General features: G+C 34.2%; 4 protein-coding genes across 4 annotated transcripts; 3 read left to right on the plus strand and 1 right to left on the minus strand.

The window, feature by feature from the left end:
• Positions 1 to 7,288: 7,288 nt before the first annotated feature.
• On the minus strand, positions 7,289 to 29,303 carry DGCR14 (DiGeorge syndrome critical region protein 14). The gene is made up of 7 exons (XM_051216046.1): positions 28,836 to 29,303; positions 27,942 to 28,074; positions 27,756 to 27,904; positions 27,466 to 27,717; positions 21,138 to 21,463; positions 11,999 to 19,468; positions 7,289 to 10,667 (listed from the first exon to the last, which is right to left on the minus strand). The coding sequence occupies exons 1-6, from the start codon at positions 28,956 to 28,958 to the stop codon at positions 19,123 to 19,125; spliced, it is 1,329 nt and encodes a 442-aa protein (XP_051066599.1). The 5' UTR covers positions 28,959 to 29,303; the 3' UTR covers positions 7,289 to 10,667; positions 11,999 to 19,122.
• A 9,571-nt stretch (positions 29,304 to 38,874) lies between these two features.
• KCTD1 (BTB/POZ domain-containing protein kctd1) lies at positions 38,875 to 48,545 on the plus strand. Its single transcript, XM_012939615.2, has 3 exons — positions 38,875 to 38,924; positions 39,046 to 40,085; positions 47,552 to 48,545. Exons 1-3 carry the CDS (start codon positions 38,901 to 38,903, stop codon positions 48,363 to 48,365), a joined length of 1,878 nt encoding a protein of 625 aa, XP_012795069.2. The 5' UTR covers positions 38,875 to 38,900; the 3' UTR covers positions 48,366 to 48,545.
• Positions 48,546 to 60,488: 11,943 nt separating this feature from the next.
• MS3_00010927 (uncharacterized protein) lies at positions 60,489 to 60,913 on the plus strand (the record flags this gene model as incomplete). Its single annotated transcript, XM_051219338.1, has 3 exons — positions 60,489 to 60,684; positions 60,721 to 60,760; positions 60,892 to 60,913. The coding sequence occupies 3 exons, from the start codon at positions 60,489 to 60,491 to the stop codon at positions 60,911 to 60,913; spliced, it is 258 nt and encodes an 85-aa protein (XP_051066600.1).
• A 55-nt stretch (positions 60,914 to 60,968) lies between these two features.
• On the plus strand, positions 60,969 to 80,990 carry NUP85 (Nucleoporin nup85; the record flags this gene model as incomplete). Its single annotated transcript, XM_051219337.1, has 7 exons — positions 60,969 to 61,001; positions 64,583 to 64,910; positions 68,311 to 68,657; positions 70,305 to 70,509; positions 71,181 to 71,401; positions 72,523 to 73,125; positions 80,970 to 80,990. Coding segments are annotated over 7 exons (1,758 nt in total), but the record flags the coding sequence as incomplete, so codon positions are not given.
• Positions 80,991 to 144,179: the final 63,189 nt, after the last annotated feature.

Genomic DNA, 144,179 nt, shown 5'->3' on the forward strand with positions numbered 1-144,179 from the left:
TGTGTGATAGTGATTAATCTATTTGCCTATCGATAATTTAAGTGTTTTTTAAAACCCGATTTGTTAATTTTCTATTCTGTTAATTGGTAGTACTATTATCCTTATACATAAATCGTATACAAAGAGATTTTTCTACAACTTGTACTTGGCTAATAAGTTGTAATTAATTTATATTAGTACACAAATTCATTAAAAATATTTGTACTTGCATTTAGTACCGAAGTACAAAAACATCTTACTTGAAAGTATTAAAGTTTATAAACTGGAAGTTTTATTGAGGTATAGACGTATATAACAAAACAAACGGTTTCACAATAGTTTGACATCATTTTGAGCAAGATAGTGTTGAATATTGGTACAAATATACACTGGTAAATATTTGTTATTTCTGGTGTGAACTGAATTCTTATATTTATGTATTTCAGTCCTAAAATGTACACGTCTTCACTTTGTCTAAATGTGAAGCCACTGTACGATTAGATGATAAAACTGAACTTGAATTAATGCTGAAATTGTGGTTTGAAGAAAATGAGAACTAATCGTTGATATGATAAAGTGTTTTATTCCTATTTAAACAACATAACAACAACTATGTTATAAAAGCTTCATATTCGTAGAATTGCTCACAGTGAACTGATATTTCTTATGGTGTTGAATTCTTCAAGATAAGTGTTTCAGTTGAACAATCAGACACGGTTAAAGTATCCACAAGAACTCCAAATTCTCCTCGTCATTTTAGAAGTGAATTGTAATGTTAAGGAGAAATGACTACATATACTTAACATTCAAATAGAAGGTTTCAATTTTTCAACTTTTCAAGATTCCATCAACTATTTATAAGCTACATTTTTTATATGGTCAAGCTATAAATTTATAAGTTGTTGATTTCTATTAAAGACCTATTATCTCACTCAGAGAAATAGCTTTTATTTTTAAATGGTTTTCCCCACCGATTTAAATCAGTGAAGATACAAATGAGAATCAGGGAGCATTTGATAGATATTTGAGCCTAGTATGCAATTCTTTAAATATCTACAACCACTCTAGAAACTGAATCCCAGCATATCGAATCTTGGTACGACCGTGTTCGTTTTTGATTTCTGAGTTTGAAACTAATGAATTACACTTCCAGAACTAGTCAGTGATTTTTTATACTGCTCCATTAGATGAAAATCAGAAGAATATTCCATACAGAGAAGCATATTGTAAATTCTCATCAGAATCTTACTCCCTTTAACAAAATTATCTAAATTTTCATTACCACTAAACCAGTACTTAGATTTTACTAACAAAACGTTTTGATACAATAATTAGCATTCTTTTTGTTGAGACTAGAAACAGAAAAAATTCATTACTGAATAATCTTCTCTATCCTTTAAGATATTTTATTGAAGGAACTTGTGGTCAAATTAAAACTCAAATGTTTTTAGCTTTATGATTTCCGATTCAATAATTAATTAAGAAATATCCTATAGGATGTATTAGTAATAAATAGTAAATTATGTTGTAAAATGTAAATTTCTCATACAGACAATAGTGTGATTAAATTAAAAACACTGTGATTAAACTATGTCAATATATTCGAAATTAAAACCATATGTTGCTGATCATTCAGTTGAAGTATTACTAGTAAACACATGAGACATGTAAACTCACATATATTTACAGAATCAACTATATTATTAATATAACATATCTGTAACTAGAATAAAACAAAATCTCTAGTTAAAGAGCAAGAATGTATTTGTAAAATTTCAGCGAAAGAATTTGAAGTAAATTCAACATTTCGCCTGGCAATCTGGTCCAAGCTTTTTCAAGGAAATATAATCAAACATCAAAATTGTCGAATATAAATAGGTACATGGTTCTCCGGTTCACTGTATCACTGAATAAATCATCCAATCAACGTTAACAATGTTTCAAGTAGATATTTGCATTATTGTGCAAGAGATATGTGGTGTAAAACGAAAAGTGTTAAGATAACAGATTGTGTGCATACGTAAGTGGTGTGAGAAGAAATTTCATTCACTATATATTTTCTTCGGTCGGTGAATATTAAGAAAACATATAATTTTTATATATCATATGAATCAAAAATGTCACAGCATGCATAAAATGAATCTAAATAAACAAGATAAAAGAATGAATTCAAAGAGGAAGAATGTTTTTGTAATTAAAAAGTTTGTGTTATTTTAGTGATCCAGTCAATTGTTTAACATATTCAGATAAGATAACTGACTTGATCCGTTCAATGTAATATCTATTAATTGGTTAATATAATATAGATAGAATGGAATAAGGAGTTCAGGTTTACTCAGTAATTATTAGTTGCCATGGAATAGCTAGTTGTATTCCATCTCTCCTATTAATACTGTTTGGATTAGCCAATATATGTAGAACTTCGGCTGTAAGTCTTTCTTTGTACGAATTAAAGGCTTTTTGAAGAATTCTTGTACCATTGAAATCAATTGTATAACCCGATTCTATCGAGTGTAATGCTATCGCTGATTTGTTCTCGAGTTTTCTTACCTCACCTGAAGATTTAAAAATGTGTTTTAAGCATAGTTTGTGTTCCTTCAGCCTAGTAGATATGTTGTATTCGAACTGGTTGAATACTGCTAACTTTATGACTTATTCAAACTGGAATAAAATTAAATTAAATTGTTCACAACCTTAACTACACATCGGCTTAGTGATTATAAAACGGATTCATAAATATAGAATATAACGAGAATTTTAAAATAAACTTTTTTATTTCATTTAGTCGTATATAGAAACTGTACTGACTTTTTGTGTTACTTTTGCTTTTGTTTTTCTTCCATTAAAATAAATTTTTATAAAAAAGATATTAATATCCAAGTAAAGTAACTATTTTTGATAAACTGTAACTGTCACTAAGCGATAAAGGACAATATCATAATAAGAGCGAATGAAAACTTCACACCAATAAAACGTTTTTTTTCGTTTCTTTCAGTTTTACATCACTATAAAAAAGAATGTCAGCTAGACAGTTCTAAATAATTATAACTAATCACGTGAATAACCAGTCATTTGATGAGTTTGTGGGAAAATAACAAGAAATTAAGGTTTTTGTACATTGGTGCACACATAAAATTATCCGATTGAAAAAAGATAGTAGCAAGAATCTCATTATTACTGGAAATTTTTTATAGTTCATACCATGAAATGACCTTAAATAGCAAATGGTGGACAGCTGTTTCATACTAGTATGTGACACCAGAGCAGTACACATGCATAACCCTACCGGGGATCGAGATCATACCCATCAATTCTTGATGGAATTTCCCCACCTGTAGACCACTGATCCAGCGTCCCTTGATTTTTATGTCAAACCACAAGCGATTCACGACACTGTGAAACCAACTTTCAATATAAATGATAGGTAGCTACCTCCCATGGGACATGAATAGAATCCACTGATCACGTTTTATTGCTAGGACTCTTGGAATTACTTCGCGGAATTAACCGGTACTAAGCACACAGTGGGAGATAATTTTCCACTGACACCAATAAAAGATGGTTGTATAGTGTTGTAAGTCATTTGAAATTAGACATGTAAACCATGCGATGCCAGATCACTGGTCTAGAGGTTAAGAACTCCCACCAAAACTTGTTGGGTCCAGCCTAGATCCTCGGCTCAGTCATAGATATATACTGCTGAGAAGTCTTATACCAGGGCAAGACAGTTCTACGGTGTTATCCGATTCTTAGTAGTTGTCAAACAAAAGTCAGTCCTTTTTATGAACTGCAGAATTCAACAATCTCAACAAATCCTGTATACTGATATTAGTAATAATCATGAATGTTTGCAACTAAATGAACCAAATCAGACATTGAAAAATTAATCTATCAAAAATATCCAAGACTTAACTAAACAAGATAGTTATATCTTCAGGAAAAGTATAGTTTAAACATGACATGGAGTCATTTGTCTTTTTTGGATTGGAATGAATTATAAGTACTATTAACAACAGAACAATATACTTTATTAGTCCCTGATATAATCAGCAAGAAGTCGGCGGGATAGATAGGTTGTAATTTCATTAGTTTATAAGTGGGCTATGGTCATACACAAAATATTAGGGGATTTGCGTCACTGTTATGTCGATTGGAGAATCACTGAAAGCCATAAAGTACCAAAAAGCATTTCATCACAATTTCCGATTAATGTTAGATCCCTGACCACGACGGCATTCAAAATGTTTTAAAGAGAATTATTTTAAAATTAGTCGAATATCACCAAATCTCCTATGTACCCAATTGTAAAAGAATGTCTGACGTTACTTGTACAAATCTTTAGTTTTATGCTGTACATTTTCTTATGTAAATATGATCCATTGAGCAGGCCTTTTTTATTTTGATTTTTTTATTTCAGTGTTTGCATCAAAAATTTGATCTTCGTAAGTATTAATCACTCGGTCACTGCATGTTGATTTTCAACAGTTGTTCGCTTAGCCATTGATATGTTGTTTCTTCCTGATACAGCAGGGAAGAATGAAAATGATTATTTTGCGAATGACCGACATTAATATACATTTTATGAACTTATTGGATAACGATTGTTGCAGACCATCTGACTTATTTTCATGCTAAAATGGTACATGACCATTTGCTTGTCAGAATAAACTGGAATATTTACTAATAGGAATAATATGTGTATATGTACCATTAAACATACCATCAGAAAGTCATTGCAATTCGATAACAGCAATTTAGCAAAAAGATTTAGATAATACAGAGCTTAAACCAGCAGACAGCCAGATAGGTGTTCCTCACTAATAAGAATACAGTAGAGTACCGATTACCTACTGCTATTTAACCTTAAATTAAACCAAGTGATGATGAACATACTGAAATTCAAGATTTAATTCCCAATGGGAAAAATTATCAATGTTAACAGGAAAAACACCCACTTAATCTAACTTTTTCATTTATATACATAATATGAATTTGTACACCAGATAACTCGGTAACTAAACAGACTTATTTGTAGCCAAATGAATCTAAACCTAATTTTTTACTATCAACATCGATTTTGACAATAAATGTTTTGAATTTTTTTTAAAAAACTCAAAGAAACTTGTTGTACAGTGTAAATTTTTCATTCCATCTTTCTCACCTATCTACAATTATACTTAACAACAACAAAATCTATGTAGTTTTCTTTAATTAGACAGAAGTTTTTTTAATATTTTTAACAGAGAAAAAGAAAATTTTGTTTTAGGAAGTTTTAAGCTTTAAAATTAAAGTCATAAAGTCGGTAGACAGGAAAAACTTTATTTATTTAAGTGAAAAATACATAAATATCATTTATTCTTCAATCAACTTTGAAATCTAACAGCTTAAAGCAATAACCAATCAGAGTGAAATACTGATGGTAAACATAACAATATCTTAAGGGTACGTATGTTTACTTAAGCATCTAGTCAGTATTATTTTTCAGAGTAAATGTTTTAACAGTATAGATTGTTCAAAAGTTGTCAAAGTATTTTTCAAATGTCAACAGTAATAGGATAAAGTTTATTCTGACTATTAGTGAAGTTTAGCATTCTGTGATGCGGTGGCTTATTGACTGGAACTATTAGTTTCCACTCAATCAATAGTCGGATGATATCTTCCCACATTAACTTCGTTTCCGACAATAGGATAAATCCCTACTCCTTACATAAGTGTTGTGGTTAAAATCCGAATACGTATTCATTTGCTTGATAAATAAGATTATGCTGTGCTATCGCATGCTACTAGTATATACGTTTTCTATATTATTAGGAAACTAAATAGAAAATATATGCACAACTTATTCACAGATATGTCTTTTACCTTAGAAAATAAGGCCAGATTTTTAACCAATAGCATTCGTATATTCTCACAGAAATTCAAACCAAATCTTGACCAGTAGCATACTCCCATCGGCATCTCTTACTCACTATTTAGATTTTTTCCCAATTCACCATGCGTATAATCTTTTCCTATTGAAAAATAAGTTTGGCTTTTTAAAATCAGCCATAAGAATTATGAGGGCACAAGAGCATATTTTAAAACTGTTATAATTTGACCATAGTTGGAAAAGATACTACACTAACATTTGGAATTCATAAGGATTTTCAATGTAACAATTTACGTTGAGATTGAAATATATAGACTAATTTGTACAGATTAATACCTCTGATAAACTGCCAGCTTATAGGTATACCCAGTAAATAAATGCTGACAACAAAATATGCTTAGAACTTCATTTAGGTGAATGAAAGATCGTTGTTCATTTACGTGTTGCCTCTAATAAACTCGTACATAAAACATAAACGAAAAAAAAGTTCTTCAAATAAGGATATGTGCAGCTTTCAGAGAGCTAAACATTTTTGAGTTAGTCAAATCCACGTCACCAATATAAGTGATAAGATACGTCGGCACTGTTGTGTCCACATCATTAAGAGGCTCAAGTATATTTATTTTGAGTAAGTTAGCTTGCTATTCATGTTTAAGCTCCGTACTAAGAATTTGTTTAACACTGAATACTAGACTACACGATATTGGTTAGAAACCCTAGACTTAAGATCTTTTAGTTCAGCAAGCTAGAGATAGACACATATATTCTACAATCACAGTTACAGGAATGAGACACTACACCTAGCAGTGGAATTTCATCCAAGCACAGATTGGATGCCATATTCACTTATGTAGCTAAGATTTTCAAACAGCTTTTATCAGAAGTTGGCAAGACAATCAAACGGACTTGAAATTAGTTAACCAAATATATCACTAATTATTAGGCTCACATTGGCAATCTGAAAGACAAACGTGTTAACCAATTTCCATTAGTTACTCGACACCGTGCATTAGCAATATGTAAAAGTTGTCAGTTACGTACCATATACTATATAATGGAAGTTCACAAGATTTACAATCGAACGACTTAGGTCTTTCCTATTATTCTACATGAACCTAAATTTGCCTCTCTTATACATATCCATGAACCATATATAATCAAAAATATTAAAAAAAACAATATAACTTGGTCGCTTCAGATAAATCTGTACGTAGTGTTTAACATTTCGCATAAACCTTTTATCAAATGAAATTGGTTTTGTCATTTTTTTACGCCCAAGACGAAAAGTTAATTATTTTACACTTTGAATGATAGTCAAAGTGAAGACAATTATCTTTTTAACTTAGGCTAATATTCATACTTCATTTTTCTATATAACTCTCCATGTTAAATTGGCAAGGTCCACTGTGTAATGGTTTCTAGATTCTTCTGATTTTATATTAATAATGACAATAAATAAATCAAGATTGCTTACAAGTATATGAAAATTGTGACTTAATTTTAACCTAAAGTAATATATACTCAACAGGTATGGTTGTATTTAGTACGATTGTCAATACTCCACTGGCATAGTGGCTGATTGTTCAAACTGATTAATAACTAATATCATATTTTCAAGTTCATAGTCGAAAATTACCTTCAATTTTAAATGAACTGATGTTCCCATAGAAATCGAAACTCGAATTATTCAGAACCGTACCACACGTACTTGAATATTTCAAGCCATAGGTGCACATTATATGATAGCCATGTACGGTTACTGAGAGTCAGAAACAAATGAATTTTGAACATTGATTTTGAGTCAAATCAAATACTGACTTAGACATTTATAAATTAAATTATCCTTTCATAAAACAATCCACAAAATACTCAGTGACAATATTGCTTAGTCTGGAAGTACCAATATTCGTCAGTTATTGCATATATTGAAGCTGTGACGACAGAAATTTTGTAAACGATACCATTTTACTATAAAAAGCTTGTAAAAGCGTATTGTACAAAAAAATATCAAAATAAATCACTTATGGAGATTTGCTTGGTGAGAATCAAGTTTTCGGAAGGGGTTAAAAAGTCATTAAAAACCTGATAACTCGAAACAACTGTCTTTCCTGAGTTGTGAATCCCATAGTAACGTACGCATCCAACTCTTTATGGAATGGAAACAAAGAACTTCATGTCCCTTAGCAACAACTAAGTTACGACAGAATAGCTCAGAATTTCATACTGATTAAGCAGAAAAAAGATTTATTCAGAATTCATATCAACTATTGGATCTAAGTTGTATTAGGAGTGAGTTTATATCAGCTTTAATATCTACCTAATAATTTTTACAAATACTGTGGCTAAATCACTTATTTATCACAAAAATCAATCTCTAAAAAAAACATTGATTGAGCAGTTTATCAATAAGATTCATCATCATAATGTATATTTACGTGCACTTTCAACTTGTGTCGACAACAGTTTACAAATGCATTCATGTATGCACAGTGGAGATCTTTGAAAGTAAGAAAAAGGTATACTACAACTGAAGAGGAATCTATCTAATTGTTTTCATTAGGTGCTTGAAGTACTCTTGAAATCATCAGACATCACTGAAGTGTATTGTAATTAAAATTCGTGTTAAGCAATTATTGACTGCCCAAGTACGCATTTAATCAGAGTTCTATTTCCTAGAATGTTATACTCTCTCGATAGGTGATTGTAGTTTATATCTCGCATAAGCAGTAGTCAGTTTTATTCAACCAGTTGAAGTTAAAAATTTTCTTTTCAGTTTGATCAGTCGAATTTATATAGTTCATTGTAGGCTTCGTAAGTGACCACCTTCAACTAACTAACGAAATATACACTCGGTAGTCACGCTGAAATGAAGACAGGATTGGAAAATATCAATGACATGCTGATAACTGGTTATTTGATTGTAATCGGTTAAATTCACTGAGAATATCTGAATAAAATCACTATACGGTACATGGATTTTGAACATTTTTTTATTATTCACCTGCCATAGTGTTCTAAATTAGATAGTCGATATGTAGATGGTGAAATTATATATTATTCAGTGCAACTTTGATATAGATGTTGTTTCAGTGGTGGATGTGTTTAGTGCATAAACTCTTAACCTGCTGTCTCGCCTTGTTGTTTACATCAAGCCAAATTAGTTCTTGTTCATTTATAAGAAGTAGCAGTTTTTCCAGTCATTACAAAAAGAAAGTTAATATTTCCTTCGCAAATAGCCCATACTAAGAAAGGTGGGAGTGTTAATAATCAATTACACAGACTAGAATCAGTCGTTGAGCCACTGAAACCAGCAGGCATTGGATACCTATTATGTCATAGCCTGGGACTCTTTAGGATTAGGTAGCCAGAATCCAGTCAGAAATCAAAACGATGGAGCTTCAAATATCGTAGTAAGTGTATTACTTTCTTACCACTGATTCTAAATCCGATTTTATATAGTCCCAACCCACCACATTGTGCGAACACTATTAACTGTTATAGCTAATATGTTACACTTATACTAGGACGAATAATATCCAAGTTGAAATCAATCATTGACGTAATCTATAGTAAAAGCAAACCAATATCCTCGAGAGAAAAATATTAATCAGTTACCATTTGATGGAATTTAACATTTAGTTTTGTTTCTGATTCATACTAATTATTTGCTTCATTTATGAAGATTTTCAAGATATCAACGTTTTGCCCATATAACGTAGTAAGCGGTAATTTACTTGCCCAGTTCTCTTCATATCTAAAATATCCTCTCCCTAGATAAATAAATGGTTGTATAAATTAAACTGTCTTTTCCATCTAATTTTCTAATTGCGATTAATGAAAACTTTCTCTTCTACTACCCATTAATAGGTTCTCGCTGGCTCAATTGTGGTATATAAATATTAAAATAGTTTATAACAACATTAACTCGTAGGAATCTTTTCCAAAAAAGTATGTTATTTTTATTTTGATATATATATATATATATATATATATATATATATATATATATATATATATATATATATATATATATATATATATATATATATGGTGTATGCTACTTATGTGGACATAAGTAGTATATAACACGTCAGAAGTGGAATGCCTGGCAGCAGAAGGTTGGGATGATCGAATCGACGAGAACGGGAATAGAGGGTATTATTTTTAGCAATGAAGAAACGATCACGTTTGAGACAATTGAAGGAGATTTTGCAAATGAGGCATTGAACATATGGTTCTCACATTTGATGAAAGGACTCCGTAATTTTGTATTAAAATACACTTGTTTTTCACTACCTGGGTTCCCGTTCATTACATATATGTATATCCAATCAATTGTAAAATCACACAAACTAGTTTTTGTCAGGTGAGGGGACGGAAGTATGCATTCGTATGTCAACTCAATAAATAAAATATGATAAGTCGAGACCAGTAAATGACCGCCGAAATAATCTCACATAAATAAAGTTGGGAATTCCGTGAATAGATCTGTTGAGGCTGAGACGTAACTATTTGAATGTGTTGATGATAGGTCTATAAAACTTATGTAACTCAACACAAAGAACGAAAGCATTGATATCTGAGGATTTATTTGACACCAAAAGTACATCAAAACCACATCTGAATAAATTGATTTTTATAGGATCTGTTTATATCGGCTAATAATCAGATTCGAGTAAATTAAAGTCAGTAGCACTTGTCATTGATCAGTCGATAACTCACAATGTGTCCAGTCAGTCATAGATAAGATAGTACCCAGAATATATGTAGATCAGTCCGACAAGACAAAATCATCAAGAATGATACCAAAGCAGTAGAACTATCAATAAAAATTTTAACAAGTTGTGTAGAAAACGTGATATGAAAAACGAAAATGAATTCATGGGATAAAAGGTACAAAAAATAACTTTGAAACTCAGGTCGTAGAGCTAGACAATGAGAACGCATCTGAACCACTAGGATTGGTTCTGAACAGGCCAAAGTCTTCAACCATTGGCTACGATAATTTAGAGGGCTCTAATCAAGTAGCCTGCATATACTACCAACAGTCAGACCAACAGTTGATAACTTTGTGGATCGGTAGTACGCCTTGGTTTTCTCCCTCTAGTCTTTTAAGCCAGCTAAGATCTCACGTCAAAGTGGGTAGTAGTTAGTCACACTTAGAGTATTTCCTGGCTACCTTAATCCATGATTTACAAACTACCCTATGCCCAATTTCTACACTTCTCACTCAGTGGTTCCAACACACATGAACAGTGCTTCAAAGTAACCTATGACGAAATTATAGTAAACTTCGAATGCCCTGTGGTCTTGATGACCATCAAGTAAAACAAAGCGATCTACTGAGAAGTTTGTTGATCCTTTTTTGACAGACGGACATTCCGTCTTCGCCACAGGTAATGTAATTTGCCAGAAGCTAAACAAGCATTTTGAATCCATGGTAAGATTTTGTCAGGAAATTCACAATAAATGGAGTGATCAACAAATTATCACTAGTCTTCGCCTGTATAAACAATTTAAGAATGATTTACAAACGAAATCCTACAAATTACGTGTAAAACTTACCACTTATATATTTCCTTTTTTCCAATATCTTCCCCTTTTTATTTAGAAGTTATCTGAATGGGTTCATAGAGGATCAAGTTTATCTTTAATTATTTTCTATACTAGTCTGAGATATTTTCAAACTAGAGAAATACTCATGCTAGTTATTGCACAATTCAGTGAATACACGTTTTTTTCTTCAACTTACCAATAAAAAGTACACGCTAAAACTTTGAAATTCACAACCAAACTTCATTCTCTGAATAATAAGTGTAAAGAAAAAATCGCGTACGTATACTAATAGGGAACTGTTAGCTTAAAATAATTGCAGTAATTATCATGGCTCATTCTGATAACATTGTACATTGTACACTAGTGTATATAGTGGACCACCAATAATTTGGAATTTTCAACGTAAGGAAATAATAGAAAATAACAATTATTTAGAAAAAGTAATTCTAAAACCATTTTTATATAAATTTATTGTGATAAGATAATAAATCATAAATTCCAAAGGATGTACTTAAAGCAAAAAAGTTGAAGTCAAAGTACAGTAATGTAGTGCCTAAAATATCTGAGGTTAAATCTAATGTGTATATCACTCACTTATTGATTTGCACCTTTAGTCTGAAGAAATTCTAACCCCTCATAATTGTGAATCCTTTTCTGCGCACATATATACATACGCAACCCATAATTTAAGTATTGCAAAATGATAGGAGGAAAGCCACTATAGAAATCCCCCTGCTAAACACATAATGAAATTTATAATGATAATTACAAACTTTGTTAACAATTTTAACATTTCGATGCACTTTAAGGATGCCACACTTCACTAGAAAAAAGTTCCAAGTAATAAGCAGTATATTTGTTCTGACTGTTTGTGCTAATTTAATTAAGTCAAGCAAAGTGTTCATCAAACTGAAAATTATATTTATATGTAGTGTGACTAGAAAAAAAATTAGTAATGTGTACTAATATAAGTCTATAGCCTATTTTATTTAGTAGTCTAACTTATAAATTAAGCCAGTCAGATTGTTTGTTATTCGTATATGCAAAATCAGTTATGACGTTAAATGGCTAGAATTGATTGAAGGAAAAGCCTGAGATTCCCATCCGAGTCACCTACGAGGCGTATCAATTCCTTAAAGAGTATCGATATATCTTAATGACGAGTACCAACTAATACAAAACCCAGACCGAATCTCCTGCTAATTAATTCCAACTACATAAAACCAAAACTTATTGAGTTATTCAGACTAAACGACACAACAATAAAGTAGATAAAATCCAATGACCAAGGACTAGACAAACAAGAAACTAGTTACTACCCAACGATCAATCAGTGTAGAAAGTCGGTTGATCTAACCTGTTAGACACAATGACACCACGCAGGACAAAATGCCCACCCTTACCGTTTGTATGAACACTACTTAACACCATTACATTAGTTTATCTGATATCCATGTATTGAACAACTATGGATATGAATTAGACCGGGGAAAAGTTGAAATATTAAACAAAGAAATGTTGAGAATTTTTAGAAGCTTGAATCAGTAGAAATTGAAATCGACCGGATCTATCAGCCAGTAGGATAAAGAATTAACAACTGCAAGGTAAGGGAGGAGACAATCAAAACAAACATGAGAACAACAATCACGAAGTAACGGACAACAATAGACTAACTTCCAGATGAACAGAAGCCAATAGTCAATTATGAAGAAATTCTTACAGCTCACTTCTCACTGAGGTACGTACCCAAAAGAACAGTGAAAGCTCCACAACTGAACCACCCAACTCAGAAAACACAATATCAACACAACCAGTTTCTCGTTTATACCCTTTTGAGTCTTCTTAATGTAAACACATGTTCTGGCATTGAAAACTTATAAACATGAGCTGTACCAGTCAACAATGGTCGACTTCAAGTAGAATTTTCATACGCATCACTGCACTAGATAAAGACAATGTGACCGGAAATTTTTTTCGAGTGAGTAAACAAAATGATTGGCTGTAAGGGAAACCAAGGAAACAGTGTTGTAACTTCACCTGTAAAAAGTGTAAATCAAAGTCATACTACATATTTCATAAACAGTAAAAATATCACGCTATATGACTAATGTTATTTTATTTAGGGAAAAAGACCTAATACAAGAGACTAATACATTGTGTTTCCATATAACATTAACTAATGAGATGGGGAATTCTCCAAAAACGATGGATATTATCAGAATTCAAAAGTAATATACAACTAATGAGAAACACTAAAACTGACTTATTGACAAAGTATTCACTACTGGTATCAAAAAAGTCAGTGTGAAAATCAATAAAACATGTCAAACATGAAATACAAACAATGGAAAATTAAACTTCTTAATTTATTTCGATTTTCATTTCTTTTCTTATCCAAAGTTTTAACTAAGCCCACTAACTTAGCAATACTTCAGAAAATTTGGTGTTTAGCATCAAGTTCCAAAATCCAGTCTCTTAATCACTATGAAGATGGAAGACAATGAGTAGATTCCAGATATTTGAATTTAGTTACCTTAAAACTACTGACTGCTTTATTTATTTATTTATTTGAACACATAAATATTAGCACAAGGGGGCACCAAATATACATGTGCCAAACAAAACAATGACAATGGGAAGAGAAAAAAGAAGGTAAGGTGCGCAAAAGAAAAAAAGGACAATAACGACCACAGATTAGTGTAAGGTATTTATTTATTTTAACACAAAGATATTGGTACAAGGAGGCACCAAATACATATGCGCCACACAAATCTCATTCGATATGTGTGAGGGCTGTGATACTGCCCGGGTGCCCAAATCGAACCAATAATAATAATAATAATAATAATAATAATAATGAGGGAAACGGAAAGGTACAATCATAAGAAGTCTTTCAGTTAAGGAAGATACAGCCACTGTTTAGGAAGAAAGTAAAAGAAGGTTACAGCAGGATCGCTACTGGCTTCTATTCCGAGCCATATCTGATGTCTCTAGCCACTGTGTTACATTATCTCTCGGACCTCAGCCAAGTAGTCGTGAACGATCAACAAAAGCAAGCCCTTTGCAGCTTTCTTTCATACCACGACACCATGTCATACACTGACCACCTCTCCGCTTCTTCAAACCAGTCTCAGCGTCGGCAAATAATGCAAGATGTGGAATTCTCTGAGACGACATTCGTAGGACATGTCAAAGCCACCGAAGTCGATGTTTCAGGATGGTGACACCAATTGCATTATCGTCTCTGTGCCCGAACACACGATGCCGAACCTCTGCATTACTAACATGGTGTTACCACTGGATGTCAGCAATCCTTCAGAGACACCGATGATCAAACACAGAGAGTCATCTAACATCCTGAACTCAGAGAGGCCAGGTTTTACAAGCATAGAGCAAAACTGCTCTCACCGACGCGTTGTAGATCCGACCTTTTACAGCCAGACTGACATCACGAAGGCGCCAAAGATGGTCCAGATTGGCATAAGCCGCTCTGGATTCCATTATACGTGCATTGATCTCACCAATCACGCCACCACCAGCACTTATACAGCTACCTAGATACACGAAATTCTCGACTTCTTCTATCTGCTCACCATCCAGGGTGAGTACAGGACTAGAATCCTGCCAGTCTTGTAGAAGTACTTTGCACTTTGAAGGTGCGAAACATATACCGTACCTACGGACACTAATTCAACTCTGCCTGTAGCTCTTCTAGAGTTACTGCCGGTCCCAAGCCCGGGTAAAGGAGGAGGGTTGGGCATGGGGTTAGCGTCCCCATCCCGTAGAAAACTAACTCGCTAAAAAACGCTTACCAGAAAAAACTATTCAAACCATTTAAACTCTGCCCTGAAAGTTAGGTCTTCATTCAGAAGAATTATAACGCTTCATGGTGAAAGCCGAGTTCCTTCGGAAGCCACGAGGCCGATGCACCTTCTAACAACCAGGGCAAAAATTTTTATAGGTACATGGAACGTCCGAAAAATGTGGGAGACCGGGAAGACCAGTCAAATAGCAACGGAAATGAGGAGATACAACTTGGCAGTACTGGGAATCAGCGAAACCCATTGGACCCAAGCTGGATAACAAAGGCTAAATACGGGAGAGATGCTACTATACTCCGGTCACGAAGAGGAAAATGCTCCGCACACTCAAGGAGTTGCTCTAATGCTCATACTCACCAATGATAGCAACGACGACATTAAAGATCAATTCTACGAGCGGCTGCAGTCAATCATAGAGAAGTGCCCAAGAAAGGACCTCACCATTCTGATGAGAGATCTAAATGCCAAAGTCGGAACGGACAACACCGGATATGAAGATATCATGGGACGACATGGACTGGGAGAGAGAAACGAAAATGGAGAAAGGTTTGCAAATCTGTGTGCATTCAACAAATTAGTCATAGGAGGCACAATATTTCCACACAAACGTATACACAAGGCTACATGGATCTCACCGGACCACACTACAGAGAACCAGATAGATCATATCTGCATCAATAAAAAATTCCGAAGGACAATGGAAGATGTGAGAACCAGGAGAGGAGCTGATATAGCTTCAGGGGAAAACCAAGGTCCTCAAATTCAACACGGAAAACAGCAATCCAATCACTCTTGATGGCGAAACTCTGGAAGATGTGGAATCCCTCACACACCTGGGAAGCATAATCGATGAACAAGGAGGTTCAGATGCAGACGTAAAGGCGAGGATTGGCAAAGCAAGGGTCGCATTCCTGCAATTGAAGAACATATGGAACTCAAAACAACTTTCAACCAATATCAAAGTGAGAATCTTCAATACGAACGTCGAGGCAGTTCTACTGTATGGAGCTGAAACTTGGAGAACTACAACAACCATCATCAAGAAGGTGCTGTCTACGCAAGATACTCAACATCCATTGGCAGGATACAATCAGCAACAGCCTTCTCTGGGAGAGAACAAACCAGTATCCAGCTGAAAAGGAAATTAGGAAAAGACGATGGAAATGGATAGGACATACACTACGCAAATCGTCAAACTGCATCACGAGACAAAACCTAACTTGGAATCCTGAAGGAAGGCGGAGAAGAGGAAGGCTAAAGAACACATTACGTCGGGAAATAAAGGCAGATATGGAAAGGATGAATAACAAGTGGAAGGAGCTGGAAAGGATTGCCAAGGACAGGGTTGGATGGCTAATGCTGGTGAGCGGCCTATGTTCCTTCACGGGGAGTAACAGGCGTAAGTAAGTACGGACACTAATTCGCCAACTGATTAATTGCGGATTGCATGGCTTGGGCACTATCGCACAGTAAGACAATATCATCCGCATACTCAAGGTCGAGAAGTCTTTCTCCAGGCAACAGATCCACACCACCATTACTTACATCCATCAGAGCTGTTTCCAGAATGTCGTCGATGGCAAAGTTGAAGAGGAATGGTGAAATTGAGCAACCTTGCCTAACCCCACTGCTCGAATGGAACAATGGAGAAAGGTGGTTGTCCGCCGTCACTTAACCTGAAGTGTTTGTATATAGGGCCTTTAGGATGTTAATGAACTTCTCAGGCACACGCTTCTTCAATAGACAATCCCACAGAACAATCCTGTCCAACGAAACGAAGGCAGCCCTGATGTCAAGAAACACTACGATTAATGGCCTGTGATAAGTATGGCGGTGTTCTAACATTTGGCGGAGGGTGAAGATATGATCAATACATCCTCGACCAGAACGAAACCCAGCCTGCTCCTCGCGAGTCAATCTTTCTCGGGTTTCGAACAACCTACGAAGTATCACGGAAGCCAATAGCTTGGACGCAATCGGAAGTAGACTTATCCCCCGATAGTTGTTACAGGAACGACGTGAACCCTTTTTAAAGATAGGGACAACTATCAACTCATTCCATGACGTTGGTACACTCTCTAGTTCCCAAACCTTTGTAAACAACGTCGTCAATTCCTTAGTCAGAAAGTCACCACCATCTTTAAAAAGAGCCGGAGGTAAGTCATCTGGGCTCAGTGATTTGTAGCGCTTCAAGAGTTGGAGTTCCTTGCGGACTTCCGCCTCACTTGGTGGATCAGTCGTCACCGGCCATGGAGGGCAGGACAGTCTGACCGATGTCGCCGGAGCAGCAGGCCAGTTGAACTGCCCTTCGAAAAATTCTGCCCATCGTCCGAGACGTCGATGGATGTTAATGATTAGCATTCCGTCATCCTCGCAGGTTGTTTCGCTCACACCAGACTTCTTGCTGCCGGTGGCTCGGATGAGTTGGAAGAGCTTCCGGTAATTACCAGATGCAGCTGCTGCTTCCAGCTCATTACCACGCTCTGACCACCAGGTCTCTCGGTCTTTACGCAAGCTTTGCCCAATTTCCTTTTGTAACATCCTTCGTTTATGGTCAAACTCACGGTCACCCGGAGTAGACCGACGGGCTTCAATGAGTTGTAAAGAGCCTGAAAAAAACCAGTACTTATAAGTGAGACGTTTAGCGAAGCACTGATCGCTTATGATGGAACGACAAAGTATCCAATATTGAAGGTATGTATGTGTTTTTAGGTATAAATTATGATTGATGAGGCTATGAATCCTCATAAACATTGCTAGTCAGGACGTATTGTGCATCCTTTTGTGAAGTGTGACAAATTGCATCAATAGACATCCTTGTTAGAAATTAAACAGTTTGTGAATGATTGAGGCACAGAATACATATGCGTCACACTTCATCATTCCATTTATGTGAGGGCTTGAATACTGGCCGGGTGCCCAGATCGAAGCAGGTAGTTTCTTTAGGAAACCACTCCCTGAGCCTTTGACCTAAAGGTCTGATCCACAAGGCAGTGGAGCAACGTCAGAAGATGCAGTCCCATTGTAGCCGGTGACCAACAACAGATTCATATGCCATTTGTTCACTCAGGATCCTAGAGCCCATCTGAACCATTGGTTTGGAATCAGGGATTCCCAATTCCTCTTGGTGGATACGCCGTGCCCATTAACCCGGTTAAAACGCCAGACGTTCGCTTTTCGTCCCCTCAGTTTCGTAAACAACAGCCCCGACTCAAGAAGGTTGTGAATAGGACTTCCTTGATGGCGGTTGTATGCACATGGGGGAGGGGGAGAGAGAGAAGGAGAGCTTATTCTCTTCACTCTCAACCGTACCAGGGTATTATTACGAAATAAGTATTTAAAATATTGTTTCCAAAATGTGCACAGAACCTCACCCCCTTAACTACTGAGCTCGAAACAAAGCTACATACGCACAAAAAGTGTAAGCCAGCAGTTTATGATATTCTGGTACAAAACTAAATGTAAGCTGATAAGATTCTCAAAATCCGGATTAAACCGAGCCAGTTCAAGACGGTTTATCAACCGACTTTACGAACAAACTGATTTCTTTTTCTCGAAAAGCAAGATATTGTAATGATAATTTTGATATATCGTTTGCTTTGACAACAAATGATGTATAATAAACTACTTAGATATTGATACTACTCGTGCTTTAGTCATCATTTAAGGAATACAAAAAATTAACTTCACGTTCAATACATGACTTAATGTCTGTATGAATTAGTATTGAACAGTGTAAAACTTAACAAAAATGACTCAATTAACAAGAAATTTAATTGAGAAGCAAATCACAGAGAGAAAAACTGTACTCATTTACTGTACAAAATAGTATGGGTCTGAGTATAGTAATGGAGGCATATCTACATGAAATTTTCCTGATTTGATAAATACAAAGAATCACAAATTTTGACATTTTAAATTCAGTAAGTTATCTGTAATTGATGAAGAAGATTCCGGTTTATCAACCTGGATATCACCACGTTCTAGAGGAATTTTCTTATGAGTAGTGTTCGGTTTCACCGATTCGCAATTAGGAGTAGAACGTGCTGAATTCGGACGTCTAACAACACCCAAATCAGATGGAACACGCCGAGGAGTATTGACTTTAGGAAGAGGAGAACATGTCTGCCCACCAATACGAGCAGTGCCAGTTGAAGGTCGGCTGTTTGGTTCGTTATTTATAATCGATGAGCTAGAAGCGAGTAAACGAAGAGCAGCAGGAGAGAGTAGCGACCGTGATGGACTACAAAATAAATGAAATTTGAAATCATTTAAAAAGTCTGAATATTAGAATTTTGAAACTAATGTAAAACACTCAACATCCCAAGAGAATTAGAAACAGCATCTCAATGAATACAATGTTATTCAATCAACTGATACGGGTTTCTGACCGAGGGAAGTTTTCATCAACATTGATTTAATCTGACTAACCAAGTCTGGCATATCAATGGTTTCCTAATATCAAAAGATTTAAGTAGACTGCAATTGGACAATAATACATTAAACTGATAAATATAAATAAGGTTAAACTGATTTAGCCATAATACAAATAAAGATTTATGAATTGCTGATGTGTTTAGATGAGAAAATAGAGCAAAACTAAAATTCGTGCATCGAATGCAAAAAACAAATTCAATGAATGTGTTGAAATACTCCAACTACGTGGGGTGACACATGATAGTAGCACAAATAGTTTGTTTGAAAATCGTTACCACGACTGCATGACTGCATCTCGGTCTAGATTTATTTATTTAAACATATAAACATTGGTACAAGAAGGCACCGAATACATATGCGTCACACTTCATCATTCCATTTATGTGAGGGCTTGAATACTGGCCGGGTGCCCAGATCGAAGCAGGTAGTTTCTTTAGGAAACCACTCCCTGAGCCTTTGACCTAAAGGTCTGATCCACAAGGCAGTGGAGCAACGTCAGAAGATGCAGTCCCATTGTAGCCGGTGACCAACAACAGATTCATATGCCATTTGTTCACTCAGGATCCTAGAGCCCATCTGAACCATTGGTTTGGAATCAGGGATTCCCAATTCCTCTTGGTGGATACGCCGTGCCCATTAACCCGGTTAAAACGCCAGACGTTCGCTTTTCGTCCCCTCAGTTTCGTAAACAACAGCCCCGACTCAAGAAGGTTGTGAATAGGACTTCCTTGACGGCGGTTGTATGCACGTGGCCCTGATTCCAAACCAATGGTGAACATGGGCTCCAGGATCCTGAGTGAACAAACGGCGTATAAATCTATTATTGGTCACCACCTACCATGGGACTGTATCTTTTGACGTTACTTCACTGCCCTCACATAAATCAAGTGACTTGTGTGAGACATATGTATTCGGTGCCTTCTTGTACCAATTTTTATAATTTTAGAAGAAATTTACAAACTTAAGTCTCTCAATCGAGATTGGACCTTACATTAACAACAAGTAATCAGCGGTTTCAGCAGACATAAATAATCCTTGGAAGAACTTACTACCAAATGACTGTTATCTACACCTCCCCATTATAAATAATGGTCTTGACTTAATGATAAAGTAACACAAAGGGGACTTCTTCACAGTACATTTGTTGTTTGATAGGTAACGTCATATCGCATATTCATCCTACAACTAGCTTATGTTGCAGTAAAACTTAAAGGAGGAATAAGATAAATTGGAACCTGAAACGCGTCATAAAAACTACCAGAGACAACATTCTTTTAGGTACGTATTTTCGCCTTATGTACATATCTTATAGTATCAGTAATGCGTACATATACCAAGAATGAAAATCATGTTCACCTTTTCACATCTAATCTTCTTACTTGTATGTGTCTGAGTTAAATTTATTTGTGGGAGAACTTATTGCTAAAATGTACGGTAGTAAAACATTAGTAATTTTCAATTGTAAATACACTTACCTTGATGCTGCTGACTGCATTCTTTTAACTGCTTCCAAACGATCACGCACACGTTGACGACTTGCTTTATCTGCTAATTGGTGGGCAAGCTGTTCACGTTGAGAAGGAGATGGAATACGAAAGGCTGGACCACCAGATACAACTGATGGTGTCGTTTCGCTGTCATCTAGTCGGAACGGTGTCGAATCCAATTCACCCCAAGTCATTAAAGGTGTGTGAGGAAACATTGTCATTGGTGAAGGGGAAGAATCAAGAAATTTATACCCAGAAGCCTGAGGAGTTCCGTATGGTGAGTTCATTTCTAAACCATTAAGACCGACACGACCCTGTTTAAAATAAAACCAAATAAGTAAAAACTTCATGTGAATATTTCATATAACCAAACTAGATTCTGAATCAGAACTCAATAAACGGTTTATTCTTTTTCACATCAATAGAGACAAACGGTAATGTCCTTTCATTGATTAACTCTGAATTTGTTCTACAAGGTACAAAAACGATATTTTTGACCAGCATTTTCAAGTAAAATTATGTCAGTAAAGTTCAGGTAGGATGTTAATCTTTAGACTAAAAACGCGAACTAAGTAAAATCTGCCTACTAATGCTCTCATCCAGATTGTAGCACGTTACGTGAAGATTGTGAAAATGTCCAGACTGTCAGTCAGTCAGCTACAACGTAGGACCAGGCACATATGAGCATCGGTCCAAGTTGCCATACCTCATTAACACAACAAGATGAACACCGGATTCATAGAAGGAGTGATAATATATGAAAGAAAGATTGCATAAAAGAACATAGTACATGAAGAATTATTTCGTAGAAAGAAAAATATGAAGGGATTTTAATCTCATAGTTAAAAGGAAGACAGTGAGTGTATACACCTACGCCATTGTGATCGATTCTGAGCCATGTCACCCACAGTCTCCAAACATTGGTTACAATAGTCACGCGGACCCCAACCAAGTAGTCTGCATCTACCAACATGGCTCAGACCAGAAGTTAATAACTTCAAGCACTGATGCCATGTTTTGGTTTGTCCACCCCCAGCCTTCCTCCAACCATCTCCAACACCGGTTAGCATTATGCGACGTGGTAATCGGTGTTCGGACATACGTAACACGTGGCCCAGCCATCTCAGTCCATGAAGATTCACAACCTCATCAACTGATTTTTCATCATTCCCTAATAACCTGCGTCTAACCTCACTATTACTTACCCGGTGATCCCAGCAGACTCCAGCAATATTTCTAAGACATCTGTGATCAAATACTAGTAGCTTACGAATATCCTCAACTCTTAATCGCCACGTTTCGCAGCCGTAAAGTAGAACAGAGCGAACTGCCGTGCAGTATACTCGCCCTTTTATTGATAGACGGACATCTCGCCTTCGCCATAGGTGATGTAAGTTAGCAAAAGCTAAGCGAGCTTTTCGAATCCATGCTGACACTTCGTCAGACACCAACACATTAGGGCTAATCAGACTTCTAAGGTAAGTGAAGTTGTCGACGTGTTCAACTATTTCACTCCCTATCCTTAGTTTAGGTGTTGACGCAGACCAGTCCTGGAGCAACAACTTGCATTTAGAGAGGGAGAAGCGCATTCCAAACAGCCTGACATTGTTGCTCAGTGCTACCAAAAGACTCTGGATTTTATCAGAGTCTTCACCAAACAAGACTATGTCATCTGCACATTCTAAGTCAAGAAGTGGACATCCAGGTAGATCAATTCCTGGAAATCCAGTCAACGAGAACGTTGTTTCCACCAGCAGGTCTATGATGAAGTTAAACAAAAATGGAGAAAGTGGACCCGACCGAAGCTGCTACCTTGACGCGGTGGTCGGGCTTGCCTATCGTGATGACCCAACCGAGCTATATTGGCTGGAACATATGTTCCTGTAGGTTCTACCATGCCAGGCAGGCCGGTTGGAGAACGGTAAGACTAAAAGCAGCAACTCAAGGTCTGAGGGCGAAGTCGTACTGCTGACTGTAGAGGGGTGTGACAGCAGTAATGTGTTTCCCTCAGACAACCAGCATCTACAGCGATGCTGCCTTCCCACAAGGAGGGGTAGGGTTAGAAAAGGTCGACCCTAAAAATGTCACACCCCACCTTACCTCATGGATTTCCGTCTCCGGCGGTCAGGCCCTTTGAAGAACGGAGCTAACACATTAAAAACCTTCCACGAAAAGGCCGTGCACGACCGGCCTCAAGCAGTTGTCCCTTGGGCTCTGCGGTCACGCTCCCAGGTCGTTAAGACCAACACTAATCTAATTTCCTTTTCAGGTTCCTCAAGAAATACCCTTCCACGGTGTGGGTAGCCGGGAAGTGACACCAGCCCCCATACACGTAACAGCACACGAGACCAAGTAGGTCACATTCAAATCCTTCCTACACCTCTTAATACCTCTTTTATCTCCATGACTAACCCTCCTCACGTCTCATTATCACCTCGCACCGCTAGGTCAAACGATTCGAATACGTGGAACGTTATTCCTGGTCTCCTGAAACCACACTCTAAACTACACGTAGGAGCTTTTAACGTCCGAACAGTGCCAAATAGGACAACAGGCTTCCTTAGCTAAGACTTTAGAATCCTGAGCCATCGATGTGTGCTGCGTCTCCGAAACGCGCATACAGGATCCAAGTAGCGTCATTCATCTGACCTCACTATGCCAAAATAAAGAAACGACTCGATTCACACTTCGTGTATCTGGAAACCCTGATTCTGCTTCCCGTGTCCTCGCCGGCGTAGGCATAGCATTGAGTCCTAGGGCAGAACTAGCTCTCTTAGAGTGGATCCCAGTAGACAGTCGTTTGTGCGCTGTCCGACTGAATGGAACAGTAAGGATCCGAAAAGATAGGGACACTCGTCGTTGCCTCTTCGTCGTCTCTGCCTATTTTCCCACTGACTGCAGCGCAGATGATGTAAAAGATGTCATGTCGGTAGGTGTAGACTACCTGGTTGGGGACCGCGAGATGATAGCAACCGATGGTTAGAGACCCTGAATGACATGGCTCAAAATCGTTTGCAATGGCGCAGGTGCATACACTCTTTGTGTTCTCCCAAATTTTGATCTCCTTATTCCTCCTTGTCTCCTTTTTTCTCTTCCCAAATTTATTTCACTGCATTTTACTCTTTAAATAACATCGCCAAACACTAATTTTCCTGATTACTGCTTATACTCTTATTACCTCTACCACTACGGGATTTGAATCGACCACTGCATCTCTGTGCTAATGTGGTGTGGCAACTCGAACTGATGTACGTACGTACGAAGTTCTACGTTGTTACTGACTGACTGACTGGAGAAAGTGGACAGACTTGACGGATACCCCTTGACGTTGCAAAAGCAGATGACAGTTCGCCATAAGCTCTCACTCGACTTGTAGTGTTCGAGTAAAGAGCCTTCACAAGGTTTATGTACTTCTGAGGTATGCCTTCCAATGACAGACACTGCCACAGAACCTCTCAGTTTACAGAGTCAAATACTACTTTCAAGTCAAGAAAGACCACCATTGTCGGACGCCGATAAGTATGCCTGTGTTCTAAAACCTGACGAATGGTGAATATGTGGTCGATGCAGCCACGACCAGGTATGAAGCCAGCTTGATTCTCTCGTGTTTGCAGTTCACGAGTCTTAGGCGTCCGATAATTATCGAGGCTAGTATTTTAGATACTATATTAGTTAAACTAATCCCTCTATGGTTGTCACAGGATGATTTTGACCCTCTCTTATATATTGGGACAATAAGTGGTTGTGACCAGTCAGATGATATTACGTCCAACTCCCAGATTTTAGCTAAAATATTAGTCAACCTAATCGCTAAAATTGGACCACCATCCTTAAAGACCTCTGGAGCCAATCCATCTGGACCAGCTGCCCTTCCTCTTTTAAGATTAACTATAGCGTTTTGAACTTCAGCTAGAGTCAGGGGACCTACTTTAATGTTCCATTCACACTGTCTGGGAATGGTGGGTAGTTGTAAAGTAGCTGAAGGCCAGCTGAACTGCTCCTTAAACGTCTGGACTAGGAGCAGATAAGAGTGTCGTCTTTTACCGAGATAGTTTCACTTGCACTTGACTTATTAATTCCAGTTTCTCTTAGCAGTCTATAGAGCTGTCTTGTTTTCCCTATAGATGCCGCCTTTTCCATCTCTTTTGCTTTTGTCGCCCACCACTGCTCAGGGTCGTCTCTTAGACTTTTGCTTAACTGGATCTGATTTGGTTACGCTCTTCATCGTGTTCAAATCCTGATGGGACGAGTTTGCGAGAATCCATCAGTGCAACAGACTTAAAAGAAATCCATTGGTTTTTGTAATCCTTTGATTTAAATCACTAACAGATGTCACTGCTGTTTCCACAGCTGCTTTCCAAGCAACTTCTGGGTCAGCCTTGCTTTCAGAGCTACCTAAGTGTGACCTCAGTTGTTCCTGGAACCTACTTTTCATTTTCTCGCTTCTCAATTCAGTTCTAATGGGTCAATTTACTGCGGCCTTTTTGCGTCCAGTGAGGCGCAAGCAGATGCGTGTTCGTATTAGAGCATGGTCGGTGTCCAAGCAGGTATTCCAGAATGAGCGGCAATCTTCTATCGAACCTCTCCGACGATGACTGATGGCAATATGGTCTATTTGAGTCCATCGTTGGTTTGGTGTAGGGGGTCGCCATGTTAGACAGTGTCTCCTTATGCTTAAAATTAGTGTTTGCTAAAAATAAACGATTGTCTGAGCACAGTTGCAGCAGACGATCATGATTATCTGTTCACTGTACCGGAATACCCAAATATCCACCTAAATGTCTTTCTGTTTGGTTTAAATTACCTACCTGGGCATTAAGGTCACCTTCTACGGGTACTATGTCTGAACGTTTAACTTTCTGAAGAAGTTCAGAGAGCTTTCTGTAAAATTCATCTTTCACTTCATCCGAGCTGCAGTCAGTGGGGGCGTATGAAGAAACGACAAAAAGGTAACGACGTGTGTCTCTATCCTTCCGAGTCCTTACGGAGTCGTTTAGCCGAACAGCACATAGACGACTGTTAACGGGGATCCACTCTAGTAGTGCTTGTTCTGACCTCGTATTTAGTGCTATTCCTACACCTGCCAGTCCGCGAGAACTAGCAATCGGGTCGCCAGATACATGGAGGGTGTATCTCGTCAGCTCTCCGTTTTGGCGAGGTGAGGTCAAGTGAATAACCACATAAGAATCCTGTATGTGTGTTTCGGAGACACAGCATACATCAATGGTACGAAATCCCGAGGTTTTAGCGAAGGAGGCCTGCTGACCGATTTGACATAGGGTGCGTACAATGAAGGCTCCAATGTGTAGTTTGATGCGATTTTCAGTAGACTTGGGACAGGGTTTTGTGCACTAGAATCGTTGGCTATGGTGACACTTGAAGAGGAAGCCAAAAGAGGAAGTTTGGAGTTGAAAGTCGATGTAGGAGGAATAATAGGAATTGGAGAGGTTGATTATGAATACAGTGGTCTTGAATGCTGTTAGACGTATGAGGGCGGTTATCACTTCCCGGTTGCCCACACCGTGGAAGGGTTCTTCTGCAGGTGCCTGAAAAGAAAATGTGGTTAGAGGTGGTCTCGGAGAAAGCCCATAAGGTCATTGATGAAGAGCAATGACTATTCAACGAAGGACAGTTTTGGGTGCAGTAATTTCTCATTACTGGTCAGTTTAATTGTGGTTAGGGTGGTCAAACGTTTTACTTCTACATTAAAGTAATCTTTGAAAACTTACACTATTTAAATAATCAGATGATTATTTATTAAGCACATCAGCTTTTATATTTCGGATAGGAGTATTACTAGGTAAATCAACACCGAATATTTTGGTTTAGAATTCTGTTACAGTACATTGCTAAGTGTAAAACCAGTAATGGGATTTCGACCCATTTTTAATATGGTTTTCGTCGAATGACAAGTACTCAGTTTAATTATTCTAATCGCTTCTTAATGATGTATAATCAATAAAACTTGATTACTTTTCTACAGGGTCGACCTTAAGAAACTTCATCTATAAAACTGGTGGCTTTATCCTAGTTGATGAAGCAAGGAAGAGACGAGGATAGAATTCGTTCTGTTCATGGTATTAAAGTCAGAGTCACGAATTATAAGCACAATGTACGAAAGTATTATATAGTCCCCATAAAAAATAAATTAAGACTCAGAAAATCGCAAAATGCTCCTTTAGATTAACTGACTTTTCAATGCTCGCTTTAATCTTATGTCTTACAATGACAGTGGGATCAAATCACGATAGAGTAAAGTAACAAACCACAAATAACAGCTAGCACAGTACAAATGAACTGCCAATTCCTAACTTACCAGCTTTGCTGCAAGTAAATGTTTCATTGTACGTTTTTTTTCCAGATTTACTGGAAAAGGTCTCTTGAAGCGAGTATTAGTTGTTACGATTTTGCGTTCCTTTGACAAAAATTCCAGCAATTCCTCCCTGGTTTGAGATACACCATCAGGATTAAAATGAACAGCATTGTTCCCAGTAATTGTGATCCTAGGTCCAACAACAGCATTTGAAACACCAGGGAGAGCCAAGGTTTTTGGATCGTCCAAAGGTGCCTAGACAAATGATAACGAGAACTCAAGGTTGAACGTACAGGTGCAGAACACTGGAGAGAGGGGAAAAAAGGAGCCAGTTTAATTCTCTGCTTTTTTTCGTTTTCTTCAACTAGTTCGGCGAAGGATGCATCATCTTCCGTGGTATTATTAGCCATGTATTTATCCAAAGACATAGCAGTTGGATCACCTAAAGTCTCCAAGTTACTTTCCAATTCAATGTCTACTCTTTTCAGGGTTATGAGAATCGGTGCGAAGGGCACCTCTATCTTTAAGCTCACTGGATTCATCATCAGCTCCCTTTTCTTCGTTCGCGGTAAGGCTAGGGAAAAAATCCCGTTGTATTATTTTTCCCAGGTGCTAAAATATAAAATGAAAAGGTTGATAAACACTTATTGCAAAGTAACGTTACAAAACATGCACCGACCTCTTTTTTTGAAACATTTCCTGTTAACTACAAAATGTCATTTCATCACAGACAACTCAAAATGTGAGGTTTTGTAAATTCAGAGGACACAAGTAATCTTGAGCACATGCAATGAAACTGATAGTCGTAAACAACAATGAATTGAATGAAACATATTATGTATTAGCCAGGAAAGAAAAAATCCTTCCCTAATTATCTATGGCCAATAACATGAACATGGCAAATTCAGCGAAACCCAAACACAATTGAACACCCGGTCTTAAGTAGCATAACACCATATACCTGGTCACATAGTTTGTACAGTACCAGCCACCTTATGTTTATACAAACGGTCAGTAACTGTCAAAGAAGAGCACGGCATATGTATACAGTTGCTCCAATAGCATGACGGGGTGAAAGTAAAGAGGTTAATAGAAATAAAAAGATATAATCGAGTAGCAATTATAATATTCAAGATCAAGCACTAAGAAAATGACCTTGAAGACAACGTAAGAGCAACAAATAGCAAGTATTCTGAAGCTTCAAGTTACTTTGACATTTCTGACAGACACCCCAAACATACATGGTACAAAAAATAATCGTAAAACTCGTAACGGGTAATTACAAATAATCTTCATTATTGTGTCGAATTGAGTTAAGAAAATGAACTCATCAAATCAACAAACTGAATAAACTCAGAAAGATCTAATGATACCTCCATATATTCTTCTTCATCCCGGACTGTTTGAGTTGTGATTCGGCCCTGGATTGGACTGAAGCTAATAAGTTTCTTCTGACCACTAACATCGTGTATCACTTTAGACGATACTTGATCCATGAAATCAAAGCAGCGCTTAAGACAAGTTTTCCGCTCAAAAATTGGACGATGTCAGGTAAATCAATTTTTTGTATTAGCTCATTTATCGCTTTGCGCATTCTTCTTTCGGCCTGAGTACCATTTCAGGTATCGTTCATGTTTGGTGTGCGGCAGTTTAACTGCCTTATTGCACAATTTCCAATCATGTTGATCGTTATTTCATTGAAGAATCGTCAAGCCCTATTCTTCTGACTGAACCAACTTTGCTTTGTATGGTTCTTATATGAGAGACTGGTAGTCAGTAGAACCTCTCCAAGGTCAGGAGTCGCTGACACGAATGAAGCAACGCCAACCCATAGGCACAAGCAGTAGTGGTTCCACCTCGTACTTCTCATATGAATCTTTGCTACTACACATTGTTGTTTAAGGAGGTTTTTAGATTATTAGTACAGTCAACGAGGAAGCAAACTCGCCTGATTAGGTCAAGTTATCCTATATCGGGCATTAATCAATTGGTGTAACTTCAAATTGGCCTATGTTGTCACATTATTCCTATATAAATCAAATAGGCCAACCTTTCATATCAGTAATACCTTTTCTAACTCTTCACATTACTGACAAGTTGTAACAGCTTAGGTTGGTTGGTTAAGAGTTGACCTCAAACAACCAAGCATATGCCAAAACAGTATTGTTCAAGTATTCATTCACTTCCTTGTTTTGTATAAGCGTTATATTCCCTATTATCTTATATTGAATGTTGAGAGCCTTTGTTTGTCTGAACAGATAATCCCACGCTCCACTGTGACTGCGCTAAGATCGAAATAAAGACCTATTCACTACTTGTCTGGTTTCTCCTATCAATAGCACGAGGGTTACCTATAGACACGAAAAAGTAACAGTAGTTAAGTGAGCGTTTGTTGCGACTTTTATGGCTCCCACTTCTGCTGACTAAGTCTTCTATACATGTAGTTACCATTCGTTTTATATGTAGAAATGGCCAGACTAGTTGTTTAAGAAGACCTTTATTCAGATCATGGAACAGAGTGGTTTGAGAGCTAGTTTCTTATCGTCAGCACACAAAAGTTTCAACACTCAATATAGGATGATAGGAAACATAGTACCCACGTAAAAAAAGATGTAAGTAAATAATTAAGCTATAACGTTTTGACGTTACGAACTCTTAACTACCCATTTTAAACTGTCGCATGTCCACTTATACCCGAGTTACCATTAATGATACTACTGAATGTTATTGTATAGTCATTTTGACAGAAAACGGTGTTTCTGCCTATATTAAAGGATGAAGAGCAGTTACCTAACTTTTGGTTTGTCTTGAACAATTCAGAAGTGTCTGACCTTCAAATGGCTAGTCATCTTAAACAATGACGGATATCTTTTGGATCACTACTTCATTCTTCCTCTGTCACACACAATTTCCTAATCTTCACTTTTTACCCCCTCATTCAACACTGTCTGGGAAATTGTGAATTAGTAGTATAAGAGTATTAGAATATTACTTTGAAATTTTCAGACCAATGCATTTTAGAAATTCGACTAAGCTAATAGGTCTTCAACAACTGCAAGCCACATTTTATTTGAATGAAAGCATCCGTATAGACAGATGAAGTTACACTTTGTAGTCTTGTAGGGTGGCGTCGAGTCGCGGTTGACTATTGATGATGTCACAGGTATTCAGTGTTTGACAACGCTTCTACCAGTAACACCTTCTAATATATTTCGTTCCCACCCAGAGAAATCAAAAGACAGAGTCAAGGAGATCGGAAGAGTATATTTGGCGATGACCAATATATCGGAATTCTCTGATCTAATCTGTCTAGCGATTGCGGTTGATGTTGAGCACGGCGTTACCACACGTGATCTGGTGCGGATGCCTGACCGAGCGCCTTCAGCTAGATGAGTCCACTAAAACATATGGTCAGCATCCAATGTCGAAAACTTACAGTGCTATTTATTTTGGGGATTTATTTACCGCTACAGATCACTCCCCCACTAGTGGGGCAGTGACGACCCTAAGACGTGGCCAGCCAGAAGTTTAAACCCAACGAGTTTGTCGTTGGTAAACACTCTTCTGATAGCTTACTAAATTTAGCAGCGTCTGGTCGTCTTTCCTTACTATATGGGACGGAGGTACAACATAGTAAAAAAAGAAAATGTACAATGAAAATTTCGGATCCTCATAAACGTCATCGTTCTTTTCCAGCCGTCCTGGAAAAGAAAAAAGAAAATGTAAGTGCATGTCGAAAATACACTCGTATGTGCGTAAAAACACAATGTCGGCGGAAAAAAAATGGAAAATAAACTCATGAACACGTAATAGCGTTAAAAAATTGTTTTTTGTTTTGTTTTTAAAATAGAAATAAAAATATATAAGCATATTAAAATTGTTTTTTTTAAAAAAATAATATAAAATGTCGAGAAGTGCCTTACGTGCAATAGTCGTTTAAATGTTCTGGAAATCTCACCCTTCTTCCAGAACGCGTCGTTTTAAGTTTATTTTCGGATACTGTCGAAGTATCATCGTGTGTGTTGGTTGTCGGATGAGGTATTATAAGTGTCGGAGTCGTGTCGTTCGATTGTACCGAAGGAAAATCGACGTAGATAGGATTTCCTTCTAAATACGCTGCTATGATGCGATCGATGCTGATGCTATCGTTGGTTCCGTTCTTATCGACTATATAGTACTTAGATTCACGTTGAAGAACTTTGAAGGGTCCTTCGTATGCTGATTCGAATGGTCGTCGATGCGAGTCTCGACGAACGAAAACGTGTGTACTATATCGTAAGTCAGGTTGAACGAAAACATCAGTTGATTGAGGTCGAGTGGAAACAGGTTTAACTGAACGCATTGCGTTTGTAAGCCTGTTCGTGTAGGAGGTTAGATCCATGTTCATTGAAGAGGATGAAGGATCCACGAATTCTCCTGGAAGTCGAAGTGTCGTTCCATAAACGAGTTGAGACGCAGTGTATCCAATGTCAGCTTTCACTGCATTGCGGATACCTAGTAAGACGAGTGGAAGAGCGTCGGTCCACTGTGAAACGTTTGCAGCTGATAGTGAAGCTTTTAGTTGTCGGTGAAAACGTTCTACCAACCCGTTTGCTTGTGGGTGGTAGGCAGTCGTTCGGAAGCGAGTGGTTCCTAAAAGTGTGGTCAGACGACGGAAAAGATCAGATTCAAACTGACGTCCGCGGTCTGTAGTGATGGTTGAAGGGCAACCGAAGTTTGCTACCCATCGTTCGACGAAGGTGCGAGCCACTGTTTCAGCAGTGATGTCCTTGATAGGTACTGCTTCTGGCCATCGAGTGAAACGGTCTACGCAGGTTAAAAGATAAGAGTATCCATTTGAATCTGGTAAAGGTCCTACCAAATCCAGATGAACATGGTCGAAACGAGCATCGGGAGTTTTAAACGAGCCTAAGGGACATTTATTGTGTCTGATAACCTTAGATTTTTGGCAGCTTACACAGGAGCGTGCCCACTCCCTCACGTCTTTATTCATTCCAGGCCAGCAAAACTGTTCTGCTATAAGCTTGATGGTTGCACGAACACCTGGATGAGAAAGTTTGTGCAATGTATTGAAGACATTGCGTCGATAATGTTTCGGCACGATTGGGCGATCCCTACCTGTAGATGTGTCACACAGTAAGGTTTCCTTACCTGTTCCCATCTGTTTGATGCGTAGTTTAAGTGTTGTGGACGATAACTCGTGCTGAAGATCACTGTCTTCTTTTTGAAGCTGGGCGAGTTTCAGAAGGTCGATTCCTTGGAGACTGTTCAAGGAAGTTATGCGAGATAAAGCGTCTGCAACTACATTGTTTGCTCCAGTGATGTGTTGAATATCTGAAGTAAACTGCGAAATGTAGTCCAGTTGTCGAGACTCACGAGGAGAGTACTTGTCAGAAGGAGAGCTTAACGAGAAAGTGAGCGGTTTATGGTCCGTGAAAAGAGTGAATTCACGGCCTTCGATATAGTGTTGGAAATGCCGTACAGCACAATACATAGCTAGGAGTTCCCTACCGAATGTGCTGTATCTCGATTCGGTGTCTAGCAACCTTCTAGAGAAAAATGCCAAGGGTTGCCAGGAGTTGTTAACCCATTGTTGTAAGACCCCTCCGATTGCCGAAACGGATGCGTCTACTGCGATGCTAATGGGTGCTCGGGTGTCCTGGTGTGCAAGCATTGTTGCTTTAGCAATCAGTTCCTTAACTGTGGAGAATGCTTTTCGTGCGGTGTCGTCTAAATTAATGGATTTTGCATTTCCACGAAGTTGGTCGGTCAGAGGTTTCATAAGTAACGCGCATTTCGGTATGAAACGTCTATAGAAACTTACGAGGCCGTTAAACGTGCGTAATTGCTTGACGGTGGTCGGTTCTGGGTAATCCAGAATGGCCGCCACTTTGGTTCTAAGGGGTCGGATACCTTGAGCATCGATAGTGTGTCCTAGGAAGTCTAACGAGTCGGTTCCGAATTGGCATTTCTGAACGTTTACAGTTATGCCATGTTTTTCTAATCGTTCGAAAACAAGATCCAGATGCTTGAGATGTGTTTCTCTGTCCGGACTTGCGATTAGACAGTCGTCAACATACGCATGTACGAAGTTGAGACCTCGAAAAACGTCGTCTATGAATCTTTGGAATGTTTGAGCAGCGTTCCTTAGACCGAAAGGCATTCGCGAAAATTCATAGAGTCCGAAGGGAGTTATGATAGTTGTTTTCGGTATGTCGTCAGTAGCCATAGGGATTTGGTTATACGCTTTAACCAAATCGATTTTCGAAAAGACAGTTGTACCTTTCAAGGTAGCTGTCAAATCGTGAATGTGAGGCAACGGGTAACGATCGGGAATGGTTTTCGCGTTCAATCGCCGATAGTCACCAGTTGGACGCCAATCGTTGCTGTCCTTTTTAGGGACCATGTGCAACGGAGATGCATATGGGCTACTTGATGGTCGTATGATTACTAAGTCTATCATATGGTCGAATTCGTTTTTCGCTAACCTTAGCTTTTCAGGAGCTAGTCGTCGTGCTTTAGAGAATACAGGTGGTCCTGTAGTCGTGATGTGATGTGTAACATTGCTGGTTACACACGGTAGTTCCGGTTGAGTTTGTTGTATCCCAGGGTACTTATCGAGTAGTGGCTGATAAAGTGGGTCGATCATATGCTTAACTGTGACTGGGGATAATCTGCAACCAGAAAAGGAAGTTACGCAAACGGACAAATTAGTGTTTCCGTCTACTAGCCTCCGTTTGCGCGTGTCGATGATCAGATTGTGGTGTTGTAGAAGGTCCATACCAATGATTGGCATAGAAACATCTGCAATAACGAAAATCCAGTGGATGGGTTTGCTTAAACCCACGTTAAGGTAAACGTACCTTTTGCCATACGTAGCGATCGGTTTTCCGTTTGCCGCCTGCAAGTTAAGGGTCGATTCGTGTAGTCGGTCGTTAGGATTTGCTGGGAGAACGCTAACTTCTGCGCCAGTGTCGACGAGGTAGCGAACTCTCGTTGTCACATCTGTGACGAATAACAGACGGCTTTGTTCGCCGGCTACGGTTGCCGTTAACGCGTGCCGGCTTGGAAGTTTCCCGAATTGCTCCTCGAATCAGTCGGTTTCGTGTTGGGAAAATTGCAGGGTTTTCTGCAATTTCTGGAAAACTTTCCATACTGGTTATGATACCAGCACCAGTCGGGGTTATCTGTCTCTCGTGGTCTAGAGACAGATCGCTTACGTGAAATGCTTCTACGTGGTGTGCGCGATCTCTTACGGTCGGTACGAAGACTAAGATAACGCGTGAGTGTGTGACATAAGTCGGTTATATCATTCTGAGTCGTGTGAGGTTTTTCTTTGACTGAAAATACTTCGGTAGTAGGTTTCGTAATTTCTAAAATGCGGTCGGCTGATGCAGCTAGTTCGTCTAAGGCGTTGTTCTGGAACGAGACCAGAACTGCTTGTACCTGTTGGGGAAGTTTTGACAAGAAGAGTTGTTTGAATAGACCTTCGTCGAAAGTTTTTGGGCCTATTACCTCTCTCATCCGTTGCAACATGTCTGTCGCAGAACCAAGTTGCAGGTCGATGTTATTGAAGAGTTGATCTAACCTTTGTCGATCGGTTAGGTCTCCTCTTTTAAGAATCGAACGTTTCAAGGTTTCGTAAGGTTCAGAAACATTACTAGTAAACATACTAGGTGTTACGTACCTGTTGAATTCGCGCGGTAGTGCCTTGACTACTGCGAGGAATTGTGCACGTGTGTCGATCACGCCGTGCTCGAAGTCGGCTTCTGCGTAGCAAAACCAGGCTTCGATGTTGTCGGGCCAGAAAGGCATCAGTTGAAATGAAGGCGGGGACAAAGTCTCAAGCTTGAGTACTTTAGGTGTCTGTTCAGTCATGATGAAGTATGAAGTACGATAATGAACGAGGGGAAAAAATATATATATCCAAGAAAAAACACGAAAAAAAAGGCAATGATATATAAAAATCCCAAAAAGGAACAGACTCACAGTTGCAATTAGGTGTACCAGATCACGTCAGTCTCACCAATGATGATGTCACAGGTATTCAGTGTTTGACAACGCTTCTACCAGTAACACCTTCTAATATATTTCGTTCCCACCCAGAGAAATCAAAAGACAGAGTCAAGGAGATCGGAAGAGTATATTTGGCGATGACCAATATATCGGAATTCTCTGATCTAATCTGTCTAGCGATTGCGGTTGATGTTGAGCACGGCGTTACCACACGTGATCTGGTGCGGATGCCTGACCGAGCGCCTTCAGCTAGATGAGTCCACTAAAACATATGGTCAGCATCCAATGTCGAAAACTTACAGTGCTATTTATTTTGGGGATTTATTTACCGCTACACTATGATCACCACTACACTGAGACTACATGCCAGTTATTGAGTTAGATCCCACCGTAGGCCAAAAACCAGAAGGCAGTTGATGGTCATAATAAGATATATTTGTTGGCAATCTAGTGGTATCGAAAGACTACCGAGATCGTGCCAAAGATTACAAGTGGAACTACTGAGCGTGACTGAGAGCGTCCTTGGGTCACAGTCGATGGGAAAATGTATGTTTTTAGTACAGTTAAACAAGCAAGTATAGTAAAACAATCACTGATACAATTGGTTATAATAATGATTGTTTCCATTATACCAATCTCATTCTCTTGATAAAAGTAGGTCACTACAACTTAGTAATATTTCGGCGATAAATAAAACCTAATCATGTGATTTTTACAAAAGGATGATAACTTACATCATGTTTTTACAGTTTGAAATATCAAACTTTTAAATGTAACATCATTAGATCGTAAAGTGTATTTCTGTAAAGAAAACCAACTCCATGTAGATAAAAATTCACATTTATCAGTAGACAAAAATGTTTACTGAATCATGTCCTTGTGAGGAAGTTATTCACATTGTTTTCCTAGATTATGACATCTTTTATTTACTGAACCGAAATGTATGTGATATGAAAATCCCTCATATAAATATATAAATCTAAGCATTTTAGTATCCTCAATACCTTCAAAAAATTATATATCCTAAGTTGTGCACTTTTACGATACTTAGCAATCCACAGAAGCCATCAATATCAATAAAATATTGATGTATTTCTGTTATCTGAATTTAAAAAAATTGAATTTCTGGCACTTCGCGTCGTAATGAACCTGGAATTGGCAAGTCAAACCTTGCCATCAATACTTATAAGGTAATCACTAAACTTTTGAAATTCACTAGATTTTATTAACTAAATTCTTTTATTTTCGTTTGATATTCCATATATTTTATAATTTTATCTTACAAATACTCTGCTTTAAAAGCGAAACCGTCATTATGATTCTGTTATTATCCTATAAAAACTTCAGAACACCAAGTTGACACGTAAGTTAAGCATCGTTCTTAAGTTTAGAAGTCATTTTCTCTGAATTTGTGTATCTTACAAGTTCAAACACAAATAAGCTAGTTTAAGAACTTCGATACTCTATTTCCCATATAAATTAACATTTATTTGCGCTAAAGTAATTTTATCCATTACTTTACTTCTATAGAAACATTTATTGTTTGTTTACCCATTTGAAGTTTCTTTATAACTTAAAAACTTCAGCCTCTATTCAACTATTTTCCTTTACTTATTTAAATTACCTCAGGCTAGTTAACTCTAACTCACAAAATTAGCCTAAAGGTAAAATGTAGGTTAACATTGTTCTGCCATTGTCACTGCGAACTTTTATATTTTTTTAATATGTTACTTTTAAATTCTTACTAGCTAACCTATTCATTTGTATTTCTTTCGTACCTTGTTTCGCCTCATCTCATCATACTCCGTTATTCTTTATCGTTTCTTCTTTCCTAGAGCATTCCTAAAGCGTTTCTTAATCATTCATCTGAACCTGTGTAACACTGACATACAAATATGTATCTATTTATAATGAAAAATGCCTTGAGGTGATCATTCAGTATTGGATGTTTTAAAATCGGAAACACGTTACTCTCTACAATATATATATATATATATATATATATATATATATATATATAAACGTTAGATTGCACGAGATGAATAAAATAGCATCTTGGTTATAATGAAGATATTCGTACAGGTTCACAATAAATAAACTATATTGTATTACTTGGAAAAAAGTGAGTTCAACCAAACATGTACAATACGCGTGTACTAAAATTTAGAAAATTTATTCAGTTAAAATGATATTGATAAGTAAATTAAATTAAGGTGGTATTATTTAATGTTTTATTGTATTAATTATTATGTGTTAACGGTACCTCTAATTCATAACAATTTTTCATTTAATATCAAGTGGTCATTAATAAATCAATATTATTATTATCATACATTTTGCCAGAAGTTCCATAAATTCATTGATTTATTTAGGTACTTTTGACATTACCATGAACTTATGTGCCTGGATCCCAGAGTTGATGTTTACTCAGGTACTCGAACCCAGTACCGTTCGCTTCAAAAGCCATCGCGTTATCCACTTAGCTACTGAGTCCTGATGGTCACCTGCTTGTGCAATCGGGTGAAGTTTAAAGTCACTTGGTGTTGTTTTACTTGTATCTTCCCATTGCTATTTAGGACTGTAATTGATCAATCTCATGTTGACAAGTCCCAAATAGGACGAAACGTGCTTCCTGGATTCCACTGCTAGCCACTATCCATCTTTGCTTAAAAGGCTTGTGACTTAAGGCTATATCGAGGCAATCCTCACAGGATGCACATATGCCAATAAGAGATTGACCAATTGCAGTCCTAAATATCAGTGGGAAGATACAAATAAAAAAAACACCAAGTGAATGAAATTATGATATCTGTTTTAAACAATATGTACTAAAATGAACAGAAATATCCTGAAAAAAATATACTAAATTTATCTTACTGAACATATATAATTTACTCTTACCTAAAGAACTAATTACTTGTTTTTCTATTTAGCTATTTTATTGTTTTTATATTCTCTAAAATTATGAACATGATTAAGCCATAAAAACACCAAGTTTATATGATCTTAATTACTAGCGAATTCATCATTTAAATAATATATAATCCCAATAGTAAGAGATGAGATATATAATTGGTTACGTTTGACTCAAAATCAATGAAATTTACTTCATATTTGAGTTTTATATACCGTAAACAAACCAAAAAATTAGATTAGATTAAAAAAAGAAAAGAAAACTCATACTAAAGAAGGACTTCTAAATTCATAAATATTTAACGTAAACACTTATTACTGAGAGTTGATTCTAGTGAAAATTTTTTTAAAAAAATAAACACTTTAGGTGAATGTTTACACCTTCATAAATAATTATTGTCTCAACTTGAATAATTCCAGAGTACTGGAGTTAATTGGTAGAACAATTTAAATCTGAACCGGTTCAGTCAACGAAGAATAATACTTCATTATTTCAATACTAATAATCTATGAATACGAAACGAAATTTTGTGGTAAGTTTTTGGGAAAAAAAAGAAATTTTGTGAAGTGATTTTATTATCATTATTATGTACAAATTTGCCACTGTATTCAAAATATAATAAGGCATATAATTATACCTGTTTCAATTTATAGAACATAATGATACCCGAACAGATCACATCATTATCTGAATTATCATCTCATATACCAATATCAACTTCAATTCTACCTAGTACAACACACGCTACTGAGTTGATGATTGATAGGACAACAGAACTTCTCAAACTTATACAGACAGCTTCCAATGGACAAAACATACTCAAGCTAGATTGGATGAACTTTCAAAGTTCAAATGAATTACAAGAGTATACAGAACATAAAAATAAAGTTGACGAATACGCTAATAGTAATCAAGGTGATTTCGTTAATATTCAAAGTGAATTAAATGTTGGCCTGAAAGATCTCATCAATCAGTTACAACCATGTCAGCGAATAGAGATGGAAAGTCATAATCGTGCAACTGACAACTCAGAGATCATTAGTACGTCTGAATCTAACAAATCTGTTACCATGTTTCATGATAGTAGTGAGGTCAGTACATGGAATCCACCTAAATTATACCAATTATGCAATGAAATAAAACAGTATCAAGAGTATTCTGATGTTGACAGCAGATTATCAACTGATCTAATATTGCTTTTAAATACGTTGAATGATTCGGCTTCGTCAATTGTTGCATCAGTAAAATTAGGCCCTAAGAACTGCATTAATAATGATAATAACAATCAATCTAATTATGAAGGATACAATATGATAAAAACTAACGACTTTGCAAACATTGAATGTTTTAATAAAAATGATTTATTGAATATAACAAATAGTGGACGTTCTCAAATGCAATCAACAAATAAAATCTCTAACAATAACAATGAACTTTTATTTACGGAATCACAAGGAAAACTCACAAGTGGTCTTTTCAAGTCTAATGATAACATCAATTCTTTGGGAATCCAGCATGAAATTCAACAACAGCAACCACAATCTAAATTATATGATACTTCTAATAAAAGGCCAGTATTACACTGGGCTAAACTTGGTGTACCTCAACCTGCCAGTCCTACCAGATATTCAGCTCCAGTACATATAGATGTTGGTGGTACACTATATACATCTTCATTAAAAGCTTTAACAAAGTGAGTGAAAATCTTACTAACTACTAACATATCATTAGTTTAAAATTATTAATTAGTATAATATCCCAGTTGTTAACTATTAGATAAGATGATTAGGTTGAAATCGGCATCTCAACTTATCCTCATATCTCACAAAACAATATATCGTTTTTAGAAGGTAAATTAGGAATACTACGAATATTTTTGAAAAGAAATATTGATGATTTGAAACAAAAAAGCTAATCACCTTAGTTTACATTTTAGTGATCATAAAATTGTATCACGATGTATATAAGTGTTTGTTATGTATGTTTTTTTAACTGTGAAAAGATCAGTCAGATATATTTAATTAATATCTAAATAACGCCTGAAGATACACAATTATTCAATGGAAAAATAGCAAATTTGACACTGTTTTATTCATACTTTGTTTACAATTTTAGACATATATTGCTTTATTGTAATTATCTAAAACCAATTATTTGAAAATATTTGATGACAAGCTAGCATTATAAAAACACCTCTTGTAAAATAGATATTAATCTTCTGAAGTTTGATACTGTTTACTCTTTCCTAATTATTTTATAACTCTTCGGAAATCCGACATGAAATTCTTACTTATGTTACAATGGAATATATAATATTCTCTTTAAAGCAGGAAACCATTGGCAAAATCTGTCACAAAGGTAATATATTCTCAAAGCGGTACTTTAAAAAGTTCCACTCCCTTAAAAGTAACTGGCTACATGAGTGAGTTGTTGAAACACGTAAAAACCAAATTTATAATTTATACAGATACATATTCTAAATTACCGTCTACTGAATTGCCGAAGCTTAGTTGTTTTACCAGAAAGACGATGAATTTCAGGTTTACATTGACTCAGTATATTAACCAGATACTTCTACTGTAATATCAACTTTTGTCACAGGTTTTATATTTTAGCAAGGGCAAGATAGGGTCTCAAATAATGATATGTTAATTTACACTGCAAATGCTATTAGTGCACCTTGATTTTAAAAAATCAGCGAAATATAAATTTAACATTATATCAAAGTACTTTTTTCCAATCAATAATTTTTTTTAAATCTTAAAATATGTAACTGTACGATAATAAGAAATATTCGAATCATCGTATTAATTAAGAGTTCCGGAAGCAGTACAATTTAAGCCAAACAAAACTAAATGAGCACAAATGAACGTATTGTATTTGGAATTCTTAATAAGCAGGAAATCAAGTACAAAAATATCATTAATTCATACAAATACCACAAATTGTTTTGAACTGAAAAATCAAACTTCAACGGAAAGACAGTGGTTTTTTACTGTTATTCTAAATTCATTAATTTCTTACTAGAAAGTAAAAGTATATCTCATATTTTTGCCACCAGATCCTCTTTGAAATTCAGAAAACATAACTAATCATGGTTGATTTTTGTTTAGTAACCTAACTGCCAAGTACAGGCTTATGTTCTTAACTTAAAGCTATATCTTAGAGGAAATCCAGTGATAATACCAGGTTTCTACAACCAAAATATGTGAATAGAGATTCAAAAACTGACTTATTTCTGAAGAACTGTGATTATTATAGTACCTCATTTAATCTTTAGTTTTACTTGAGAAATCAAATAGAAGGTGAGAGAATATTAAACAGAGTAAACTTTTTTTATATTAGTAAAATCGGTGAGACTATAATTTATGGATGAACCAATCAGGAATAAGATGACAGGTCTTGAATTTTGACGCGAAACTCACTCATCGATACTGTTTTGGCATTATAGGTGACGTCAGTCCGTGATGAAAACATTACATCTAATTCATAACCTTAACGTTCAACTGTAAATCATAATTCTAATTCCTCACACTGATTTGTAATCTTAATTTGGTCGTAGTTGTTAGGCGGATACTCTCAAAATCACTCTAGCGTTGCTAAAAAGTTGTCAATAAATTATAGTCTCACCGCGAAATCTTTTCTTCTTATCGTAAATTAGAAGCTTTATGGAAAATGTTATGATTCTGTTAAATTGAGTTCTAGTAACATGACTAGTAAGTAATGTGTTTACCATAAAATATGAATTTCTTGTATTCCATACCAAAATGGTTTAGAAATCTGAAACATTCATGAATCACTTCTCAAATATACCTATAATCATCAGTGTTTCTTTTTACGATATAATTTTAGAAACGTTTTATTTACGAAATATATCATTTGAATGAAACATATCTCACAGTTCTCATTAAAGCAATGATCTTCTTTCTTACTGCATGCTGAATTCTCATTTCCTTCAATCACATTCGTTGTAATAAGAAAAAACCACAAACCAGAAAGAATACAATAGAATTCAATAATTCCGCTCAATTTTATAGATAAACTGACAAATGTAAAATAGCACTATTTTAAAGCGTGACAACTGAGTAGGTTTTCTATTTACTAGTAAATACACTATCTGGAAGCTATTTCGTCATAATATCACACAATTAAGATCTAAACGAATTTGCCTTCTGGGAAATTATAACTTCTCTAGTTCATAAACGATAGCATACGCACAAACCACGTTTACATCAAAAAGGTTATATTGCTCAAGGCTAAGCTGATCAAATCCCTGGCCTAGAGCAATCTTGACTTTGGTGATTAGCAAAAAACGATAGTTGAAGTTGATAAGAGCGTAAACTTAATCAGTAACTGGAGGTGAATTATAGTGAGTATATACCTAATACATTAATTCAGTATAAAACCTAGTGATATGCACCACTATCCATAAATCCATTTTAGAAAGCATGAATTCTTTGATACTCGTGTGTGTATATGTGTATAACGATATATGAACACAGACTCAACCTGAATAATTATAAAGTCAGCACATTCAAAATGCCGAGACGCTTATATACATAAATTAAGGAAGTCTAAACTACAAAAACATATCAAATTAAACATAACATAGTGAAATCATGATAAATGGAAATAAAATGAGATATTTACGGTTGTTATATATACAAAGACTATTTAATTTGACGCGTGAAGAACAATCCCTTGAGGGTTAATTATAATAAACTTTGTTAAAATTTAACATGTTACATTAAATTCTCGATGATTTCTGCACATGGATTTTTAAAGATCTGTATGATTTAAATATGATTTAGGAAGCAGTCTGATCGCTCTTCAACAACGACAGTGGTTAGAAATACGTAATGTATAATCCAACCAACTCAATTAACCGACATTCACAATCCCATCAATCGATCAACAAACATTATAAAATAAATCTTGGTAGCTTAAATACTGAAAATATATTAGTTGATAATCGTTAACATCTATCTGTCATCTAGTTGGTATACAGTTGCTGGTATTGTGACAAGCCCACATGAGTTGTTCTAGCTTTCATGTAGACCGATTTATTCATTCTTCTTCAGTCACATTTTGACCTTATCACTTATTCGCTTATTAACCCTGACTGTGTTAATTGCTCACCCTATCTATTCATTATGTAACTGCAACTTACTTTTGGTTTGACTAAAAATATTGAGTTACGTTTCAATAAATCGAGTTGGCTTACTCGCCTTCTCCTCTGTTCGTCACTTCGTTTCGTTTTGCTTTGCTTTCTTCACTTCATTTCTCTGATTGTATGTCCGGATCAACGAGTTTACGAAATATACATATTCAAAATTCATTCTCTTATTTGGCATATTTTATTCTGTTGTTCTCTAACGTGAATTAAGTCGATAATTATCTACGAGGGTAGCCATGATGTATATTTCGATAACATCATACAATCAAATCGGAGAGAGATCACGGCACCACAAAAGTGGTGAGCCCATCGATAACCTCATCTACAATATCATGACACTACAACAAAAAGCACTCTTTCAACAATGTGAATTAGTATTTGACAACAGTGAACCAGAAACCTGTGCATCAGCCAAGTCATAACTTATCGTAACTGTTAATCTCTTAATTCAGTTACTGTTTGTCACCTTTCCTAACTTAACTATATCATTAAGTTAGAATTAATGGTTAGTGTAGGAAATTAAGTCATTGCTTACTGGCGTTCCGTAATTACTATAATCATTAGTTGGTGAACAAAACCAACTTCAAAATGAATGAAAGCTACATACTTTCAACTTGAATAACTTCCAATAGATTGAAAAGAACTTAGTTGTTTTGCCGAACTAATTTACTAGTTTTTTATCTATTCATCTTGTTTCTTCAACTTGGAATTCATATGATTGAATTGTTTAAATCGCTATTCGAATATAAATTATGTTTGATTGGAAAAAAATGTCAAAAAAACTTCGAGTACAATTAAAAGTTGATGTGATCAATCAAGTAATTTACTATAAATTCATTGATATAATCATTAATGAAGTTAAGTTGTATTCACAATTGATTGATCACTGGGTGGTGATCAATATCATGTGTGTCAGGTCCTTCTTAGTGCAGATCGAATGCTATCGACCAAGTTGCAATGTGGCCACTAGTCTAGATGACTCGATATTGCGTGCAATATGTTGAGATAAGATGGTAGTTAGAGGTAGTTAACAAGAAACTCTGGACCCGGGTTTCATGCTATCTATAATTCGTCAGGAACGTGTACCTGTAATCTTGAGGGAACTGGTACTCCCTGACGGACTACATCCAGTGTAACTCAGCTTCATAGTTAAATCCATCAAATAATTTTCTTCATTAAAATGTTGGTACATGATTTATTGATTGAAATCTTTCAAAAACTTATTTTTAACTCGTATAGAAGATCAATGTTATTTTCATCATGAATATATTTTTTCTCCGATGGAATAAATGTGATATTCACAATTTTGAACTTTTATTTTCCAACTAGATTTTTCAACTTTTATTCTTACTTCAGAGAATATTATAATGTAAATAGTCAGTCAATTAATTATCACAAATAAATGATTAGTTTATAAACATAAGCTAATAAATCATCTTCAATTATAAAGTGTATGAACGAATTTTTCACAGATTGAAATCATGAGACAGTTGAAGCTAGACCACCATGGAAAACCTGGAAGCACTGGACGGCCGTTTCGTCCCGGTATGGGACTCCTCAGCGGTGCGCATCCACGATCCCGCACCACGCGGGGCTCGAACCCAGGACCTACTGGTTTCGCGCGCGAGCACTTAACCATTAGACCACTGAGCCGGCATACAACGGTGTTAATGTCTAACTTCAACCAATCCACGAAGTTGCGCCACCATATACCAATGTCTTAAGTGAGCTGATATCTCACAACAGACCTGGTTGTACTCCACTGGTAACGGCTTCCCACTAGAACTCCAGGAGTATCTCTTGAAGTCAGTCACTAGTGAGCAGATGATTATTATCAGAAGGGGTTTGTGGAGATTTTTAGAAATTTTCACAGATTGAAATCATGAGTCAGTTGAAGCTAGACCACAGTAAGTCCTGGGGTCGAGCCCCGTGTGGTGCGGGATCGTGGATGCGCACTGTTGAGGAGTCCCATACTAGGACGAAACGGCCGTCCAGTGCTTCCAGGTTTTCAATGGTGGTCTTGCTTCAACTGATTCATGATTTCAATCTGTGAAAATTTCTAAAAATCTCCACAAACCCCTTCTGATATGAACGAATTATCAAAAACCTAAATATACATATTTCAATATTATTCTATTCAAACTTCCTTCAACTTTATTTTTATGATATATTATTAGATGCTGGTAACTAGTTTTCTCTTTTTGGAAAATGAATTATTTAAAATGTGATAAATGCATCAATTAATTAAAAACAGAAAAAATCATACTGTAATAAACGAGAATACAAGTGGGAACAATCAAATGTATTTGAACACAAAATTACGGAACGGGTTAGTAAAATCTGGAAAACATACAGTGAATACTTCATTTGCAAAATGTTAATTAATTGTCTCAGACTTCACTGTTCATTCATTAGTTTCCACATCAATCATTCTTTGTTCTTATTCTCTTTTCTTCGATTTTCCTAACCTTCTACCTCCAGGCATTTCACTTTCGATTGGATGATACATACTATTTATATCTGTCGACATCAGTAGCACGCACCACAATACTAGGACATTGGAAAAGTCTAAAACGCTTTAAAGAATTCTTAATAATACATACATTGTTGTCCGTCATTATGTTAAAACAGACCACTGATCACTGTATTTTTTATGAGTTGTGTAAGAATATTCTGTTAGTTACTAAACTAAGTGAAGATATTGCTTTTTGTAAAAAATTCAGTGGCTAATCATGATTTATTAAGTTTACATTGAACAGACATTCCTGTCAATGATAAGATAAACAGTTTGTTTCATTATGGGTTGTTCATTTTGAAAAGTGGTGATTTTCAAATTCATTTTGATAACTAAAATCTTATGTTTGGTCCATGACAATTAGAAATTTTGGGTAAAATCCCTAACAGAGTTGAAGTTTGGGAAATAGGAGAACGAAGTAATAGGACCCTTACAGTATACTCCTAAATTCTGTTCTATGCACAAAATGAGATGGGTCATTCGTGTTATCGATTTTTTGATGCAATTTTAGTAGTATTTCAGTGTCATACTTTTATTAACATTGCATTTCACTTATCACAATTTGTTAGATTATTTCATGTTTATAGCGTTTCGAGTAATATATGTAGAAATAGGATCTGATCTGCTGGTATGCTGGCCTATATATAATAGTATTTTGGACGAATTCGAAGATATAGTACTTAACAGTTACTTCCCAATTGAGTTTTTTCAGTTTTCATACATAATCAGAGTTCAGGAAAGAGATTACCATTGAAAGTACATATTAACTCTATGTATTTGTACAATGTTATCCAACGTTTTGATTTTCCTTAGCAAGGCTGATAAATCTTTCCATATACACACACACTGAATACCATATAGATAATTTGTTATTACTTGTTATTAAACAGAGTTGAAATATTTTTCGCTCCTTCTTTGATTGAATAGTAGCGTCCTAAATAAATTTCATGATAATATGTGGTGGGTTTATCGTCTAAATGTGATTAACTGAAGCTTGTTGACTGCTTGTTGTTCACATTGAAAGAAAATACAACAGTATGATAAAAGTAAAAATTAAAATTCGATGCCTTTTTGGTTTCACCTCCGAGTTGATAAAGCGTTTAGCGAATGACCCGTGAATTCTCGATTTCAATCTCACTGTTATTTATGTTAAATATCATTGTTACGAACACACACTCAATACGCCTTTTTGATTGGTTTCGAAACATGTAATGCTGTATTCGATGTATAAATGATCAAAGATTTTATCTCAGTCAACATGACAATATGAATGTACCCATCATGTATGAGATTAGTCACTAACACAGTAAAATCACACACCTAGATTGTAGTCCAAAATTTTGATTTGAATACAAGTTATATGATTTCATACATTTATGAATTCCTTTGAGCGACGAGCTATAAAGAACTAAAGATTTTCGCGAGTATTCAAAGTTTTATAACCGTAATATTTTTTCAAATGACACAGGTACCCAAACTCAATTTTAGGCAAAATGTTCAACGGCACAATACCAATTGTATTAGATACAATGAAACAACATTATTTTATAGATCGTGATGGGGTATTATTTAGACATGTGCTCAATTTCCTACGTACTAATAAAGTTAACTTAGATCCTAATTTTACAGAATTTGATCAGTTAGTGGAAGAAGCAACCTTTTATGGGTTAGATGAAATGGTTAATCAACTCAAACGAATCAAGACTGAACTGAAGAGGAAAGAAACAAATAATAGGAAGTGTGCTCATGAAGAAGAAAAAAACGAGACAGATATGCCATTTCCTCCAAAAAAACAGTTGAAAATTGATACTGCACAAAAATCGGAGATTAGTAATATATGTTCTGATTCAGTCGTAAACACTACGATAGAAATCTCCACTCTTCCAGAATGTATAGCTAACAGTTCACCTTCACATCAAAAAGACCGATTTGGGCACACCTTGCCATCGAATAAAGTAACACAAAGTAAATGTTTTTTTATATTAACAGAGATTGACAAAATTTCACCACATCAAGGAAGAATGATCTTTTCAAAATGCAACAATCTAAGATTATCAGAATGTTTTAATGATTTAAATAATTATTTCGCTAATTATCTACCTAATTCTTATCAAATAACAGAATATGAAAATCATTCTGAAATAACATGGTTTATGATGTCAACATACAATCAACTTAAACTATGGGAATTATTATTAAATCATAACTGTGAACTGACTATTCAGTATCAAATAAAAAAAGCCGATAGAAATTGTGATATATGTTTATTTAGATCAAAATAGTGAATTATGAAGAGGCTTTTTTTACCTTACCATTACATTTTTGTTTACTTCGTTAATTTATTTACTTAGTTCGTCCCCTCTCAAAATATCATTAATCTGTTTTTGCAACAACTAAAAAGCAAATATTTTATTTATTAAAATATAATATCTATTTAGACGAATATTTGTTTTTAGATTTTGTCTATATTTTAACTAGTTCCTTGTTTGTTGATCAATAGTTAGTTGCACGATTTCCGCACTTCTTACAGTTTAATTGTCAACTTCCAAAGTAAATCTGAGTTTTCTATTCCTTATGCTTAAACAGAATATTGTTCCTTAATTGATAGGAACACTTTTTCTGTTTGATAAGTGATCCATTCATATTCTTAACGATTTAGTCACTTAACGTCCCATAATTTGATTATTTTGTTACTGGTGACTGTACCTATCGGTAAAAATATTGTTTAGGTATATTTTGTTTACTCTGTACTCATATTAACTTTGACAGTGCTGTTCCTGAACCCTTTTGTAATCTGTTCTATGTTATTACACAAAATATACTACTAGTTGGAGTCTTTCGAAGTATTGGAATTAAAAAGCGACTCACTGAATAATACAAAGACAGAACTATTATAACGTCAGCAATTCTGGAACTTACAAATAGCTACTAAACTTTTATCAGTTACTATATAACAACGTGAGTATTAACGGATAATGACTTATGAACCATTGTGACAACTAAACTTCCAGGATCTGGGTTGGACCCAAAAGATCAGAAAAGCACATTTTACTCAATGAAAGCAAGCTACGTTCTTCTTTATATCGAACAAACCCTTTCTGAATCATTCGTATTAAATTATATCACAACAAAAACTCTTTATCTAATTTAATTGTTCTAACGTAAGAAAAAATAAATTATATCAAAAGTAGAAAAGACCTCAAGTGGTACAGCCTGAGCTTATAATCAAAGGATTTCATAACGCGAACTAGCTTTTCTTAACGTCAAGAATAGTGTTAAGTAATTTCAACTGAGATAACCAAGATTCAGTAAGGGTATCTGTTACATCATTGATCTCTCTACCCACCGACATATAGAAAACAACCTGTCTCAATCTATATTGAGGCCTTGACACAATAGGCTGACTGGTCTAACCTTGAGGCTAGAATCGCGTGGGTTCGAAGTGAGACTAACTGCCTTAGGTAGAGAGACGAAAACCATTCTATCACCTGATTGGCTGACAAGCACGAGAGAGAGGGAAGACGAATCAACTGGAACACTTCATTATTTATTCCCGACTCTGATTCACTCACTGTCCATTGAGTTGAGTCTTGATAGTTAACATACTTCATAGTCCACTTGCAGGCAATAATCAACAATTGTCAAATGCTGGACGTGAAGCGAATAAGCATCATTCAACAGTGTTTCAGTACAAGTACCTTTTAAACAATGATCCCAAACTCAATCCAATAAGTACGTGGTTACCTTAACTTTAAGAGGCCAAATACCTCACAATTGCTTCATCACAGGGTGGTGATCAGTGTTACGTGTGTCAGGTCCTTCTTAATGCAGATCAAATCCTATCGGAAACATTGCAGCTTAATCGATAGCACTGCACTAAGAAGGACATATATAGTTGTTTTCGCATAAATGTTCTGATGATCACAGGTTGAATGCCAATCATGACTTTTTGTGAGAATCTACGTGATGAAGAGTTAAGGAGTACGAAAATCTGGAACGCACTTACAATTGAATGTTTAGTATATTCGTATTTTCTAGCATTTTCTATTCATCTAGCGGGCGAATGCCGCACATATCATCATACGTTTTACTGAAGATTTCATCTCAACCTCTAACTTTCAATTCATTTACTTTCTTGATCCTGAAAGTTGAGCAGGACCTCAAAAGCGCGTTCATAGATGACACATGAAGATAGCCTTAGATCATAAACATGAAGTCCTTGTTGAAAATATTACTCTTATATTCAGTATTGACACATTAAATAGGCGGCAAAACGAAAGATTTAATACATTTATTGAACAGTAAAAATAAGATGATAGTCCTCACATAAGAAGGATGCTCATCGACCGCTTGATGGCCGCATTCCTTCCAAATGGACCACATTATTGCCTGTAGTGGTATTTATCTTAACCATACCATCCTAATAAATGCACATGTTAACCCAGCTTATACATGCATTGCATGATATCATATCTATGCCATTTGAACTTAACAATTATATGAAGTGTCTTTAACGCTAGCGTATTTTTAGCGAGTTAGTTTTCTACAGGATGGGGTCGCTAACCCCATGCTCAACCCTCCCCCTCAGTGCTTGGGACCGGCAGTAGCCCTAGAAGGGCTTCAGGTGGAGTGCCTTTATCACTTTCCACAAAACCCACCATATTCGTTATTTCTATGTGTATTAAAGTTAACGAATTGGGCTACCATGTTAGTTGCCTAAAAGACACTGAACATAGTTAAGATAACAAATTCACTCCATTAAGATACTATATTACTGCACAGGTATAATAACTAAATTATCACCTAGTTGTTAGTCAAACAAGTATTTGAAATAAAAACCCTGGAGTCTACTACTAAAATTAACACCAAGTGAACAAATATTTTTGGGTAGCAGTTTCTAATATGATCAGACACCTCGGATCCGTTAATGCTACAAACGTCTGACATTTCCGAACCACCTAAAACAATAATGCTCATTTGTCACTAGCCAATCCACAATCAACACTATAACAAGTTATTCATAATGGTTTCTGGATTTCATCATGATTGATAAGATTGGTGAAACTATTAGCAAGCTCGGTCGATAAAATGACCTATAATTGTCATTAAATAATGTTGTTTTCTCGTGATTATACTTAACTTTTGTAAATGAATTCAGCATGTTTCTCTATTAGTTTTTCATTTGGTAAACATCTTAGAACCTCGTCAGTATAAGTGGGGGTTTAGTGACAAGATCATTCACGACAATCATAAGTATGAGCAGTCGCGCAAATCCTCTAAAAACTGGAAACGTTACTGTCGAATTTGATCCACCACTGACAGAGGTTCATGTCGTTATCATAGACATGAGTTTAGAGCTGTACTTCACTTGCGTTTTTCCTGATAATCATATAGGCAGCACCTACTGCTCATCATCTAGTAAAGAATCATTTAGAAGGAATCATCGCACTACACTAATATTTATGTAACATAACTTACTTACGCCTGTTACTCCTCGTGAAGGAACATAGGCCGCTCACCAGCATTCGTCATCCAACCCTGTCTTGGGCAATCCTTTCCAGCTCCTTCCAGTTGTTATTCATCCTTTCCATATCTGCTTCTATTTCCCGAAGTGATGTGTTCTTTAGCCTTCCACTTTTCCGATTCCCTCCAGGATTCCAAGTTAGGGCTTGCCTCGTCATGCAATTTGACGATTTGCGTAATGTACGCCCTATCAATTTCCATCATCTCCTGATTTCTTCTACAGGTGGATGCTGGTTTGTTCTCTCCCACAAAAGGCTGTTGCTGATGGTATCCGGCCAATGGATGTTGAGTATCTTGCGTAGACAACCATTTGAGAATACTTGCGATTTATAAATACTTGCACCTTCTTGATGATGGTTGTTGTAGTTCTTCAAGTTTCAGCTCCATACAGTAGAACTGCTTTGACATTCGTATTGAAGATTCTCACTTTGATATTGGTTGAAAGTTGTTTTGAGTTCCATATGTTCTTCAACTGTAGGAATGTGACCCTTGCTTTGCCAATCCTCGTCTTTACGTCTGCATCTGAACCTCCTTGTTCATCGATGATGCTTCCCAGGTATGTTTCATTTTATCAGTACCTGGAAGGTTCTTATTATTCTTTTGGTAAGCTCTGGCATGCAAAGGTCTCACCTTGATTCTGGTGAGAAAATAGTGTAGTGCTATTCAATCCAACCGCACGACCCTCGAAGCAAAACATGAGATATTTGAGAAGCTTCGTATTCAGCATTTAACACGGAGAGAAAGCCATTAATCGTGAACTCATGAACAATTAATCAAAATGGCATGGCTTGGTCATGAAAACATGGTGACCCCAAGCAACCTCATATTCTTGCGTCAAATATATTACTCTCTTCCTAGATCAAATGTGTTCTTCAGAAACGATAAGCATCATATTGCTGATGGTCACGATCGGATGAATCCGTGTAGACAATGATGAGAGTTCCATGTAAGGTTTTATAGATTAGGTAGTTGCATAATGACAAACCTACAGCTTTGGAATTTAGTCTATTATTATGGTAGAACTAAAATCGAATAAGACCATAATTCTACATGTCTTGTTTGTTATCCCTGGCTTTGCAAGAGCTAGTCGGAGAGCTTTTTGAGGGTACAGATGGTCCTTCAGTTCTGGTATTGCATGTATCATCCCTATTTACACATAATACACTAAATTAAGTTTTATACGGTCCTGGATCCCTGCTATTTGTCGGAGGAAAGTGCTGGTCAGTTGCATGCTTGATCAGAACAGGCTACAACCCGTAATTAGAAAATAAACCTCCACAAACGATAAAAACATTCATTTACCTGATCTAACAGGCAAGTTATCACGCGATGACGGATCCGTGCAAAAAATAAGCATTAGGACTTCAACAACAACAAAACTTCAGTGAGTCAGCATGGGCAAGGTATAAACGGTAATCCCTTTCAAATCTGTCCGCCGTTTCGTTTCAACGACCTTGAACGCGCTGACTGGAAGCGGGCATTCCGTATTTCAATTGCCGTGTGTGTGTTGGGTCCTATGAGTATTAAATGTTTCCATATATAAGTCATCTTTTGATGCATAATAAACACTAAATAACTGCTAAGAGCATTAACTGAGTATTTTCTGTTTTGTAGTGCACACTTTAGCTCTGTTGTTCCTTCGAAACTTGATCTGTGGTCCTAAGTGCTGTAGTGAAAGTCAACAGCTATATATAATTTGTTGATAAGGTCCGGAAAACAACGTAAGAAAGATAAAATAACGTAAAAGGTTATAGATGCGCATAGTTTTTGTGAGTTAAGACGAAATGTCAACTGAAGGGTAAGTCCTAAATATTTGTTGTTCTTCCTTCAGTTAATTTTTTTCAAGGAATAACCTTTTTTTAATAGCTATTGTATGTTGTATCTAGTGCTTCATGCTCAAGTGAAATTTCAGTGAACGTAAGCGACGCGTTCCAACGTATTATGCTGAATAAGAGATTCGGAAGCTGGATTGAATTAGATAATGCGCTAAAGGATTTCCATAAAGTATGATGGGATAAATCTATGTTTTCTCAGATGACCCATACACACTATGTTCACGCAGAAAGTAGATTGTTGAAGGATGTGAGATATAAATACTTGTCCGTAGTGTTTCGTTGCACGTTTGGTCGTAAACGTAAATCAGAAGGTCTGAATGTGATTAAAAAACCGTGAGGACTCTAACTAATGTGTTACCTTTAAGGTCTAAATTTTTAAATTGCCAATCGATGTTTCGCGTAAGATTGGAGGGTCAACAATACGTTATAAAATCTTACAACATGACTCACAACCATCCGTGTACAAGTTCGTGGATGGTTTGTGATCCGTTGAGTAGACGATTGTCATCAGAAGAAAAAGAAAACTTGAAACCAGTTATATTGCACTGTCAGTCGACGGACGAAGTTATCGAAAGTATTAAGGGAAGAACAGGTAAGCAGGTGACCGCTGCTGATGTCAAAAATATGAAAGCTGAACTCTCCACTGGTAAGTGTATATAAATATATTTCAGGTTGGACTCGGAAGCAGGTATTGCAGATGATGCGACAAAACGGTCAAGTTAGAGAGCATGCATACAATTATGATGCTCCACAGCGTCTTATACCCTTGCTGAACATGTTGACCCCATTCGCAAGATCCAAAGTGTTATACGAACTAAAAAGAATGCGTTTCGTTAACTTAGAATATGAAAGCGGCGAGTGGTTGTTTATGCTTGACCGCGGACAACATTACGAAGTAGATGTAAGTATTTGTGAATGCAATTGTAGCACGTTTAATATGTGTCGATATCCGTGCCGCCATCTCCTGCTGGCATATATTAAAAGACGAAGTCTAACAGGTAAGCTATTTAAATTATAAAATATAAACTGCATAGCTCATCAACTTCTTAGGTGTTGCTGTAGATGGAAATTAGACAATACGCACAATTTACAAAACAACACAGTAATTTCATTACGGAGACGAAGTAAAGAATATATACAACTTCAACGGCTCCAAAGAATGTGCAAACAACAAATTGTTGAGAAATATGGTGAACGCTTCGCGAATCAGGTGGAGAGAAAAGTCTACAATTTTTACTTAAGAATTATAAACAGCTAGACAGCAGGTTTACGATTAAAAGTTCTTTGTGGCTTTATTTTAGACCACTATTTATACAACTTGTAAACTTATCTTTCCACTTTAGTAGTCATGAAAAATCAATAAACTTTTTCTCATTTTTTGTTTTCGTCTTCTTCGTACTTTCATGGGGAGGTTTACCAATCGCTTTAACGAATAATTGTGTGTGAAAATTAAGAATTTGTACTACTGTATTAGTTACGAACTGTCGTTAGAACTTAGCGTTATATCGTTGTTCATTGTCAGGAATCAATGAGTCAAATAAAACAATAATGCGACTTCCACGTAAAACCTTACAGATTAAACAACCGCCTTACATATTTTCCGTTGTCAGATTACGTCCATTATCAAATTAGTATTAGTATGGAACTAGACAATTTCATGCAGCTAGTTCCTTGATAAGATGGATTACGTAACCCTTAGACCACCCTTCCACTCACACTTCTTTGCTAAATTATGTTAACTCTTCAGATTGTCTTCACTTATCTTATTAGTTCTTAATTCAATGATTTATTCATTACATCTAGAATTATCACACAATTTATCTTATATGCTTCTGAGCTTCACTCGACTATTACACCACCCATCCTTTATGTTCCCTTAAGTCTAACACCAAATGACCTTTGACCTGTTCAAGCATATACATATGTATAGTTATTATTGATAACCTAGGTCATTCCAATTCTTTGCTTTCTATTATATTTCATACTATTTCTTCCCTCAATCTTAAATTATAATGCATATTCAGTTGTATGCAACTTGTGAGAAACCACGAAATGTAATGCAGTCACATGATTGTGCGTCAATATTTGTTTTGGCTTTATTTAGACCATAATTATACTAACTTACAGGATTTATAATATAAAACACTGCGTATGGTTGTTATATTTATATTTAAATAATTCATTAGATGAATGAGCATAGCAGTAGGCAATATAAAACAGTTATCGTAAACTTGTAAACCGGTTTTCCACACGATCTTCCGTAATCCTAAATTCCATAAGCTTCATACTATTCTGAAAAACAACAAATCCGTTTTGAGACAAACAATTAAACTTTGTTCTCAGTATCATATTCAATAAGTTATTCAAATAGCAAGTAACAGACTGTGCCTATAAGTCTTTTATTAACAAGTAGTGACATTCATTCATAACTTCCTAAGTAACACAACAACTGTATTACCGAAACGGAGTGAAGAGTATATAATAACTCATTTGTGAACCCTATAACAGACACGTCACAAATCAGTATTAACTAAAAAACATGGTTGTGTCACCATTCTCACAAGAAACACCGATCGTTTTATTCATGAAGATTTTGTTCCTACTTGATGTGGTGTTATACACTATTACTGCAGACATTCAGAAAGCCGCTGGACAACACTATAAACGTCAATTGTTACTCACATAATTTTTCTCAGATACGTTACATAATTATGTCACTTCAGTACAAAACAATGGTACCTCTAATGGATATAACTTTTTATGGCTAAATACAAACAAGTTATATAATATTCACAATTAGGTTAACGCTTTATTGCTTCTACTTACATTTTATAAACAACTACCGACATCCATGTTCACCGTCACCGCAATCAAGGAGGTGAACCATATGTAAAAGATTTTACGGTTCATTTTCATGAAAACTCAATCTGTGATGTATTTTTTGACTAGAAACACGGTGAACTTTACTTGCTTGAGTTTGTATTGTTACAAATAACTATATTAAGCTAACTTCAGATTTACTTACGTGGTGAGCAAGAAATACGTCAAACTGCCAATAAATTGGAATAAAAACTATGTTACAAGCACTAGCAATACAGAAATTGATGTGTCATGCAAAAAAGCCTGTTAATAGCTGATAAATAACGACACAAAAAATCCACGACAATATGTTCAAATGGTTCAAATGGTTGTGGACGGAATAGAAGAAGCTTTCGCTTAACAGGCTTCCGTGTCTAGTAGCAGGGGATCACCAAATCCTCCAGGCAGGAACCTAGGTATGTTAACAATAAAAAAGGAAAAGAAATTGGTAAATCATAATGTGATGCTGTCCTTGGTCCTTAAGAACAGGTCAAGTTGCCTCTTGAAGGACTCCTGAGAAGTCGCTTGGACTAGCTCGGCCGGCAGCGAATTCCAGCTTTTGACAACTCTTAAGGAGTAGAAGTTGTGTCTACATTCCGTCTTGCTATGTTGTGTTTCCAGTTTCTGGGTGTTACCCCTTAGATTATTATTCGAACTAAGCTTAAGTAGGTGTTTAAGAGGATGTCCAGAAGTGTTAAGAATACTATAAGCCATTAGTAAATCACCTCTAAGACGCCTATATTCTAGTGGGTAAAGGTCTAGTGAACGGAGGCGTTCTTCGTAAGGCTTAGATTTGAGTCCTCGAACTGATTTCGTAGCTCGCCGTTGGATACGTTCCAAAGTGACCTTGTCCTTATGGAGTGAGGGGGGGAGTACTATGTTTCCGTACTCTAAATGGGGACGGATGAAACTATTGAAGATTGTATGGAAAGTTCGTCCGTCAAACTGTCCAAAAATGCGCTTCAACGTTACCAGTGCAAGGTTTGCTCGAAAGGCATTTTTATCACAGTTAGCGTAAGACTTTAAGTCATGGGGCACCAGGACTCCTAAATCTTTTTCGACTTGGGATACTACTAGAGAGGAGTTTCCTAAGTTGTAACTGTAGTTTGCGACATGTCGCAGATGGACTACTTTACACTTTGAAGTGTTAAAGGTAAGTCCGTTATCGTCTGCCCAACTTTGAAGTCGCGTCAGATCCTCCTGAAGTGCCTGTGTATCGTCTTGGTTGCGTATCTCTCTCCAAAGTTTCACGTCGTCGGCAAAAAGTAGTAAGTCTGACGTTACCTGTTGAGGAAGATCATTTATGTAGATCAAGAAGAGAAGAGGCCCTAGTACTGAGCCCTGGGGGACCCCACTAGGACATTCCATAGCCTGAGATAAAGTGAAATTAACCCTAACCTTAAAGTGTCGATTTTTTAGGTATGAAGTAAGCCAATCGATTAGGGGTGGTTTGATACCTAGTCGTTTGAGCTTGTTGATAAGACACAAGTGGTTAACCTTATCAAAAGCTTTTGAGAAATCAAGGTAAATGACATCAACCTTTCCCTTGCAATCGAGGATGCTTGTCCATCTGTCCACCGCAGTCAGCAGGTTGGTTATACAAGAGTAACCCTTCCTGAAACCATGCTGTTGGGGTGAGAAGAAATTTAAGGACAGTAGATAGTCATTTAAACCGTCGCATATCAGGGACTCCATGAGTTTTGAAGGTAATGACAGAAGAGCCACCGGCCGATAACTTGAAGGTTCATTGCGTCGACCACCTTTGAAAATTGGTGTGATGTGAGCCAACTTCCAGTTTTCCGGTAATTTGCCTCGGCTAAGCGAGTGTGAAAACATCACGCTAAGCGGCGTTGCCAGGATTGAGGCTGCCTCCTCAGTATGGCAGGATGAACCATATCCGGGCCAGGAGAAGTGTCAAGTCTTAAGTGCTGCAATTTCCGGAACACCAAGTCAGCGCTTAGGTCCACTTCAGAAAGTCCTGTGGAGTTGGAGATGAGACTGTCGTCAATAAAGTTGATGTCAGCCGGTTCAAATGTTTGAGAGTAATGGGCCGCCAGAAGGTTAGCGGCGTCGCCATCGTTGTTGGTCGGGCCGTTAAGACCTAGCAGTTGAGAAACTCCTGTTTTGGCTTGACGAAGAGAGGCTGCATAACGGAATAGGCTTCTAGGGTTAGAGGCGAATTTGTCCATAAGCTTTGTTTGGTACTGAAGCCCGTCTTCTCTTATAGCCTTCGTGCATGTGTTCCTGATATGTTTGTATTGCCTATACGCTCCATCGTTATTAGTTCGTTTGTATTCCGCCCAACAGTGCCGTTTGCGGCTTAGGAGGCGAAGGGTACGGTTCTTGATTACTGTAGGTGGCTTGAAGCTTTTAGGAACCGTTTGAGGAACTGAATGGTCTGTAGCACATAAGAGTGTGTGCAGTAAGAAGTCCCAATGACCATCCACATCGATTTGAGGGTGAACATCCCAAACCACCTGTTGTAGATAGTCATGTAGAGCTGGCACATTCAGCCGTTTAAAATTCCAACGCAAATTATTGTTGGGATACCTTAGCTTAGTTTTGATGACAAAACTGAAGGCTATGACGGCATGATCGCTTTTTCCCAGAGGAGCCAGGATTGAGAGGTTGTCGACTAGGAATTCTTCGTTAGTGAATACACAGTCTAAGCGCGATGGTGTCTGACTGTTTCTCCAACGAGTTGCCGACCTCACATTTTCATATAAGCCCAAGTCATCGATGAGGTTGAAGAACCGAGCTTCAATTGAGTTGTCGCCTCCAGTGTACGTGTGTTCCGCGAAGTTGACTCTAGGGAGATTAAAGTCCCCTAGAATCAGGATGTGTGTGAAACCGAGACGGATAGAGCGGGATAGTCCTTCCAGCATACGACTATCGTACTCGGTGTCGGCAGTTGGCTTCCTGTAAATGACTCCGACTAGACGTGTAACGTGTGCGCGAAAATCCCTGGCTTACCCGCTAGTCCGTGCCGTCAGCATGTATAACATCAAGGTCATGCTAACATACCTTTTATCGTGTATACATATCGGTTTCCCATTTTCCACCTGTATAATAAGAAGCCCGTCTTCCATACGGTCGTTCGAAATTTCAGGAAGGATGTGAAAGTCAAAGAGTATTGGCGTGATAATTAGCCAGATTTGCTACAAATGTATTGTACGTCATACATCTCAGTTCACCACCTACGGTTAAGTTTAACGCTCAGAAGAGAGATTATCCTGAGAACTTCTTATCATGCCGTTAGACCTAAAATTTCAGTGAAACTTGTTGTGGGTGTCATGGTATCAAATCCAATGTGTTGTCAGGTTTGTTAGAAAACTTCCTAACCGTCATTGATCACTTAAAAGTTCGTGGGAGTGTATAAGTGCAAGAAAGAGATCGGTAACTCAAATGAGAGTCCACAGCAGGTTGAGAATGAGTTTCCCAGTCACCTGCTGTAGATTGACCTGCAAAGCTGACACATTCAACCGATCATAAAGTACTGTGTTTATCACAAAATTTAAAAAACTTGAACAAGAGAGGAAGCGTTCTGCACGTTTCCATCTATCATTCTAGAAGGAAGTCTGAGACCGGTTTTTAGAATACACGTACAAAGTAGTCACGGTAAGGATCCAGGATACAAAATACAACTAACACAGAAAATATTTCACTGCATTCCCAAAATTAGCTGGTGATAATGGCATGAATTTCGATGTTCAAACACGGGAAATCAAATCAGACATCAAAATCGTTAAAAAGTCCGTCGACTGAAAAAAATCATGTACCAACATCGTAACCTTTGCGTAAGCAGCAAAAATATTGACACTGGAACACCAAAATTTGTAAGAAGACGATGAAATGACCTTAACAGGACCCATAATAAAGAAACACACACTTCAGCCTCAAAGACACCGGAAATCAAACATATCCAGCCACTATGTTTACAAAAAAGTTCTTTGTGAGCGTAATGAAACTACAGGCACGACCGTCACTTTCAAAGAGAACGAATAAGAAAATCTAAGACTTTTTTCCGGATTACCCCATTAACCATTGTTTTCTACATTGAGTGAATAAAATAAACATGCATTATATTCTATCGTAACCAAGACCCATCCCCTATGATCCAGACACTTGTGCAAGTCTGAAGGCCATAGAATTACAAGTCAGATTTTGAAGATTTGCGCTACTTTCCTGATGGAAAGTCCCCTAGTTGTGGCGGTCCACGGCCCTTTAAATCATGTTTGGTTATCAGAAAATGGACTGGGGATCTATAGAAGAACAACTGCTTCAAATGAATCCACTCACAATGAGATACTCATTGAAAATGTTAAGTGGGGCACGTCAATATACAACGATGAGTTTATGAGACGCCTTGCTAAAAGTTCCTTTGGTAGGTTAAGAATATTTTAAACCTAATTCTGAATAGAGGTGTTTTCAGCACTTCAAAAATGTTCAGAGCAGAACTCGTAAGTTTGGTTGTTAAAATATTCCCCTTCAGATTTATCACCCACAGCATTCAATACAGAGCTGCCTTAGCTGTGTGTTCAAATGAAATTTTCACATTTCTAAGTAATTTAGCATATCTTATTCCTTTCAGAACTTTCGGCAGGTTCGGATGAGGCAAGGGCAGCTCATCTAATTGCCCAAGGTAATCTGATTCAGACATTAGAGCTCTTGTGGCATCTTGCGGAACTGATTTTTATCCAAGTATGTTCACTTTATGTAAAAAAGGTATTCTCTTAATTGCCTTCATTTGCTGTTAGATTTATCTAGCTTATTTATTGTCACTCTTTTGTGGCCTTCAGAGTAATTCTACACCACTTCGCTTGTGTCGGACTTCTGGCTAATAAATTTGCGGATTAGTTTCATATTGTCATCTGATCCCCGATAATTGTTTATACATTTAATCACATATCAACACTTCTTAGCTGCACAAAAGTTCACCAACCAAACCGCAACCGTGTCTATAGTTTAAAATAGAAGTGAATCTCAGGTGTTTCCTGAAATAATAGTCTTCCATTTACCTTAATTAATAATTCAACCTCATTTAGAGTGATGTTTTCTCCCTCTGAATGCGAAATATTGCTTTACGACTGACCCGAACCATCTCATAGATTGGTCATAGGGAATGAAGTCGTTGAGTGTGTCGACTACTACACTTATCTTGTGAGCCTCATTGATGCTAACTGGTTGGTTCCTGACGAAATCTCAACCAGGATGTAGAGAGCTCTCTTGGTTTTTGTCAGTTCACATCACATGTGATACAAGCGAGATGTTAGTCAATCAAAGAAACAGTGAGTATTCTGTGCATCGATTTGCATCGCATTCTTGTGTGGGTGTGAAACATGTACTATGAAAGTATGAGATATGTGTAGGGTGCGGGTGCTTTGTCATGGATACATTGTGAGACAACTGATTGAGGGATAGTGTGGTTAAACACAGGGTACTAGACAAAGGTAGGAAATCGATTGATGAGATTGTGAATGTCGGTTAATTGAGTCGCTTGGATTATACATTACGTATTTCTAACCAATATCTATCTCAACGGGGAATTTCAGATTGCGTAAGAGTAGTTTGAAAAAACTGTTGATTGACCGAACCTAAACGCAACACCAGTTCATGAAATTTTTAACTTCTTTATTGATCTATATTAGTAGATGTCGTTTGTCGTCTACGACTTGCGGATGATCTAATATCTTTCACCTACTGATTTCCATTCTTTTTGATTTTTCGGTTTTCCATGAATATAAATATCATTTTATGTTTCCGATGCGTGCCTCTCGTTGTCCAGAATGGTGGAAACTTAGAACTACATTTTCGGGTCCTAGATCGAAGTGTCCGTATTTGTTTATCAAAAACGAAATATATCAAGTTCACTCCTGATTACAGGGCGACAATTCACTAGATCGGTAATCAGAAGCGTATAGAGTCGTGTAGCTCGGTAGTTATTACTACGTCTTACTCACCCGTTTTACTCTGTATGGGTATTTTTACTGGACAAATGACTGAAGTGTTATCTATACTACATAATTATATATATATATATATATAACCATGTTATTTTATTATGCAAGGTCTAGCATATCATCTATTAAACTGTATTTGTTTTTAAAATCCTCCATATCAGTGTGACATTAGCATCTTATTCAGAATATAGCCTTCACTCACTGAATTACCAATGAATACGCACTTCACCTATTGACCTTCGGGAATACCGTTAGTATCATCATCTCTCATGCATTAGCTATTGTTTACTTCATAGTACACGAGCATTTAGATAGTTTTCAGTAACTTTATACTGCTTCATCTGGCATTAGTGAAAATATGTATACATTTGTTTGCATATTCGCCAGGACCCCACTGATCCACCATTTTTAAAATTTTTAATCAGTATTTGCATCTGTCTTTTGTAATTTCTTGTGGCAGCGCCCCTAAGAAGAGATTCCATCGTGACATATCATAATTTTAATAAAACTTGTAGCAGTTTCTTTGTTATTACACATCCATGCAATCGATCCTGGCTTCTGGAAAGACTTAGGCGACTCAGGTAGCATGTGACTATTCAGTCATTCTTATCTTCCTAATGATTTCATTCTTTTCATAGGAAGTTGTGACCTCTGGCATATGTACCTCTTACATTCATGTCCTTGTATTTTACGTTTAGATGCCTCATGTATGCTTGTATGTGTCTGTACCCCTATTAGTATACTCAGTGCTTGTATTTGAGATAAACGTGGCATTAGTCCTTGAATTCACTAACTCCTGGTCTGGGCCATGTTGGTAGATGCAGACTACTTGGTTGGGGTCCGCGTGACTATTGTAACCAAAGGTTGGAGACTGTGGGTGACATGGCTCAGAATCGATCACAATAGTGTAGGTGAATACACTCTTCGTTTTCCCTTAAACTGTGGGATTAAAATTGATTTATCCCTTTATTTCTATGAACTAATTATTTCTTCCTGTATTATATCCTTATACACAATCTTTCTTTTATTTATTACTACCATTGAAGTAACTACTTCTATGAATTTGGTGTTCATCTTGTTGTGCTAATGATGTATGGCAACTTGAACCGATGTATTTATGTGCCTGGTCCCACGTTGGGACTGATTGATTTAAGCTAAATTGACACTTAATATGTAATATTTTTAATAGATACACCTGTCTCCTCATAGTTTCGTCTGCCCTCCCTAAAGGAATGTTTGAAAAATATACATCCAAAACACTCGTGTCGGATGTTTCGATTGAGCATATACATTGTAATAAGAATCTATTCGTCTACATCACTAGTGATTCAATCATACAAGAGTCAGACCGCAGGTGCTAAAACCCACTCGAATATGGGGTTTTATACGAACTTACATCGAACAGTACACGTGGTTTTGTCCTATTTTATCACAAATGAGCATCAGGAGATAACACTTTGTCTTTATTTGATTTACCAGCTACCTAACCCGGTGTTCAGAATGGAACTAAGCCCCTCACGGCCATGTATACAAAATTCAGTTCTCTTAATACGAAGCATACGTGTAGATTTTTTGGGTGAATTTTTAATTTAAATGTACAATATTTCTCTCCAAATCAACACAAGTGCATAATATACTTATGACTCTTTCTAACTCAAACCATTTATGAAAGACAAATCGGTTGACTGAATTCATCCTTCATCAATTTGCACGCTGCTATGTGGTTGTTTTTACATTGTTATTTTTATATTTTGTCTGACGCATTTTAACTTTGGTACCTAGTATTAGATGTCAAACATTAATCCTAAATATTTGTAAGTGAGCTATTACTGTTTTATTACAGACTCAAAATTGACTGTTATTCAGTAAACGTATTTATTGAAAATCTAGTGTTTCCTCTCTTTTCAGTTTTTAATGTTTATGTATTTACTTACTGATTTCTTTGCTCGTATTGTTTTTAATCATAAAGATTCACTTTTATGGCAGATTTTGTACAATTTCAGCGAAGCTATTAGTTAAAAATGTTACACCAGTAGGTCTTCCGGTGGGATTTGTCAATAATCGTGCATGTGCCTAGTCCAGTTTCTTGATATGAAAAATCCTAGTACTAAGTCCTCAGCCTAGATATTCATATCTCTCATACCTAGATGTATCTCTCTGCAGCTTCTGTATATTGGTAAGAAATCATAAGCGACTTAAAAAGCCAGTCATACCATGAGAAATTTCGTATGATATATCGTAGTACCTGTTGTTGGCACTACAGCTATGCAAATCAATTCTTTGGAAGATAAAAACATTTTATTTTTATTCCCATTATTTTAGGTATCTCCACCTGGATATTTAGCATTCAATCTCTGTAGTTGGTTTTACGTGCAGTCCCAGGAAGCGGCTAATCGCGCTCGAGAGATTTTGGACAGTGCAAACAGAGAGCAATCCAGTCATATTTTATTGCATGATAAACTGAATAATCTTAAATCATGGGAAACCAACAAGGACTTTTGGCCAACAGTTTTAAGCTTGGTTTTACAAGCTAGGTGTCAAGAAGCAGCAAGTTTGCTTGTCCTGCATTCTAATTCTAACGGTCGTGGTCTCCGAAGTCTACGTCAACTTCTAGCTTCTATGCCAGTTGCTTCTCATGCTGAAAAAGAGGGCAAGTGATTTTGCCTAAGACATTTTTTGTAACATGTGCATTTTTGAGACACTCAGTAGTTAGTCTCACTACCTTAAGTAGATCTCAATAAAATATTTGTTCTCTATCTCTTTATGATCGTTCGTATTATCGTAGTAGATACTCGATATTTCCTGCTGAAATTCGCTGTCTCAATAATTGTTACAAACTGTCCATCCTGCACACAATTACATCACACCTGTTTTTTTTTGGAAACTAGAGGTTAATTTAACATAAAACTTGGTGGTCATAGATCTTATATTGGCTTCCTGGACTATTTGTCAGAAAAGCCCAAATGACGACCAAGCATGTACAAGAGAAAGATTCCATCAAGTGTCACCGTTCACAAAATATGTTTTTTGCCTTTAAAGTATCCAACTGTTTTATTGAAGCTTTATTTGGACAGTAATAACATCGTTATTCTAGAGAAGTAGGTGTAATAAAAGTCTAGGGAAGCTGTATATGGAGATAATTTCTCATTATTATGCAAGCTCCCTTAAAAAATTTCAGTAGTTCCTTCATAGCCGCCAACATTCTCTATAAGCGATAATCTAATATACTTTTAAAACCATTTATAGCCATTGGTTTATTTATTTTATTACTCGGAAGTTATGACAATTTGAATCTCTAAATAAACCATTTAAATCCTGAATTGTTCGTCATTATAGTTGTCTTTTTAGTTCCTGGTAATAACTTTGATTCATACAGTAATAATCCAAATCAATACTCATTGGGTCTTTTATAGAATTGAATAGAACGATATCAAAGGCATCATATATCACTCAAAAGAAATATCTAGGTTGAATGGGATCTAAAAATACGCACTTCTAGTAAGAATCCCGTATGATTAATTACTTGAAAGTGGTGATAACCATAGTGGGATTAGTTTGAATAGCATAGAATCTAAAATACTAGCGTCAATAATTATCGGGCGCCTAACAAAGACTCGTGAACTGCAAGCACGAAAAAAATCAGGCTGGCTTCAGACCCGGTCGTGGCTGCATCGATCACATATTCACCATTCGGCAGATTTTAGAACACAGGTATGCTTATCGGCGTCCGACAATGGTGGTTTTTCTTGACTTGAAAGTAGTATTTGACTCTGTAAACTGAGAGGTTCTGTGGCAGTGTCTGTCATTGGAAGGCATACCTCAGGAGTACATAAACCTTGTGAAGGCTCTTTCCTTGAACACTACAAGTCGAGTGAGAGCTTATGGCGAACTGTCATCTGCTTTTGCAACGTCAAGTGGTGTCCGTCAAGTCTGTCCACTTTTTCAATTTTTGTTTAACTTCATAATAGACCTGCTGATGGAAATAACGTTCTCGTCGATTGAATTCTCGGGCGTTGATCCCCCTCCAGGGGGTTCACTTATCGACTTTGAATACGCAGATGACATATTCCTGTTTGGTGAAGTCTCTGGTAAAATCCAGAGTCTTTTGGTAGTACTGAGCAACAATGTCAGGCTGTTTGGAATGCGCTTCTCCCTCTCTAAATGCAAGTTGTTGCTCCAGGACTGGTCTGCGTCAACACCTGAACTAAGGATAAGGAGTGAAATAGTCGAATGCGTCGACAACTTCACTTACCTTAGAAGTCTGGTCAGCCCGAATGGGTTGGTGTCTGACGAAGTGTCAGCACGGATTCGAAAAGCTCGTTTGGCTTTTGCCAACTTACATCACCTATGGCGAAGGCGAGATGTCCGTCTATCAATAAAAGGGCGAGTATACTGCACGGCAGTTCGTTCTGTTCTACTTTACGGCTGCGAAACGTGGCGATTAAGAGTTGAGGATATTCGTAAGCTACTAGTATTTGATCACAGATGTCTTAGAAATATTGCTGGGGTCTGCTGGGATCACCGGGTAAGTAATAGTGAGGTTAGATGCAGGTTATTAGGGAATGATGAAAAATCAGTTGATGAGGTTGTGAATCTTCATGGACTGAGATGGTTGGGCCACGTGTTGGGGATGGTTGGAAGAAAGTTGGGGGTGGCCAAACCAAAACGTGGCACCAGTGTTCGAAGTCACTAACTTCTAGTCTGAGCCATGTTGGTAGATGCAGACTACTTGGTTGGGGTCCGCGTGACTATTGTAACCAAAGGTTGGAGACTGTGGGTGACATGGCTCGGAACCGATTACAATAGTGTAGGTGTATACACTCTTTGTCTTCCCTTAAATTGTGGGATTAAAATTACAATTTACCTTTCTTTCTACTTCCTGGTGTTCATCTTGTTGTGCTAATGAGGTATGGCAACTTGGACCGATGCATATATATGCGTGGTCTTACGTTGCATCTGACGTAATGAAATGTGTTTATTTCTTAAAATTTCTCCCAATGTGCCAAAATTGAATATTCTACACCTCTTTTTCCAAGAGTTTGTGGCAAATACGGAAATTGAATTTCTATTGCATAAAATTTATTTCCTTAGTGGGGCTGATCAACATGACCACATCAGATATCTTTATAAATGCCCGTGTAATTTCCACTCGAATCATTATGGATATCATAGGTTAAATAAACTTGTTCCGAATTCGTTTCTCGTTTTTAACCTCCCAATTATTGGCGATTAGATCTGTCGCTCTTCAGTAGTGAGTTACTTTGCTTAGTGAGTAGTTCAGGAGCATTGTTACAATTGCACGATTACTGGAAGTAAAATTAGTGCTTCTCGGCGTAACTTGTTAATAAAGTAAATAAATTAAGCATTTTCTACACATAAACGTTCTTCGTACTCCATTTTGTTTTACATTACAAAGATATTAGTTACAGTTTAATGGCAATCATTTAGCAAATGTTAAGGAAAATTTATTTATTGACTAGCTATAAATCAGCATCTATTTAACTGAAGATGTTTTATTGGTTGACAGTGTTTTCGATGTTTCTAACAGCATACTTTAAAAGGTGCTTCGAGAAATTTTTTATATTCTCTCATATATGATCAGTTTTGGGAAGTCTCTGTTCTCTATGTAAATATTTATTCTTATTTCCACCTTTTATAGATATAGACCCACTAAACGTCTCTGCACTTTCAACCATTTTTAGAATTATTTCTTCGTACATTTGGCGTGGGGACTGTTTATCATGTCTTTTTTAGCGTAATACGTACTCACTTTTGGTAACACGCGTATGTAACACTAATTGTTTAGGTGAACTTTCACTGGTTGTTAATTCTTGCTTGTATCTCATCCATCAACGTGTTTATCTACTTGATAAGCTTTACTCAATGCTTGAAATCTTTCTTTTTATCGTGAACATGGATGTGAGAAATTTATGTTTTGTCTCTTTCACTTTCTGTTTACATTAGTTACTTGTAATCCATTATCCTTAGTTTCTGATGTAAAGTTTTCAGAATGTGTTTTCTAAAAATCCTTGTCTTTTTATTGGTGCTAGGTATGTGGACTGAGTATGGTGCTCAGTTTTCGCAGGCGTGGAATTATTGGCAGTCAGAGTGTGAACATCGACTGTCTTCGGGAGAATTCGACCATGTTGGTGGTGATCCAGCATCAGTTGACTTCATAAAATTAATTGTAAATATCTTATCGGGGCGTACGTCTATTTGGGATGATCCGCGAATTCTGGACGTAACTAGAGGTTCACGTGGATGGTTTTTTCGTTTTGTATCATTTGTTTTCTACACTGACCAGTTGGTAAATATTGATGGTTTAAGCAGCGATCTTGATCGATGGCTTGCTTTAACGAAGAAAGGTAATATGGAACCGGGCTCTAACTTTGATCAGGTAAATAACGTTTAGGATTTTTCGCACGAATATAAACCTTTTTTATTGGTTACTTCAATATCTTTCCTTACTTATAAGTTGATCGCTCTGCTGTTTTGTTAAGCTATATTTTCAGTTAGTTTAATACTATGCTTGTTTATACTGTGTTTTTCTTGCGCGAAATTCAACGATAACACTTTGGTCGCGCACGTTAGAATGGAATGTAAATAGATGTGAAACAGTTTTGTACAAAGTAATTTGAGATCTTCAACAGCCCACTTCTACTTTCCAACGAATATTGATTGAAAATCTACATTTTTTTATAACTATTATATATTATAGAATACTGTTGCTTAATCACCTCCGTTAACCAATAATTTACTCTTCTCAGTTTTAGTACAACTTTGTTCTATTAATGATATTGTTTTTATTTCCGTATTGTATGACATCTCTTAGCCACATACGATTGAGTCAAAATACATACTGTGTATCATATTGTGGATAGACATTAGGTTACAGTGAAATTCACGCGCGTTTCATCTTATTCAGAACTTGCTAGCTGAATATCCCCCTCCATTTCGATCTTTAGTCCTCATTGAGATCAACACTGAAACACAAGTATATGCAACTGACAAGATTTAAATTAAGACGAAAAATGCTCGTTTTATTTCATTGTTACACATTTTCTAAAATATGATCAACTTATAGTTACAGGCTAAGTAAAAAAGCATTTGGGAGGCATTATTTCTTAGTAGGAAGACTAGAAAACCCTCTGAACTTATGAATACTGTATAAAGGCGCGATCTCAGTACCGTTACAGGTTAATTATCCAGTTACAAACATTCTGCTTTTCAAAATCAGCGGAAATTAGAACTAGCAAAAAACAATTGGAATCCGTTTGGTTTCATTAGGTTCTATTTACAACCCAGTTAACAGAATATGACAAAGTTTAATGTTTTTTTTTAAATTCTCAGAAAATTAGTTAGGGGCAAATTGAGCGAGTATCAGGGCAGTTATGTATTCACAAAAGCCTTATGTTTGTCTTAGATACTTTTTTTACAGTTTTATAAAGTATATTACATCCCCTATCTAATTTCTTATTTAAGTACTACATAATGTAAACAGATAACGAAGATGTGTTGTATTAAAAGCGTTTATCAGCTTTGTTGTAGGTGTGAACTGTTTGCCATTCAGTTATGTTTGTTCAGCTACCCCTTACATAGTGTTGTATCTCAAAGCCGTTAACACAAACCTAAACGTGATTACTGAGCTGTAATAACTTTAATCTACTTACATAAAATAAAAAAGATTGCTGTTTCACATTTAATACTGGTAACAATTCATACTTGTTACCAACCATAAAACAATTCATTGCAAAATATAACTATTTCAAAATTGTACTACTTAGCTGTTAATGGTTTTACGTCCTTTAAAATGGACTATTTAAGTGCTAACATCTCATAATCATTATCATTAGTGTTAACTCGAAGTATTCACTGGTGTTTAATGTCATTGAACGTTTCAGAAACAAACCAGCTAGCTCGAAAAATTTAACCTTATTATAAGAATTTACTCATGAAAAAAACATTTTCTGTCACTTGGATTTTTTCAGAAGCTTTTAATTGTGTCTCTGCTATTAATATTTTTATTGTTTACTTTTTACCTCAGTCCGTCGATGCTTTAATCACAAGCATTTTTCACGTGGATCTATTTTCATTTGTTCGTATAGCAAGTGAAAAATTAAGTAATTGGTGGTTTATTGCACATTTTACGAATCTTTTAAATCACATATATCCTGGTGTACTTAATGATCTTCAGCTTACACATAAACAAGACGAGTTATCTTTAGAATCTTGTCCAAAAACAGTAAATTGTAAGTAACATTTTCTTAATTAATTAGTTTTGTTTCATAAGTTATTGGTTTAAACATTATCTTCATAAGACCACTACTAAATAAAACAAATGTTTAGATGTTGTTTTTTTATCAGTTATTCTGGTAATGGCTTGCTATGAAGTATTATTAGCCAGGAACTATCATCTGAGGTTCCAGTTTTCTCAACAATTTTATCGTATTTATAGGTAATGACATGTAAATGCTAAATGGTGCTACATATTCGGCTCAACAACTAAGTCTGTGTGAAATTATGTGACAAATAATATAATTCATGTGCACATAAATCCATTCTCTCTTATTTCTTGAATGGAAACTAACAGTGCACACGTTTAGTAGAATCAAATTTTTAAAATCGCGATGGCATTTTAAGATTAGAAAAAGTTTATTATGAAAATACTGCATTTGGAAACCCTCAAATGTGGTTAAAGTAAAGTACTATATGGACCAGTTACCTTTAATCTGAAATATATAATATACTTGGGGCATTTAGGCTCAGACTATTCCCTTGATTTCCTATCCAATATCTAATCAAGCATTCATAGAAGTTTATGCACAAACCTACCTATTATTGCAGAAACTATAAACATCCACAACACCCGTTTACATTATGGTATAAACACTTTCGTTCTTTTTATTTACTACATGTGCAGATAAATCTAATGCTAAGTTTAATGAATCATTGTATCAACCTGTAGACAGCTCTTCATTGGTTGAATTTTTTCTTCTTGGTTATGTCGAATCATTGGCTTCTGAAACAAGTCTTTTATCTATTGCACTTGGATATTTGGATCACTGTAAATCTGGGCGTACTCGTCAATCTACCTTATTATTGAGACATGCTGTGCCAGTTTCAACTAGAGCTACAAACTGGGTAAGTTGATTAGACATCTTTGATGACTATGTTAATGGATTTCCTTAACTTGTTGTCCTTTTTATGAGAATTAGTTACTGTGTAGTATACTAAGTGATATAATCTATATTTATAATCCTTACCTATGAATCCTCACTGCCATTATTTATTAGTAGCCACGAAGTCATGTTGTTTAATAGATGAATCTCACAGTCCTTTTAATTTTCCCGTCTAAAATAAGCGATCGTAACAGTTGTCTCAAAGCAGGAGGAATGATAGCCCGATGTGTAAACAATACACAAGACTAAAATGTCGAAATCAAATGAAATTAAAAGCTGAGCAAATAACTCACCTTATACGTTTATCTGCTATCCTAACATGTGCAATATATTTTATGAGATTTTTGTATAATAATATATGTTTGAGTCTGGTTTTATGGCTTAGTAGTGAAAACACTGAATTTTAATTTGTATATTCAAATTCCGATCCACCATAGTCCCATTTACTTTATTACCTATAATCAGGCATGAATAATTTATTACGCTAGTGACATTTCTTACACGTCCAATACAATTATATTATATGATTTGTGTAAATTGGTTGTAAAAATTATGTGATATACGAGTCCCTGTGTGCTCACGAATGTAGAACATGTATCTCATGTAGTTTGATTTCTATTCAGAAAACTAATGATTTACTCATTAAATAGGCGTATAATCCTTTCTTTAAAAGGCAAAACTAATTAAGCTAAGAAAAAAAAACTAATTAACATTTCAGAAAATGTTGAAAATCATTTACTGAAACTCAGTTGCAATCTGAATTTTTCAGAAGTAATATCAACCATGTAGTTGACCAATATATTTTTGGTTTTTTTTTATTTGACATGTCATCTAAATCGAAATATAATCTATTGTGATGTTATATTATTTATCCTAAGTGTTATATTCTATTCAGTAATTGAATACTAACTGGATTACTGAATAATAAGTAATATATACTTCAGATTAGTAATCGCAATAATTAGTTTTCCATAAGAATACGGTTTTAAATAGTTTCACCTATTTTCACTTATTTAAAATGAATTAGCTAATTAATTAATTATTTGTAACGATTTATAATTTTTATTTATTTCATTTTACTAGTTTATTAGTCAAGCCAAAGTTAGAGGATTATATTCAACTGCTGAAGAATTAGCCAAATTAAATTGTCGTAGATTTACATGTTTATCATTGCAATCACAAGAAGGTTCTATAATTAATTCATCAAATTATTCTCCAATATGTATCTCTATAGGTTGGGCTTTAATGGCACGTGATTATTCTATGATTAATCGATTAGCTGAACTCTCTCTTGCTAGAGATAATGGATTTATGCATAAGGACACTTTAAATGAAACAATAACTTCGCATGCTTCTACAGAAGTTGCAGAATTGGCTGCTATAATATTAGGTTTTTGTCGAGGATCATCATTTGACGAACCGTCTAATAATAATAAAGTTAATGAAGTGAATCATCTTCAATTATCACCTGAATTAGCTTTTTTAATTCGTTATGCTGAACTTCAACAAAGTTTTAATGATGGTGATTGTGAAGGCGCAGTTGATCGAATTATTGATTTACTAGTTACTAGTCCTGGGAACTCACTTATTACCACCAATTCAACTGGACAAGATTGTACAAATTCTTCGACTACAGGTTTTGGTTTACGTATACCAACTCGTCTTAAAATAAGACTTCTTGCTGAAGTAAGACACTTATTGGGTCGAAATTGTCTACGTCGAGATCAAGTTGAAGTGCTTATCACTGCTTTGATTGAATTAAGAGCAGATTTGGATTTAAATCCTAATAACATGTCCACAAATAGTGATATACATTCATTACTAACAAAAATTCATATGTCTCTTGCTAAAGAGCTAGCATCGACATTCTTTGCTACCTCTAATACCATTCCTATATCTCTGTCTTTATCACCCAATAGTATGGTTGATACAAATTGGCATTAAGCCTGTTTCCTTATTTACCATGTTGTGTAAACTTTTTAAGCAGTAAATTTTGTTGAAATATGGTGCATTTATGATCCCATGTTTTGTGTATATGTTTTTGTTGCTATTTTGTATGGAAAGTTTTGAATTTTCTATTTTCTGTCCTATCTACACTTTAAGAACAAACATTTGATTTTTTCCGTTTTATTAGTTCATCATGATAATTTGTCTGGTGTTGCTGTATGAAGTGATTGAGTTCGTATACTCACCTTCATGATCTCTTTGCAATTCATAGGGATCGAATCCATTTAAGCTTGAATAAGTAATTTTTGATAACTCTCACGGAATAAAGAGTATTGTCTACAGCCTCGTACGTTGACAGGTACATGAAGTTTGTTCATTGTTATCCTATATTTATGTATATATTAAAAAGAACAAACAAAATTGTGCTATTCCATTTCAATTGTTCCTGAGTTGATAGTAAATATGGATGGGTCATATCGCTCTTTATTCATTTTCATCTAATTTCCACTAACCGTTTCCTTTTGTTCCAGAGGATCTGAGGTTATAGCAACCATACTATGAAGCGAAAGACACTAAGTTTGAATCTCCGTGTGAACATCAACACGGATGCAGGTTCGTTCATCTAGCAAGTCCCAAATAGGACAAAACACGGGTCCCGGACCCCATTGCTAGTCACCATCTAACTCCTTATGACTTAGTGGCGATATCTAAGCAATCCTTACAGAATTGAAATATTCTAAAAGTGACTGATCAGTTGCAGTCTATAACATCAACAGGAAGATCAAAGCAACCAATACAAATCAATTAAGATAATAGTCTGTTAAAAAGGTTTCAGATGAATGGTAACTTATTCTTGAAATTGAACAAAGCCTATTGATTTGTGCTGCACATTAAAACAAGTTTATTGAGTATTTACAGTCAGTAGATGTATATAAGAATGAGTCACCTAAAAAAATTTTTGAAACTGACCATAAGTCATGATTTGACTGTTCATTCTTAGTGTGCAATAATTTTCGACTTTAGCTGAATTGCTTACTTACTTTCAACAAATCGATCGCAAGACAATCAGCTCCCACTTTGGGTGGAGTTCAGCAATGACCATTTCCCAATGACATGCTTTCGTTTGTCACAAAATAATTGTCGACAATCCTACTTAGTTTCGGCGATCTCAGAATTGGTTCAGAAAAATATGTTTTGTTTTCATTACTTCAATTTTCGATGCAAGTTATGCTAGTGTGAATAGATGGCATCTTATTTTCTCCAATCCCTAAACTCCCTAGTACGGCCGAAGGTCGGAAGAGTTCGTTCTCCTTGAAATGCTTTATCCATGTGCATTCAGCCACTGCCGGGTAGGTCCTACACACTACGTTCTCTCGGCATGGATGTATATTGAATTGAAAGGACGAAAAGCGAATGTCCAGTGCTTAGATCGGGTTGGTGGGTAAAGAGAATCCACCTAGAGTAAAAAAGGCGGGTTGGAAATCAGTGGTGCACATGGCCTTCAGTATCCTGAAGTATCAAATAGGGTATGAACCTATTTTGGTTGTCGGGTATCATGTGGTCGCCTCTCCTAACATCGTTCCGCTCTCTTGTGGATTAGACGTCAAAGCTTGGTGAGTGGCCCTCTAAGAAAGCCACATGCTTTGATCTGGATATCTGGGCTGTATCCCAGCCCAAACAAACTGAGTGATGATTATGACTGGGGAAAACCGCTCTCTCTTCAATCCACGTTTTTACAAATTATATTCATAATTATTTGCTAACATTCATTTTTATTTTACACCATGTCACTTGTTTATTCCTTTTCTCATTGTATGTATTGTATTTTCCACCTTATACAGAACCTCGCTTGTAGTAGAAATCATGTCCTCTCTAAACGGTCTCAAGTCACTGATTAGTCCCCAGTTGAGTGCTACCACGGTATAAGAATTCCGAATTAGTCTTAAACCATGTATGCTATTCAAATTGGTCTCCCTCAACGTTCGCACGCTAATTCAGGTCAGACAACAGATCGGGTTAACTGTCTTTAGAAAGTACTAGCACCAACATCTGTTGTTTATCTGAAACCCCCATTTAAGACTAGTGAAGTACTACAAATCGTTTCAGCATGTCACTTTGAAAAACTTGTTCATTCATCGTAACAACTAACCTTTAGTATCATTGCGTATCTAGGTTCATAAAACAGTTCAAAACTAATTTTAAAAAACAGTTCTCAAATACACTAGGGAGAAGGAAGTTTTAAGCGTAACGTCAATATCCCATTTGATACCCATTTTTACACTATTCAAGTTTATAACTGGAGTTCTGGCGGTGTTTTTGTATTTAAATACACAGCGGTCCTTTGCTTATGTAAAGTCACCTGTGTTGTAGTATTTCTTTTAAACTAATCTCACCTCAAACTAACAACATTCAGTTGATTTTCCACAGTTAATATTAACTCTTTCAACGACTTTTCGACATCCTATACAAGAGTTGATAGTCTAACTTTTAGGCTAGCTTCTCGCCATATTTCACAACTTGAATTACGGAAGACAAATAACTTCTGCAGTCCACATAAAACTTGGTCTGTTAACATTGTCTGTTTTTGTTTAGACTAGTGAGTAAACAATATCCTGAACTAGCAAAAACAATTTTTGAAAAAGTAGAATGCTAGTTCATATACTTTCTAATACGCCAAACATGACACTAAACGCACAGACGAAATGTCACTGTTTATCTAGAAAGCAGGTAAGGATGATGAGCTGTAGATAAGACAGATCAGGATATAGGTCCAGTTTGATATGACTGAGTGGATTTAACTGTATAATAGAAGTGTATTTTTAATGGCAACATACAAAAATTCAGTGACTACTTACAGAACATCATATCTCATTTAGGCGCAGAATTTATAACTTGACTTGTGAATGCAAAAAGAAAGAATGTCACTGTACATAAATTCAAATTTGAAGTCATCTTGAAAAGGCGATTAAATTGTTTGTGCCGATTGATTTAACGACAGGATAGGTATTCCGATAAGGATCTTCCGTCCACGTAGCATCGTGAGTAAAATCTGAATAGATTTTTCACTTCAATGGCCTAAATTGTTTTTGAATGAGATCACGAATCGATTGTTGATAGACAACCATTGAAAACCTGGAAGCATTGGACGATCGTTTCCTCCTATCGTGCGATTACTCAGCATTCACGATCCCGCTTGTGGGGTTTGAACCCAGGGCCTTCAGTCTCGCTCAGGAACGCTTAACCTCTAGACCCACAATAGGATGAAACGACCGTCTAGTGTATCCAGGTTTTCAATGGTGGTTTAACATCATTCGGTTCACGATCTCAATCAAAAGCTTAATAATCTCCACAACCCCAAACTGATAATGATTTAAACTGTGAACGGCGGCCTGTTCGAATTGTGAAGATCTCTACATCGGAGGGGGAAACACGAAATGCAATGGACAGCTGACATACGACAAGAAGATTTGGACTTGGTAGATGACCTAGCTGTTCTATCCCATACACACGAACAAATGCGGGTGAAGACAGTCAGTGTAGCAGCAGTAGACCTCAAAATACAAAAGGACAAAAGCAAGATCCTCAAATACAACATGGGGAACACTAATTCAGTCACTCTTGGTAGAGAAGCTTTGGGAGAGGTCGAAACTTCCACACAACTAGACAGCATCATCGACGAGCAAGAAGGATCTGATGCAGATGTGAAGTCAAGGATTAATAAAGCGATGACAGTATTCCCACGATTGAGGAACATATGGGACTCAAAATAACTGTCAGCAAGCCAATATCAAAATCGGGTTCTTCAATACGAACGTCAAGACAATTCTACTGTATGGAGCTGAGACTTGAAGAGTTACTACAAACATCATCAAAAGTGTACGAGTATTCATAAACAGATCTCTACGCACGATACTGAATGTCAGTTGGTCGGATATCATCAGCAACATACTACTGTGGGAGAGAATAAACTCGCTTCCAGCTAAAGAGGGAATTAGGGAAAGAGTGTGTGAGTGGATAGGACATTGTGAAAATCATCAAAATACATCATGAGGCAAGTGCTAGATGGAAATCCTTAAGAGAAACGGAAAAGAGGAAGACTAAACAACACACTGTGTCGAGAATTAGAAGCAGATATGAAAAAGATTGCTCAGGACAGAGTTGGATGGGGAATACTTGTAGGAGGCTTATGCTCCTCCACTAGAGGTAACAGACGTAAGTAGTAATGTCTGTATGTACTGATGAACTATCACAGAAGTGTTACATTTGAGTTCCATACTAAATTCTGGAGAACCCGAACAAAAACAATACAGTAAGAACATTTTCCGTTTTATCTATCCTCTTAAAAAACGAGATAAATATATTGTAATGCTCTATATATATATATATATATATATATATATATATATATATATATATATATATATATATATATATATATATATGGGAAAATAATTGTAGCAACTTAGCTGATAGAAAACCCTAATTATTTAGTACTTGTGAAAGATAATGACTATTGAAACCATTTTAAAAAATATCTGTCGGTTGAAAACGTAACATCTCAAACATGTAATCATGCCGGTATTTGTTTCTCATATGAATCACATACTGGAAAAGTTAATTTAACTGAACTGGAGTAAAAGTATATAAAAGTTTACCTTTGAAATAAGTTTTATTACGCTACTTGAAAGTAATTCAAATATATTTACGAAATTTAGAAATACAATTCCTCATTCGTTAACCAACGAATCTCAGGTACATCCATCTGACTGGTCCCAAATAGGACGAAACACGCATCCTGGATTCCACTGCTAGCCACTATCCGTCTTTGTTTAAGAATCTCACTGTTGTTTGAAAATTATTAAATACTTTTTGGTTAGAAAGATCAAAAAATTCTAATAAGTTGACGTTTCTGCGTAAATTTTAAGTGATTATGATTCATTCTGGGAAAAATGCTTCCAATTAATTTCTTAGAAATCTGTTTTCTTCATTTATATGAACTCGGGTCTAAATTCGAATGAATAGCTTCACAGTAGTTCGGCTCCGAGTTAACTTAACATTAAATAGGAAATATTATATTTGTAAAATCTCAACAGCTGTATTTTAAGTAAATCCAACTTTCCGCTCAGCTAACCTTCAGACCAATAATCTGTTACCTGACGGTGTGTAGTTTCATTCTCTTCGTAACATTGCGCACCCATCTTCAGTTGTTTTCAGTAGGTTGAACTGCACCGGTCGAGACTTTTCACTAGAACATCTAAACCTTTTTTCTCGAAGCTAATCACCAGTGAGCATATAATAATTATTAGTGTCAGTATTTACGGAGATCATTGATCCGTAATCTCAATAATATTCAACAAATTCCACAGATCTAAATACTGATATTTACTTTAGTTACTTTGTAAATGTTTCAGAGTTTTAATGAAGTTTTCAGCCCCATTAAATGCACTAAGTATGAAAAGATATTTTCATGGAGCTCGAATTAAAGTATAAAAATAAATCTTTAATAATCAGCTAAAAATCTCCACTTCATTACTGAATGAATTTTGTGTTCAGAATAAATTGGTTCAAAGTATTTTCTGGGTGATGCTTGGAAATATTCCTGAACAAATAAATATACTGTTTGTATTATTTATACAATTTATCGATTTTGAAAATAATGTACTTACTATGAGGACTGGAAGTTAAATGTCCAATCCCTTGTGCAGTTTATTACCTTCATTAAAGTAGCAATTGATAATAGCATTAAAAGATATCACTCCAACGTTATATTGTTTTATAATGATTCAATCTAGTTAATTCATAAAGAATATTCTTTTTGTAGATTGAAATATTTTGATCTTATTTTGATTTCTTCTGAAAGATATCTGCAATTGTCATTTTATGTTTAAATCAATCCATCACTTTAGTGATTTAAAGTAAATAAATGTGTTATTATTTATTTAGCCTGTGTGTGGGTTGTGATACTGCCCAGGTGCCCAAACCGAATCTGGTGTTTTTCTTAGTGTGCCACACCCGGAGCCTTCGACCTAAAGGTTTGATCCACAAGGCAGTGGGGCAACGTCAGGAGATGCAGTCACATGATAGCCGGTGACCAATAATTGGTTCATACACCATTTGTTCCCTTAGGGTCCTGGAGCTCATGTGAATCATTGGTTTGGAATCAGGATTTCCCAACTTCCCTAGGTGGATCCTCCATATACATCAACCTGATTAAAGCGCCGGACATTCACTTTTCGTCCTCTCATTTTCATAAAAAATGCCCTGCGCCGCTAGAAGGCAGGGAGTAGGACTTCGCTAACAGTGGCTGTGTATATGTAGTCATGTGAGACCATGTCGAGAGGGAGACCTAACTCTCCCTACCCTGGACCACACCAGGGCATTTGGGGCAAACCAAGTGTACATCGGCCGGGGATCGAACCCAAACCGCCCGCGCGGCAGGTGAGTATACTACCATTGAACCACCGACTAATTACTATTTTATTTCTGTAATTACGCTTTTTATTCTAATAAATACTAAATTTCTTCCTTTTTGTAGTGAATCTTCAAATTACCTAAAGAAAACACGGACATTAGATTTTTAGTTTCCATTATATGTTCAAAATAAACTGAAGTAAAATTTATAAACTAAAATCTGATCTGGTTTGTAAATTATTTATTATGGTAATATACATTTCTTTATGATCTAAATTATTAGCCCACTACAATTATGATATTGATCATATTGTTTTTATTAAGGAATACCAATCAAATTTAGTTATTAAATAAAGTTTTCTTAACTGTTTGCAGAAAAAAATTATCATAATTATTATATTGCAATGATTATACTTTAAAGAATGCGAAACTTCACTTTTTATTTACATCTCTCTAATACCTTTGTATATATGGTCATTTTTGAGCACAAAAAAGGCGGCAGATTCAAAAAGTGAATATGGGTTATACTGTGCATGACACGTACTATTTATACATACATATATATGACCACTGAACATTAAAAAAAAACAATGTTATATAATAAAAACACACACTAATCAATTATTTTCAGTGTACACTGACGTCACAACATAATTACAGATTACTAAATCTTGTATAGTTCGTACACTAAATTTTATGTAGGTATAGATATGGTCAATTTTAATGTGAATATAAGAAGTATGTGTATAGTGAATTCATTGAATAAATATCAATTTTTTTTGTAATATACCTTCAATTATTATCAATAACTGAAAAGTTTAATATCAATATTGATTACATAATGTTACAAAGTAAATTTTGTAAATAATATTTTTATTTGTAAAATTTATCCTTAAAACTGATCCCTAAATTATCATCGCACTACTGAGGAGTCCCATACTAGGACGAAACGGCCGTCCAATACTTACAGGTTTTCCATGGTAGTCTAGCTTCAATTGACTCATGATCTCAACTATTGAAATTATTATTAATTTATTAAATCATTGTTTGAATAATATTCATCTAATTATGATTGATTAAAGACATTTTAATTTGAAAATTTCCATATGTTAATATGTATTATATAAGTAGTATAAGTTAATTATCTTTCATTATCAATCTCTTTTGTTTAGATTAAAATGAACTCAAAATAATGTAAGTATTTTTACGTTTGATAAAAGCAAATATATAAAATAGAATAAAAATAATTTGAAAAATATTATAAAATAAGGAATAAAGTTTGCTTACATAAAATAGTCTTTCTCTTCCGTGAAATAATTATGTAATAAATCACATTTTCAATTAATACATTTTATAAATTTACAAATAATCCACTCATCAGATTGTTTAATATTCATTAGATGTTATACAAAAATAGTGTAATTGTATGGTGAATCAAAGTAATCTATGGGGAAAAAACATGTTATTGAAAGTCATAGCTCAGGGGAATCAATGATGTTCAATGGTGCTAATGTGATGTTTGCTACTTATATTGACATAAGTAGTAAATGGTGTTAGTCGTGAACAGAAGGTCTGGCAGCAGAGAGACAAGAGGATCGAACAGTAAAGAATGAGAACAGAATGCAATTTGTATGAAAATGCAGGAACAATGAAGTCTGAGTTATTTTGAGACAATCGATGGACATTTTTCAAATTAAGCATTTACTTTATGATTGTTAGATTTTATTAACAAGTCCTGTAATTTTGTGTTCAATACATTCGGTTGTCCCCACCCGTGTTCTGTTCACTACACTAACTGTAAACGTCTCTTTGATATAGATACCATGAAATCTTACAAGATGATTAATAATCAACTGAGTTCTGGTTTTCTGAAATTCAGTAAGTTTAAAGCTATGAAATACTTTTAACCTGATTTATATATCAAGAAGGAAATAATTGTCAGTCATTCTATAGCATAGTGACATGAACCATAATTATTTATAATATACTGCTCAGTACTTTCTCTCTTTGGATGATAATATTTTCGACATTCTGCTAACATTTTCGTTTGCAAACTTTGGTTTTGCATTTATTCCTGAGAAAGCATCGGCTTGACCAGAACTTGTCATGCATTTATACTTCATTTTAAGACCATAAACAAGTAATATGATTATCCAACGTTGCAAACGATCATCGATACACACTGGGATGAGAGACTTTGACACAAAAATAGAAAAAAGGGGTTTGTGATCAGTGAACAATTTAAATAGACGTCTATAAATCGTTTTATGAAATTTCCTGATGGTGAAAATCAAAGCCAATCCTTTCTTTTCCATTTAACCCAACCTGCATTCTGTTGGATTAAGAGATCTCGGTGCGCGAGTTATAGGTTTTTCTTTACCATTTGGAAAACAGTGGCTGATAATAGCTTCAATACTATAATTAAAGATATCAGGGGCAACAAGTATTTCCGATTTCCAGTTATAATTAGTCAATAATAAATCACAGGATAAAATTTTCTTTGCTTTACCAAATGAATTTTGAATCTCGTCCGACTACTTCTATCTTGCATTAGCTTTTAAGAGCTAATTTAACAGATGATGTAGTGTCTGTATAGACAGAACAAATATACCATCATATTCAATCATGCTCAATATTGGTCGTAATATAATCTCATCAGTCTGTGCGGGGATTCGTTTAATGGCATATATATTATCAGGATTCGGTCGGTGATTTCGTTTATCAAATATTAACAGTTAACAGATTCGAGAAGTAGTTCACGAGACAATAACTCCTCTCTAGAGGAACCTACAATAATAATATCATCCAAGTAGGCTGCAAAACCATCGAGATTCGATACCGTAATACCCATTAAGCGTTAAGTAGTTGTAAAAGCTGACTTTATCCCGAACGACAATCTTTTGCACTAGTAAAGTTTACGAGGAGTATTTATAGTTAGAAAATGTTTACAATCAGCATCAAATTCCATTTGCGAATAAACATCGGATAAATCAAGTTTTACAAAATAACTTCCATCACTTAATTTAATGAATAAATTCTCTGGTATGAGTATTGGATATAAGTGAATTTGTGAGTCATTTAATCCAGTTGAAAAATCTGCACAATGGTGAATAGTTCCGTTTGCTTTCTGGACTACTACAATTGGGGCTACTCATCTCGAAAACTTAATAGCTTGTATGACACTGAGCTTCTCTAGTCGATCTAATTCTTTGTGAACATCATCAACGGCTGCTTATGAAACTCGACATCTCGGACGAGAAATGGGTTTCACATATTACCGTGAGTGTAACTTAGCCTTCTCAACTGCGCAGCATCCAAACTTGTCCCGGAACAACTTTGTAAGTTTTCTGGAATAATCTACTATCGTTATGGCTTCCTTAAGTACTTGAATTATGGACAAGTCTCTAGGACTATTTTAGCTTCCCATCGTCTATATTCCGCTAAATGGTACATTCCACAGATTTAGATGTCTGTCCAAACCATGTTTGTCCGTTGAATAACAATTTCCTGTAAAGTAGTTATCTCAGAATTCGATAAAGCATTTTATCATTCCAACAAGCTTTAATATATCTCCGAATGCATACCGAGTTGTGTGTTCGGTTGGTAAAAGTTGTGGGCAGCCGATCAAATTTCATTTCCTTTCATAGACTAAGTTGACGTTTGATGCTGTATCCAAATGTAATCGTATATGAACACCCTTAAACAATAATGCCACATACATTCTTTTATTCGCTATGTTCAATGACTGTGTATCATGTTCACTTTGGTTCCTCTATATTTATATATTTCACTCAAAACAGGTCTTCCGTTCTAGCAAACCATGGATCAAACGTATGAAAGCATCAAAAATTAATTCTACCACTGAATTAAATGATGATTCTATTTCTTTGTATTCTGGAGCTAACTGGGACTGGTGTGAAATTTTGATATAAGTAATGTAAGCATCTGTTCTTATGAAGCTAAAAATTGCTCCAGATCTTGCACGAGAAATAATTCCATTTGCTCAAAAATAGTGGATATATCGATTTTCACTTTCTGCATGATTTCCGTCAACAATTAAAAAAAAACTAAATGGCTAACTATTAACCAATAATGTGTAAAAGACGCCAACGACAATTCTTTATGTTAATTGGTCAAATAGTTACAATGACTTCTCTCCCGATTGCTGGATTATTTCCATTTGTTGATGCGACGTTTAATTTCCTTTATTCATTCCGTCGTCATTTTGTTGTCTCAAAACCTATCACTACGTGTACACAACCTTAAGTAGCCAATAAGCAGCAACGACAAGAGAGACTTATACTCTATGCCTAACTGTTGACCCAATACTAACTAGCCCAGAACGAAGAGGAAAAACACAAAATCAATAATTACCAGTCTAAAACCGTTAATATATTTCAGACAATCACTCATATACACACAAGACCACGCAGCAAACCAATTAAGTAGCAGTATTAACACGAAATAACCACACTATTAATGACAAAAACGAAGTACTAGGCAAACAAATAATCCGTTCTAGTTTATGAGTAGAAAAATCTATAGCAACAATTTACAGTTCAAATAATAGCTTGGAACTACAATGATACAAAAATGATCAAATCAAAGCATTAACTAGACATTCAATCAATACATATAAATAAAACTAGAAAAATAGCTTTTATCTCATAGTTAAATGATCTCTTACAACAGATCATATTGTATCAGTCATCCTTTTTTTTCATCATGAGTATGTACTAATTGTTTAAGTAGTCATATTTTCTCTAAAAGTTTCACCAATCATCAATTACTTAATAAAGATATATGATTGTTATGTTAAAACTATGTTATTATTATTATTATTATTTTGTCTGATATTTCATTGTGAACATTTAGCTTCAGATCATATGTAATGGGATTGTTGGTTTTTTTGTTCTTGTTTTCATCAAGAAATTTTTTTTCATTACATTACGAAAATACTTTTTTTTCTCCTCTTGTATAAACTATAAATACAATTTTAAATAATCGTTTTTTTTGTTCACATGGAAACCAATAATGTTTTGAAATTGAATTAGTTGAGATTTAATACAATTTTCATTAAATCTTCTTTCTTTCCAGTTAATTTAAATGTTATGTGAGTTTTTTATTATTTTTTTTGTTAAAGTGAATTAATGCACGTTTACTTTATTAATATTAAATATGAAATAATATTAAATAAGAAACAAAATGAATTTTAAGAATTGGGAAATGTTTACAGGTATTGATATTACATTATTTTTCCTGTACTATCTAGATAATGAACTGATTCTTTGAGGTTTGTGAAAGGTACCTATTTTTTGTGGTTAATTTCATAACTGATATGCAAGTTAATAAAAAATTTTTCTTCTAAGGTATATCAACTAGATGGATAAGTATTATTTCATTGGTTATTTAATCTTAATCTTGAAAATCATTTGCATAGAAAGGACAATAGTAATAACTGATACGGTAAGCTGTTCCGAGTAGATAGCTCAAACATTTACCTTAGATAAATAGATCACCTATTCAAGTTAAAACCGGGTAATTTACTTAATAGACTAAAAATATAAAAAAAGATAGATTAACGGGTCTTTGTACAGTCTTTAGCCCTTATAAAGGTAATTATATATTAATGTTTTCTACAACTATTGCTACGGTAGGCTGTGCTATTTAACTAAATTTCCGATTTTTCATCTAAATTACTGATTCATGGCCGTTACTATTAAGAAATGATATCAGGCATTTGAAAGAAACTTTTATAGGTCTATATTGTGGTTAGATCAGTGTAGTTGAATTGTGATATCTCAGCATCTTTCCGTTAATTTTTTTGTTTGAAGATAAACGACACCATCTTCCATTTTAAAAGTAGTTGAGGGCACTGGTCACTTTCTCTGTTTGGATCCCTCACCTTCCCTGAAGATTTGATGGCTAGTGAAATCATGGTCCATATGTTTAAGTGAATTTATGTCACTTGTAGTATGTGTTAAATTTCTATTTCTTTACTAAAAATTGATTGTACTGAACAGATGTTCGCTTTTTATAACATTATACAAATGAAACATTATCTGTAAAAGTATAGAGCATCTAGGCTCATTAACCTTAGTCAATGATCGAAAATTATGTGATTTGTCCAGATATTAATCACTTATTTACTCATTAGTATGAACTCAGCTTCTTTTATTGACATTTAGATATATCAGATTCAATTAAATGACAATATTCTTGTTTCTTCAGTTAAATAATATATAAATATTCCAAATGTTAATACAAGAAATAAATAATATAACATTTATGAAAAATCCAATAAAGTAAATATTTAAAATACTTTTCCGTTTTTGTAGTTGGTATCATTACCCGTTTTTTTACCCAAGAATATAAAATAAAGATAAAAGGAACTTGTCAAGATTACTATACAAACTTTTTATCTAATCATAAATTTTATATTAAATAAACTGAATTTTTATTTTAGAAAGTTTCAGACATTCTATTAACTCAGTAAGCAGAAAACACATATTATATGTGAAAAGTAAGTTGTTTCACATAAGTTGTAAGCTTATATATATAAGTTAAGATTCGTATATTACTAATGTACACGTGATAGTGAATTATTCTTTTAGCTTAACGCATTTCGATCGACTGATGAAGAATTTAGTGAATATATGCAATTCAATTCAAAACTCCATAAGTTAGGATGATTTTGACTCCTTTTAGTTTAACTAATGAACATTTTTCAGATTGTCAAGAATGATATAAAAGAAATCGGTGAGACAATAATTTATGGACGACATTTCAGCGACGCTAAAAAGACTTTGAGAATGTCTACTTACATACATACTAGGGCTAAATGAAGGTTATAAACCAGTATGAGGAATTAAGATTTATATTTTCAGCTGATAGTTAGGTTTGTCATCATGAACTAACATCAATTATAATGTCAAAACTCTAATTAGCCAAATGAATGAATCCATTTCGCACCAAAATTCAAGGCCTGTTATCGTAAACTTGATTGGTTCGTCCATAAATCATAGTCTCGCCAAGAAATCTTCCAAATTTTGGCCGCTATTCATATTTTTTAGATATTCAATAGCTTGTTTAAATGACTAATAAAATTCTGACAAAAAATAAGTTTACAATATTAGATTAAAATTGACACCGTGAAATTTTGAAAAAACTGACTGATGTAAATGGTTATGAAGTTTTTCTTAAAGTTCACAAAATGACTTAATCATTATTCTATCAACACGGCAAGATTATTTCGAGGCAGACGACTCTAGAAATTTCATTATTCATGGAAATTAATATACTGAACTAAAAAATCACAGTGAAACAACAACAAATTTTCATCTTAATTCATGGAAAAAAAATCAGTAAAATTCAGTAAATGAAGACGTAAGTCAAATATAGTGATCTGTAAACCAAATTACTTACAAATAAATGTAACAAGGATTCAGCTGCAAATGAAACTATTTCAATTTCGGTTCAGTAATTATGTTTGAAGAGTCACGGTGAAAGCACTATCATTATTCATACGGAAATAATATTTTTGTCGCATTTAAGTAACCGTTATTTCAAAGCGAAACGTATGGGTAATATCAAAATTATAAATTGCTTGAAGATTGGTCTCAGAATTATGCAAATTATTACGACAAACAATTCAGTTCTATCTTTGAGGATGGACAACATCACCAATGAACAAGGGGGATACAATGCAGATGTAAAGGCAAGGATTGACAAAGTAAGGACAGCATTCCTACAGTTGAAGAACATATGGAACACAAAACAACTATGAACCAATTTCAAAGTCAGAATCTTCAATACGAACGTCAAGACAGTTACCTATATTGTACGGAGCTGGAACCTGAAGAACTACCACAACCACTATCAAAAAAGTACAGGTATTCAAAAACACTTATCTACGCAAGATACTCAATGTCCGTTAGTCGGATATCATCAGCAACAAACTACTGTGGGAGAGAATAAACTCGCTTTCAGCTGAAGAAGGAATTAGGAAAAGTGTGTGAGTGGATAGGACATTGTGGAAATCATCAAACTGCATCACAAGGCAAGCGCTAATTTGAAATCCTTAAGAGAAACGGAAAAGAGGAAGATTGAAGAACACATTGTGTCGAGTATTGGAGGCAGACATGTAAAGAATGAATAGCAACTGTAAACAACTGAAAAGGGTTGTCAAAGACAAAGCTGGATGAAGGCAATCTGCACAGGATGTGTATATACCAATTAGAGACTGGTCACTTGCAGTCCTAAACATCAATGGGAAGATTCAAACAAACAAAAGAAAAATGAATTAATATTAGTTATTTGTTAATATTTAATTTTAGATTTGGTAAACAAACTAAATACTTTACATAATAAAGACATTTCTAACGACACTGCTCAGTAAACTGATATTTGTACAAACTGGCTATAACTACTTCCTGTGAGTTTAAATTACATACAAAAGTTCTGTGTCTGGTGACCCCAATGATTGATAATGGCTGTATTTGTTGATGTCCACCTATAGCACTCTTAGCACAAAATTACTAATTGGTATTATTTAAATGACTACAAATTACTCAAACTTGATACTTAACTGACAGAAAAACTACTAACATTTTATGACAGATGACTAACAACTATGAGTCAAAAATTACAGCGCTGAAATGACTGATTGTAACAGTAATTATGAAAGAATATCGTTGAGATTTGGAAGTTATCCAGAAACCGATTATAGAGATAAAACCTAAGTAAAAATACACATGATCATGTAATACATATGTTTGAGGTCACATAATATGAGAGATATACAAGTGTAGTAAAATCATAAAGCACAAATACATTGTTGAAGGAAACTGTATTTCTAGAACTTGGTATTTTATCAGTTTTATTCAGTTTTTTTTCTATTTTAGATGTACTTATGCATCAGATCATACTAAGTATTATTTATATTGGGTTCGTTCTGTAAGTTAAGAAGTGAATCGATATATACTGGGTTCGTTCTTTTTGAGTAACTTCCTATAATTTTATGACTTCCAAATAAAACTGGAAGTGTATTCTCGTATTTTTGTATTTGTGTAATAATATAGAATGTTAAGATCGGAAACCTTTTTAATATTTATAGCATAATTAACGTAACCACTTGCATACCATCCATAGTTTGAGGACCATTTTGTCGGTCACTGAAGTAACTTAAGTTCTTTCAAACATGGACTTATCAAATGATATTACCTCTGCTCATTCAGTGCTTTATGTTTACTTTACTTTTAAATCCATCATCTGAGAAAACTAAACAATTACTTGGAGAGTCAAGATGTTTACTTCAAGTTTGCATAATTGCAAGCTCACATGCCATAAAAAAGTTACAAAGGACAATTCTGAATTCAGACATTACAACGAAATAGTGTCTATTGAAAATCAAGACTAACGAAAATGCCAGGGTTGATAATAAAATGAAATACAAACATGAAACCATGCTGACAAAAGACTAAAAACTTGACACTGCCAAAAGCACCTAAAATTCAGTAATAACGTATAGAAATTAAATTGTAGTTGCTCGAAACAAAGTAGTTTGAGGAATTACAGTTCACATCATTCAACATCTAATACCATACATCACAATCTTCAGTGCTTAATTAGTTATCAATACTGAAAAATTTTGTTTATAGAATTCCATCAAAACGCTAACCAGTATTAGTGAATTGTTATATCATTCTCAAATTGATTAGGTCATTTTCTGTACTAGTAACACAATATGTAGTAGTCAACCTTACAAATAAGCAATATAATAATAGACTAATCGTGTATTCCCCATTATAATGACAAATGATGACCCCATTTCTCAATTAATTTAATTTCACATTAACTGTATTAATTACATCACCATTGGAAATAAATATAACTAAAAATGAAAAGTCTAACTATTGTCTAGTTGTAAGTGAAACTTTCACATTTAAATATCTATATATCAAATACATTTAGACAACAATATTAGAAAAATTTAGAAGACAAACAGATAATAAACTTAATGTTATCAGATATAATATGTCTATATGCTACATATGTGAAAGTTCACAGTAGTCAGTCGAAAGTATCTACTTTGCATACATTTATGAATAATTAAAATTGTTATTGTCTTTCTACGTGTTTATATTTTCTTGTCTCATTTTGCAGTAGATTACAATAAAAATAAAACAAAGTTTTCTTGTTTAAAGTTTATACTTATATGTGAATGTATTGCAGCAAGAGATTTGTTTGAATGAATGCCAAATTAGTGTTCTTATGTAGCTTTTTCTTTTTCTAAGAATTGTAGGCAATGGAAGACATTTATGCAATATTGCGAATTGGTTGAAGTAACATTTATAAGCCATTGAATTTTGGTTTAATAGTCCAGATGTTGAGCGTCCTCGTGCGAAACCTGAAGGTACAGAGTTTTATATCTGTTGAGGCTATGAATGGTCACTTCTAAAGAGTCCCATACTAGAACAAAACAGCTGTTCAGTGCTCCCTGATTTTCAGAGATGATCCAAATTAGGTTGTGTTGTTATTTTACCACAATAGTTTTCTCTTGCCAAAGAATAATTCAGATCACATAAAATTTAGTGATTGGTAGACATTATTTTCAGAAACTCTTCTTCTGTAATGTCTTATATTCCTAAAGTATTCTTGCTAGAAATATATATATGGTGATCAGACTGAACAAAACATCCATTTATGAGTTTTATTATTTACTATAAAAATCCCCCAACACTGGTATTTGGTTCTTCATTCAGTTAACATTTAAATCATACCAGTAAAATCTGGAGGCTGAAAGGTCACCATAAGGCCTGAAGGAGTTGTGGACACTCATAATTGCTAAGTCCCTTACTGAGACGAAAATTCTGTTCAACGCTTCCCGGTTTACAAAGATTGTCAAGTTACTATCAGTCGACAATGTAAACTACAAGAAATTCAAATTACTATTCAGAATGCTGACACCGTTTATTCAAGTTTAATTATGTTAAACATTCACAATATCACAATACAAATTTCACTGGCGATTTGAAATTTATTTTGGGTCTCTTTTCGAATAAAAATGGGGCGTCAAATAATAAAAATTACCAATGGAGTGTTTTCTCTCTTTTTTTATTCCTACATTATAATCTAAGTAACCGACTATACAGATAAATATAAAAGTGATTTTAAAATATTTAAAGTAGTTATTCCCTTCATAGAGCTTAAAATAAATAAACTTTTAATGAACGTTGAAAGATTTTCTCCCTTAAATGATCTAATGATTTGATTATTTGGATGTCAGCTTATCAATTTTCGTCAAGAACAATAAAAGAAAGCTGTGCAAATTAATTAAGCGTATTGCATATCCTAATTTTTCTTTAAAAGAAAACAATTATTATACATAAATAAAAATAATATATTTGTAATATCTACTCATTGGGATATTACAAATATATTATTTTGATTTATAACAATCAACCCAATGCTCAATTTATTCGAAATTATCAAATCAAACCTTGGTAATGACACCTACAAATTATTATACATCTTGATTTATTTCTTTTATTCTTCTCTTCATTTATGGAGTTTGAGGGAAGAGATCAAAGTTATCGGTTAGACGTATGAGCCAATTCTCCTTTTTTCCACTAATGAAAGTCCATGACAAAAATTGTATTGAACTAATACAAGAATGTCTATGAAATTGTTTCAGTAAACAGTAATCAAGTATTCACTAATGAGTTCTTTAAATACTGAAGCTATGACAAAAGAAATCAATAAAATCAGAACATGAGCCACTCACTGATGGTACCAAATTAAGATCATTATTTTTTTTTTACCAAAAATTAATAGACTTAGAAACTGAGTACTGTATCGGTGATTTAACCATATAGTGGTCACCGTGAGATTTGATTTTACTGGATCCGACTAAGTGCTAATCCATTGAAATGAATTGTTGAGTAGTTCTCAACCACAGCTAAATAACAGTGCAGAATTCCCCTTTTTTTTCAACTGATATGACAGTCCATCATATTTTTTGTTTTTATGAGTTTTATTCATATTAACAACCATTAATATGTCACCTTATTTACATAAAACAATATATAATTTATGAAACATGCCAAGTTTATTTCACTTTAGTCAGCATTTATTTAATTTAACCAAACTGATGTGTGGGCGAGAATGATAATGATTGGTTGTCTGCTTAGTCAGATATGTACATAGTCTGACAGGTGTCTGATGAGTTATTCCCCTATCCTTATTATTATTGTGACTAACTTATTATTATTGGTTGTTCATTGTTGTTGGATTGTGTCGGTTTTTGGTGTGGTAATATATTTACGTTGTGGTCAGGTTAATCAAGTGTTCTTGATGTGAGTTGTGTTGAAGTCCTGTAGAATAGACACTGGGAGGGAATCTAGTGTAGATATTCGTCTAAAGTAAATTAACGTCCCATACATGTAAATGTGGGAACCCAACGAAGTAAAATTGAGAGTTATAACACAAACAAAAACTAAGCTTCATATATACTCAACTTTAAAGTCATATGATAAATAACTCCTCTGTTTATCTGTTATATTCCCTTTGTATATTCTAAATATTATCTAACAATCAGAGATAAACATTTATATTAATGACGTCATTTGATTGTAAAACATTTTCAATAGAGTCTTTTCTCAAGAATTACACTTTTGAAAAGAGCAAGAACAAACATTTTAGCAGAATAGCATGAATTCATTTTTATTTCGTTGGTTCTCGTCAGCTACTTACAACCTGTGATATTTAAAATCATAATTACATAATGGGTTTAAATTACTTACATGAAGGAGTTTGATTGGAAGTTATATTAAAGACATATTCATATAGTATAGCAGGGGTGTAAATAAATTTAATATACTGAATATTGTAAATATATACCTTATGTGATGAAAGAACATTGTGACAACAGTTCAAAGGGCTGGAAACAAGTAAACATTGATAAGAATAAAATGAGTAGAGTTCAGTTGATAAAATAAGGTTATTAATTTGGAAGATAGTTGGAATAAAACCCGATGATGTGATAAGTGCAAGAAAGAGTTTAAAGAAAAAGAAAAATATTATATACTAAGATACAGAAAAAGATACTTACTGCCAATTGTATTTATAAATTTACGTGAACCTGCCAAAGCAGCTACACTGGTCGAACAGAAAGGAGGGCATATCTCAGATCTTTTGAACATGTTCCAAAAAGCCTCAGAACAAGAGAAAGAAAGACTCTAAATAGTGCAATCACCAAACATCTTCTTGATACAGGACATCAGGTCCATACCCTGCAATCATTCAAGGTGATTAGTAAACAGCCAAACTCCAGACTTCTGAAGTTTGCTGAAGCAGTTGCTATCAGACGCCAAAAACCTGATTTATGTGTTCAAAAGGAGACGGTTATTAATCTTTCCTTGCCTTGGTGACTAATATTCCTTCTCTGTATCTTAGTATATAATATTTTTCTTTTTCTTTAAACTCTTTCTTGCACTTATCACATCATCGGGTTTTATTCCAACTATCTTCCAAATTAATAACCTTATTTTATCAACTGAACTCTACTCATTTTATTCTTATCAATGTTTACTTGTTTCCAGCCCTTTGAACTGTTGTCACAATGTTCTTTCATCACATAAGGTATATATTTACAATATTCAGTATATTAAATTTATTTACACCCCTGCTATACTATATGAATATGTCTTTAATATAACTTCCAATCAAACTCCTTCATGTAAGTAATTTAAACCCATTATGTAATTATGATTTTAAATATCACAGGTTGTAAGTAGCTGACGAGAACCAACGAAATAAAAATGAATTCATGCTATTCTGCTAAAATGTTTGTTCTTGCTCTTTTCAAAATGATAAAGGGAACTATGTGTATGAAATTACACTTTTGTTCTTTTACTCTGTCAACATTTTTATTCCTTAAATCTGTATAAAAACAAAAGAAGGATTTCATAAGCTTCTATCCAATGGTTTTCTTTTCTGTCTCTTTATTATTTCATATCCTAAAAGTATGACGTAAGTCATAGTAAGATAAGAGTTTATAAAAAAAATATGACTAGTAGTGTAATTCTTGTGTAAACTATAAAATGAATTTTAAGTGTCAGAATAAAATCAGTAGCGGATATTGATTTTTAAAGATATTGGGTAATCTGACAAATAGTTACAGGCAATATAGACTTATCCTGTATATTTTTATAGAAATGATAAATGTGTGAATTGTATGTTAGGATGGTCATCTAACAAAATGGTAAGAAAATAATTGTAAACTAATGAATTACATCATCAGATTTTAAAAAATTTGTCGTTTTAGTAATACTAGTTAGAATATAGTTCGAAAGGAAAAGAAATGGAATGTTATAACGAAAACGGGAGATAATAAATTATTTTTGGAAATAAAATCTTATGGTGTATATAAGTTTTATTCCAATTTATTCTGATTACTTTCGCTATGTGGAAGGAAAGAATACTTTGAACCATTAGTAGGTTAGCCGAATATAAACTTGTAACAGCTCCTTATACCGGTATCTACCAAATGGAAAAGTTTATCTCGACTACTAGACTTGGTAACTATAATTCTAAATTGTGAGATTAAATATCAGAGAACAAAGAAGAATACAGTTGTACGTAGCTTCATAAAATTAGACAAGCTAATATAAACATATGATATTTCTAGACATAATATCGTTGTCTACGAGTATTCCACTCATTGATATGATCCGTCACATAGATGAGCTATGAGTAGAAAGTAGAAACATAAATCAACCCAATTTAGATTATCTGAACAATACTGCTTCTAAATATACACATTACATTTATCAATATATTTTAAACACGAAAGAAGAGTGGGACATTCAGGTTTAATAATAGTTAACGTGTTTTTTTTCAATGCAAATCGGAAATCTGACTTCTTCGATCCACTGAACAAACTTTATTAGTAGAAAGGCCAAAAGCATGAATTTTCGAATATCATCAATAAGCCTCACAGAGAATCAGAAGTCCCAACTACTAAGATGAACAATGTACTAGTAGGAATGGCAACTGTAGATAACTCAACTTTTCAAATTATTTTCAAAGATTTATTTCTCTATGTTTGAAAAACTACTAGATGATGTTCATTAAAAAAGTGGTTATCTCTTTAAATGGATCTCCCAATTTTCCAAAAATTCCACTTTTCCTTTTCATGATTATTAGTTCTGATTCTTAGAAATCTAGTATGGAGAACTATCTTGGATATCTACAACTATTCAAATTTGCATTTGAACTATCCAACTCAACAGAGCCATTTTATTGAATTGAAATTTGATCTCTGAGCGAACTCATGTCGTGTATATTCATGCACATAAAGTTTTCAGTTGAATAATTCCATTGAAATGTATTAACTCATAATTCTTCAAACACTCCAACTCTTTACAAACTTTGATGAAAACTGATTCAGAATAATAATTTATGTCAGTTCATTCAGTACCTTTTCAAGGTACATTGAATTCACTTTATTCACTGGCTATGAAAATGCATTAATCATAGAACTTTTCTGATTCAATAGAATACTAAGAACCAAGTGTTTATCACAGTTTATTAGCATAAATAGTTTTCATGTTTAATTTCTGTCTTAATTAAAATTTGAAAAATTCCCATATTGTGATATAGAACAATATATAATAGGTCAATGATTAGAAAAATATAGACACTGAAATAACATTCATAAAAATTATAAGGTTACATAATAAGAAGTGTTAAGATAATTGGACTGTGAAACGTATATTTGAGAAGAAAAGAAAAGGGTGGAAGGGGGTGAGGAAAAATAAACGACGAAAGAGTATGGAAGATAATAATAAATAAAGTCATTTATTAAGATCAAGGGAGAGATGAAGATGTTACAGATTTCTTACGAACACAATGACTTGGATTGTTGGCTCGAATTCCTATAGCTTCTGCTATGTGTTAGAGATGAGATCGAACCACATAAGGAAAACTAATACGAATACGATACTACATGACCACTATCGAAGAAGTGTGATAGGACTGAGCTGCATATTGTCTTGACAGTACCTTTACCTAATCACGAAGGGTGGTGTTCACTAACTCTTTGGCTGAGTTGTCTGGTAGTGCACCCAATATAGCTTTCTCCACAGGAACAGCTGAATTCGTAGATATACATAGAAGTGGCATAACCAGGTAACTTATCCTTTACTTGAGGAATCACCATAGATCGGGTGGAGTATGATAGATAAGGGTTGGTTGCATTAAACGTTCTCTTCATTGCTCTAATAAGTCTATCACGTAGCACATCACCAGCTACATCTCCATTGAATTGAAGCTTCAGGAAGTGAGGTTTTTTACTAGCTGTTGATGTTGCTATTTTCTTTTTTGTTGAATGCAAGTGGTTCTTCATGAAACCTTGTGGATAACCCGTTTCAATCAGCATATTATGTATGAGATCTAATTCCTTGTTTATTGTATCGACTGAGCATATCTTCCTAGCTCTATTTGCAAGACATTTGACAAGGTTTCTCTTATAACGAAGGGATACAAAGCATAAGAAATGTATGTACTTGCTTTATGAAGAAGTTTTCCTATACACGCTTCTACTGATAGAATCGCTTTCTTTTCTGTTTAACAAGACGTGAAGGAAATTTAGTTTATTATCTAATTCCTCTGCACTCGTAAATTTAATTGCTGGATGTTTGATGCTAAATAGTTCCAAGAGTTCTTTTTCAATGTTCTGATCGACAATATTGAAAGTATCATCAACGTAACGACAATAGAAGTCAAGCTTATCGATAACCTCTTTGATCGGTCCGTTTCTTAGTTTCGTAAGAAAAAAATCGTCAAGAATAGGGGGTGAACCCAACACTAGACCATCAATTTGTCTATAATATGTGTTATTAAAGACAAAATGAACAATCATTGTACATTTCACAAGCAATTCTTTGAGACTAACCTCGAGAATTACAATATTGATATGTTTTTCAAGTAGTTGTTGGCACACAAAGTTAATAATTTCAGTTAATGGTACATTGGTGAACAAGGAAGCAACATCTAGATATCATCCGCTTCCCATTTAATTTCATATGTTCTATCTTGGAAATGAGATCGAAAACGTCTTTCACGCTTTTGTTAATTAAAATTATTTACTTATATCTATATTACATTCAGCTAGCATGATAATATATGATTTGAAAGGTAATTACAAGAATTGATCACATGAAGAGTCTGTTAGATTTAATTAAACAAACTATTAGAATTCATTTTATTCCTATTTAAATACAATAGCTTAGCTAAAGTAAACCAGATATCTAATTTCGACAGATTACTTTTTTGTGTGTTAAATTCCCTTTTGATGCCAAATCCACTGTAGCAACTGTTAAAACTAAACAAATCAGTCATATTTACATTTCCAAAATACAGATGGTACTGAATTGTGGTAGCAGTTAGGAAATCACAGGATAATAAATATGTCTGATTTAGTTTCTTAATAACTACGAAATCAAATAATATAAAACATTCGTTTTTTCTGACTATTTCTATTCAATTCTAAAGCACGAGCTTGAAAAGTGACCAGTATCATGAAAATTAGAACGAACGAAACTCCATAAATTTTCTGAAAGTAGAAAATAAAATTACTCATCCTTTTTTAAACTATAGTTTATGTCGTTCTTTCCTTGATGTTAAGACACTTATCAATTCAAGTTTCAGCACGGAGTAATCTAGTCTGAGTTTTCATATCCCGACTAGTAAGTAAACCTTTGACAAAATTTTAAAGATGATGTTTTTATCCAGTCCTGTATTCGATACTTATTCTTCGTCCACCGGGACAGTCAAGAAGTAAGATGAAAACAACGTGAAAGTATTCAGCATAACTTTTAAAAAGAAACTTAATCAACTGATGTGTAGCGTGGTGTCGAGTCGAGGTTGACTATGAGCACCACTACAGGGAAACGCGTACCAAATAAATCAGAAGGCGAAGATCGAATGTAACCAGATTTATTCGTTGGCGATGTCGTGGTATCGAAAGGATACCGAGATCGTGCCAAAAGGGTATAAGTTAAATCAGCGGGCAAGAGTACGAACGTACGAGGTCACAATCCGCGGAAAAGTAATGGAGAGTAGTAGAGGAGGAATATGGTTGTCTTTAGCACAGTTAAACAAACGAGCACAGTAAAACAATCACTGGTACAATTGGTTATAATAATAATTGTTTCAATTAAATCAATCGCGTTCTCTTGGTAAAAGTAGGTCACTACAGATTAATAAAATTAACAGCCGAAAATAAAGCACGTCGAACTGAGATGACCGTAATCCATTTAGAACACCGATGAAATATTTATCTAGAGAATGAAACGTTCTGTGAACACAACGTTTAAATATTAGTTTTGAGTATGTTTAGTGTTATTTTCATTGAGTAGAATGATGCTAGGAAATATAAGAAGGGAAATTCGACTTGCAAATATATGCAATTTCTTCGGTAGCTCGACCACTCTTCTGTTCTCGCTCAAGTAGTCAATTGGGTGGTTAGAGCATAGCAAGTCATGTATCAATATCAGATTTCAGACACCGTTCATCATAACAATTTCATTTTACAAATTTTGGTATTATAGTTACCAATATGATCTCAGATTGTTTTTTCGGCCAGAAGAAATGCCTCTAAAAATATTTAGGCGTTAGATCCTAGAAGGTATTTGATAAACAATGTATTAATTATGTTTATCAACAAAAGTGATACAGTTTATAATTGAAATATCTATCATGTTATATATCCAACTTACTTACTTACCTACGCCTGTTACTCCTCGTGAAGGAACAAAGGCCGCTCATCAGCATTCTCCATCCAACCCTGTCCTGGGCAATCCTTTCTAGCTCCTTCCAGTTGTTATTCATCCTTTCCATATCTGCCTTTATTTCCCGACGTAATGTGTTCTTTGGTCTTCCTCTTCTCCGCTTCCCTTCAGGATTCCAAGTTAGAGCTTGTCTCGTGATGCAGTTTGATGATTTGCGTAATGTATGTCCTATCCATTTCCGTCGTCTTTTCCCAATTTCCTCTTTAGCTGGAAGCTGGTTTGTTCTCTCCCACAAAAGGCTGTTGCTGATGGTATCCGGCCAATGGATGTTGAGTATCTTGCGTAGACAGCGCCTTCTTGACGATGATTGTAGTAGTTCTCCAAGTTTCGGCTCCGTACAGTAGAACTGCCTTGACGTTCGTACTGAAGATTCTCACTTTGATATTGGTTGAAAGTTGTTTTGAGTTCCATATGTTCTTCAATTGTAGGAATGCGACCATTGCTTCGCCAATCCTCGCCTTTACGTCTGCATCTGAACTTCCTTGTTCATCGATGATGCTTCCCAGGTGTGTGAGGGATTCCAAATCTTCCAGAGTTTCGCCATCAAGAGTGATTGGATTACTGTTCTCCGTGTTGAATTTGAGGACCTTAGTTTTCCCTTTGTGTATGCTGAGGCCTACTGATGCAGAGACTGCTCCTACACTGGGTGTCTTTATCTGCATTTGTTCATGTGTATGCGATAGGAGAGCCAGGTCATCTGAGAAGTCCAAATAATCTAATTGATTCTGAGTTGTCCATTGTATTCCGTGTTGTCCCTCAGATGTCAAGGTCTTCATAATCCAGTCGACCACCAGGAGAAAGAGGAAGAGGGAGAGTAAACAGCCTTGTCTGACTCCGGTCCTTACTTGGGATGCGTTTGTCAGCTGTCCTCCATGCAAGACCTTGCACTGTAGTCCGTCGTATGATTTCCGGATAATATTGACAGTCGTTTCAGAAACTCCTTAGTGTCGAAGAAGTTTCCATAACGTTCTCCTATCCACACTGTCAAATGCCTTTTCATAATCGATGAAGTTGATGTACACTGACGAGTTCCACTCAACTGATTGTTCGACGATGATCCGTAGTGTTGCAATTTGGTCTGTGCACGATCGATCCTTACGGAATCCAGCTTGTTGATCTCGAAGTTGGACGTCTACTGCATCTTTCATCCGGTTCAGCAACACTCTGTTGAAGACTTTCCCTGGTATTGACAGTAGTGTGATGCCTGTAGCTCTCCTAGAGTTACTGCCGGTCCCAAGTCCGGGTCAAGGAAGAGGGTTGGGCATGGGGTTAGCGTCCCCATCCCGTAGAAAACTAACTCGTTAAAAAACGCTTACCAGATATATCCAACTATCTAATAATTTTTTCTATTGTAACATATTCAAGCTAGAAGTAAATAAAAGTTGGTAATTAGGAAATTGCTTCATATATCAATCATATAAACAACACACACCTACAAAAAAACTAACATTTTAGATAAATTTCAGTAATTGTTCAATTACATAGCCTGACATAAACACAAATCCAATGCTGATGATAATGTAATAAAATTAGTGGTGAAATTCATATGCAAGTTTCGTTGAGGAACATAGTTTGGAAGAAATTAGAGAAAATATAGACTTTATAACTTCATATTAGAAAAATTATTGACTATAGGAAAATCAGTTAGTGTATAATGATACCCACACATAATATATTGACTAGTTGTCTAGTTGACCTTTTAATTTTTCATATATAAATGTTCTTAACAAGTATATGTGTGATCAGATTGTTCGAAATGTATTGCGCAAATATATCACATAATTCTGATAAACTACGTCTTCTCATTGCATTATCGATATTGACTAGGATTACATGAAGATTCTCTCAACGTTTCTTGTATAGATATACACTCATGTTGAATACATTTTTTAAAAGTTCATTTCAAATAAAACTTAATAAAACTGTATTTAAGCAGAATAACATGTCTAGATACGAATTTCGAAGTCACAAGTCGATTAAGTTGTCACGTACTTACTTAATGATTTATACAATTTTGTAGATAATTAACGAATACTCACTTAAAAGTATTATCATTTAAAATAAAAGATTTTGTAGCTTCATTCACAGGTGAATTTCCTTACTAAGCTACCATGATAATTTGAACAGTCCAGTGAAAACAATGGTAACATCAATGATTATTAGAATGCCTGATACAAATACAAGATTAGTTTCCATAAGTACAAAACTGTACTCAATGTTCTATGGATTATTTAATAGATTTTTTAAACATATACCTACTATGTGAATGATACAATATAATTAGTTTTAAAAATCTAGTTCTTGAATTTCATATATTATGCACTGATATTACAAAGTAAGTGTAACATTGATTTTTCCAGGGAAAACAGTAGCCCATACAATGATAAATTACAGAGATTATAATGTCAATCATATTTTTTAAACCCAAGGCATGAAAAGTTATGAAACTAGACATGCTTTTTCTAAATACATCAATCTAGGAGCGATTAACATAAAGCTTGCTAATATATATATATATATATATATATATATATATATATATATATATATATATATATACAGATCATGTGAATGACAATTCTGAGTTGATGTAAAACATTATGTGGCCTACATGAGTGGTCTAATTAATTTTGTGTTCTTTCGGATAAATACCTACACTACGTAGCCTTTAATGAATATAATGTAAATCAAAATTAGAACTTCGAAGCTTTATTCAAGTTGACGGAGTTCTACCAATACGTTTCATTTACTGTTATTAGCAGGGCATTAAGATGGCTTAGTAAATCAATTAATAATATGATACTAATTGTAGAATAAACAGAATATAGTAAAAGTTGATTATATTGTAATGAACGAGAACACAAGTGGGGATAATCGAATGCATTTGAATACAAAATTACAGAATTACTTAGTAAAATCTAAGAATCATACAGTAAACAGTTCATTTGCAAAATGTTAATCAATTATGAGATGGTGGAGAAGATTTGTAGCTCAGGTGGATGATTTTGATGGAGTTTTGTCCTCTGACCAAACCATCCAGCTCAGAGGACAAAACTCCATCAAAAAAAAAAAGTTAATCAATTATCTTAGATTTCATAGTTCTTTCATTTCTACACCTATCATTCTTTGTTCTTGTTCTCTTTTCTTCGACCTTCTTAACCTTCTACCTCCAGGCATTTCACTTTCGATTGGATGATACATACTCTTTTTATCTGTCGACATCAGTAGAACACACCAGAATATCATATAATAAACTTGACGATCAGCCAATCAATAATTTGTAGTATTAAGTCAGTATCATTCATTACTATAATCATTTCACCTTATCTATATTGTGCAACTTAATCTTTTCAATTTTTGCCTACTAAAAACGATTTTTCCTCCATACACCGACAATAATCAGTCTAAATAAACAAAATTTGGAGATGGTGAAGATTTGTAGCTCAGGTGAATGATTTTGATGGAGTTTTATTCTCTGCGCTCAGAGAACAAAACTCCATCAAAAAATTTAGTACCATCTATATATCAAATCAATAAATCTTAGTCATCATTGCGTTGACCTAAACTAAGAATCATTACTTAAATGAACAGTGATTTTATTAGCTTAAAAATCGATTATCTCATAGATACGAATTGACAATTTTTCTTTTATTCTGAATTTTACATTATCTCAAAACTTGTCAAATAAAGTATGCGGGTGTCTAGTAAACTGTTCTGAAGATTTTAAGAAAAATGTAACCACAAAAGTAAGAAAAAGATAAAGATAATTAAGTGTTTCTTTTATTCCCTCACTAGACATGAAATTCTGCCAGTTGGAATACAACTGAACATTCATAAATCCTATTCAATGGGTTTAACTCTTATAGTATCATTTCTTTCTTAAGGATGTTTAAAACTTGTCAAGTTTTATGAGACCCATCTTTCTACAAATGGCTGTTAAATATATCTATATTATCACAGTTGAATTCACGAATCTATCTAAACTAGACCAATACTAAACATTTGGAAGCACTGGATGGCCGTTTCATCCTAATATGGAGCGCCTCAACAGTGTGCACCCATGATCACACACGTGAGATTCAAACAACGGACGGCAATGATTACAACAACGATGATAAAGATCAGTTTTACGAAAGGCTTCAATCGATCATAGCGAAGTGCTCAGGAAAGGACCTAACCATTTTGATAGCAGACCTAAACGCTAAAGTCGGAATGGACAACACCAGATAGGAAGATATCACGTGACGACATGGGTTAAAAGAAAATAATGAGAATGGTGAGAAATTTGCAAAGATATGTGCATTCAAAAAATTGATTATAAGCAGCACAATATTCTCACGCAAATGCATACGCAAAGCTGTATGAGTCTCGCCGGACCACACCACAGAGGACCAGGTAGATTACATTTGTATCAATAAAAATTCAGAAAGATAATGGGAGACGTGAGAATCAGGAGAGAAGCTGACATAGCATCAGATCACCAACTACTTAGTTGTGGCTAAGATGAAACTGAACCTAAAGAAGCATAGGACAACTGGGGATGCATCATTACAATGGTTCAATACAGCCGTTCTTCGACATACTGACAAACTCAACCAATTCAATATAGCTCTCAACAGCAGGTTCCAAGCCTTACAGGATCTACTCAAAGTAGAAGAAACTACTATAGTGGACAACTAGTAAAGGATCGAAGAAACACTAACTTCATCATGTCATAATTTGATGGTGCTCAAAGGGGCATCATCATAAGGGATGGATCTCTACCGAAAACCTGGACAAGATTCAAGAAAGGAAGAACAAGAAGACAGCAATTAACAACTGCCGGACATGAACAAAGAAACTGAAGGCACAGGCTGAATACACAAAAGCAAACGAGCAAGTAATGAAGAGCATCAGATCAGATGAGCGAAAATACGTGGAGGACCTAACAATCACAGCAGAAACAACTTCAGGAGAAAGAAAATATGAAGCAACTATGTGATACTACGGAGAAACTGGTAACGAAATAAAGTAAACCAAAGAAACTGTTCAAGGACAAAGAAGGCAAGACGATCACTGAGATTCCAGAACAGAGGAACAGAGGGTCGAATATTTTGAAAGACTCTAGAATGGACCAACTCCACTGAACTCACCAGACATTGAAGCAGCACATACAGACCTTCCCATAGCTCTTACCACACTAACCGTGGAAGAAATCAGTATGGTCGCAGACAAATCAAGAATGGAAATGGATCGGGATCAAACAGCATACCAGCCGAAACACTGAAATCAGACAGAAATGAATGTACTGCTGCTTGACTTTCTATTTGGGAAGATTTATATGGATAAATAAATGCTGACAGACTGGAAAGAACGATACTTCATCAAGATACCTAAGAAAAGAGATCTGAGTAAATGTGAAAACTACAGAGCCATCAAGCCTCTTTTGGTGTCAGGAAACGTTCAGTAGACGCGCAAATTACAGATCAACACACCGAATTCCGTAAGGATCGGTAAGCCATAGATCAAATGCCAACACTACGAATCATTGTTGAGCCTTCTTCGACTCTTTGGTGTACCAGAGAAGAGTGCCGCAACCATAAGAAATTATTATGATGGAATACACTGGAGAGCAGCTGACAAATACACTTTAAGTGAGGACCGGAGTCACATAAGGATGCTTACTCTCTCTCCCCTTTCCATTTCTTCTAGAGGGTTGACCGGATTGTGAAGATCTCTACATCGGAGGGGGAAACACGAAATGCAATGGACAGCTGACATACGACAAGAAGATTTGGACTTGGTAGATGACCTAGCTGTTCTATCCCATACACACGAACAAATGCGGGTGAAGACAGTCAGTGTAGCAGCAGTCTCTGCAGCAGTAGACCTCAAAATACAAAAGGACAAAAGCAAGATCCTCAAATACAACATGGGGAACACTAATTCAGTCACTCTTGGTAGAGAAGCTTTGGGAGAGGTCGAAACTTCCACACAACTAGACAGCATCATCGACGAGCAAGAAGGATCTGATGCAGATGTGAAGTCAAGGATTAATAAAGCGATGACAGTATTCCCACGATTGAGGAACATATGGGACTCAAAATAACTGTCAGCAAGCCAATATCAAAGTCGGGTTCTTCAATACGAACGTCAAGACAATTCTACTGTATGGAGCTGAGACTTGAAGAGTTACTACAAACATCATCAAAAGTGTACGAGTATTCATAAACAGATCTCTACGCACGATACTGAATGTCAGTTGGTCGGATATCATCAGCAACATACTACTGTGGGAGAGAATAAACTCGCTTCCAGCTAAAGAGGGAATTAGGGAAAGAGTGTGTGAGTGGATAGGACATTGTGAAAATCATCAAAATACATCATGAGGCAAGTGCTAGATGGAAATCCTTAAGAGAAACGGAAAAGAGGAAGACTAAACAACACACTGTGTCGGGAATTAGAAGCAGACATCAAAAGGATCATTAGCAACAAGAAAGAACTGAAAATGATTGCTCAAGACAAAGTAGGTTTATCTTATGCTCCTCCACTAGGGGTAAGATGCGTAAGTAAGTAAGCAAGTATACTTAATACACCTCTATCGTTCTTGATTATAATTAAAGTCTACTGAATAAAAAAATGCTTTGTGCCATATATTTAGTGCAATTCTTTAAGGTAAATTTAACAATGTTCAACTGACATATTTTATCCTATAAAAGAACCAAATTTAAAATCTCCACTTTTATTCTCAAATAGTTCAATATTTTCACATTGTTTTTTTATCTATTCTAAAATGAATCATTGAAATAAAGAAGTAATTATAATGGAAAATTACAAGTACTAAGCCTTGAATACTTTAAAACTACTGTTTAGCAATCAAACTATCTTAATATTTGAAAGTTTTATTATTTACCTTCACTGGTTGAAATCATGAGTCAATTGAAGCTAGACCACCATAGAAAACCTGGAAGCACTGAACGGCCGTTTCGTCCTGGCATGGGACTCCTCAGTAGTGCGCAACCACGATCACGCACACTGCGGGATTTGAACCCAGGGCCTACTGGTTTCGCGCGCAAGCACTTAACCATTAGACCACTGAGCCGGCATCCAACGGTGGTAATGTCTAACTTTAAACATCGAGTTTTGATTTCAGTGCTAAATATTTCAAATCAGATGAGGTATATTAATTCAACCGTCAGCGGATGATGAGAAGGGGGGTGATGATAAAACAGTTACAAAAACAGTTGAATTTAACAACAACAGCAACAACAACAAACTATTATTGTATTAAATAATAGCGATATAATGAAATAGTGATATCATACATAGATTGGTTGAATATTACCAATTTATAGGTTTCCGTTGCTTCTTTTTTATTAAACCAAAATATTTCAATGTGTTACGTTCCTAAGATTTATTATAAAGTTTGGGTTGAACTAATTGTAGACAAAATCGTTGAATAATTTAACACAATCTCAATTGATATGCCTTATTTAATATTCTGTCCAATATGTAGGCTGTAAGAAATTTTTAAATTAATTTGAGTTAGTTCATTAAAAGATATAACATTGAAATTCATAATTTATTTGGTTATCAGAAACTATTTATTTGATGTACATCAATTCGATATATTTCCAATAAATGCTAAATCATATTGACCTGGTTTTATAGTTTAATAGCTTATCGATGTTCGTTTTTAATTCAAAGAATCTGTAAATAGAGCGTTGGATTATTTTTACATCCGACCGTTGCTGTTACTTTGATGTAGTGGTCGGGCTTACCTATCGTAATGAATGACTTGAGCTATACTGCCTGGAACAATCGTTCCTCAAGGTCCTACCGTGCCAAACTGGTCGATTGAATAGCGGTAAGACTAAAGGGAGTGAACCCAAGATTTGAGAGCGAAATCATACTGCTGACTGTACAGAGGTGTGAAAATAGTAAGTTGTTTCCTTCAGATAACCAGCATAATAGCTATACTCTCTTCCCATAAAGAAGGTTGGGGTTAGAAAAGGTCAACTCTAAAATACACACCTCACCTTATCCCACGGATTTCCATTTCTGGCGGTAAGGTCCTGACAAGTACGGAGCTAACATGAAAACTACTCACAAAAATGTCGTATAAGACCGGCCTCAAGCAGATATCACTTGGGCACTGTGGTCACTTTCTTAGGTCACTAGGACCATCCCTAACCCGTTTTCCTCTTCAAGGACTTCTAGAAAAACCCTTTCACGGTGTCAGCAACCAGGAAGTGATAACAACGCCCATACCTCTAACAGCACTGATCACCACTGTATTAGTTCTACAAGTGCTTTTTGCTATCTTTATAATTATGAAAAATATTCGAGTATTATAAAAACCACTCGTAAGTTAACTGATCTTGATTTAAAGTTGAATGAAATAGGTGTTGAAATGATCATAATCATATTGTAAGTTACTTATCAGGTATACTACATGCATAATTTAAGATAATAAAGTACTAAAATGACTTAAAAAATAAACTTCACGTTCAGGGCAAACACAAGAGTTTTCTCCGAAGCAGTTGGCTATAACACGCTGTTTGAGTATGGAAGGCTAAAATGTATATGTTTGCTGTTAGTTTGTTTTAAGTTATTATAATGTTTACTGAAAAGGTGAAATATGATTAGCTGTAAATAGGACAGATAAGAATATATTACCACTTTGTGAAGATATTATCCACCATCCGTATTTATGTAATAAATGATGAGCCTAAAACGTTTTCCTATAAATTAAAGACTTGAGGATACATTTAATTACCCTTCAAAGCTGATTAGGTGGCCAACAAAAATCAATCGGACCAGTCATCAAGACTCTTTTTGCTTTCATCATGGTTTCAATTTTTGGAACATTGTTTGAAACTAATGTACCAATCAACAGTTAGCTTGTTGGATAAGTACTCTTTGGATCTCATAGATCAAGAGAATGAAAATACGGATTATTATCCATTGACTAATATGAGTTTTCGAAATTCTCTTTATGAAGGTAATCGAAGAAAGTTTTTTGTTATCCAATGCACAAGTTCTTTCGAACAGAACATGAAACACAGAAACGGCATTTAAAAAATTGGTAAGGGCACATATTTCCAGCATTTTAAAACTTAAAAAATGTATCACATATCATGATTCAAAACCTTTGTTTTATGAGTGGGAAAGTAATGATCAACCTTTAAGCACGTGAGTATTTTGTACTGAGTACTGAAAACTCAAGATTTTTATTCTTTATGAGGACGTACTATTAAGAGATGCACCAGACCATCCTATAGCACATTGTTGTTTTGTTGAACAATAAAAATACAATGATATCAGAAAAATTTACACCATTTTAAATCAGGTAAAATATAATTTCCTACCAGTCAAATCCCGCAGTATTTCCATGACATAATATTTAATCTTATGATGCAATCCTTCATTTAAAAATGACTGTCTCCAAAAATTCACTTTATAACACCCTTTTTTAAAATGAACGAAAATTCTTATTGAGATCACAAGAAAATTCCATACTGTATTCTGGTCTTATTGTCTTAAAAAATAAAAAAGAATCTGCATATGTTTTTTTTAAATTTTGTGCTTTACATTCACTGTTGTTAAAAGGTAATTGTAGGGCTTAAAAACATTACGTTTACTCAGTCTTTTAGCAACTGAATGAGAATAAAAATAGTCGTAACCACAATAAATTGTATTATCTAAAAAACCCAAGATGTAACCAGATATAATAACAATAAATTATACAATCACCGATCGGCAAACATTAGATAACACAAAGACTATAAATTACAATTTGACAATGAAAGTTCACTTACTTCTTACTGTTTTAATCCAAATTCTGCAATATATCAATCAGCAACAACTATCACACAAAATTATAGTCGACCAACCAACGAGAATCTTAAGAGAGCAGACAAAAATCAAATGCTAACAGATCATCTTCCTTGACATTTGACAATATAATTTTATGAGGTTAGTAATTAACTGACTCACACATAATGATGAATTTATTTTTATTTTAAGCTTAATATATTTCATTTGTTCATAAGAATAAAGAAAAATTTCAGTATTGATAAAATTCACTTAGTTCTACCGTCATTACATTTTTTCATTGCTGATAATTGTTACTTTAAACAAATTTGTTTGAAACAAACTACAGTTAACTAAAATGTTTATCAGAATAAGGTTTTGTGGAAGTTTTTTAGAAATTTAATGGTTGGATTCATGAATCAATTAATGCTAGAACATCATGGAAAACCCGGATGCACTGGATGGCCGTTTCGGTCTAGTATGGGACTCCTCGGCAAAGCACATCACAAGTTCTTTAAATTATATCATATCATTTTAAAAATCATTAATAAATATATTCTTATCAGTGTACTAATTCAATCAAATTATAAAAGATTTAAACGGAATGTTTTCAGATTTTAATGTACTAAATAAAATTATATTATAAGCAGAGATAGATGGTGACTAGCAGTGAACTCCAGCACTCTCGTTTCGTCCCATTTCAGACTCTTCAGCTGGATGTATTTGCAATACGGTGTTGTTGTTCGCTTGTGCCAATAAATGACTGATCAACTCCAGTTCTAAACATCAACGTAAAATTTCAAACAAGCAATAGAAAAATAAAAATCATATTAATTTGAATTTAACATATTATTGTAATTAAATCATTTACTCTGCCAAAACAAAATCATCCGATATATTTATGTGATATAAATAATGATAAAAACTATTTTTGTTTTAAGGTGTTCTAGAATAATAATACTAATGTAGTGTGTACTACTGATGTCGACAGATATAAGTAGTATGTATCATCCAATCGAAAGTGAAATACCTAGAGGTAGAAGGTTAAGAAGATCAAAGAAAAGAGAATAAGAACAAAGAATGATAGGTGTAGAAATGAAAGAACAATAAAATCTAAGATGATTGATTAACATTTTGCAAATGGACTATTTACTGTATATTCCTCAGATTTTACTAAGTAATTCTGTAATTTTGTATGTCCTCGTTCACTACACTAATACAGTTGTTTTAAAAAAAAAATCATATTTAATAATTTTATACATGGATAAAGGTAGTTAAATTGTAGTATCTTCATGTTACTATATGGACTAAATTTAAAAAAACAAACAAACTGAATTTGTTTGTTTAATGACATTTTAAAAAGTTATTGTTACCTAATGAACTAGACAATAATAATCATTTTAACATTTAAAACCCTTTTATTGAATGTTAAAATTTACATATTAAGTGCGCACTGCTGAGGAGTCCCATAATAGGACAAAACGATCATCCAGTGCTCGCATGTTTTCCATGGTAATCTAGCTTCAATTGACTCATGATTTCAACTATTGAAATTATCCATCTATTTCTTTCTAATGTTTATCAATAAAATGGATAACATATTGATTAGTAAATAGGATAAAATTATTAGAAATATTTATCAATCAATGTAATTACTCATTAGGAACTAAATAATTATGTTCACTATAGTAAAATCTATACGTGGATTTTATGACATTTTTTTACAAACAAATAATATTTCTAACTCAATGAATAGAAAATATACAGTTTAGTCCAAATAATTAAAGTTTCTATATATAGCTTAAATATAGTTATCTAACTTCGCATGGGTTACAGGGGATAACTAGGATGCAGCTAGACGATCTAGACTTCGCAGATGATCTGTCTCTTCTATCGCACACGCAACAACAAATGCAGGAAAAGACGAACAGTGTAGCAGCAGCCTCAGCAGCAGAAGATTTCAACATGCACAAATGGAAAAGCAATATTCTCCGATACAACACAACATGTACCAATCGAACCACACTTGACGGAAAAGATTTGGAAGATGTAAAAACCTTTACATATCTGGTCAGCATCATTGATGAACACGATGGATCTGATACAGATGTGAAGGCGCAGGTCGGCAAAGCAAGAGTAGCATATTTACAACTGAAGAACATCTGAAACTCAAAACAACTTTCAACCAACACCGAGGTCAGGATTTTCAATACAAATGTCAAGACAATTCTACTCTATGGGGCGGAAACCTGGAGAACTACAAAAGCCATCATCCAGAAGATACAGGTGTTTATTAACAGTTGTCTACTCAAAATACTTCGGAGCCGTTGGCCGGACACTATTAGCAACAACCAACTGTTGGAGATCAAACCAAATCCCAATGGAAGAAGAAATCAGGAGGAAGCTCTAAAAGTGGATAAGACACATATTGAGGGAAGCACCCAACTGTGTCACAAGACAATGTCGAACATGGAATCTTCAAGGTCAAAGGAGTAGTGGAAGACCAAAGAACACATTACGCCGAGAAGTGGAGACAAATATGAGAAGAGTGAACAAAAATTAGATAGGAGTAGAAAGGAAGGCCCAGGACAGAGTGAGTTGGAGAATACTGGTCGACGGCCTATGCTCCACTGTGAGTAACAGGCGTAAGTAAGTAAAGTAACTGAGCTAATATTATAATTCAGTTTACTGAAAAGGAACTCAACGTGGACTTGATTCCAAAACATTTGTAATCATATAGTATGTTCATCAAAGTCTTAAACATAGCAGTACTTTTGTGACCCGATATCTGACTCCATTTGGATCGTACGAATGATTGTTATTGAAATATGCATGTCACTAATCCTGGTATATAAACATCAACTAAAATTGAGTTAGTGAGTAACAGAATTAAATAAGTCAAATAAGAGAATGAATTTTGAATACGTATGTTTCATACAATCGTTGATCCAGACAAACGAGCGAAGAAACGAAATGAAAAGAAGAGAGCGAAACGAAACGACGTGCAGTGGAGAAGACGTGTGAGCCAACTCAATATAATTAAGTGTTAATCGATATTTATAATCAGACTAAAATAAGTTACAAACATGTGATGAATAGGATAAGAAGTGCACACACATACGTTCTTATAAAAACAGTCATGGTTGATAAGCGAACAATTGACAAGCTCAAATAAATAAACTGGCCTGTCTGGAAGCTAGAATAAGCTGTGTGGGCTTAACATAGCAACCGACACTACAGCACTAATACCATTCCAATTCAGTGACAAATTAAGCTACTGAAGGTGTATGCGCATAGACTGATTTCTTTGTAGGAATGGTAGTTTTAGTTGCGTAATACACATACTCCATTAAGGAGTATTACTGAAAATACCACCCAGCTCCAATGTTTTAAACCGATCAGCAACCACTTGATTACTTACTACATGGTTATTTTAATAACACCCCTGCTTTTAAATAACCATAGTTAAACTTACCAGATTGAATTAGGTATCTGGACTGTTGAAGAGATTTTCTGAATTTTATTTAACAGATAAATGTCTAATTAAGAACTGTAATGGATTTAACGTTTTACTAAACGGGTACTTTTAAAAACTATCATTTCGAAGAACACAAATCTGTTAATCGAAAATGTAATTTATATTAAAGCAGCATTTCATTTTCAAATCTAAGTCACTGGTTTATCTTCGCTATTTATTCAAAATTACTGTATATAGAAAGCTGTAAACTTTGATTTTAAAAAAACTGCTAAACAGTTAAATACTGTATTTTATTGTATCTAAGTCATAATTACTATAAAGATCCATCATTATTAATTTACAATTAGTGATTACACTATTTACAGATACTCCCAAGTATTCTCATTTAGTGTTATTATTATAATCTCCTATTATTTTTATTGATTCTGTTGTATATATCATGTATTACCAAATTGTCCTCCATGTTTGATATGGAAAATATTATTAACTTATATTGTTGTGTAGCCTAAATGATAAAATGCGGTAATATAATGGATCAAATCACCATGATATCACTACAATTATATCAGATGTAATCAAATTACTTACTGACATCTAACATATCTTTAACTATAATATTGTTGTATTCGATGAATCTTTGTAAACGTTTTAATCCCACTCAAACAAACAGGTGAGTTCATCAAAGTCAGCTTCCATAATTTAAAAAGCTATTTTATCGAAACAATAATCCTGAAAGAAACAACATAATATGACAAAAAATCTGATTTCAATTCGATTAAAGGTAAATAATCCGGTTGTATCCCAGAGAGAATTATGAATGGTAACTTTTAAGAACTATTTATAGACAAATATTATACGTATATTTTCAATGTATAACTACTCGGTAGCTAATGTATGTCTATACTCATCTTATTACAAGCTTTATTTTGACCTATAAACTATTATTATACGGTTTACCGTTCTTGAGTTATGTCCCGTCTATTAATTACAGTCTCCCACATTCACAACCAATTTTGGCTAGATCTTGTACAAATGCTGTTTTATATTTTGTGGTGTGATGTGGTCTGTTTGGTTTGTATATAAACCCAGTATGTTTGAAATACATGGTTCATATCGCAGAGGCTAAGATTGGTGTTCTGGACCCTAACAAGCAGGGCTAGGTAAAAGGAAAAATCTATAAGGACTTTACAGTGCTCGTACGGGTTTACGCGTTATTGATTCAGTCGGTAAATCACTATTCTCTAATTGGTGTTATCATTACACTATATATTAGTAGGGCACAAAGCCATAAGTTATAACAAATCCTTAAAAGTACCACAACATAAATGTATTTTATTATTACCAGTACTTAAAATTAAACAATTTCCACAAACCTACAATTTTATTAACTATCGGTTGCATATATGTTACTGAATTTTTAAAGTCTTGATGATGAAACTTGACCGTTGAAGTTTGACTGCATTGAAAACGAGACATATATTACCAGTGACACTAGATTTCGGTAATATAATATTCGGAAACAATATAAATTGTGGAATTAAACTTGTCGATTTCAACTCCATAATCAAAGAATAATGTATTCTTCTTAAGACCTTAATGTCCAAAGTTTGTTAGTTAATGGGATCTTGAATAACCCCTGTTGAAGACTTTCATGCTAGAATGAAACAGCTAATAATTGCTTCTAGGCATTTACTTTTTGTCTAACTGAAATTAATCTGTGGTTCAAACCATATGCAAAACTAAATATCTTCACAAACTTACACAACCTAGTATTTTGCTAGATAAACTGCATTATTTCTCTCTAACTAAGTAATACGGATAAATTAACACCGACAATATCTGATAATTTTAATGATTGAATTCATGAATCAATTAAAGCTAGACCACCATGGAAAACCTGGAAGCACTGGATGGCCCTTTCATCCTAGTATGAGGCTCTTCAAAAGTGCGTATCCACGATCCCGCCCACAAGATTCAAACCCAGAGCCTAACGGTCTCGCACGCGTACGCTTAACCTCTAGACCACTGATCCGATATCCAACGGTGTTAATGTCTAACTTCAACAAATCCACGAAATTTCTCCACGTCTGAGGAGTCCTATGCTAAAATGAAACGTCCGTCCAGTGCTTCCACGTTTTCTATAGTAGTCTTGCTTTAATTGACTCATGAATTCAATTATTAAATTACTACAATCTCCACTAAAACCCCTCTAATTATAATCTGTGTAATTATTATTGTAAATTTATTAGTAAAAATTAATAACCATCAAAATAGTAACCGGAAAATAATTATGAGGTAAACTTAAGTCAATTAGTTTAAATGTGTTATAATCATTAAAACAACATAAAACATTTGTATAAAAAGTATGATTCAAAAACCAGGTCATGTTCTTAACAATATGTTTTGCATGAATTTATCAACCTAGTAATAAAAAAAAAGAATGAAAAATTATAGAAATAACTTTTAAAAATTAAAAACGATTTCATGATTTAAATGGTTATGGAATGAGTCTAATTTATACAAATATACAGCTTGATCGAAAAATAGTTTCTTCCTAAGTTACCATTTACTTAGAAATAAAAATGGATCTGAATAGATTCTATATAAATATTATCCATCACATACTGGACGTAGTGTACAAGAATTTTAAAATGAAAACTAGAATTTAAAATCAGTAAACTATTTCATTATAAATATTTAATTATTTTGATGATAATCTTCATCATGAATGTGAATCACCTGATGAACCAACAAAGGTCCATACTTGATAAATGTATTCTCTTAGTCTTAAGTCATACTATTATCCACAAACACAATTCTTTAGGGAAACAAATTCTGAATATTTATGTCTTGTGATTAAAGTGATATTTTTGGATGGCTAAGTCAAAATTCGTAGTTTTATTCTGTACTGACGTCAGTTCATATCAAAACTTACCTTTTAAATCACAGGTAACCTAGAAGTCCTTTTAACTGATATGTTCGGAGCTTGATGTTTTAGCAAATAAAGTTGAAAAGTAAAAGGCATATGCAAACTCGAACAAAATAATGCGTATTAGCACCGTTCATGTAAATATATTGTTATAACTAAACATTAATAAATTTTAATATAGAAAAAACGACATAGAATACAGAACATCATAAATTGATTATATTTTGTTAATTACTTTTCATCTACAAACAACCTAATAAACTTAGTTATTTTAAACTATTGAACTGATTTTAAATTTGAATAAATGATTTGTTCAATAATCATTATTAAGGTATATAAATGTAAATGTTGTTAAGAATCAAATTTTAACAGGCTTTTATAAATGTTCAAAGTGACAGTTCTACAGTATTTTCAAATAGGTTTCACTGTGTAATATTGTAAAAATATACGAGGTTTAGATAGAAGAGACGTGAACTGAACTTACCAGATTACAATCATAATAAATTAAATAATAAAATTGAGAAAAAAGGTTGAATTTTTTGGTCACCAATGCAAATGAAGGTTATCATAGTTTCTTCTTGAATATAGAAGTTAGGTTTAAGTCACCGGAGCACTATGGTATTCCAACCAGATTGATTTTTAAAGTCTTTCCTCAAGATATGTAGGCCTCTATGGAATAGATTCCGTTTCTCAAGGCTTACAAACCCACCGTGTGAATGTGATTTTGTGAGGAACCGCGGCCCCACAGGTCTAAACGTGTATCTCGGTATCGTAATAAGGGCAAATGAAGGATTGCTGGTTATTACTTACCCTAGATAGGTATAGTTTACATGTATGCTAGGTTACACGCGGACTTTCATCTGATAACTTGGTACACTGTGAAGAAAAATACGTTACATACACACAGGTAACATACAGGCTTTATCCCATACATCCCATAGTATATATGTAGGTATATTCACCCACCTGGGACAGTAGATGTTCACCATTCCCTTGGAAACATACTTGTTACACCAGACTCTCTCTTACACATTACATGCATACTATTCAGTCAATGGTTACGCCCTAGCATAAGCATTCTCTCAGAGGAGGTTGTAAGTTGCCTCTTCCTAGTACCAACCACCACCTCTTTTTTATATCTTCAACCTGATAGATAAGGTAACTGATTTTATTACACATAGGTCAGATAATATTTCGACTAACGTTTCCTTTATACGACACCATATTTACACTCTTTGCATATACTTACATACTTGAACTACATAGGCCCTATACATAAGCATTCATATCAGGTGGCCTGATGCGGTTAATTGAGTCTCGAGTATAACCTGAGTTGATTAGAGATACAACACAGCGGGTGATTGGTTTGATCTCCATCAACCGTCTACGTTGGCTAGTAAGGATGCCTCTACTATCCAGCAGCGCCGTAAGGAGGCCTCAGGTCGGATTTTGCTACCACTTGAGTACTATGGCTTCCTCAAATCCTAATGTAAATATACATTTAGAATGTAAGCGTATAACATAGGTTTTGGATGTATATTCAAAAACTGACCAGAAAATATTAGAGTTCAAACTTCCTTCTAAATGAGATAGTTATTTCCTTTCAAAGAATTTGAATTATTACCATAATTTAATCTTAGGATACTTTTAAAGTCTATTACATTTTACAATTCATAGTCACATTTATATTTGACTGATTTTCTTATGGTAGTTAATGTATTTCTAGATGATGGAATTCACTGAAATAATGAACTAAATGAACGTTGTACGGTGAATATTATGCTTAATTCATAAAAAAACTATTTTGTTCACAATAAAATTTTCACAACTGACCAGAAACAAATTCACTAGAGTTAAAATATGGTTTTTAGTAAGATCCCTATAGATAAAAAAATTTTAACAGATGGGGATTTTGTGGAGATTTTTTAGAAATTCATTAGTTGAATTCATGAGTTAATTAAAGCTAGATCACCATGGAAAACCTGGAAGCACTGGACGGTCGTTTCGTCCTAGTATAGGGCTCCTCAGCAGTGTGCATTCAGGATCCCGCCCAAAGGATTCAAACCCAGGACTTATCGGTCCCGTGCGCGAACACTTAACCTCTAGACCATTGACACGACATCCAACGGTGTTAATGTCTAACTTCAAAACAATACTAACAGTTAAATTTTCCACCTTTAGATATTCAAGTTAAAATATTTGTAATGGTATATAAATCAATGGCAGAATATTTTTCAAGTTTAAAACCAGGAAACCAAACAGAATTACACGGGAAGAAAATCCACATATTGATTAGTTTAGAAATCTTTCGTCTTCAAAGAAGAGATAAGAATGGTAACACTAATTATTAGAAATCAAAAACACCAGGAATAAACTTCAAGAAAATAAACAAGGAAACAGATAAACAGAAACGGTGCATTTATTTATTCTCTGAATGTATACATATATACATGAGTCACTTCTGTTCAAATCGATTTTCATTGATACATACGAAGACAAACAAATCTCTCAAATTTATATATTGAAGATTTTTTTTCTAATTATTGACTCTGAAAGTTAAGTTAAAAAGATAGGTTCAAATTAGTTTAATCAAAGTCTATATTAGCCCATCAAAAGCACGTTCAACCGTATCGGACGTGAGGCAGTCATCCATTAAAAACAGTGGAAGACGGTCGCGCGAATTTTGCGAATTGATCGAAGTTAGACATTAACGCCGTTAGATGGTCTAGAGGTTAAGCGTTTGCAAAGGTAATCTAAGGTCCTAGATTCGATTTTGGCGTGAGGGAACGTTGTTTCGCATTTCTATGGACAAAATGGAAGTCCAATGCTTCCAGGTTTTCAATGATGATCTACTATTTATCAGTTTATGATTTCAATGAAACTCAACAATCTCCAAAACCCTATACTGACGAAAACAAATAGGTGTTAAAACATTGAGTTTTATTGATTTGTCATAAATGTTTAGATTACATATCAAACAATGCACATTTTACTGGTGATGCATTTCTTAATCTATTATAATATTCCAATCTATAAATAATGATAAATACCTAGGTGAACAGGAGCTTACTAATTACTTGTATGAACCATATCACTTGATGAGTAACGAAATAATTGTCATTCTGAATAACACCATTAACGCAAACTTCATATTTAGTAGGTATTTTACATGTAATAAATTAGCGTGTTATAGAAACTTTGTGTTTAGCTGTCCATAATGATTTCACGCTTATTTCCATTCACGCTGACTCTTGTTCTGATTTGATATTCGGTCATCTGATTCATTGATCTAATTTGCATTAGCTGATGGAATTCATTTATATCATAATGTTTATATGTTAACATTGTTATTCTGTTACAATCGAAAGTAATTTAAACAGTTAACAGTGAAGCTATTATTAATGCTGAATGTGTTATGGAAACAAAAATCTTTTTTGTATTATTTCAACCGTTGATAGAAAGGATATTCATATATCATTATGAAACAGTTGTGGTTAAAGGTTTTTAATAATAACGAACATGGATACAAATATTACGCCAAGCAGACTACACTAACAAATGTTAAAATGTTTCAATTAACAAACTGATATACATTGTTAGCTAATGAAATAAACATTTGTCGGCCTAAACATTAATGTTGAAAATATCACTTTACTTTTTAAAATGAATTTACCTATGTATAGTTTTTACTAGTGTGTTGAAAACAGGAATCATTATACTTTTGACAATGCGACATTAAGTTGAGATCTGAATTCGGAATTCTACAAGCTTATAATTAAAAACTCATTTTCGTATTGTAAATTTACCCAAAAGGAATTTTCTTGATTGTAAAACGTATTTTCTATTAATACAGAATTTAGTTAAGTCGATGTTACATATTTAAGACGTTTATTTAGTCTATTCCAAGTTTACCTAGTTTTTATTTGTATTCGAAGATTATTATTAGATCCCTCTACTCAGAAACGAAATTAGGCGACCAACAAATGAAAATCTTCGAATTTAATTCTTTAGACCTTCAGTTCGGTGAAATGAGCATAACTAAGTCTTTTAATTTGCTTAAATATCTCAATAAGTTTGTTTTCGAACAGTATCTTCTGTATTTTGGAATATAAATAATTCCCTAAAATAAAGCTTCCAGTTGCATCACTCTTAGTCACTTTTGTGCATTTTTTCTAAATGACCATGCAGATCAATTGAAATCTGTTGGTAGGCCATGTTTATCCAACAGGCTGTACTATGTCTATCTCTGATAAAATGAAAAACCTAATATATATATAACTGAATGGTATTAAATCCAAAAAATATTCTTAACCATTTCTCAACAAAAAATATTATTTACCTACTTACTTTAAATAGACATTTTAGCAGCAATCTTTTAAACATCAAACTATTTCATATCACATAAATAACATTGTTCAAATATGTATTTGGATATAGAAGTATAGTCAATTAACGATTTTTTTGTATCCCTAAATCAGTATTTCTGTAACTGTAGTTCATAAATTTAAAAAGTGATTTCTTTAGATTTACTATTATTTAATTCATCTATGAATTAAACAGAATGTCGTTCCACAAAGTGAAACAAAGTCTAAATCATAATGATGACAATACCAATAATAATAATAACCAATCAATCATTCATGTTATTCATGCCCATAATACTGAATATACTGATTGATTGCTAACTTATATATATATATATATATATATATATATATATATATATATAGATTGATTATTTAGTCCATTAAATCCTCCGATACACTTCTAATTTTCACATCTTCCTCAATTAACCTTTATTAATTATAAACAAATAAGTCATTTTACTATTTTAGTATTCGAATAATGTACATATATACTGTAATGTTTTAATGAAATGTAGAGAGCTACCATTTATTAGGCCCATTATTTTTTTCTACGCAAGTTAGTGAAAAGATAAAGCATATAAATGTATTCTTTTTCTTTATTGAATATATATATATATATACATATATATTTCACATTCAATTTGAAAATCAATGTTCCTAATGTCAGCGAGCTATAAAGTGACTGGTTTGAAAATGATTACCACACAGGCATATATATATATATATATATATATATATATATATTGTGTATGTGAATACACATTTTTATGTGATATATATGTATTTGTCCGATGATTGGATATGCAGTTGATGTTTATTGTTATTGATTAAGATGGCCAAATTAAAACAAAACGAATTTGCAGCTAGATCCACTTGTTACGACAAGTATCCAACATGATATGTATGCTAAATGCTGGAAAATAAAGTTAACTATTTGTAAAAGGCTTTTAATCATAGTCTTTTCTTGGTTTAACATTATTAAGTTTTTTCTATAATGAACCGGATGAAGTATGCAGTAGACGTCCAACTTCGAGATCAACAAGCTGGATTCCGTAAGAATCGATCGTGCACAGACCAAATTGCAACACTACGGATCATCGTCGAACAATCAGTTGAGTGGAACTCGTCACTATACATCAACTTCATTGATTATGAAAAAGCATTTGACAGTGTGGATAGGAGAACGTTATGGAAACTTCTTCGACACTAAGGAGTTTCTGAAACGACTGTCAATATTATCCGGAAATCATACGACGGACTACAGTGCAAGGTCTTGCATGGAGGACAGCTGACAAACGCATCCCAAGTAAGGACCGGAGTCAGACAAGGCTGTTTACTCTCTACCTCCCTCTTTCTTCTGGTGGTCGACTGGATTATGAAGACCTTGACATCTGAGGGAAAACATGGCATACAATGGAGAACTCAGAAACAATTAGACGATTTGAACTTCGCAGATGACCTGGCCCTCCTGTCACATATACATGAACTAATGCAGATAAAGACAGCCAATGTAGTAGCAGTCTCTGCATCAGTAGGCCTCAACATACACAAGGGGAAAACTAAGGTCCTCAAATACAACACGGAGAGCAGCAATCCAATTACAATTGATTGTGAAACTCTGGAAGATGTAGAATCCTTCACATACCTGGGAAGCATCATCGATGGACAAGGAGGTTCAGATGCAGACGTAAAGGCGAGGATTTGCAACGCAAGGATCGCATTCCTACTGTTGAAGAACATATGGAACTCAAAATAACTTTCAACCAATATCAAAGTGAGAATCTTCAGTACGAACGTCAAGGCAGTTCTACTGTATGGAGCTGAAACTTGGAGAACTACTACAACCACAATCAAGAAAGTACAAGTATTTATAAATAGCTGTCTACGCATGGTACTCAACATCCATTGGCCGGATACCATCGGCAATAGCCTTCTGTGGGAGAGAACAAACCAATTTCCAGATGAAGAAGAAATTAGGAAAAGACGATGGAAATGGATAGGGCATGCATTACGTAAATCATCAAACTGCATCACGAGACAAGCCCTAACTTGGAATCCTGAAGGGAAGCGGAGAAGAGGAAGACCAAAGAACACATTACGTCGGGAAATAAAGGCAGATATGGAAAGGATGAATAACAACTGGAAGGAGCTAGAAAGGATTGCCCAGGACAGGGTTGAATGGAGAATGCTGGTGAGCGACCTATGCTCCTTCACGAGGAGTAACAGGCGTAAGTAAGTAAGTAAGTAAGTAAATATCAATAATTTTTTATTAATGAAATCAGTTTGTTAAAAACCTATTGGTTGACAGTGCTCATTTTCAGGAATTTCAGGGATAAGCTTTTACATGTAATCATCATGCTGATGGTTCTTACTTTATCATCAATTTATATCAAATTTTTCAGCAGTAAAATGGGAGATAACCAATTTAGTATTAAAAATCTCAGCTTATGATTGATTGTCCAATGAAAATTTATGCAAATTGTAGTCACAAAGTAGTGCCCAAAGTATAAAGTGACTTCTTAGTAATTTCAGACTAAATTGGTCCTTTCCATAATTTAAACACTTACTCAACTGATTACACTTCTCATTGTTATATTCTGTTGTCTAATTCAGTCACAAGTGTAAGGTCAGAACTCTTGACCAACCATCTATGCACAGGACTAAGACCCGAACTGTGTGGGAGGCTTATTCACCAAATAATGGATAATAGTATCCGCAACTGGAGTTTATTTGAAGGTTAACAGACTAACAGAGACACGTGGGCAGTGATTTCGGCCAAATGAGTAACTCACTTATTCATTCATAATACCCAGCCTACATTTATATCACCTACCATATTATTTATTTATTGTGTTGACCTAACATGTAATACGTTTACAGATGTTTATTCTAAAAATATTCTACGTCAATAAACGTTGTATCTTCGATCGTAAATCAAGTTTTACTCTCAAATGAAACTAACAGTTAAACAAATGTTTGGTTGACAATACACGTTCACCAATAAATCACAAATTACCCTTGGCCTATATCATTCTTTCCTAATGATATAACTTACACTCCCATTATTTTGATGTCCGATTTCAGATTGTATCATTGACGTACATGTTGTGTAAAGTTTATTTAGTTCTAAAATATGCAGTGTTTCATAAATATTCTCCTCTTTATCATTAACGAATGAAATCATGAACACAAAATTTCAAATGATTGATCTATGAAAGACCTATTTATGGAATCGAATTCTTTCATGGAGTTATAATATTACTGTCTCTATAAACAAAAACCAGTCTGCCCTACTGTTAAATCTAGCGATATAGTTCAGGTCTCATTCGTGTGTGTTTAATTCACATTTTCTGACATAAGATATTCATCAGTAAAACAGGTTTAGCAAGTATGAAGTTGAAGTAAGACATGGATACTGGTAATGGTGGCTCTTACAATAATGACACAACGGTCATTCAAGTCACTGAATCGCCTGGTAACAATACGCTGCAGAATATCGAGAGAAATAACTCGACTTAAGTTTTTTGATGAATGTCTCAAGTCATGCCGTTTCCCACGTCAATTCTTAAAGTCTTTACACTCATTTAAACTTCCGCCTTCTCCTAAAAATCTTCGATGCATCACAAAATCTCACATTGAATCAACAAAGTTACTGATTGAACGTTTGAGGGCAGAAACTAATGCCTTTGATGAATTAGTCAACAATCTAAGTATCGTATGTCGCATAAAATTTATCAACTTTATACAAGATCTGCAAAGCAAAATATGCAAGAATTTCCACGTAACTTTGTCAAAGACTCTGTAAAAGGAACACTTATGTTTTGGCTTTCCGGAAAACCCTGAAAAGTTTCTCTATAATCTATCAACAATGAAGTTAAGTCAGATCGAAACAGAAGCCTTGTCACTTGGGTTTAAGTTTCATATCCCCAGAACACATGCCGACAGAATCGATACAGAAACTCAATTTGAGAATTTATTTGTTCAAATTAAAGAGCTGCACCCAGTTAGTGAAGAAAAGAAAGGCTGGTTTAAATCTAAACTAGTCGATATTGTAAACCAATATCTTGTTTCACCCACACCACAGTCTAAGCTTTTATCCAAAGACCACCAAACAGCATTACGAAATATTAAACGAAATGATGATATAATGATATTACGGTCAGACAAAGGCTCAAGTGTTGTTCTAATGAACAAAACAGATTATGTCTCTAAGATGAAGTCCATCTTGAATGACCATATGAGATTCAAGTTAGAAAAAAGTAACAAAGACCTAACTGATCCCATTGAGAAAAGAATCACCAAAGTACTCAGAGATCTTCTGAAAAAGAAGATGATCGATAACTCTACTTACAATAATCTACGACCTCGTAGGTCTCGTTTGCCCCACATGTATGGATTACCGAAAATACATAAACAAGGTTATCCCCTTAGACCTATTTTGTCAATGATCAATTCACCATACCACAAAGTTGCACGATGGTTGGCAGATAAGTTAGAACCAGTGCGTCAACGATTAGCCACCTATACACTAAAGGATTCATTTGTATTTGCTGACAGCATGAATCACATAAATATTGCTGGTAAGTTTATGGTTTCTTTTGATGTAACATCATTGTTTACAAAAATACCACTTCTTGAAACCATAGACATAATTTGTCAACATTCTGACATTCTACCTCTACCAGTACCAGAATTCAAACGACTATTACTCATTTTTACAAAAGATGTTCAGTTCCAGTTCAACGATATCATATACAAACAAACCGACGGTGTAGCGATGGGAAGCCCGTAAGGTCCTGTCCTAGCAGATATTTTCATGGCTAACCTCGAAAGAACCAAGCTCAAAGGAGCAATTGATGAGATGATGTATTATTCGAGGTATGTTGATGATACATTCATCTTATGTAATAATCAACAACATCCAACAGATCTGTTAAAGTTTTTCAATGAAGCTCATCCAAATATTCATTTCACTATGGAACATGAAAAAGAAAACATGTTCCATTTTCTCGATATAACGATAAAACGAAGAAAAGATGGTACAGTTCAACGCTCAGTTTATAAGAAAGACACATGGAATGGAAGTTATCTCAATTTCAACAGCTTTTGTCCAATCAATTATAAAAAGGCACTGGTCAAAACATTGTTTCACAGAACAGAAAGAATATGTACTTCTGATACACTAGAAGAGGAGGTTATGAATGTTAAAAAATGTTTAAGAAATAACGGATACCCACTGAAATTTATTGAGAAATATGGCAAACATGAAGATAAAAAACCGAAAGAAATTACAGCAAATAAAAAGCCTATTTTTATTCAACTTCAATTCAAAGGTGACGATGTCACAGGATCAATCAATATGAGACTAAAAACTGCACTGACAAAAACTTATCCTGCAGCAAAATTGATTGTCCTGTCCAAAACAACATGTTCTTTGACACAATCCAAGGTCGACAGGTATCCCTTTCATGTTACCACCAACTGTGTATACAAATTTACATGTACCTGCCAAAGCAGTTACATTGGTAGAACAGAAAGGAGAGCCTACGTCCGATTCAGAGAACATATTCCGAAAAGTTTAAGGTTAAATGGATTGAACTCATTCAACAGTGCTATCGCAAGACATCTCCTTGATACAGGACATAAAGCTGATATACTGAAGTCCTTCAATGTGATTAACAAACAATCAAACTCGAACCTTTTGAAATTCGCTGAAGCGTTAGCAATCAAACGTTTAAAACCAGATCTATGTATACAAAAAGAGACAGTAATAAATCTTTTTTTACCCTGGTAACAATAACCGCCACCCTTTCTATTCATTTGCTCCTATTTATTTACTTATTGCGTCATTATTGAAACTCTTTCTGAAGTTTAAATTACATCATACATAAATGATTGATTTCAATTCATTTTTCTTTATTACCATTAATCTATTTTCATGAGTTCTAATCACTATTTCAATGTTCCAGAACTTCCCCTCTCTAACTTTATTTATTTATTCGAATCAAACAGTTTATGAGCTCATTAACTCTATCTGAATCTTTGCTACATCATACACATGTATTCATCCTTAATCACCCTCTTATGTATAAATATGTCAATATCTGTAATAATTTGAATTTCAAATAATTTAGGTTGTAAGCAGCTGATGAGAACCTTACGAAATAAAATCTTTGTTCTTGCTCTCTTTAAGATAATAAAGGGAACTATGTGTATGAAATTAATCATAAATTATCTAACTAACTTATCTATAAACGTAATATGATTTAAACCATGTCATAATAAATAAATCTATTTAAATAACAATAAATTGATAGTTATTAAACACGATTTGATTAAGAGAAAAATTCATTTGTTATAAGAAGGTTATTAAAAAGGTTACGACATCGAGGGATCAGCTAATAATAAAATAAATTCTGTAATAAGCATTCACTTATAAGAATGAGAACGTTTCAGTGAAGAAAATTTTCTTTCCGACGATATTATTTTCTGAAACTGTACAAATGTATTTATGAGTAATTTTTACACAAAGTATTATATTAGGAAGTTTTATTAAATTATCAAGGATAATCAAACTTATTCAGGTCAATGATATAGTCAAGATTACCAAAAGATTTCAAGTACTGAGTTAAAAAAAGCGGGTTGCATCATTTGGTAAAGTTATCAGAGATCACCAAGAGCTTATGTTGTGTAATAGTTTTGAAAGTAATTAAAAGTAATAATCTATAGGATAGAAGATAAAGATGACTGTTTACTTAATAAAAAAGAAGTGATAATTAGCAATTATAATTTTTAAAATTCAAAGAGGTGCTAAGACCATGGGAGAATAAGAGATTGAACGTCACTTTTCTGTATACGGATTTCGGATTTGAAAGGGTGGATTGCAATAGCCTTAGCTGTGCGCGAATTCCTCATTCAAACCTTTTTTTCTTTGCAGAGGATTTTGAACAAAGATTCGCGTGATGGGATGTCAGTTCTATCGACCATTTATTCAAAACTTGAACAGTTGACTGATTTGTTCTCCTCTTTAGACAACCATGAAGGGTAGTGCGGGGATATTCGTTTGCCAAGTGCGCGTTTTATACGGCTAATACAACCTGTGCCAGAAGAACTTCGAATTATTTTCTCCAGTAAGAAACATTCAAGTTTTTAAGATAAACTACTGTTTTGAGTCACTTCAATGGTCATCTACCAATTCACTTGCTCTCGTGGAGCAGGTTACATTAATAATACAATCTGCTCTGAAATCTCAAATCTCAAACTTCCTTTCCCCATGTAATTAGAATGATGCAGTCGTCACTTTATCACTATCATGAAAACTTGGATATCTACAATAGTTTTTACAAATAAAAGGATACAAACATATGTGTAATTCAAAACCGAAATACATTAACTTGCAATTACGTTTTACAGGTTTTGTTCAAAATTCATCGGTCTCTCATTTAACATAATAGTAATAATAATCCAACAAGGTTTTACAATTTCATACACAGGTGAATAGAGTTGATTTTTTTGTTTATTTATTTATAGAATTCCAACGTGATTTCTGTTTTATTGTAGGTATCTCAAACCACTTTGAATTTATCAACAAAATTTGTCTAAATATTTACTTCATACACTTGCCTAGGTTACCAATCATATTCTATTGAACTCTGTATCAATTATTTGGTTGTGTGATTAATCCTACTGTGACATCGAATATACATGAAAAAACCTAATTTTTAGCCAGCGATACAAAGCATTCGTTCATCGGTTGGCATTCCAACAAGAATAGAAACCAAATAGATTGGATGGCGGTTACCAGTGGAACTCAGGACGTGAGTTGCGTTTTACCCGGGTCTCTCCGGTTGGATTCATCTACGCCTTACCGTTGATGATCACACAGAGGTTGAAACGTGGTACTTTTTTTACTCCAGAAATCCGCCACATTGTTCACTGGACCTCTAAGTCCCAAGGGTCAGTGGTTTGTACTAGAGAGGAAAATCTTAATTCTTTAGGAAAGGTTACTTTAGTAAGACGAAACACGCCTCCTTGATTCCACTGCTAGCCATTGTCAAAATATAAATAAAAGGTGCCTATGGTAATATCGGTGCAATTCATAGAAGTTTCACACTTGCCAAAAGATACATTAATTGCAGTTCTTGACACCAGCGGCAAGATCCAAACAGCCGTTACCAATAAAAATAAATAGCGAATTGCTTGTTAATCAGAATCAGCTGTATTCAGTTTAGTAAAAGAACAGAGTGAACATATTTTTCACTGATATGATCAAATCCTAATTGAATTAATGATGCTTAAGTAATTACCTTTAAAATACATAAAATGTCTACATATTTTAACTTTCTGAACAGGGAAAATAGGGTCTTAACAAGTCTTCTTAAGCGTTCGAAAATTATTTCCTGTAAACAAAATGATACACTTCAGATGACGATTAAAAATCATAGATCATAGAAAAGTGCTTTTGATGTGTTCTTCAGTCACTAAACGGAATACCACTAGAATAGTCTCCAACATCATGATAAAGAATATCACGTTCAGTTAACCAATAAAATGAGAGATAATGAATGGGATTCTTGTCTTGTTTTTCTTTACAGCTAAGTTTGCAAATACATACTTAACCAAGAAAATGACATACTTAAAAACATAATAAAATGTAGTGTATTCATGAGTCACTTCCAACTTAGATTATATTTAAACTCATGAAAAAAATCTAGAAAATATTGATTCAAATTATGCAGTCACGTTCGTAGTTTGAACGTTTCTGGATTACAACTAATCTTTAATAGAAGTTCAACACTCAGTGACAACTTAAGTCACTTCTTTTGTAATTCTAACTTGCAAAGATTCAATTCATATATATTTCGGGACATAACCATTCACTTGAAACTATAATTTTTTAAAAAGTTAATTCCAGTTTTCAGCAATCAATTATTTAAAAGCGACTAGTTCGTTTTAATGATCTCTTTTCTCTCAAACTGTATATATTATTAATAAATGGAAACATTATGTTACATGAAATCATCTTCTATTCATTTTTATGCTTAAGGTTACCGCATAATCATGGTTGCTTATAATTGAGAGCATAAGAAGTCTGAACAGAGTAGATAATATAGAGAATAAATGAATAGTTTAATTAAATAGTTATAAGGTTAATTGAAGCGGCTTAACAAAAGTTTCGCATAATTAGACATCGGATAAACATTGTACTACAGTGACTATAGCTGAGAATATGAACCATTGGTTTCCAAATCTGTTGTTATTTATTACTATGTTATTATGTTAAAACTAGGTGGTATGATCCTGTAAAATATCAAAGATAGTTCTTCCAAAAGATTTCCTTACCAAGACAACAATTTATCATTTACTTAAACTTAGGTTTTATTAATACTTTGAATTTTATTAATCTTTAATGAAAGTAAGATTCTAATCAAATAACTGTTCAGTGATGTTCTGCTTTTATCTTTACCGTAGAAAAATATATTTAAATTCAACTTAAATTTTATCCGAAATTTTGAATAGAATAGAATATTCATTACTTAAATAATTAATATTTGATTACAGGTCTTATATCCCTCACTATCAACTGGAAACCTAAAATTCCTACAGAGATATGTGATTACCCAACAAAGCAAAACATGAATAAGCAATGAATAAAGGTACACACAAACATAACTACAGTTGTAGATAAAAAGTAAAAGAAATATGTAAATTCCATTGTAGAATTTAGTGAAAGGTAGATAAGCGTTGTATAACAGAAGAAAACATGCTGACTAAAGAAAATATCTTGTTAGTGTAATAAATAACTTAATTAAAATTTATTCTCGTTAGCTTAGCAGAAAACTTGATTGTTTTTACTGATTTTTGAAGATGTTGTACTCTCTAAACTAGACAGTTTAGTTATCGAGTTCTCATTGTTCTTCTAAACAACATTATTAGGATACGCTTCAAGAAGTTCATGGTAATATCTAGAAAGACAAAGCCTTCACAAGTGAACTGTGCAGTTTGGAAAACACAATACCTCCCAAATCCTCGTCTTGGGTTATAAACATTCACCATCATATTTTGATTCACAACTATGAAACATTTGGACGGCATATATGTAAATAAAAATAACAATATAGAGTATCCTCGACAAGTTTCAAATAATCGAATTTTGTATTCTGTTATGAACCATAATGAAAATCGATTTCTAAATAAGCTTGGTTTGTAACTATTTTCTTTCATATTTTGTTCATACATAGAAATCGAAAACCATAAAAGACTTTGTTTAGAGGTTCCTAAGGCCATAGAAAACATATAATTGACAAGTTCTTCAAGCATACTTAACAGCAAAATCACCTGTTCTCTTGGATATAGAACAGTTTTTAGATAAAGATTTGTTTCTTTCTCATTAAAGCATACAACAACAAAGTTTTTTTTAACTGGGACAAAAAACGAGACAGTCATGAAACAGAGTATTTCAAAACTGTGTAACATTATGAACACTATAAAGTATTTTAAAACATTTCAACCAGCTTTGAATATGTCTTTTTATTTATCGTAATGTTGCATCATATTTTCAGTTAGATAAAATATGAACTGTGACAGTTTGGTTGAAGTGATATTTTTCAGAAAGATATACATGAATATTTAAGATTTTAATAGAGTGTGTTTTTAAAGGAATTCCTTGAGGATAATGAAATACTAACTTATCTTATACAAAAAGTAAACTATTAAATGACCGAGCTCTTAGCGGAAATATTAGTGTAAAAAGCTATTATTAGTTGTGTGATTAAAAGTTTCCTGCGGGAATTACAGATTTATCTGTTAAATCTGTTTATATAATCCAAGAGCAGCCGAATTATTATTTCGAATATGCTAGTTGAAATAATTGGTTTTTGTAAATGGAAATTTCTAGTAGTTCGAATTTACCGTAAAATTAAAGTAGAATATGTATTTGGTAATTTAATACGTGAATGAGTGTATGTTGCCTTACGGTGTAAATATGATTTATATTGATCATATGAGTCACCGTCGTTTAATGAGCTAACTGAATCGAGAATGTGATAGTAACTAATCGACAAGATTCATAAAAGATCATTTTGAAACAAAGCTGGGAAGATAGATAGTCGAATTCCAGTTCATTATTCATTTAATCCTGTATTATTAGTGAGTCCTAATAGTTCAGAACTTGATATTATGGAAGTCTTCAGTGAATACTACAAAGCAGTCCTAAACCAAGTAAAGTGGACCTTTTAGTGTTTAATGGCTTTTAACAGCTCTTCAAAAGTTATCGGCTTGTACCATATTCAAATACACTATATTTGTTGTAATTTCTGTTTCGATAAAATAAATCATATACTACATTGGCAGACACAATTGCCAATGGAGGATGTCAATAAGTAACATATTGTCAATTAAAACGTAAATGAAATTCTCAATTAATCAGTAAACATATGGTTAACTTTTTAAGCGGATGTTATTTGTTAAAATGACTAATAACTTGTCAATAAAAGTATTCAGTAATTGAAAATTTAATTGTTCAATGCTAGTAATAATAATAACATGAAAACTTATGATTTGATATTCACTATAATGTTTATCAGTTTAAAGTGGTACTATAATTAAGAAATGCTTTCACTACCATATACAAATAATATATATATCAGTCTTTGATATTCATGATCACATTGAAAGGTTCTTGATTCGATGGAGAAATAAAGATGATTTTATAATTTGAGCAAAAGTATGAAAATAACATGTTCAGTTAATAATAATTTGTTCGCTAACTTTCACTTATAATAAAAACAGGCAACGGCTCAATAAGAAGTTCTATAATCGAACACTTTATGAACCCAGGTCATTCAATCAAGACAGACTCTGCATTGAAAGTCATCTACAAGGTAAGTAGAAGTCTTCCTAAGACAATTAGACTGCATCTTTTTTGCATTGCCGAAGCAATAGTCATACATCTGGAAAAACCAGAATTGTATGTGTAAAAGAGGCTGGTACAACCGCTTCTTCTACCATGGTCTTAATGTATTAAAATCTTTCTCTTTTTCATACTCTTGTTCCTTTACAGCAGTCTGCTTCACCTTACATCTTCCCTTTAAATCTCTTATCCCCAAATGGCTTGTTTTTATTTCCACGATTATTCCGATCACATTTCATCTCTGTTTCAACATTTTATTTTATCATGCTGAACCATCCTTTCCCGAGGATAATTTCCCTATCTATCTTTTGATGAATACTTAAGCCATTAACAATCAAACGATTATTAAACTTTCCTTGTTTTAAAAATTTTTTAATATCTTTGTTTATTTTACCTCACTGTTACCATGTCTAACAGAATTTTATTATCAGTATTATTATCATCCTGTAAAAATAAGTATATATATTTGCGATTGTACAGCTTTGTAAATGAATTCGCCGAAAAGAGAACTCTTCGCTGAACTAATCTTTCTTATTTAAAAACAGGAACAATTACTGAATTTTTCATCCTCACTACTTAAAACAAATAGTTTTCTAACTTTTACCCTACCGAATGAAAAACTATGCTTATTTCTGTTTGAAACCTTCATTAAGTCAGGGTAACTATTTTGATATTTTGACTCAAATATATTTTTCTGTTTATAAACATTCGTTGAATTGATTTCAGTTGTATAACAGTCAGCCTAATGTAAAGATCCTTCTTTGAAAAAAACGTAGGATTCTAGTTCAAATCTCTTAAGAAAGGGAAATTAGTTCCCTCAAAATTACATACATACTCGTATTAAGATTAATATTAATAGAATAAAATGTAATCTGTCCCTAAATTTTATTCCATTAAGATCTAATCATTCGAAGTTTTTATACATCTAAAAATGTCTATTTCTAGACATGATACTTTGAGATAGTATGCAAATAATTCTATAGCCAGTTATGACAAACAGATCATAATTAAAACAATCAACATATGATTAAAGATTGTTATGTTTCATAATCTACATGATATTTAAGCAGTGTAAATAAAAATGTCTTGTATTCTTTAACGATACTGTTTATAAGCTTCTGTCATAAAGGAAGTTCGTTAAAAAGAGAAATTATATATTTATTGAATATAAGCTTTAGTATTAAATTGTATACGCTCTGTTAGTGTTCAGAAATTGTCATGACACTAAAGCTGGTCAAAATATCAACAACAGGATATTCCAAATTACTACAACTTACATTAAACTGTTTGTCTTAACTTAATAGCTAAGTAGATAACGCGTTGGGCGTTGGAAATGAAAAGTGCTGGGTTTAAATCCTAGAGTGAACATTGAGACTGGATTCATGTACATCTAGGTGACAAGTCCAAAATAGGATGGAACGAGCTTCTTAGCTTCTACTGCAATCCACATTTTATCTCTTTGTAAAAACCAAGTAGTATTGTTTGTAAGTAAAAAAAATAGAGATGTAAAGGTAGCATCAAATTAAACAATTATTTTGACATAAATGTTTATAAAATTTATGTTTTTCCTTGAACTGAGTCCTTTGAGGTCGTTGGCTCAGACGCAAATATTGTCTAGAACATTATCGTACGTTTAGCAAACAAAATTACTGAATTTAAAGTACACAAAGTTATCATAGGTAAATTTTTTAAAAACATTGTATGTTCAAGTCCTTTATTACCATGTAAAATATTTCAGTACTTAAATCGTTCATAATTTCATAGTTAACATCAAATTATGATTTGACGTAAACAATCATTGAAAACTAGGAAGCATTAAGTAGCTGCTTTTTGGTAGCATGCGGTTGTTCAGCAATATAGATACATGACTCAGCCACTAAGGTTCGAATTTAGAACCTTCGATTAACCGCTAAACTATTGAGCTGGTATCTAATAGTTTACATATTTGTGATGTTAATTATGAAATTCAAAAATCTCTATTTAACCCCCAATAGTAATTAATCTTTCATAGAAAAATTATTCAATGGTGTTAAAATAGGTTAACTGATTTTCAAATGTTACATTTAACTTACATTCAAAACATAAATCTTTTTGATGATATTTTCTGCATAAATTTTTTTTTGTAAAAAAAGGAAATAAATCTGGTTCAACTTGTAAATAATAAAGAAAAGAGTTTGTTTTCATTTATTTGAAACCAATTATAATTTACATATTCTAGTCAAGCTTAATTAGAAAAAACATTTATATGAATGGCTGAATAATGACCGATTGTTTATTTTATTTTAACACATAGATATTGGTACAAGAAGGCACCAAATACATATGCGCCACACAAATCTCATTCGATATGTGTGAGGACTGTGATACTGCCCGGGTGCCCAAACCGAAGCAGGTGGTTTTCTTAGGGGGCCATTCCCCGAGCCTTCGACCTGAAGGTCTGATCCACAAGGTAGTGGAGCATCGTAAGGAGATGCAGTCCCATGGAAGCCGGTGACCAACGATTGGTTCATACGCCATTTGTTCCTTCAGGATACTGGAGTACATGTGCACCATTGGTTTGAAATCCGGTTAAAGCGTCGGACATTCGCTTTTCGTCCTCTCATTTTCGTAAACAACACCTCCGCCACGAGAAGGCAGTGAGTAGGACTTCCCTGGCAGAGGCTATATACGCGTGGCCATGTGAGAGCATTTCGAGAGGGAGAGTGGACTCTCCCCACTCTCAGCCGTACCAGGGCATTTGGGGGCCGATTGTACTACTTAATCATCTCGATATATACCATATCAACTGAATTACAAAGAAAATAATGGAGTAGGTTTTTAGGAATTAACGCTCAATGCGCACTGCTGACGAGTTCCATACTAGGACGAAACGGCCATACAGTGCCTTTAATTTTTCCATGGCGGTCTAATTTCAATTGACTCATAAATTCAACTATAAAATTACCAAAATCTCCACAAAATCCCATCTGATAATTAACGCTCAAGTTAAAAATTAGAATAGATGATTGGTAGTCATATAAATGGTCTAATTTTTGTATTAAAGATAAAGATTGTATGATTTTGTTTTGACAGAATTAAAGTCGAATAGGATGTCCATGCATTTGCTCGTTCTTTTTATCGTGACTTCAAATGGTATTGTTCTATGACAGAAAATGTTTAGATTAAAATTAAATGGTTTAAATATTCATTTGTTAAGTACAGTATGAATACAGTAAAAGCCAAAGTATTTAGAAAATATATTGCAAATACATTTTAATTTATAACATTGATATTATTATAATATAATACGTAGTACATTTATACTAATTAGGAAGGCATATCCAGCGTATCATAGATATTTTATTTACTTATTCATGTGCTGGTCATACATCATTAAACAGTGTGACTGAAACAATGTCAATAATAAACTGTAGAACGTTGATGAAGAGTGAATGATAGCGTCTGATGTATGTACAGTTTTGAAATTGTACGATTTTCTTTTAAGCTATCAGCCTAAGGTTTTCGTGAGAAGGATAGCAAATACAAGCATTTCTTATTTTTAAGATACATATTAAGGGACCAGTCGAAATTACTGTCCAGAATTGCCGAAAGTTTTCAGTTAATTGTCAGTTGTTTCCTTAACGAAAATGTAGAAACAGATCTACAGTATTTTTTATAGATATTGGCTGATACTGAAATCGAAGACACATATCACATTTTATTTTGAATTTACAAGCTTGACATGTCAGGATCCCAGTACTGCCGCATCCTGTGAAAATGGAACTTAGTACCAAATATCAAGCACTAGGCCATTATCTAACAAGCTAGCAAGTCACTATATTTACATGTTTGTTCAGAAGATATGGTTCTCATTCAAATAGTTAGGTGGGAAGTTATTGTGTAGCACATCGTGTAATAATGTCAGATTCTAGACATCATTCATCATAAGAGTTTAGCTTTAGCTTGTGACAGTTCTACCATGCAAAAATAGAATCTTTTAAAGAATTAAATCTAAACTAATACAAAACAGATGTTTGGTGCTCCCTGATTTTTAATAGATCTCTTAGCTGATGTATCGATTACTAATAAAAGTTAATTTGATACGAATGATTCTCACTAGCCATTAACCTGAACCTTAAAATAATTTAGAAATATTAGGTCTTCTGGCACTTAGTTCTGACTCTACAATCTACTATTATTTCACCTAATTTCTGTTTTGTCTCATTCATGTGGTTATACAAACTCATTTCTATACAAAATCATTGAATTACTGACTTTCATTTAGACTACTTTTCATTTCCACGTATAACAGTGATTGTTATTTTATTCATTTATTGGTGAAAAATTGGTGAGAAATTACATTAAACTCTACGTAAATCAAAAGAAAATTCGACTTATAGTGAAAGAGTACCCTTCTGATTAGTACAATTTTTATAAAGTAAATTGAGTTATTCATAGTCACAGACCAACTGTTGCCTTCTAATATTATGACCGAGTAAAACATGAAGGAGTTATATAATTTTTGATTCACATCATCAATGTTAGACTACCATTGAAAATTTAGAAGTACTGAATGGCTATCTCACTCTAGTATAGGACTCCTCAACAGTGTGCATCTACGATTCCGCAGGCGGGATTCAAATCCAGGATCTTCAGTCTCGCGTGAGAACGCTTAACCTCTTGAACACTGAGCCCGGTGTCCAACGGCACTAGTGTCTAACTTCAAACAATCCAAGATGTCACGCGACCACCTTCCATCGTCTTTGGTGGATAACTGCCTCACACCCGATGTGGTTGAACTGCACTGGTCTTCCTTTCACTATAACTCCGAGAATTCCCCCTCAAACCATTCACTAGTCATTCAGCCAAATAATTTATTGTTTTTGTAACATATATTGATTCTAGACAACATTTAGTTAGGATCAAATGTAAATGACTAAAATAATCGTCTAAGAAGTAAACGACATGAAATTTTACATTCATATTTGAGGATGTAATGGTGAAGAAGATTTGTAGCTCAAGTGGATGATTTTTATGAAGTTTTGTTCTCCGAGCTCGATAGTTTGGTCGTGGGGCTTTCATCATTTTTCTAAATGACATCATCAGCACAAACCTCTAGTTACTAAACAATAAAAATTTTTTTAATATCTAAAGATAATCATTATTTAGTTATTAAATAAAAAGTTTATCATTATTAACTTTGGTGCCGTGACGTGGACATACCATTGAGGAATCGCATACTAAGATAAAGGCAATATCCATTGTTCACTGATTTTTATTGGTTTCTCAGATAATGTTGTTCACTTATGAAAACCAGCATCTAATGCAATTCCTACCTAAGCGTTAATTTTCAATCTATTTATAAAGTAACAAATGTTCCTTGCTTGATTGTAAGAAAATAAACGTTTTTAATGGTTTCAAATAGACAAAATCCACATACGTTAGTGAATTTCAAAATTTAATTTACGTTCGAAAATTAATAGTATACAGTAGATCTGAAGAAGTTCAAAATCACTTGAACTTCCAACATTCTAAGAGAACTGAATAGGTATTTGACAGATTCCTCAAAAATCTTCCAAAACAAACTATTCATCTCATTCTAGCATAAATTTTGAAAGAGTGATGTAAAAAGTTATCTAAACGTAAAGTTACACAATTTCAGAGCTTATTTAATTGGAAAAAGGCACTGATATAAATTAAGACTGACTAATTTCATCAGTAAAAGTTGTATATAATAAGACATCAGTTATAAAAAAATAGTGACAAATCACTTCTTCGTCTATAATACATATCAGCTGTTTTCTCTAACATTAGTCAAAGAAACTTTTTCATAGTTCACTTCATTGAATAGTTTGATCAAGAAATTTTTCATTTCAAATTAATGTACTATAGCCCTAACAATAAATAGAATATAAAACCGATACCCGAATTCTCAAATTTAAAAAAATTATCAACCAAACAAAACAATAAAGTGGATTCCCCACTATAAAATGATTTTTATTAAATATTCAAAGATTTTGAAGAATGACTAAAGTATATCAGAATGATTATCAAAGGTCTTTTATTCTATCTAATATAAATAAATATGTTCTTCTGACACATTTTCTGTTTGATTTTTTGCCATTATCCATTGTATGACAGCGTGACTCTAACTTATGAACGAGCCAATCAGAAGCGTTTTAGAGATTTCAAGGTTACGGCGCCAACTCCAGTGCTTAATGCTAACGTCTGATCGGTTCACAACGCATTTTGTACAAAACGTGATAATTGAGCGGCTATAACAAATAAAACGGCGAGAATATAATTTGTGAACGAATCAATCAGGTATAAGATAATAGATCTCGGATTTTAACGCGAAAGCCTTTCATCCTTTTGGTTAAATAAACTCCTGGCATTATAGCTGATGTCAGTTCATGATGAAAACCGCATATATAATTCCTCACTAAGGTAAATTATGACAGCTATCGTACCAGTAACACTGGCTGCAGTCAGGTACTACAATATAAGGATGTTTGGAGAGCGTAGTGACTCCTACATAGGCTTGGTTATGTGCGTCGTGTCGTTATCCACAAGTAGCATTTTGTGTATTCAACAGCCAAAGTACAGATAAACAATATTGGAACTATGAAGTCGAGGCTGAAAGTTTTTGAGACTTTATCATGGCTCCAGATGCCGACTATTCTGTAGCCGTATGGATGATTTCCTCTACTGCATGCTTTACGATTTTACAACCTTGGAACCTCTTTCTAACCTTGACAAGTTTTTGAACCACGTATAAGAAGTGTATCCACTTTATTTCCTTAGTTATGTATAATATATTTTTACTCTACACTGACTGTTGGCTGATTGGCTAATATTTCACTTAAGATTCGTTCAAAGGTCATCCATAAATTAGAGTCTCGCTCCCTAAAGTTTTAAACTTATATACAACTGAACTCATATAGAGTCATTGCTCTTAAGCTTACTGTCATATCATGACTACATGTAAAAAATAATTCCTAATACGATTTAGTATATCAACTATTTTTCGAATTAACTCATTATAACTTTATCAACACATCCACCCACCTACACACACATACACACACACGCATAAACTGATACCGTAACTACAATTTATTTAGATAGTAACTTAGATATAATACAGATATATTAAATAATCCAATTTTATAGTTTTATATTAACTCAGTTAATCAATGTGTAGTTTGTATTATGAAGTAATATATTGAACATGAAAGATTAATGTATTTCCTACTCATAGAAAAATGTAAACAAACGAAAATAGTTTATGCATCATTCAATATTCTTTTCCTGATTTACATGATAATAAAATCAAATCATATAAGTGGACTATTTCGATTGTAAACAGAAAAGAAATACACATGTAAAACTAAACAAAAATGAATACGAAATATCATACAACTTGTTCACTTGATAAATATCGTCTGTTTTTAAAAAAAATAAAAATAAAGAAACTCCTTTTCAAACATCAATCTTAATTAAGCTGATTAAAGTATGTAAAATTATGTGTATGAAAATAATACCATTTAAAACTTCAGTCTATACATAGTTGATGAGAAGTTTTGAAATTACAATGACTTCATTTTATTCTTCCAATTCAATTATTCTTTATTCAATAGTTGAATTCATGAGTCAATTGAAACTAGACTATTATGAAAAGCCTGGAAGTACTAGATGACCACTTCATTCTAGTATGAGACTCCTTAATAGTGAACATCAGCGATTCCATATTTTTGATTTAAATCTGGAACCTTCAGTCTCGTACACGAACACTTAATTTGCAGACCACTAAACCAGCACTGAATGGTTTAAAATGTCTAACTTCAAACTTAAAAGTATTCCATTCTTCTTGAAGAAGTTTTAATTAATCTGTCTTTAGAAACTTCACAATTATTCATTATCCTACGAGTTTTAACTAAATGAAATCTACCGGTTTCAGATAGTGTGTTAAAAAAATTATCTAAGCAATTTCCCTTTGAAAAAAATAAAGCCATAAATGATAATAACAAATGAACTCATTCATGTTAACTGTAAACAAAGGTAGTATACAACTAAATTTCGCAGATATTATGGTAAACTTTAATTAACAATTAAGTTTTACTCACAAATCACCAAATGACTATGATGAATGAATTAAAAGATAAGAAATTTACACACTTTGTGAATATATGATATCCAATATTTTGAAGTCGTTTTTTTAAAAAAACGGATTAATTTGGGTTTAGCTCACAACCAGTTTGCACTAAATAAAGTTCAAAATTATTGTACCCAATTTATTGTACATTTTAGTGGTCCTAAATCTGACATCAATTAGATCGAACGAATGATTGTTATTGGAACATCCAAATCACCAATCCTCGTACATAATTATTGACTTAAATCGCGTTAGTGAATAACGAAATTAAATGAGTCAAATACGAGAATGAAGTTTCGAATATGTATACTTCGTACAATTGTTGACCTGAACAGAAAATCAGGGAAACGGAGCGAAGGAAGTGAAAACAAGAAAGAGAAGCAAAACGAAACGACATGCAGTAGAGTTAGTGTATGAGCCAACTCAATTTAATCAAGCGTTAACCGATATTTACAGTCACACAAAAATAAATTACAAACATGTAATAAGTAAGATAAGAAACGCACACACGTTCATATAAAAATAATCAAGGTTGATAAGCGAACAAGTGGAAAGCTCAAAATATGACTTGAGAAGAGTGAATAAATTGACTTGTCTGGAAGCTAGAATAAGCTATGAGGGCTCGACATAGTACCAGCTACCACAACATCCCAATATTTCCCACAGGTAATTAAACTTATCGAATGAAATAACACTGAATCTTAGTGATAAACAACATTTATGTGTACTAATTATTTCCGTTTTATGGAAATCAATGATTGGTATACATTTATTGTTAAATAATAATAAAATTATTTTGTTATGTTATTCAACATAATCTAACTTTATAAGATTTAACTTCTTCTTAAACCAAATCAATCTATTTCTACCTACTGCATGTTAGTCTAATAATATTATTTTGCATAAAACTACATATTGTTGTACATTAAAGAGGAAGAATGTATTTGTAAAATCTCAGCGAAAGAATTTGAAGTAAATCCAACGTTTTGCCTGGCAATCTGATACAAGTTTTTTCAAGGAAATGTATTGTTATTCTTTACATCTTGAAGACATAATTTTTGAATGATATGATTACAACCATTAGGTATCCATAGATATAATCCTTCATCTTAAATTTTATCTAAACAGTGCAATCATTCATAATGATTTTTATTAATAAAACAAAATCCTAATATCTATTTCTAGTTAATATTTAGATAAAAATCACTTTTTTTAAAGTCTCTGTATAACAAATTAGCAGTATAATATGTTAAATTGTCATGCTAAACTGATAATATTTTAACAGCTGAATTCATGAGTCTATCTTACTTAGAACACCATTGGAAATCTGGAAACATTAAGTCGACTGAAGTTAGACAGTAACTCAGTTGGATGCCGACTCACTGGTCTAGTGACTGAGCATTCGCGCGCGAAACTAAAAGTTCTAAGTTCGTATCTCACATGTGGGATCGTGGATGCACACTGTTGAGAAGCCCCATACTAAGACAAGATGGTCATCCAGTACTTCCAGGTTTTCCAAGGTGGTTTAGCTTAGATCGACTCATGAATTCATCTGTTAAAATACTGCCATCTTTACGATTCTCCATTATGTAACTTTGAAAGTTTTCTCTATATTTTTGTCAAATAAAAATTTAAAAGACGATTATTTTTCATTACACTTATCATATATATATACGGTTATATTAAATCATAATAAAACAGATTATGTCCAAAATAATGATGAAAGGTTCATACTTAAACTATTACACCTAGTGAAATTAAAACTAATGAAAAAGAAATTATTTTCTATGATGTTTTTATACATTATTTACTGAATAAATTGTACAGATCTAATTAAATTATAATTTCTTTTATTAAATAACAATCACATTTAACAAGTTCCCCCCCCCCTAATTATTATGCTTTAACGTAATATTCTATGTGACTTTCACATAATTTGTCAGCATACACTTGTTTCACCTTTAAACCACAAAAATTCAGACGTAGTACAATGGTCATAGTGTTGTATTATTAGATTTTTTTGTTCTAGAATGTAGTCTATTTTTTTTGGTCAAATCAAACTCAAAACTAAAACATTTCAAAGATAATAATAATAATGAGTGTAATTAGAATGACTGAAATGTTAAACTTTAATCAACTTGTTAAGCAAAGATGAATAGTGGCTAGCAGTGGAATCCAATACGCGCATTTCGTCTTATTTGGGACTCGTCAGCTGGATGTACCTACATCCCAGAGTTGTAATATAGGGAATAGTTATATTATTTTCAATTCTCATCAGAATGACATTAAATTTTATTAAGAAACACGTTTGAATTGATCATAACTTTTTGAATTATTCATTATAAACATAACTTTGATCAGTAGAGAAAAATCTATGCTGACTAAATACTTCATATTGACATTTTTCGGAAGTATATCACAAAAATTATTGAGGTTGAGATAGTCAACCAGTGAAAACAATACAGTGGTTCACAAGTAATCATTAATCATTTTAAAGGTTAAAGTTGTACAATTTGATTACGACTGTAAATTTAATTAATAATCTCGAAAAACTGTAATAAATGGTCCTAATTATTAAAGCGAATAATTAAACAAAATTGATAACATTGAGAAGTTAATATATTCTAGAGAGTTTCGAACTTACTAAAGTTTTTGTTTAGGATTTACAAATGGGATGAAAATAATCTCTATATTTATAAAATTATTGTACCTGAAACTATTGTATGATAAATGTGCTTTATAGTAAAATATGTGGTATTCGAAACTGATCACATTAATAAATATCACTTATCATTAAGATTAAGATGATCAATGAATTAAAAGTTCAATTAGCTTATGATGAAGCTTATCATCAGTGCCTATGCAATTTGTCTCTAACTGTAGAACTGACTAGATATTAAGTGTAATGTTTTCCGGTTTCACATGACTTGAATTCAATCACAAAAAAAACAATACTACAAATCTTGTATTATTATTATTAGAAGCTTTATTCAACATTATATTTTTGGTACAACATAGAATTCTCAGCATAAAGTATTTCAACAAGTTTCCTTTTATTATATCTTGATCGATTGTGACGATAAATTTTGAATGATGACCAATTAGATGTTGGGAGTTTGGTAATCCACATTTGATTAATGTTCATACGTTTCAATGCATATTGCCAGCCACCATGATGTCGCTGATTGTACTTTTTTGTATCCCGTATAGCGAAAGGTTGTAAACTTTTCATAAACGCTCCTGAATAGATTGTGAGCACAACAGACATAATGATATGCTAAAACAAATAACAAAACAGACAACTTGATGAAATATCTAGATCGGAGGAACAGGTAGCCCAGATATTCAAGCAGGCCGCTTGTATATACTCTATTCAATTTATAGATACTTGCTTACTTACACCTCTTACCCGTCGTGGAGGAGCATATGCTACCCACCAGAACTCTCCATTCAATTCTATCCTAGACAATCAATCCCAGTTTAGAAATACTCAATTATAAATATTTTAATAAACACAATTTATAATGTACATATTTCAAAACAGAACTAAAACTTCATACAAATACTAATCATTCATTTGATCATGAATTTTTTTTTCAAAATATTTTTGAAAAGAAAACAATTTCCTTTTGAAATATTGGATAGTTTGTTTTTCTTTTCTTTTTCGTAACCATTAGTAACTTCAGTTTAAAAACTTTACTTTTTTTTTCTTCACTTACATTATTTATACTAAACTAGTGTCAATAATACAAATCATATGAGAAATTAAAATATTCTCTTTCTTTTTGTTAATCAAATATATTGAAAGATACGGTTATCTGTAACTTGAGTTCAAACAATGCAAATTTGATAATAAAAAAAAAAAAGTAAAACAGACTAAGATACTATGTGAATTGAAATGAATCAAATGATATCAAGTTTACATTATCTATTCTGCTTTGATAATATTAAAGAAAATAAAAGTTACTATACCATTAGTATATGCTTTATAACCTAATTAAATGTTAAAAAAGATTTAACAGATTACATTTTTTTTTGATGAAACGTTTTATCTAAACTTACACAGTATCTTTCGAAACTAATTTTATCTAGCGAATTGTTTTACTTAATTAGTTTAAATAAATTTCATTTTTCATGTTATGAATTGTTGTTTTAAATATTTTGAAATTTAAGGAATAATAATAAGATTTCTTTTACATTTGGTTAGACAATGAATAGTGACCGATGTCATGTTTATTTTGTCCTTTAGTTTTGGTTAAATTTTATTGATTCATTTGTAATATGACAGCTAGTCTAAGTCATTTAACATTACAACACAAAAATTGTGGTCAGTTGTTTTCATGCTATTTGATATCCGTTAGCAAAGTGTGCTTATATCTTTAATGGAAATAGTACTCTATGATGATTAGGAGTATTTGAATTATAGTACGAACTAAGAATCCCAGGAATAACGTGATCGGATCAAGAAGTACTAGATAAACACTAACGAATGTACTGTATTTGGAATTCGAAATCAAGCATTCAAAAAGTACAAAGGAATCATCAGTTCATTCAAACACCACATACTCCTCTATAGATTCGAGTTTACGTCAATAAGCTTTACTATTAGAGACATTACTACTGAGCTATTCGGACTCTGAAACGAACTAAATGTCTGAATATATGCTACTTGTCTAGTGTATACTCTAATGGTTTTGTATTCAGAGGAATTAATTCACCGCATTTAATAAAACTATAATGGTCTGAGATATCCAGTCACTTTTTTAAATGTTCCTGAAGCCTTCATATCTCTTGTTAGCTAATGAATACGACATTGAATCCCATAAATAATTATTTATCGAAATGTAAAGTACCTAAAAAGTAACATTAGTATTAAACTTTATAAACTTAAATTTAGCTTTCGAATAGCCAAAT

Source organism: Schistosoma haematobium, chromosome 4 (assembly GCF_000699445.3).
Source record: "Schistosoma haematobium chromosome 4, whole genome shotgun sequence".
Taxonomy (NCBI): Eukaryota; Metazoa; Platyhelminthes; class Trematoda; order Strigeidida; family Schistosomatidae; genus Schistosoma; species Schistosoma haematobium.

What these genes read in the sequence shown, in the direction of transcription:
- DGCR14 (XM_051216046.1), bottom strand. Translation starts at nt 28,958, where the DNA reads ATGGATCAAGTATCGTCTAAAGTGATACACGATGTTAGTGGTCAGAAG. An exon ending in ATGAAGAAGAATATATGGAG is followed by an intron (nt 28,075 to 28,835) that starts GTATCATTAGAT and finishes TTTATATTTTAG; the next exon opens with CACCTGGGAAAAATAATACA. An exon ending in ATTTACTTGCAGCAAAGCTG is followed by an intron (nt 21,464 to 27,465) that starts GTAAGTTAGGAA and finishes TATTTTAAACAG; the next exon opens with GGTCGTGTCGGTCTTAATGG.
- KCTD1 (XM_012939615.2), top strand. Translation starts at nt 38,901, where the DNA reads ATGAATACGAAACGAAATTTTGTG. An exon ending in ATACGAAACGAAATTTTGTG is followed by an intron (nt 38,925 to 39,045) that starts GTAAGTTTTTGG and finishes TTCAATTTATAG; the next exon opens with AACATAATGATACCCGAACA. An exon ending in TCATTAAAAGCTTTAACAAA is followed by an intron (nt 40,086 to 47,551) that starts GTGAGTGAAAAT and finishes CAAATGACACAG; the next exon opens with GTACCCAAACTCAATTTTAG.